Source organism: Amphibalanus amphitrite, unplaced genomic scaffold (genome assembly GCF_019059575.1).
Source record: "Amphibalanus amphitrite isolate SeventyFive unplaced genomic scaffold, NRLGWU_Aamphi_draft 000273F_arrow, whole genome shotgun sequence".
In the NCBI taxonomy this organism is placed as follows: Eukaryota; Metazoa; Arthropoda; class Thecostraca; order Balanomorpha; family Balanidae; genus Amphibalanus; species Amphibalanus amphitrite.
The window spans coordinates 243-117,118 of record NW_024881768.1 but is presented as its reverse complement, the minus strand read 5'-3'; the positions used below and the strand labels follow the sequence as shown (position 1 = coordinate 117,118).

Sequence of the window (116,876 nt, the reverse complement as noted above, 5' to 3'; positions counted from 1 at the left end):
TGGTGGATTGCATGATGTTAGGGGCAAATATAATTTGTATATCTCGTTTTTTTGTGACCTAAGGTCAGGCCAGTAGCGTGACCTTTCCATTATAAGTCAATGGAGAAAAATGAAAATGCCTCTAGATCCGTGTGTACGCATAGGAACAGTCCAACTATTTCAGAATCACAATGTTTTAAACCACCGGTGACGACCGGTGACGTCTTTTTTGCTTATAGCCTCTAGCAAGGTCATCCGATGTCATTTGAGGCTAGAAACAGATTTTTGCCAATAACTCTCGATTGGAAAGAGATAGAACGCTGGGGATGGCTTCGTTGTGCTTGCCTTGTAGAGACGCATCGAATGATTTGCAACATGACCTATTTGCGCCACCACGTGACCTTGACCTGAGGTCAAAGTTTGACCTTGACCTTTCCAGGTAAAAATATATTTTTCGAAGCGACTGAAGGAGCGAAACACGATAGTGCCATTGCCAATTTTTAATTTTGCTGGTTGAAAAGTTATTTGTGAAAATTGTTTATACAAAAACAGCAATTATCACAATGTTTGACCAAAGGAGGCTTAACCGTTGACCTGACGTCAATTATGATGACCTTATCAAAAGAGGAGTTCAAAAGCTATCGACTGCTTTTCCATGCGTTTTTCAAGCTATCATAGTTCCTGAGCTAACGGCATGCTTTCTGAAAAATATAATGACATTTTGCAAATTTTGACATTTGATGACATCTGGTGACCCCAAAATTGCTCTAAGATGAAAATGAATGAAATGCCTTCAAACGTACGCATTGAGAGCTATCGAGCGCTTTTTACTGCGTATTTCTAGCCCTTTTAGTTTTTGAGTTAGAGGTGGGTGGTAACATATGCCCCCATCTCACTAGCGCGAAGTTGGCTGAGACCGCCACTGGGGCGCGGGTTAAAATACGTGATAAGAATCAAGGAGTGCCGAACATAAAATGGGACCACTGCTAGTTCTAGTTGCCAACTTTTTAAGGTTATTTGTGATTTTAGGCATCTGGCCCTGAACGATGAAAACGTCAAACACTACCCTCTAAAAACAAAATATTTTAACTTCAACCGAGATACGAGTCAAGGCATCAACAAATACAAAAGATACATCTGTGACATCCCATTTATTCAATCAGATTCAGGTCTTTCGCAACAGTATGCACCGATACAAACATCATGTACTTCTTGTTGTTCTGATAGTTTTGGATGGTTCGGTTGCGCATCTCCTTCCAGTCGTACAGTTCGCGATAAAGAGGCCGGACGTACTTGAGCCTGCCGTGGGTGTTCACCATCTCCAGAACAGCCGGCACTTGCTCCCTCCACCGACCCCTGACGCACAGCCGCAGCCAGCGGTAGCGGATCTCAGCGTTAGCGCGTGCGTTCATGTCGTAGAGCTCCTCCATCAGCTTCAGCTTGGTCAGCGTTAGTGGTGGCTGCTCGAGAAGCTGCGACAGGAACTCGATGATCTGGATGGTCGAGAGAGCGTTGATGTCAGCAGATGAGAATGGCGCCGGGCTGGTTTCGTTCCAGTCGACCCATTGCTGACGCAGCCGACTGCAGGAGTCGATTAAAGATGTGTCGAACACCGGCGTGTAGGGCGGCATACCGGGAGAATCGAACCACGCCTTCCAGTCGACTTCAGCAAACAGAGAGTCCTTCGATCCCTTGGAGAAGTACTCGTAGAGATAGGAAAGGAAATCCCCGGAGTCGACCGCTAGGTACTTGTGCTTGTTCACGTAGGATTTCAGGAAGGCCTCAATCTGGTCACTTCCGTCCATGAATTGCTCGAGATACCACAACAGAGTGTGGCCTTTCTCGTAAGCGATGAGTGAGAAGGCATGCTCAGGGTCAACGCCTTTCAACCTCGGCACGAGCCAGGTGAGGGGACTGGTGGTGCCGAGCGTTTCCACGGTGTCATTGAGCTCCTTCCAGCCGCTGGATGCCGTGAGATGCATCACAGGAGCTCCTTGTAACTTCCCGAGGATCTTTCTCTCGAGGAACATGGTGAAGCCCTCGTTGAGCCAAGAGTGCTCCCAGTTGCGGTTGGTGACCAGGTTGCCGATCCAGCTATGGATGATTTCGTGTGCAACGACGTCAGTCATGGATCTATCTCCGACGAGAAGCGCCGGAGTGACGAACGTCAGACACGGGTTCTCCATGCCCCCGTAGGGGAAGCTGGGCGGCAGCACCAGCAAGTCATACACACCCCAGAGGTACGGACCGAGCATGGTCTCGGTCAGCTGCAGCATCTGCTCCGTCTCGGCGAACTCGTGAGCGGCCCGATCGACGAGCTCCGGCTCAGCCCAGACGTTGGATCGCTCGCCCAGTGACCGTGAGGCCAGATCGCCGACCGCCAGCGCGATCAGGTAGGACGGAATCGGCACAGGCTGTCGAAACCGGAACGTCGTCCAGTTGCCGGTGGTTTCGTTACCTTCGCGAAGCGCGGACATGAGAGCTGTCATACCGACGGGCACAGTAATCTCGGCTGTGTAGCTCATTTTCACAGACGGCGTGTCCTGCAGGGGCACCATGGAGCGGCAGTGGATTGCTTGGCACTGCGAGAACACGTACGGCATCCTTTTGCCGGCCGTCTGCTCCGGAGTCAGCCATGCCAGCGCCGTGCTATTGGCGCTAGTGCTGTAGGCGATCTTCACCCGTACAGATTCTCCAGGCGGCAGCTGGACAAAGAGAGGCCGGCCCAGTGCGGGGTCCGGCTCGCCCCATTTCCAGTCGAGCGCTGTGCCTGAGGTCGGGTCGGTGATCTCGGTAATTTGGAGGTCTCGGGTGTCGAGCACCACCCGTTCGGCGGCAGGGTCACGGCGCTCGATCTGGAGGTTCACTGAGCCGGTCAGCACCTGCTGATCGAAGTTAACCCGAAGCTGGAGGTGTGCGGCGGTGACGACAGCCTTCGAAGGAGCGGCGAACGAGTAGGAGTCACCCTCGTCCCACGGCGCCAGATTCCATCTGTTCCTGGGGCTGGACTTCGATCCTGCTGTCGTTACTGACCTGTTGAGATAAGGGATGGAAATTAAATGTAATGCTATTGGAGTGGGTGCGGACACCTTGCTTTGATATGAACAGATCACACCACGTTGCTCAGTGCTCAGTCAAATGGATTATAAATCATGCGCCATGCAATATAATAAGAGTCATTTAGCAATCGGACAAATATTTCTCAAATAAGCTTCCACTTTCTATTCAGCTTCTTTATAGATTCACAAACCTTTTCCTGGGCGTGGTCGACCCGTCAACCCACTGTGAGTGTGACTGCCCTGCCGCCGACGGGTCTGGCAGGAAGGATATGCCGCACAGCACACACAAAACTAGTTTGGAAATCAGATGGCCCGCTGCCATGACTATCCGCTGCAGCGGCTGGGGCCCGACTGAGGCTCACGGGTGCAGATCGACTGAGGATAGCCAGCCTCCAGCATCCCGCTACTCTGGCCTGATTTGGCAGGCGCTGGCGCTGCAGACTGCAGTGTGTTTGTATGTCAGGGACGCGGGATAACGCAAAACCGCTCACCTTGTGACAAACACATTGTAGTTCCTGATGCTCGTTGCAGGTGCATTTATTTTGGAAAGAGACATGACTGATACCGAGACGAGATTTAACCCTCGCCGGCACAGGGGGGAGGGGGTTGATGCAACCCCCCCCTAAGGTTTTTCGCGAATAACTCGCGTAAAAAGCGGCCGATCGCGACGAAACTTTCAGTACCTTCGCATTGATCAATTGTACACCTACCCTGAAAATTTCATGACCCTGACCTCAATGACCTTTGACCTGTGACCTCTTTTCTGTGACCATGTTTGGCCGAAATCGCGGTTCGGCGCATGTCGGCTCGCATTAGCCGCGCGTTTGCAAGCTTTTCGTGGTTTCAAACGTTCAAACATGTGATTTGATGTTGCTCCCATGCATTAGGGTGGGTGTCAAGGTCACCTGAAGGTCAGGTCAGGTCACTGACCTTTGGTGACCTCGGGTGACCTCGGTTCACTTCTTCGAGTTTTACATGTTTCTAGGCTAGTTTTTGGAGCTGAATTCGAATTAAGCAACCATTTGAACATTTACGAAGTAGTTTTGGTACCTTCGTAACATGTTACGAAGCTGTCCGAGGCGGTTGACACGTATTACGAATACCCGTCACAACCCCTACCGGTTGTCCTGACCTGACCTGACCCGACCTGGTCTAAATGCTTCAAGACCTCATCTCTGATCAAAACTAACACGATATTCGTGATCAGCACCCCGGAAAACCACATGGCAGCCACACTTTACGACTTTCTAACAGGTCCCGATTTTCCCGGTTTTCGGGTCATTGACCTGACCTGGAAGGTCACCCGATGACCTAGGACCTTAAAATTGGGTATCATCGGCTTCTTCTCGTGACGCGCAACACGCTCGTTTTTTTCCGCGAAATATAGCTCGATCAGGGGCCAAACGCGAGGGGGGGGGGTCGTACCAACCGTCGAAGGACCTTGTGCCGTCGAAGGACTCAAAATGGCCTGTGCCGGCGAGGGTTAAAACTTCTGACTTGGTCGTAAGAAGATTATGTTAGGAACAACTCTCAATACAGTTAAGCACAAGCTCATCTAATATATTTTGTTGTTAAAAATTCTTAACCCTCCCCCCGTTGGGGGGGGGGGCAATTTGCCCCCCCCCCCTGTGGTTTTTACTGATTAGCAAGAAAACGACGGCAGGCAGCGCCGCCAAATTTTCAGTACCTTCCTGGGCAACAATTTGACACCTTCACACCAAATTTCAAGTCTTAGGTCATCTTAGGTCAGGAGTTATTGAGGTCAAACTGAGGTCATGTTCGAGCAAAAATGAGCAAAAAACATGCAATCTTGAAACGCTCACCAAATCTACAGTTACCAAGCAATTTCAAAGTTCTTTATATGGTCTAGTAGACAAAAGCGGTGCTACAAAACTGCGATCTCGGATTGTCAAAATTTTGGGTTTTTGACCCCTCAAAATTCAAAAACTTGTTTTTTTTAGAAAAACTCAAAAAATCAAAAAAAAAATCCGAATAAAAAACGGAATATTTGTGATAGTCCCTACACTCTTCTATATATATACCAAATTTCCGATCGATATCTCGTTTTTTGGCCAAGGTTTAGCGAAAAAAACTGTTCAAAAATGATGACGTCAAATTTTTTAACTCAATTTTTAGCGATTCTAGACCACTTAGGGTAAAACAAAGACCACCATTGAACTCCCCGTGACGAGCTGCATCGAATCGATACCCCTTTTATGCAAAATATCAACTTTGAAATCCGCGGTGAAAGCAATTCGCCCCGACCGCGGCACACGACCGTGCCGGACAAGAACTTCAATAGCGCCGGTCTGCCCTGTGCTGTGCTAGCGCCTTAATTCTTTAACAGTGTGACTCAGAAATGGTTAGGGAATGCTATGGTATGGTGCAATAACGGCCACACACTGTGTAGACTGCTGTAGGTGAAACGAAAGCAAATATTTTTTTTTTGTAAAAAACTGCGATTGTAACATGATGACAAATGATTAGATCACCCCCAAACCAAAAAAGATGCGGCTTTTTGTGACCCGGCATGAGAAGCAGCAGGCTTTAGGGATCGTTGCCATGTATAATTTTTGCAGTTTGTATTAACCCGCGCCCGGCTGGGGGTCCTGGATTTCCACGCCCTGCTGGGGGGGGGGTGTTTGAACACCCCCCTTGTAACTCGGCTCCTGGGCCACGTAGCGATACGTGGAAGGCGGCGTTCGAAAGAGCGTCAAAAATAATGACGAAATCACTTCAGTCAATTTTTTGGTCAGGTCAAAGGTCAGGTCACCAGAGGTCATTGAAGGCAAAATTTCGCCGATTTCCAGGTCGAATATCGAAAATTTCCAAGAAGCCAACGCAAAACTCAGGAACCAATAGAGCTACAGCGCCGCGGAAAAGCGCATTCGATAGCCCTATTAACGCCCTTTCTGAGTAATTCGCTCAGATTTGACCTAACGTCAACGGTTTTGCCTGCAGGGGGCAAAAACTGCAAAAATAGCCGATTTTTTCGGAAATAGTTTTTCGGCAATAACTTTTGACCCAAGCCTTGTACGAGCTTACTTTTACCGGCATCGTGTTCCTCTCGTCAAGACGCATCGAATGAACTGTAACTTGACCTTGAAAGGTCAACTTGAAAATTTGAACTCAGGTCAAGGTCATGACCTGACCGGAAAGGGTCATGTTGCATATCAGTCGATCCGTATCGTCGAGCTGAACACATCTAAGGCGTTTTCATCGCTCTAGCATGCCTCTATCAAAAGTTATTTGCGAAAAACTGTTAGATACAATTCGTGACCTAAGATGACCTCAGGGCATAAACAAGGGTCACGGACACCATTTTCATGTTCAGTGTGTCTAAACCACTTGTAATTCAGTGTTTGGGAGTGTTTATGTCTTTCGTCCAAAAGAGGCGCATTTCAATTTTCTCCCATTGACTTATAATGGGGAGCTCGCAAAATTGACCTGACCTTAGGTCACCGATATCAAAATTCCGAGATATACATTTTATAGATACTGCTACTCTTATCAATCGCTGAAAGTTTCAAAGCGATCGGTCACTCGGTGTAGCTATGACAGACTTTGAAACTTTTTATGACGTGAGGTCACTTCAAGTGACCTGGTGACCTGACCTTGAATGACCTTGGTCTGAAATTTTCACAACATGTGTAGAATTGATGTATGATAAGGTATACCAAAAACGGCGGCGCTCCGCGCCGCCGTTTTTGAAATATTCGCGAAAAACCACAAGGGGGGGGGGGGGTGTTCAAACACCCCCCCCAGCAGGGCGCGGGTTAAATGAACATGGGCGCGGGAACCGGGGGGGGGGCAGTGGGGGCAGCTTGCCCCCCAACTCAATGGCCGTGGGGGCGGTGCCCCCACAACTTTGAGACGGAATACCGCACTTTTTTTTTGCAAATGTTTTCCTTTTTTGTTGAAAAAGCCAAGGGATTAAAAATAAGTGGCCTAAAACCGGCGAGAAAACTAAATTTGGGGGTACTCTAGGTTGATCTCTATCATGGTGTGCCCCCACAGTCTGAAAGTAGTTCCCGCGCCCTAAAATGAACGCACGCTAGCGGCGTTTGAACTTGCAAGTATCTGACAGTCATTTTACGACATAGGAAATGTCACGACTTCTGACAATCCTACACGAGGCCGGTTTTGACAAAAATATGAAAACTATGTGATTTCAGATGCGTCAAACATTTCTTTGGTTAGCCATATAGCGATTTACTCGGTTTGGTAAACTTGACTTTTTGGTATTTATGGTCACTCATCAACCCCATTTGCATCACTGTGCACTGCGCGTGTCAACCTTCGCCCCAGTGGGGGGGGGGGGGGGGGGCCTAAGAAATGTGTTACCAACCAACCTATCGTTGTTATGTTATCAACCTATCGCGTTTTTTTTTTTTGCGTGTGAATAATAAGCCGCTGCCGGCGTAGCGCCGCGCCGCTCGGAGTAGCTTGCTGTACATCAGTTTTGGACCATGTTTGAAATTTTTTACCCCAGGTCATGTCAGGTCAGGTCACCAGGTCAAGTTCACTGACCAAGCCTTAAAACAGTTTGCAATCATGTCCAGCCTGCAGTGTTTGTCAGAGAGGTTTTAACCCTCGCCGGCACAGGCCATTTTGCGTCCTTCGACGGCACAAGGGGGGGGGGGGGGTACGACCCCCCCCCTCGCGTTTGGCCCCTGATCGAGCTAGAGCTTCGCGGAAAAAACGAGCGTGTTGCCCGTCACGAGAGGAAGCCGATGATATCCAATTTGAAGGTCCTAGGTCATCGGGTGACCTTCCAGGTCAGGTCAATGACCCGAAAACGGGGAAAATCGGGACCTGTTAGAAAGTTGTAAAGTGTGGCTGCTATATGGTTTTCCGGGATGCTGATTACGAATATCGTGTTAGTTTTGATCAGAGATGATGTTTTTAAGCATTTAGACCAGGTCGGGTCAGGTCAGGTCAGGTCAACCGGTAGGGGTTGTGACGGGTATTCGTAATACGTGTCAACCACCTCTGACAGCTTCGTAACATGTTACGAAGGCGCCAAAACTTCTTCGTAAATGTTCAAATGGTTGCTAAATTCGAATTCAGCTCCAAAAACTAGCCTAGAAACATGTAAAACTCGAAAAAGTGAACCGAGGTCACCCGAGGTCACCAAAGGTCAATGGCCTGACCTGACCTTCAGGTGACCTTGAAACCCACCCTAATGTATGGAAGCAACATCAAATCACATGTTTGAACGTTTGAAACCACGAAAAGCTTGCAAACGCGCGGCTAATGCGAGCCGACATACGCCGAATCGCGATTTCGGCCAAACATGGTCACGGGAAAGAGGTCACAGGTCAAAGGTCATTGGGGTCAGGGTCATGAAATTTTCAGTTAACGTGTAAAATCGATCAGTGCGAAGGTACTGAAAGTTTCGTCGCGATCGGCTGCTTTTTACGCGAGTTATTCGTGAAAAACCTTAGGGGGGTTGCATCAACCTCGAAATCGAACCTCGCATCAACCTGCATCAACCTTGCATCAACCTCTGTGCCGGCGAGGGTTAAACTTGGTGGATTGCATGATGTTAGGGGCAAATATAATTTGTATATCTCGGATTTTTTTGTGACCTAAGGTCAGGCCAGTAGCGTGACCTTTCCATTATAAGTCAATGGAGAAAATTGAAAATGCCTCTAGATCCGTGTGTACGCATAGGAACAGTCCAACTATTTCAGAATCACAATGTTTTAAACCACCGGTGACGACCGGTGACGACTTTTTTGCTTATAGCCTCTAGAAAGGTCATCAGGTGTCATTTGAGGCTAGAAACAGATTTTTGCCAATAGCTCTCGATTGGAAAGAGATAGAACGCTGGGGATGGCTTCGTTGTATTTGCCTTGTAGAGACGCATCGAATGATTTGCAACATGACCTATTTGGGCCACCACGTGACCTTGACCTGTGGTCAAAGTTTGACCTTGACCTTTCCAGGTAAAAATATATTTTTCGAAGCGACTGAAGGAGCGAAACACGATAGTGCCATTGCCAATTTTTAATTTTGCTGGTTGAAAAGTTATTCGTGAAAATTGTTTATACAAAAACAGCAATTATCACAATGTTTGACCTATGGAGGCTTAACCGTTTACCTGACGTCAATTATGATGACCTTATCAAAAGAGGAGCTCAAAAGCTATCGACTGCTTTTCCATGCGTTTTTCAAGCTATCATAGTTCCTGAGCTAACGGCATGCTTTCTGAAAAAATATAATGACATTTTGCAAATTTTGACATTTGATGACATCTGGTGACCCCAAAATTGCTCTAAGATTAAAATGAATGAAATGCCTTCAAACGTACGCATTGAGAGCTATCGAGTGCTTTTTACTGCGTATTTCTAGCCCTTTTAGTTTTTGAGTTAGAGGTGGGTGGTAACATATGCCCCCATCTCACTAGGGCGAAGTTGGCTGAGACCGCCACTGCACTGGGGCGCGGATTAAAATACGTGATAAGAATCAAGGAATGCCGAAAATAAAATGGAGCCACTGTTAGTTCTAGTTGCCAACTTTTTAAGGTTATTTGTGACTTTAGGCATCTGGCCCTGAACGATGAAAACGTCAAACACTAGGTATCCTCTAAAAACAAAACATTTTAATTTTTAACTTCAACCGAGATACGAGTCAAGGCATCAACAAATACAAAAGATACATCTGTGACAACCCATTTATTCAATCAGATTCAGGTCTTTCGCAACAGTATGCACCGATACAAACATCATGTACTTCTTGTTGTTCTGATAGTTTTGGATGGTTCGGTTGCGCATCTCCTTCCAGTCGTACAGTTCGCGGTAGAGAGGCCGGACGTACTTAAGCCTGCCGTGGGTGTTCACCATCTCTAGAACAGCCGGCACCTGCTCCCTCCACCGTCCCCTGACACACAGTCGCAGCCAGCGGTACCGGATCTCGGCGTTAGCGCGTGCGTTCATGTCGTAGAGCTCCTCCATCAGCTTCAGCTTGGTCAGCGTTAGTGGTGGCTGCTCGAGAAGCTGCGACAGGAACTCGATGATCTGGATGGTCGAGAGAGCGTTGATGTCAGCAGATGAGAATGGCGCCGGGCTGGTTTCGTTCCAGTCGACCCATTGCTGACGCAGCCGACTGCAGGAGTCGATTAAAGATGTGTCGAACACCGGCGTGTAGGGCGGCATACCGGGAGAATCGAACCACGCCTTCCAGTCGACTTCAGCAAACAGAGAGTCCTTCGATCCCTTGGAGAAGTACTCGTAGAGATAGGAAAGGAAATCCCCTGAGTCGACCGCTAGGTACTTGTGCTTGTTCACGTAGGATTTCAGGAATGCTTCCATCTGGTCACTTCCGTCCATGAATTGCTCGAGATACCACAACAGAGTGTGACCTTTCTCGTAAGCGATGAGTGAGAAGGCATCTTCAGGGTCAACGCCTTTCAACCTCGGCACGAGCCAGGTAAGGGGGCTAGTGATGCCGATCGTTTGCACGGTGTCATTGAGCTCCTTCCAGCCGCTGGATGCCGTGAGATGCATCACAGGAGCTCCGTGTAACTTCCCGAGGATCTTCCTCTCGAGGAACTTGGTGAAACCCTCGTTGAGCCAGGCGTGTTCCCAGTTGCGGTTGGTGACCAGGTTGCCGATCCAGCTATGGATGATTTCGTGTGCGACAACGTCAGTCATGGATCTATCTCCGACGAGAAGCGCCGGAGTGACGAACGTAAGACACGGGTTCTCCATGCCTCCATAGGGGAAGCTGGGCGGCAGCACCAGCAAGTCATACACACCCCAGAGGTACGGACCGAGCATGGTCTCGGTCAGCTGCAGCATCTGCTCCGTCTCGGCGAACTCGTGAGCGGCCCGATCGACAAGCTCCGGCTCAGCCCAGACGTTGGATCGCTCGCCCAGTGACCGTGAGGCCAGATCGCCGACCGCCAGCGCGATCAGGTAGGACGGAATCGGCACAGGCTGTCGGAATCGGAAGGTCGTCCAGTTGCCGGTGGTTTCGTTACCTTCGCGAAGCGCGGACATGAGAGCTGTCATACCGACGGGCACAGTAATCTCGGTTGTGTAGCTCATTTTGACAGACGGAGTGTCCTGCAGGGGCACCATGGAGCGGCAGTGGATTGCTTGGCACTGCGAGAACACGTACGGCATCCTTCTGCCGGCCGTCTGCTCCGGAGTCAGCCATGCCAGCGCCGTGCTGTTGGCGCTAGTGCTGTAGGCGATCTTCACCCGTACAGACTCTCCAGGCGGCAGCTGGACAAAGAGAGGCCGGCCCAGTGCGGGGTCCGGCTCGCCCCATTTCCAGTCGAGCGCTGCGCCAGAGGTCGGGTCGGTGACCTCAGTAATGTGGAGGTCACGGGTGTCGAGCACCACCCGTTCGGCGGCAGGGTCACGGCGCTCGATCTGGAGGTCCACTGAGCCAGTCAACACCTGCTGCTCGAAGTTGACACGGAGTTGGAGGTGTGTGGAGGTGACGACGGCCTCCGAAGGAATGGCGAACGAATAGGAGTCACCCTCGTCCCACGGCGCCAGATTCCACTTGTTGTTTGGGTTCGACTTCGATCCTGCTGCCGTTACTGACCTGTTGAAAGATACAATGAAAAGTCAATATAATGTTTATGAAGCAATGATTCGAACATGAGTCTTACTTTGCCGATCACGACAAGCTTTAATGAACGACAAAGCAAGATGATTGCAAAACGTGTCTCAGCAGGGCATATTTTAACATACTGACTGCGTCCCATTTTGGGACGCAGCCCCCTGCCTTTGGGACGTAGCCCTCGCGAAATTTGGACCACTGCGTCCCACACTGAAATGCCACGGTTTCAGCCGAAAAGTGCGAGCAAAAATAAGTAACATGCCTCGGTCTTTTACTGTGTAAAAGATGTTGGCTTTCCGATTGCTTTGTGCCCTGATTTACTATGTACCTAAGCACATACATGCCCTCTCCAGTCCTTGTGCCCTGCCCTACCCTTGGTCATACACCTTATTATGTTCTTCCCTACTATACCCCTAGGATATGTGCCCTGCCCAGTGCCCTGTCCTTAGGTCTTGACTCTTGTACCTTGCCCTGCCCTTTCTTCCGGCCCTGTGCCATGCTCTGCATTCAGGCCCTGTGCCCCGCTCTGCCCTGCCCTCAAATACGATACTTTATATATTCTGCCTGGAAATTTGATGCGCTGCCTTCCCGTCTTTTGGCCCCGTGCCCTGCCCTACCCTAGTTTGGGGCCCCTGCCCTTCTCTGACCTCAAGCCTTTCAGACCCCGTGCCGCTGCCTTGTCTTCAGGTACTGTGCCCTGCCCTGCCATCAGGCCTTGTGCCTTCCCATGTCCTCATGCCCCGGCCCCGCGCCCATCCTCGAGCCTAATGCCTTGCCCTGCCTCAGGCCCTGTCCTGTCATGTTCTGCTTCCAGGCCTCATGTGCATTGCCTTGCCCTTAGACCCTGTGCCCTATTCTGCCATTAAGCCTTATGCGTTGTATCGCCCTCAGGCCCGTGCCCTGCCTCGCCCTAAGTTGCTGTGCTCTGCCCTGTCGTCAAGCCTTGTGCCGTCCCATGCCATCAGACCCTGTGTCCTACTCTGCCCTCAAGCCCTGTATTCTGCATTGCCCTAAGGTCTCGTGTCCCATGCCCGCTCTCAGGGGCTGTGCCCTGCCCTGTCATCAGGCCCTGTGGTGTCTCCCGCCCTCAGGTCCCGTGCCGTTTCCCGTCCTCATACCCCGTGCCCTTACCTGTCCTCAGAACCCGTGCTTTGTTCTGCCTTCATGCCCTGAGCCTTGCCCTGCCCTCAGGCCCCATACCCTGGCCCTGTTTCACCGGTGATAGCAGCACGCTGCTATTACACGTGTCAAATTGGGTTTCCATGGAGACATCAACAGGCCCATTGCTCAAACACTACCACAAGTATGACGTCAGCTCGCGGAATTTGATAGCAGCGTCCGTGAAACACCGCCCACGTCTTGTCATACCTTCGGGGCCCGAAGGTATGACAAGACGTGGGCGGTGTTTCTGGCCTTGTGCCATACCTGTGTCTTATGTCTTGCTCTACCTTTAGGTACTATTTCTTGCCCTGCTCTAAGATCCTGCGTGTTGCCCTGCCATCAGGTGTGTTGATCATCAGGTGTTCTAAGGCCCTGTGTCTTGCACTACTCTCCGGCCTTGTGTAATGATAGCCTCAGACCCGCGCCTTGCCTTGCCCTCGGACCCTGCATCCTACCCAGCGCTCAAGTATCCGTCTTATCTTAGCTTCATGGCCTGTGCCTGCCCTGTCCTTAGAGCTCACTGCTCAGACTCTGTGTCCTGCCCTTCCCTTAAGTCCTGTTTAGAGATGTCAAGTTGGAGCCCGCAGGCCCGGAGCCTGGCCCAAAATCCGGCCCTACAGGGCTTTTGCATGCACAGTGGATTGTATCATTGTTTTGAGGTGCCTCATCGAAACGCATCGACTGATATACGACATGATCTATCTTGGTCACGAAATGACCTTAATGTGAGGTCAAGTTCTGACCTTGACATTTCGAGGTAAAAATGAGAGAAGAACGATCGTGCAAACGAAAATTTTCTACCTTTTTTAGTTCAAAAGCTTTTCATGAAACCTATATTGACAAAAATTGTAATTTTACCCGTTTTTGGCTATGGAGCCTTAACCGTTGATCTAAACTCAATTCTGACGAAATATTGACAAAAGAGCTGTTCAAGATATATCGATTGCTTTTCTCCTATCGATTACGCCCTCCTAGCTATCATATAGTTTTTGAGATACCGGCACGTTTTCCGAAAAAAATATCGCATCATTGCGAAGTTTGACATTTGATGGCATACGGTCAGATCAGGGCCGTCATGGCCGTCTGGCCATAGGAGGATATAGAGGGGGCCACGGCCCGACGGGGCCATGCTCCCCCTCCCCCAAAGCGCCCGGAAATGGCACAAAATCGACACATTTCTGGGCATAATAATTAAACAAAGGAACTTTCATTGGGAAAAGTTTGGGTTATATTACATGATAGGCAGCTCAGTAAGGAAGCGAAATCCGAAGGATCCAAAGCATCCGTTCATCCAAAGCATTAATCTATGATGGATTTTTTATGTAGCTTTAGAATCCGATGATTTCTTGTCGCAACTTAGGTGGGTACTGTTTGACCTTACGTCATCTAATTATTTCAAACACATAGTATATTCAATGCAAATTGGCAATGTTTTAGACGTCAACCTCTATTTTGAATCGATTGATAAGGGTGAAAAACGAATGAAGAGACGTATGTATCACATTTTAATCATGTGCATATTCATTTTTATTCTCTAAGCATAGGTGCAATTTGGTGCGTCAAGGAAGGTCAAACACGCCCAACGCCGTTCAGGAAAACGAGTGACTATAACAACAATGTAAATGTCGTTAGGATTTTAAATGACCTTTTCCTCGAGCTGGAAAAGGTCATTTAAAATCTTAACTACATATATCAAGATGTTCCTCGCTAGAGCACTGCATACTATTTCTTCAATGTAAATGTCATTAAATCGCCGGTCCGCCCTTTGAATGCGGATAAAGAACGCACTACGACTGGGCGAATTTCGAGACTGGCCAAAAGCAATCACAGCCCGCTCCCAATATCCCGCTTGCAGTGCCCCTCCACCAGCACAGTATACAATGTATCTGTACATTATCTCACTTGCATTATATACTATTTCGCTTGCAATGTGCCCTTTCCGATCAAAAGTGTGCCCTATGCCACCTTTGGGACGCAGTGAAAAATCCTTAAAATATGCCCTGTCAGTCTCAGTGAGCCATTTACCTATCACAAACATGCAATTTGCAACATAAGAAAGATCAATCGCATCGAAGATCTCTTAGACATCTGTTTGCTGTTTTGCAAAAAAAAACTTCATATTTTCTTACTGTTAACCCGGTAGTTGCTGGGGTATTTCGCCACCCACCGTTTGCTGGGGGGGGGGGGGGGGCGTTAAACGCCCCCAGCCGATAACTCGAGAACCAATAGGCGCAGCGAAACGCACGAGGCGGCAAACGAAAGAACGCGACGAGACGCTTCAGATGAGTACTTTAAAGTTGAATTTTGAGGTCACAGGTCGGGTCAAGGTCAGGTCAAACACCTGAAATCGGACTTTCAGTAGCATGGACTTCAGGACTTCGCAATGGGCGGCTCTCGTCATAAACTCTGTCAAAACGGTGCACAATCCATCATATAAGGCCTGCAAGAGTGTCAGCTCCATGTAGGGGTCAGTCAAGCATAGGTCAGGGTCAAGGTCAGGTCAACCGGGTAGGCACATATCCCCGAAAATCAAAACTGATATTCGCAGCCTGTGACACATGTTTTATGGCCAATTTGGGGCGTAGAACACGATGGTGACATTCATTTTGTCATATGTGTACGTGTTTGGCTCAAAAAGCTCAATTTAAGAAATGCATGTATCATGGTCGTGAAGTAGTCACGATAAATTGCCAAGATTCAGTTCAAGATTTTGAAAAATGCGGATCGATAATCAATAATCGAAGATAGCCAATTGATTGTTCATGGTATTGGCAGTCTAATGGCGTTTACGGCATGCCTGTATGTCTGTTCTGTGATTTTATATGATTTTTTGAACATATGCCATTTTTGGTCAAAAACTCAGAAAGCATGACGTCACTAAAACCTCGATATCTAAAAAATTTCCGACCGATTTTTTTGAAACTTTGTCACAATACACTTCAATCAATTCCCTACAGGAACCCAAAATTTGGCGCGCCTGCGGCGCGCCGTTTTTATGCTATGGCCCGGCGAAAAAAGTGGGGGCGTTTAACGCCCCCCCCCCCCCAGCAACTCGCGGGTTAACAAACTCACAAACCTTTTACTGCTCATGGGCGACTCGTCGACCCATTGCGACCCCGTGTTTGACTGTTCGGCCGCCGAGGGGTCTAACAAGGAACAGCTGCACAGCACGCACAAACTTAGCGCGAAAATCAGACGCGGTGCTGCCATGACTATCCGCTGCAGCGGCTGGGGCCCGACTGAGGCTCACGGGTGCAGATCCACTCAGGACAGCCAGCCGCCGTCAGCCGGCTTCTCGAGAAGACCGTTTTGGCAGCCGCTGCAGTGTGTATGTATGTCAGGGACGCGGGATAACACAAAACCGCTCAACTTGTGGTAAAGTCATTGTAGTTCCTGATGCTTGGTGCAGGCGCATTTATTTTGGAAAGAGACATGACTGGTACCGAGACGAGATATAACTTCTGACGAGGTCGATAGAAGATTATAGTAAGAACAGCAGTGAATACGGTCAAGGACAAGCTCATATCAGATATTTTGTGGTTAAACAACTTCTTAAAACGTACATTGCTTCCGTGTAACTGACTCTGAGAACGTAATCCGGAGAGCCGGATGCAGTCAGTTTCATGGACTGTCGAAAATATCTTCTCAACATCGATGATTATTTCACAACGTGTCAGTGATCTGGATATAATTATGATGCCTTGTTGTCTTTCTTCATTTTTTTTCAGCTTATCCTCTTCATTTGCCTTATTAAAAAAACTAAATACTCGCTACATTTATATAATATTTGAATTCAATTCGTATTGTCTAGGGTCCGACTCCAGGCTCTTAAATGTCATGTAAAATGCATTATCAATCATTCTATTGCACAGATAGCTGACCAATAGACCGGCCAACATATGCTGTCTTGTTATGCATTAGCTTTGGTACGGTTTGAATTAAGTTAACCTATGGCCCTATATTTGTTTGTGAAGGCCCATGAATTTAAAGAAGTGGAATTATATAGTGTAACGACCTATTCGTGAACAAAGAGAATGAGCTTAATTCTAAAAGGGCCATGCTTCACATACATCGTAATTCACATCCGATCAAAATATCTGTTTAGATTATTTAAAAGTGCAATTACGTTGTAGATGAAATCCCATGCAGCATTGGTCGCGTGGGAATATTACCGCTTCCGGCAGGCCTATTTAACGGGGTGTCAATGTATTCAAACATGCCGCAGCTGGGTGGTTACGACCGAAGCCGGCCTGTCGCCTGTTTGCTATGTGGCCTGTGGAGCCATTACCCTTTGACCATGTGGGAGGCCGGGTTCTCATGGGACAGACCGAGACCCCGTCAGGGCGCGAGGCATCGTGGTCCCGTGGTCAATTTGACAAAGTTCCGTGGATAACTTTCGGTTATGGTAATCTACCTGAAAACGGTTGCGATTCAACTGTTTTGCGTATGTACAGCCCTCTGCAAACTGGGTGGTAGGTATTCTTTTTTCGACAAAAACGAGAATAACGCGAATACTATGCTATCGGTCATTCGGAAATCGGGACAGCAAGACGCACGAGACTCCGCACCCTAGATTGGCATCATTTCCGTATTCATTTTCAATCTAGTTCGGCAACAAAACCCAAAAGCTTATCCCTCGCCCTGGCAGGGCATTTTTCATAACACGGCCTGGCAGGGGGGGGGGGTCGATGCGACCCCCCTTGTGATTGGCTCCTATGGCACCTAGAAACACCAAATTTGGTAGGTAGGTGGGCCCCCTGGAGTTCTCGCCCCGGTGCAAATTTGGTTGCTCTAGGTCAATATTTAGGGTTTTTGGGGGGTATAAATGTAAAAATTTCGCTAAAAACAGGTCAAAAGTTTTTCGGTTATAACTTTTGATCTAATTAAGATAGAGCAAAAAGAAAAGCACCAGTGAACTCAGCACGTCAAGGCGCGTCGAATGATATAATTTTTAGCTTGCTTCAGTGTACTTAAAGTTTTTCTTAAATTTTAAGTAAGCTTAAATTAATGAATTAAGTTCAAGTTAACCGGGGGGCCACTGGCAGGGACAGGCCCAATTAGCCGTGTCCTAGGAGCAAACTGTGAAACTTGGCGTAATGCCAGGCACTCGGCGCGTCCGCTAAGTTACCGTCTGTCCCATACGTGTCGCTAAGATCGTTGTTTGAAATGGGAAATGGGCTATGATGAGAACTTTGTAAGAGGGTCTAGTGAACACGAATCAGCCACCGCTCCTATGACCCATCCGGGCCAACCCGGGACCGGTCTCTTCGACAGGGGCCGGTCGGCCGGCCGGGCGTGCGGGGCGCCGGCCCTACAAGCCGACGGCTCGCACGCCCGGCCGGTGGATAGGGGGAGCCGCCCGCGATACCGTTCGCCGGGCGGCTCGGGCGGTGGCTGATGGCCCTTGTGGGACTGTGTAGAAGGTGGATGTGAGCGGGCTGTTAGAGCGGTCTGTTTGTCAAGTGGCTATGTTAATAAACGTTGAGAAACGACAAAAAAAAAATTAAATTTAAAAAAAAAGTTCAAGTTAACCAAATTGCATCATATCGCATATCATTCGATTCGTCTGATCACCAAGAACACAATGATACCATTTTTTAAGCACTAGCGTCATTATGTGCCAAGTTATTGGCAAAAACGTCATTTGATCTCAGTTGACCTCATTTGACCTGACCCATGGATAAGTACACCAAACAAAGAAGCACCAAGTGACCGGCTGTTAAGTACTGTGGTTTCAAAGCACAAAAGTGATGGAACGAAGCGGATATCTCCACTATTTTCCGAATTTAATATTTTCCCTTAGGCTTAACTTTACGACGTAATGACCTCTAACTGACCTCAGGTCAGTGACCTAAAAAAACCCGAACTATATGTTATACAACTCGGTGAACTTAGCACATCCTGAAAGTGTGAAGGAAATCAGTCCAAAACTGTGAGTTGGACAGGTGCAAAAAGAAAATTGAACCTTGTACCGGTTTTTCTGACCTGGTGACCTGACCCAAGGTCATCCGGACCTGAAATTTTCAGGTCATATGTAAAAAGGTTGCCCCATAGGCTGTGTTAAATTTGGCGGCGCTGCGCGCCGCCGTTTTTATGCTATCTTCGAAAAACCTTAAGGGGGGGGGTGGGGGGGGGGGGGTCGCATCGACCCTCCTGCCAGGGCGAGGGTTATAGTTGACTCCAAAACAAACTTTTGCATTTTGTTGCCACACAAGGTGGATACTTTGCTTAGTGATAGGACTAATCGAAGGAGTGGAGCATGACGCATCTTTTTGCAGTGATTTCCGACCGACTGATGGCTAGCCTTTGAGTTATTATCGGTTTTGTCGAAAAAAAAGAATACCTACCACGCAGTCTGCTGAGGGCTGTACTTACAGGTCTATCGGGACAGCCACCTAATTTTCAGTATCATGCAATTCGAAATCAATAAATGAAGCTATTTCACGTGAGATCTTACCTACATCTTGATATCGCAATGGACAGGATGTTGCGCTCAACTGCTTACCTCATGTTCTCCAATGTCCGTCAGACTGAGCGCGAGCACTCAGCAGGGATGCTCACTTTGAATCTCCACTTGACGCCGCCGTGCACTCAAACTGCGGCTGTGGCCTGTGCGTTGTGGTCTGCAGCACGCTCGGGCTAGCTAGGCTGACGGCCGCAGCAGCATTATATTCGATCGACGTGCGACTAACAAACCACGAACGACCTTGGGACGTGACGAGAAATACAACATAGACGAGAAATAACCACGTCCTGCGTTCTAAACACATCTACATGCAGCAGACTACTCAGTAGACAGTAGGTACTTACAATAGTCTTTTAAGTCTGACATGGAGCTTGAAGGCTGAAGCTTTAGGGTATTCAGGGCAAAAGATTGCCAATTTCTGTACTCCAGAAAAAGACAGAGGTGACAGATGAGCATAAAATAAACTCTGCACCACTGCGGAGCCTGCAGGATGTCAGTCGATATCTCATCCGCATCTCAATCTGAGAGGGGGTGTCCAAATGGGGTTATGTGGGGCTGGGGGAGGGAGAGATTGGGTAGTTGTGTGGGAGAGCAGGGCGACCTTCACGTCTGTGTTGCTGGCCTTGAGGACCCGCCGGTGTTGCAATGTGCATCTAGCCGGTGCCCTGTCATCTTCTGGTGGCAGATATGCGCTGGTCCGATGTGCGTGGAGTAGTGCGCTTGAAGTGGAACGGATTGTGTGCTGCCCAAGAGCGGTGATTGGAGAGTGCCAATAATGCTGCTGAGGGTAAGTCAGACGCATGTTTTATTTAGCGTTGCTGAATTATGTGCATTGCCTAAAATATTTTATAGCGGAATGTTGCCGAATTAAATGGGGCTCCTAACTAATTAACTATCAAAGCACTATGCCTATAACCGCCCTAATGGCAGAACGCTTGGTGTTCCTAAAATCTTTTTTTTTTCCATAAATGTATTTATTTCACTCACATACAGGTTGCTTAAACAATTATTGCACCCATGACTCCTCTTATTCGGCTGTCACTCTAATAATCCACGCTATGTTTCAATTCGGGACGTCCAGTCACGCTAGAGGAACATAAGAGACTGCAGAGCAAAAATAAAAAAGCGAAAACTGCCCAGTGTGACCCGGGTTTCATCAATAACATTTCTAATTCACATTCTCTTCACACATAATCGCGAACCAATTCTGTATAGGCACCTAGGTATATAACACCCGCCAGCTGACATTTTATACCAAATAAATTGTCCACACCAACCACAGACCGCGCAAAAAGTAAGTAAAGAAAGTAAAAGTAAACAAAAATTTAACCATGTTCGGGCACAAGTGTGACAATATTTTAGATACTCAGCAGGAACTGAAGGGGCGGCAGCGGAGCGGCAGACGGAGGCGGTCAGTGTTTTGAACATGTCATTATCTGCTCCAGGAACGGAGAGGGGGCGCCACTACATCCAGCAGTAGGTGGCGCCACCGCACCGGCCGGCCACGGGCCGCCATCAGATGCCGCCCCCACACAGCAGCGCTCGAGAGTGGGAAGGATCATAGAAGGATATATCTTAGGGCATTGGATGTAAATAAGCAGTAAATAAGCAGCATTGGAGATAAATATATCATTCAGGCTACTGATTGATATATGAGTGATGGAGAAAGTTTTCCGGTTCACCGTTGTGCGGCGCAAGGCGAGGCAGCCTGGTTCTTATTGGTTGTTTGAGCCGAGTGTATTTTGGAGCTTACTCCATTTATTTTCGAAAACTTTCATATCATTACCGTTCATTGCAATATATTTTTCAGTTTCATAATCTCGTTTGATGCAGAGTTTAAAGTTATGTATTGATGGTTTTGTTTCTTTATATCTTGCGTCGTATATACAGAGTTTTGCAACTGTTACTATATGAGTAAGCAGTGCGTTTTCACTGTCACCAAAACATTTAGTTTTATCATTAAGTTGGCCAATTACATTTGTGTGTAAGAAGCGAGAAAGATCTTCCCAAAATATGCGAACGTGTGGGCATGTGATGAATAAATGTTTTAATGTTTCAGGGTTACGATCACAGAAGGTGCATCGATCATGATCTCTGCGATTTATTTTGAATAAGAAGGAATTTGTTGTTAGTATTCTCATAGCAAACTTATACTGAAAGGATGTATACCGTAACAAGCTAGTACTGGTTTTAACTGTCAGGGCAGATCCTTGTTCAAAACACCCCACATCTTGTTTCCATTTATTTTCTATCCTTATCATATCCGTATCACTCCTAATATTGCTGTTTAGGGCACTTCTATTAAATGTTTTTGTGTAGCTATCGTGATTAAGCAAGAAATACATGCGAGCAGGAATATAGGGGCGCTCCTGCTTCCACCCGTCAGGCTGGTCTCTTCTCAGGTGTTGTGGAAGACTGTGTAGCAGGCTGTGATAATCTAGGTAATTGCAGTTAATTCCATAGATTTCTTTAAATCTCTCCCACGATAGAATTTTATTATTCTCAAAAAGATCTCCTATAATGTGCACGCCTCTTCTCTCCCACTTACGATATGCATTTTTCCTGAACTTTGTATGGTCTGAGTGGAATATATTTTCATTATTGATGTTCTCAGCAGGTATATCAAAAATATTCGAAAAATGCATCCATATCGTAACTACATTTTTCCAAAATGGATTGGTGATAGATTTTGCCACTTCCTTAAGTGCAACAACTCCATAGTTCCATATGAATTCCCTTTGCAACTTAAGCGGTATCAGTGTATACCACGTGCTCTTACTACCTTTAACAAATCGTTTAACCCATTTCATTTTTAGGGATTGAATGAAAGAGCCAGTGTCTATCATTGACAGACCATTTTCATTTATTGACTGACACAACCGTCGTCTTCTCACCGGGTTTCTTTTGGATCCCCATATAAAAGTAAAGAACATTGCATTTAAATCTTTTATAAGTTTATCACTAGGATTTGGTAAGGCAGAAAGTATATGTGTGATTTTAGGAAGCAAAAGTGATTTAGTTATCGCTATTTTCCCAACTAACGATAAACATCTGCCCTGCCACATAGCTATGGTTCTCAAAATTGCATCTTTTTTACGTTTTATGTTTTCATCTGTTATATTCGCACATTTGGGAGTAAATGTTACACCGAGTAACTTGAGTTCTTTTACCCAATCCAGTTCTATTTCTGGACATATTTTGGTTTCCAAGTTTGCACATTCACCTATCCACATTGCATGACACTTTGAGATATTCGGCTTAAGGCCCGAGTACTTTGAAAACCACCCGAGCTCTTTAAACACTTCTCTCAGGCTTCTATCAGATCCGTCTAAAAACAGCGTCGTATCATCTGCGTATTGTATTATTTTAGCTGCCTCATTGTTAAGTTTTATTCCTTTGATACGCTCGTTCTGCCTCACTTTATTTGACAGGATCTCGGCACCGATTATAAAGAGGTAGCATGATATCGGGTCTCCTTGTCTACAGCCTCTTTCCAACAATATCTGTTCTCGGCTAAGCTCACCATTATACGATATTCTCGAGAAAGTATTCCTGTGTAGACACCAAAACATATTGATGAACTTCTCGCTAAATCGAAACTTTCGCAAGCAGCTCTCAAGGAATTTCCAGTTCATTACATCAAATGCCGATTGAAAGTCTATAGAAAGTAGAAGTCCTTGTTTGCTGCTGTGCTGTGCTTCCCACAAAACGTCATATGTTGTACGAATGTTTTCTCCAATATATCGATTCCTTAGAAAAGCTGTTTGATCCGAGTGAATAATATTATTAAGCACCTTTTTTAATCTATTTGCTATGGTTCCAGCTAACATTTTGTACGTCGAATTTAGTAGGGTTATAGGTCTCCAGCTCGATATAAAATTTTTGGGTTTAGACGGTTTGGGTACTAGTGTTATGATACCTTCTCTTTGTGTAATAGAAAGCTCTCCTCGTTTAAGACCGTATTCAAGAGATCTAAAAACAAACCATTTCAAGTCACCCCAGAAAACCTTATAAAATTCATATGGGAAGCCATCTGAACCTGGACTTCGGTTATTGCTAAAATGCATAAGAGTGGCTCCGATTTCCTCAATCGTTATATCTCTTTCCAGGAGTTCAGCTTCCTCATCAGTAAGTGTCGGCACATTCACCTCATCTAAATACGCATTTATTTCAGAGTTCGTTCTATCGGAGCCTCTCGCATACAGCTTAATAAAATGTTGACTTAGTTCACTTAGAATTCCATCGGAGTCCTTAACTATGCGGTTTGTCACATTCAAAGAAGGTATTAATTTACTTTCGAAATTTCTCTTTTCCATTTTCAAGAAGTAACTAGACGAGCCTTTCTCCCCTTCCTCATACCATCTGGCCCTAGAACGAATGATCCTTCCTTCATTGGCAGCAGATCTCAGGTTTTGTAATTCATATTGCTTCTCGTTAATTTCGGACATATCTCTTGATGTTGGGTTTGGAAGAGATTCTAATGTCTGGAGTTCCGTTAGCTTGCGTTTTTCTAAAACATTTCTCTGCCTTGCTTTATCTATCGTATATCTGATTGTTCGAGCTCTGATTTGCATTAGCAGAGTTTCAAGGAATAGTGAGTCATCAATTATCATTTGTACATGCTGCCTGGCTTCCTGACTAGAAATATATTCAGATGAATAAATTGGACATGCATACTCGTGCACAACGTTCCTGATCGTCTCCTTTACAATGTTGAGGTAAGTTAAATCTTTAAGAAGGGAACAGTTAAATTTCCACAAACCTCGTCCTCTCGGTTGAGAGGTCAAATTTAGACGTAGTGACACCCTGGAATGATCAGATCTATACGCAGGTAAGATTTCGCACGAAACCGTTTTATCTAAAATCGATTGGGAGACAAGAAAGTAATCTATCCTGGAACATTTCACTGGATTGCTTTTTCGCCACGAGAATTGTTTCCTGTCACCATTTTGTAGTCGCCAAACGTCATGGAGGTTAAGTTTTTGGCAACTATCATGTATTACTTTTCGAGACTGTGCTCGCCTGTCATGAGATACATAATTATATGAATCAAGTTCTGGGTTTAGAAAAACATTCCAATCACCACAGATTATTAGATGTTCTTCCCTATCGGGAGTAGCGAATTTGAAAAATTCATCAAAAAAAATTGATTCATCTCTCTCGGGAGGACCATAGACATTAGCTACTCTCAGATTTTCGCCGTTAACCTCTAAAGTCAAAAGTATTGCACTTCCTTTTTCATTTGTCACCATGTCGATGACTTTGCACGCTGTTTTATTTTGTATTAAAATGCCAACTCCTCCTGCAACTGAGCTTAGCGGTGCGAGGAATGCTCTGCCTCCCCACTCATTTCGGAAAAGGTGTTCTTTGCCAGGGGTGATGTGTAGCTCTTGTAGGCATATTATGTCAGCGTTTTGGCTTCTCAGAAAGTCAAACACATCCTTCCTCTTTGAAAAGTTACCTAGTCCTCTCACATTAAATGTTATGATTTCTAAATCCCACGACCTGCTATTCATGATGATGGAATTTAGTATATTGGGTTCTTTGGGATGTAGTGATTCGAGTTTTCATGGATAGAATGGGAATGGGTGTCTCACAGCGCCGCTGCAGGGGCCGGCAACCTGAAGCAGCCACTCGGCCGGCCGGGCCAAGCAACCACACATACCACCGATCCGCGGCGCCGCTCCCCTTGCGCCCCCAGAAGCAGACGGCGACCAGCGTCGTCCTCTCTATCGTTACACTTGCAGACGAGTCCAGCCTCAGTCCGCCGCCCCGCAGCCGCCGCTCCAGCCCCTCACCGCCATCGGAATAACGCGTGGATTGATCTGCGCACAAGAAAACATTATCAGAGCCAAGTAGAGAAGATCGATTTAAACATTCACTGGACATACACCTGATCAGTTGCAATCTACAGCAAAAAAGAAAGAAAAAAGAAAAGAAAGTTCAAATACACTAAAAATGAGCACAACCGGTGACCATGTTAAACAACATACTAGGTAAGGACAGTTCATATATTTTTAGCCTAATTTCTTTATCACATATCTTTGTACACTAATTATTTGACGCTGTTCATAATCGTTTGCATGTAGTGGAACGGTAGTTACCTGTTTTAACACACGGAAAGTCACTTGGGCGCTATGAATGCTTACGTATTTAACATAAAAATGTCAGCCGCTACTCCGGGCACAAATAGATATGCTAGATTAAGCAGTGAAGCTCGCCGGCCGGCGAAGAGCCATCTCTCTAATACAAAAAGTTACTTGATGGGCTACTAGCCAATAACCATACTTATACAGCATCCAGTCGAGGCGCAGACTCCGCGAGCCAGCCGAGTCCAACGCGACAGCGCCGCGTCCACCAGCTTCCATCCCAGCAGCAGTAGCGATGACAGCGCCAGTAAGACACCGTCGATAACGCAGCCAGACCAGCCAGGCGTCCGGAGCCACAGGAGCCGCTTTGACGCAGTCGATGCTAGCTGTACTTGCAGACAACAGCGCCGTAGGCGATCATTGATCCAGCCCGGCCGGTCCACCCGGAGTCACCGGAGCCACCGGAGCCGTCCGGAGCCACGGGAGCCGACACGACGCAGCCAGGGGCCGACTGAGTCGGGCAGGCGGTACTGCAGACAACAGCGTCGAAGTCGATGATCGAGCCAGTCTCGCCGGCCTGTCCGGAGCCACCGGAGCCGTCATGGACAGGCCGTCCGGAGCCACAGGGGCCGACACGACGCAGCCGGGGCCGACAGAGTCAGGCAGGCGGTACTGTAGACAGCAGCGTCGAAGGCGATGATCGAGCCAGCCTCGCCGGTCCACCCGGAGCCACCGGAGCCTCATCGACAGGCCGTCCGGAGCCACAGGGGCCGACACGACGCAGCCGGGGCCGACTGAGTCGGGCAGGCGGTACTGTAGACAGCAGCGTCGAAGCCGATGATCGAGTCAGCCTCGCCGGTCCACCCGGAGCCACCGGAGCCTCATCGACAGGCCGTCTGAGTCGACACGCCACGGCGCGGCAGGGCCGACGGAGCCGGGCAGGCGGCCCTCACGCGGACAGCAGGAGCAAAGCCGATGACCGCGCCGGCCCAGCGGGGCGCCGCGGGTCATCGGAGCCAGCACAACGCATCGCCAGCCGATTGGCAAGGATCACGCAAGCAAGGTCAGAGTCACAACATTTCACCAGCACACCGCTCAGTGGCTCCAGCGGCCGATCCAGCGATCGCACTCTACCGGCCAGGGGCAGGCCCGCGCCTGTCGCCAGGGCGGCGGCCGCCCCCGCCATTTTCCCGTCGCCCTCCATCTTCTACCACAGAGAAGCCAAGTTCACGTACTCTGTCGATCGTCTCGACTCGCACGCCCGCTGCGAACTTCTCCGGCTTGAAGTATACATGACCTCCACGTGTGTAAACCGTATGCAGCTTCTTTTCCTTTTTCGCTCCGAGCAGGCTGCGGTATATTTTGCTGCGCAGCGGAGTGAGACTTTCATTCACATAGAGATCTTTGCCGTGAAGTTCGAGACGACGCCACATCACTTGGTCTCTTATGCTACCCAGACCAGATCTGACAAACCTCACGATGACACGATTGTTGGGGCCTGGCAGCCTGTGGGCCCGATCCACATCCGATTCGCGCATGTTCAGACCTCCCAGACATCGATTCAGTGTCGCCACCACCAGTGCCGGTACGTCCTCGGGCTCATCGGTCGCCGTACCGACACGCCGTCCGCCTCTCTCTCCTCTCGCCATCCCCGCCGCACTCGCTCTTCCCGCCTCCTCGGGCCGTGCCCCCGGGCCATCGGCGGATCGGTCGGTCAGGGCGGCGTCAGCAGGGCCGCGCGCCAACCGTTGGGCCGCCTGATGGGGCGCCATGGCTGCACCAGATAATATCAGACATGGGAGTCGCGATATAATCTCAGATTCCTCAATCCTTGCCTGCACTCCACGCAGTTCTTCTTTCGTTTCAGTTAGCTGCTGTGTTAAATCTTCGATTATTCCGTCCTTTTCCTCTATATGACGTTCGAGATCTCCCACTCTGTCACTGAGTGTGTCTAACTGTGTCTGTACGATATCTCGCAAGGTGTTCAGCTCGGTCGACAGAAAGACACGCATGCGACTCTCGAGGTCTTCCATCGCGGCGTCATATTGTTCTTTGAGCGATTTTTTGTTTGACGGAGAGGGCTCACCTTTGCGATCTCGTTTTCCTGCCGGTGCCACAGAGTCTCCTGATTCGGATCGGTCACGCTTTCCGGCAGCATCGTCAAAACCGCGCACCAGCTCGCTCACTGTGTTCCTAAAATCTATTGCGTATCGAGTTTTGTTGATAAGGGTATACATATCAACGTTTCTTTTGTTTCTACTTGAAGTTTAAATGCTTAAATTATTTAAACATTGCAGCAAAACCAACCAAACGAACAGATAAAACGACAATTACAATACAGTTAGAACAGCTGTATTTTATGTATAATTTATTAATTGAAATATATCCTTCGAAATTACGTTCTCGGTTCGAGCCTCGACAGCTTGAGGCGTATTTAGAAACACATTGCACCATGTATAACCACACGCACCTATAGTTATTCCTTCACCAATTGCATATAATTAGTCCTGCTACGAATTACCGGCGAATGACAATGGTCTGAATGTATCACATAACTTTCCATCGATTTACCAAATTAGGGGAATACCGGTCTCACTTGTATATTTACTTGGCATTCCAGAGTGAGGTTCTTTTTGTGACCAGAGTACTTATAATATCATCATTATCCCTGTGGCAATACCTACGTAGTACGTAAGCTTAGCAATTTAATGACCGGTAAGCACCGTCATTATGTATTTCTAGATACCAGTATAACGCCTTTTGGGGCGACTAACGGAGCGAGCGAGAGGGTGGGCCTTGCACGTGCGAAATTGCGAGGGGGTACCTCCAACTGACTTGTGCACGGCACCCTACTAACTGGTCTCTAGCGATGTGCCAAATTTGGGCACAATCGGCCCAGCCGTTCTCGAGATCTGGAAGCGGCACCCTGCACGTGCGCACGTGCAAAATGGGTCCCAACTGACTTGTGCACGGCACCCTACTAACCGGTCCCTAACCGTGTACCAAATTTGAGCGCAATCGGTCCAGCCGTTCTCGAGATCTGGAAACGACCCCTGCACGTGCGCACGTGCAGCAGCACCCCAACTCTGGCACATGGATATGCAGTGCCTAGTGGGTGCCTACCTACATGCCAACTTTCAGCGCAATCGGCCAAGTAGTTACCGAGATATTGCAACAATTACAAAAGTGACACCTCTTCGTTTTGCACGTGGCACGTGCATAAGGGGTCACCCACATGCATCGGGAATAGTCCAATACTTGGTAGAAGGAATGAAGCCACCCTACAAAAATTACCGCGTGTAAATCGGTCAAGTGGTTGCTGAGATATAAGCCTCGCAAAAGCGTCACGCCGGCCGTGGCCGTGGCCGGCCGGCCGGCCGGCCGGCCGCTCATACTCAGAAATTTCCGTTAATCTAAGGAAAGACTACGCTCGCTTCGCTCGCTCCGTAACCAAATGCCGATATTTCATAATTGTCATCCACCGCTGACCGATCTTCTCCACCATTTCAGTTATCACCGTGCTACTGTCTGACAATGTTGTTCTGCGCCACAACGTCTGAAGGAACCGATCAGCCACAGAGGGCAACGCAAGCTGGAGCAAAACTATCGATGAACCCGGCCATGGGTGTTGATGGTATTAATCTCACCAATCATCCTGTAGCCATCTTTTTGTGTGACGCTGACTCACATTGCATCAAGAGCAATACCAAGCAGCTTTGTCCACCGACTGTTTCGATCGCTGTTATGGAGGGAAGGACTATGCAGCTGCCAGGCATGAATAGGGACTTACTCGTGGCTCTGAGGAACTTCCAGTCGACTTTTTTGAGTGGCGCGCATGTGATCACGGGTGGAGAAGTGATTAACCAGCTGTTTAATTCGGTATTTTTGGCCTGGGCTCCCTTCTTTGAAGTGAGAGCGAGTGCATTTTTGGCGCACCGAATTTAGAACGTTTGCTGCAATACAACGGCACTTGAATGTTTCGTCTCTCACTTGCTTGCGCCATAATACAGGCCTTATTTGAGCGTGATGATTCGGCACTTTGTATTCCTAATGGTCAACAAATATTCCGTGAGGCTCATACACATAAAAATGTTCCCGTTCAGTGCTGGGTCTCTGTTGCGACTTGCGACACTGTCGCCATCTTCATACAGCTCACCAGTGGAAGTAGCTTCTCGAGTCCACCGCCAGGGGACCAGGCTTCTCAAGCTCCGTATTGCTGGCAAACGTTGCCTAAAATTGCGAGTTTGAGAGGCGAGAGAACGGTGGGGTCCAGCTAATTGAACTGTAGTTTATATCTTTGACGGGCGAGGATATTCAAGCAATGCGAGAAGTGTAGTGAAAGCTACTTGTTTACCCTTGTGTTCGTGTTATTGCTTACGCCCACTTGCCAACACATTTTGACGATTACCGGTTGCAATGAGAACATCGCTTGACACAGATGGTAACGAATGTCCTGTGCTTAGTAAACATAGAGCTTTGACAAAAAAGTATGCACTCATTACACCTTATACGAATGCGGTTAGGCCGTAGGCGTCACATGTCTCAGGCCTAAGCAGATTTTCTTACGAATCGAATCCATATCAGGGTACCGCAGAGTTTTTATTATTTGCTATTATAATTCACATTTTCAAATATAAAGAAACCTTTACAATGACAACCACCACAACAATGCTCACGATCGAATGCCACTTTTCAGCGACTCAGCTGTCTGGTGCTACTGCCTCTCGGTAAACGGCATTGGGAAGCCCCTGGTAACGTCCTCGTGAGCACAACCCACGACCACACCTTCAAGGCTTTGACGAGTATCATTCATGTCACGTCCTACACTAAAAGAAGTTCTTAACTAAGCTAATTCTGTCCTCAATAGAGTGTCAGTTCATCGGAACCAGAGACGTGAGTGTGGTAGGTACCCGCTACAACCATTATCCTTAATGACCAAAGTTGACCAAAGTACGGAGCTGTCTCAGCCGTGACATCCGTATATTATCTGTTCGTACCTGATCACACACAGTGTGGGCCGCACTCACCGGGGGCGGCGGCTCATCGCACGCACCATTTGTGCCACTCAGTGCCGGACCGGTGAGCCGAAATGAGCGCCGATCGATGACGGAGTCTGCGCTCCGTCGCCTCAGTACCGGCTCAACGACGGCCCGGGGAACGACGACGCAGTATACGCGCGCGTACCTGAGCTTGTTAAAGTCTACTTAGGATCGAGTGCGCACTGAGGATTACGGCCCACGCAGGGGCGGAGCTGGTACCCAATGCAGCTTCTTGTAACTGTGATATGGCTTTTCTGAACCGACAAACAGCTCAGATTGCTACATTCCATATATTATCAAGAAGCATGCGATTGATGCTGTTCAAAATATCAATGAGACACATTACAGAAGAGCTCACCAGCGGGCTCGGCCGCCGACGCGCGATTGGTGAGCGACAATTCTGCACACTCAGCACACTCAGCAGAACGACATGACCACGAGTAGACGGTATACAACATGGGGTGAGATCCACCCACGGGGAGGGACCCTCCCGCCCGCAGCACACTAATCGCCCGGCCTGCCTGCTGTCACGACCACACGCTCACATAACCGCACATACGTCCATGTTCCACAGATATGCGTCAGAGATATGACGAATGGGTTATATAAATGACCTCTGAAAGGGATATGCAGACTGGCGATGCTGACAGTCTGAAATGTTTAGCACTTGGACGATTAAACCCAAAGTAGGCGTAGCTTTCAAGCCGGCTTATATGGTTTCATTGCGAGGTTTGCCATCTATAAATGCGCGGATATGCCAAGTATACCACAAACATTTCAGTAGATATGTCCCGCGCGAGCAGTTCTTTGTGTGCCCATACCCCTACATGCTTTCGTTCAGACAAATCACATTCAAACAGCATGTAAAAAAGTATGATATGAATGAGTGTCCGAGCAACTGTGCGCGACAAATGAACGATGAACACCTCTCGAGATCGGAACACATCTTGCACCACAGTTAGCGAGAGTCGCAGCTGGCGAGCCGTTCGGCATTTCCTAATCCTGACATTTGTCATCGCTTTAACCGGGGGGCGGGCCGGATGCAGAGCCCACCTGGGACTGTCCGGCGGCCCACGTCGCCGCGCCGCTCCTGAGTTCCAGGAGCTGGTAGCACCTGCACGACACACACAGCCGGAGCCGGAGCATGGCGAGTCGCATTGCCAGAGTGCGAAGTCGGGAAATTTGGACCTCACGTCACCACACCAGCCATGGACGAGCGCGTGACGGCGCGGTCTGCTTAGGATGATTTAGGGCGCTGTGTGATGATTGACTGCCGCCGTCGGGTCACGCCGTGACACTGCCGTCACGGTGGTGACTGTGACGGTCGACGGAAGTCTGAACGTCACCCAGCGGCCTGTTGGGGCCAGCGGCACGCCAGGACACCCACGCGACTGCGGCGAATCCGTGGAAACCGTGCTCCACCCTTTCACGCCACACCGAACCCAGCTCCGGCTCCGCAGTCGTTCCAACCTACCACAAGACGGCGAGCCACGCCAATATTTACGAAACGGCCTTGGCAAGCCGCCTGTGTGTCTCTGACAGGCCAGCAAATACGATAGACTCCAGCTGAGACCTGCAGAAGGCGCAGTTCGGGAAACGCACCGACACAAGCCGACGGCTGCGGCGCACGCGGCGCACACTCGCGGAAGATTGCGTATAGACAAACGGCCGAGCGCGGCTCCCGGACGCGGCGTCGGCCCAAAAATACTTTCTCTGCTGTCCGACGGCGCGGTGTGCGGGTGCACCATTAACAAGTGCGACCTTCCGGCGGCGGCGAATTCCGCGCGCGGACGGAGAGCCTGCCTGGGTCAGACTCGCGGCTCGGGCGCTGCCACCGGAGCCTGAACTCAGCCCAGAGAACCATCACATACTGCTGCGGGCACGCGTTCGTTACAGGAATAAATACACGGTAACGTTTTGAAGTTGACATGAAAAATAATACTTCGCACGGAGATCGTTTTTAAGTTTTAACGAGTCACGTTGGTAGTTAAAACATCAAAGTGAAAACACCAATTTGCGACATCGACCATGTACGCACTGCGACTTTGCAACCTTCCACTCGCACCTTACGTTTGTTCCTGGCCCTGGACAAGAGCTGATTATCCTTCGCTGTTCCAGAGGCCAGCGAAGGTTTGGTGTTCGCCCATCCCAACCAGCATCCACTGGTCAGTTTCTTCCCAACGTCCGGGGCGGCCCACGTAGCTCGCTGGGTGTCTTCTCTTCTGCCGCTACCGTGCTCTTCGAGATTCCGCCACCGGCGCAGCCACCTTTCGTCCCGTCGCTTTGCCGCGGCGACAGCGCCCTCGTCCGCCGTTCGCGACACAATGCACTACTACACTACACTTTCCCGATCGGAGCCGAAAGGGTCCGTCACTGTAGTGGCTGCTGGTAGTGGCATGCCGGGGTGGATTGGCCGGCCCAGACTACCGCTCTGAAAAACGGAAATGGTGGGGTCAGGTGGCGCAGAACAGCGGCTGGTGGGCTGTTGGGAGCTGGTGCAGGTCGCAAAGGGAAGAAGAAAGCGTATTCGACAATATAATCAATAAATACTTTATAACGAAAGCAAATCCTGGCCGACTCGCTAGCTTTCGACCCAGCCGAGCGCCCGCTTTGGCCAGAGCCCTCACGTTATGCGGTACAGCATCACTTCAGGCGCACGCTACTAGCGCCATCTATGGAGAGTAGGAGGAAGTCGGCGCGGAATCCCGTGCCATGCGGCACAGCATCACTTCAGGCGCTCACTACAAGCGCCATCTATGGAGAATAGGAGGAAGTCGGCACCCGAATCCCACGCCATGCGGCACAGCATCCCTTCAGGCGCTCACTACTAGCGCCATCTATGGAGAGTAGGAGGAAGTCGGTGCGGAATCCCACGCCATGCGGCACAGCATCACTTCAGGCGCTCACTACTAGCGCCATCTATGGAGAGTAGGAGGAAGTCGGCGCGGAATCCCACGCCATGCGGCACAGCATCCCTTCAGGCGCTCACTACTAGCGCCATCTAGGAAAGATATGCAGAAATCGGCGCTCGAATCCGCCGCTTTCATACTTTCGATCCCAAGCGTCACTGATTTGTCTAGGATCTGATGCATACATCAGTGAAAGTGATCCTATACGCGTTTGTGTATGTATGTTTTTGTTATTTATTAGTTCTTTATATTATAGGCATAACGTCGGTGCATAACGTCGGTCTGGTGCCATGCACAACAGCACAGCACCGCAAACACAAACCCGACTTGCAGCGTTAATGAGGTCGCGGAGGAGGCCTCTATAAGCCGAGTTGTCATGAAATGAAGAGCGAGTTCTCAGGATCCGCGGGGTGAGCCCTCAGGTCACGAGATCCCGATCCTGTGACCCCGCGGCGATCCTACGTCCTCGGAGTGACGTGCACGTGATGGATGAAAGTGTCGAGCGCACGCGCGTGACGGTACGGTGTCAACCGAGCTGTTTAATCACCTGCTCAAATACCGACCCTCGGCGGCTAAGAGGTTTAGCGAGATATCAGGCGTTTTGCCTAGTGTAGTGCGTGATATCACTGTCTAACGTGTGCCATGGTAAATGCCAAGTCACTACGCTTGACTGCTCCGAAACCACCTGTTTTCAAGATAATCAATACATTTTATAATAATGGAGTTCATATTGGTTAACTCGACTACTGGTTGCATTAAATTACGATATAAATGAAAATTTAAACGTTAAAAAGGTGAAATGTTTTTATGACAGTCAAAATGAAGTGGCCGGGTGACAAGTTGTCATGGCAACTCGAAATCGACATGAGCAGAAGTGGTGTGGGGAAAATAAGCACATACAATTAGAATATAAAAATAATACGGAAGGAAAAAAAGATCGTGTCAAGCAAATCGCTTTCCGGCTTGGATTATATTACTCGGAAAGTATGTACATGGCAAATCCTTTATTTTCCGGAGCTAGAGGTTCACACTTCACAGAAACGGTGACAATCATATACCTACTTACCGGAAAACACCGATATCTGCGTTAGGCCAGCTGATTATAGCTTTACCAGGCCCTGTGATCGCGGTATCAGTTAACGCTCACCTGAAACGTTGCAAAGTTGACGTGGTTGAGCGGGTGCGGGCTGTAAAGCTCGGTGTGGCAGTTGTCCCTGACGACTGTCAGCCGGGGCTCTTCCATCGGGTCTCCCCTCGAGCAGCCGTCTGCAACGAAACAAAGAACAAACGCTTAGTTAATGGACATAACAGTGCATAGGAAACTTTCCTAACAAGTTTCTGACACACGACTTCAGAGTGATTGGTTATTTGTGTGCCTGCTGTTGACCAAATAAATATCTTAAATACGATGTGTTTGTTCGTAAAGTTTCACAACTTCAAGTCATTGCACGTAGTTGCTACTTGCTACAACTTTTTATTAGCCGAGGCGCTTGAAATGGTTGACTCACCCGCATATTTCTTGTACTTACATAACAATGTGTCTAAAATATTATTTATATTTCATAGTTTATATCAACCCCGACAACGGTCGTTTCTTTTGCAAACACGAAAAGCGGGTACTTGCAAATGCTTTTGCATTTGTGAATATCACAACAACCAATTCTCGTAGTCGTGAGGGCCGCCCTGTTTTATGAGCTAAAACAGGCCACATCCGACAGAGCGTCCACCTCAGCGCCGCCGAGTCGCGAGCTCTGTTTCAGGGTCGGCCGCGGTCGTAACGGCCTGTTCGGACGCCGTTCAGGCCCATCAGCACGATATACAGAGTCTCATTGGACGCCGCGGGCCATGATATTGGGCGGCGCCGGCCGTGCTCCTCCCCGCTGTGCTGCAGGCTGCCCCGCTGCCGGAACTGCGGAGCGGGTCCCCGGGGGGCCGGCGGCAGTACGCACCGGAGACGTCCCTCTGGAGCAGGCAGCTGTACGAGCTCATCGCCCAACAGTAATGAAAATGGAACGAGCTGTGCCGACTTCAGTTTCGCAGAATCAGCTATGCAAGAAGAATGGCCTAGTTGAAGTTGGCTCTGTACCCACCAGGACAGCTCAGCGGAATGAATTTTCAAATGAAACTTACGCAAGATGAAAGATGTTCATTTCTCAGTTAAAATACAATTTGTAGTAGAGCACTTCATGGGCCGGATAAATCCGTTATCCACGGATAAATCCGCGGACCGGATAGGATTGGATTCTAAATTTGTTAAAAAAGAACGGATATGGGCGGGCCGGATTTGGGAATTGAAGGTTGAACCCGGATCAAAACGGATCAAAATTTTAACATTCAACATTGAAGTTAAAAATTAACCTAATGTGCTAAGCGGCAGCGGAGGTTTGATTAAAATAATAGGCATCATTTTATGACACCCACTTGTCACAAGACTTGTATGGCTGTCTGGTCCCTTAGATTGAATTTGTTAGTCCAGTTTTGGGTGAAACCAGTTATTGGTGAAACGGATTTTTTGGAAGTTTGGCTGCAATACGGGCCATGGGTGGGCCGGATTCTGATATTCAAAGAAAGGCGGATAATGGGCGGATCTGGATATGACTTGCCGGATATGGGCCGGGCCGGATCCTAAAAAGCCTATCCGTGAAGTGCTCTAATTTGTAGGTAAGTATATTCACGAGAATACTTTTGGGCCAGTGTAAAACACTCTTCGTTCATCCAAAAACGAAAGCGTATACAAGATTCCTAAAATGCAGAGCGTCTTATTTCATTTTGCATTGTCTTTGAATTGAATAAACCAGCCTGAGCAGCAGCAAGAAGATAGAATATCCTAGACTGTCTACCCAGTCGGCTGATGTAAGCGGATCTGAGTTTTGTGTGCGTGCTGTCTCCACCAGGTTATGTCTCGGCTTGTTCCGCCTCTCTCCCGTGGGGACTCCACTGCCCTTATGTCGTGCCTCGTCAGCGCAAAAATGGAAAATGTCAATGGTGGGCCGGAAATTGTGACAGCCAACGAGGCAGATTCCGTAAACAAATTTGCGTGAATAATGCTTCTAGAAAAGGGATGGTAATTGTTTTTTGCATGCTTTTCTACAGAGTCGGTCCCAGGAGTCGAAAAAGGTTTCCAGGAAACACAGACACAAACTGCGAAGCATCTCTGTTCAGCCTCGAGACCGCCCTGCAAATGATGAATAAAATATTACCCAACTCTCAGAAGGAAGATGCAAAGGAAGATGGAAAAGGTTCATCTATCATGCTTAACCTGGCCTGTGTGGACAAGTAGCCCATTTCGCACGAAAATTATGGCAAACAAACGAAAGGAAAGCTCTGGCAGATTAACGAAGAGCGTCCAAAATCGTAATCAAGCTTTTAACTTATCTATGCAAAAGCTTCACAGAATTATGTGTGCCTAGTCCAAAAACTGTTACTGCGTGTCCTGCCTGTTGCCTAAGCACAAGACGCCTAAGCACAAGCCTATCATATCAAGACGGCAAGACGGCCTATCAGAGTCTGTCATTGCGGGTCTGTGTCCTTCCAAGATGAACGAAGCAAGCCTGCCAATATATATGTGGACACGAGGTCTTGTCAAGTCTGACGGAGCTGTCTGCCTTGTCACGTACTTTTAGAAAGAGCGACTTAAGCATATGCTTTCTTCAAATGCCAGATTTTACGGCTGGTCAGAATCCAGAAACTCACCCAACAGAACACCCTTCAAACGTATATCACCGAATGATATCCTGTACCTGAACCTTTTGGCTTTCACATATGCTTGCCCATAGACTACTACATATCTGGACTGGACACGAAATTTCGCCGATTACCATAAGGGTACTGCAGGCGGTGGAGGACGGATGTTTATTGCATTTATCACGTGCTGCAATGATGAGTATTTTACTTATAGAATCTCAAACATTCCAAATTTCAACATATTGTTTTCGTTGAGCTTTGTCGGAATTGTAGTTTATACCAGGGTATATTGAATTAGGGGGTAGGACCAAGTTTAGTAGGCATGATCTCAGCAATTATCTTGTTTTATATGGCGGTTTTCATTATCACAATATTATTTTTAAAATCATGAAGTTTGTATATCTCGGTTTTACGAAAAATAGTAGGGCAACAAAGATAAATTTCGCGAAAAAATAATTTTAGTTGGAAACATCCATTCTGGTATGTAAAATTCAGTATGAAGCCCAGTATGGTGACCGTCTAGTGTGCTTCCAAAGCTGAGTACCTGATATCAACAGGAGTTGTTTACTATTTTGCCTTACGTTGCTAGGTGGTTGCTAGGGAGCTAAGGATACTCTCTTGCGTGATCATTTGCACTTATTTTTCCTCATTATATCGACATGTTGCTGTTTCTGAGACCTAACTCAAGTGCTAAGAAAAAAAGCAGTTTTCTTAAAATGTGTATTTAAGTGCCGTAGTATTAACACAGCTCTGCAATTCTGCTTAAAGGTAGTGTGCCACCTTTGAAAGATTTCCCATTTTATTTTTCCTAGGATAAGAAGCTTCTGTTTTTACCTAATATCGCAAAAAAAATCAAAAATGGGCCTGGAATAGTGCCTTTTTCGCCTAAAAGTTTTTCGGTTTTTAGATATGTATAACAACTGTAGTGGGCTCACCTGCAAACAGGCGTCGGGCAACAATCGCGAATGCGGCGCACTTGTGACAATAAGCAAAGGTCATTATAGTGTTACGACCATACGACGTACGGGAATGAGTTATCAGCTGTCTAATCGTAGACAACACAATGTCGAGCCTTAAACTGTAAGCCCGTATTGGTATTGTTTCTTTTATTTGGCTGTCGAACATTATTTATGGTTTGAAATATGATTTATGTAAAATAATTGATATGAAAAAGCCGTCTTATAAGTTATGACCCCATTTCACCACACGCAAGTGGCAGAAATGACAATGATCAGCTGACGCATTTTTATTGGCCGAAGTCAGAGCGCGCGGCCCGACGCACCACGCGTATTTGGAAATTCCGACCTCGACGAGCATCAGAAGCCACCTAACAGGCGTGTTCGAAACCGCAGGAGATGATGATGAACGGGTTTATCGAAACTTGATTGGATGAGCATATCGGTAATAGCGATTTCAGTGTGTGCATTTATTGTTCATAGTGGTGTGAAATGTGGTTGGGGTACGACCGACAACCCGTCGGGGCGAATTTCGCACTGGGGTACTCAAAATTTGAAGAATTTAAGACGTTTCCATGAGTTTTGAAGGTATGGATAAGTTCTAAAAATCCGGTTCTCCTTATCTGGGCCATTAACTCCATACGGTCCAAGAAAGCTGGCACACTACCTTTAAATATCTGCAAAATCCTGACTTCCCGGAAAATTGGTGGTGGTGATGGGGATCGAGCCCGTCGATGAAAAGTAAGTCAATATTCAAAGGCTTCAAAGCGTTATTTCTTGTTGTTCTGTGAAATAGCAATGTAAAGACCGATTATAGTGCCAGTGTTGAGCTTTCCAATGAAGCATTGCAATTAGTAGTAAGATTATTATCACCTAAGATATCTTCCATCAAATATTAGAATTCTACCATTGTCTTGCTGTAGAACAGGGTTACTTTCAGTCTCTTGGGAACACGATTTGCCGGTCTCAAATCGAAAAACACTTCAAAAAGCGGTAATAGACAATAAAATTTACCACCTGATAGCATCTCGGGTTTTTATATATCCTGTCTAGAATTTTCATAAATCAAACGTAAAAATGGCCAATTTCGTCAGATTCCGAATTTTTGCCATTGGGTCTAATGTAAAGCATGGCTACTTTCAGTCTCTTGGGAACACGATTTCTGTACCTCAGAATGAAAAACACTTCAAAAGTCGCAGATCGTAGACGATTTAATCTACAAGATAGCATCTCGCTTTTTTCTGTATCTGGTCATGTATCTTCATAAAACCTTCTCAAATATAGTCAATTTAGCATTGAAGTCTATGGATTTAGAATAATTTTCATATCCGACTACATAGATTTGGGCTACCATGTCTGTTGACCGGGGGCCGGTTTGTACATCTTAATACCAAGCTGGTTTAATGTGGATCATTGTAATATTATTTTTTTTTTCGCACTTTCGCACCGCATCGCACTGCGAGCTGCATGTGACGACAGCAAGAAGTCACTTGGCTTCATCGCGAGCTTTGGTGACTACATGCGTGCCGTTCTCGACAGCGGTGCTCCGATGACAAAGGACACTTGTATGGCGGTGTTTTATACCTCAAGGGGTCTTGTCGCCCTGGCACGGTACCTTCTGTCAACATAACCAGATCGGCTAGAGTACGTTCTCACGGGGAAAATTCAGTCGGATCAGATTGAAGGTCGTTTTGGGCACCTGAGGAAGCTCGCCGGTGGGAACTATTGGGCAAGCGTGCGCCAGTTCTGGGAAAATGAAGCCATCATCCGCACAACAGGGCTGGTTTGGTGGTCGGGCTTCAGCGTGGCCGAAATCGCTTCAAGAATGGACATTCCAAGACAGGAGAAAGGGGAGGAAGACAGCGAGACGGTACGCCATCTGTCAACACTGATCACAGCAAGCGACATCGAAGACGACCTCGATGACACAACCGAGGCTGCGCTCGGCTACATAGCCGGCTACCTCGCGCGCGCAGTCACCAAAGACAACAAGTGCGATTCCTGCGCAGATCTGCTGATCGACAGACGCTCTCCACCACTGGAGGTTCGCTTGGCGGACAACCTGGATCAGACGTCGTTGCTCAGCAATACTTTCATCGGCCTGTTAGATCGAGGGAAGCTGATACGACCCACTTCCACTGCAATCGACATCGCTTCCAGAATCTGCTGTGTTTGGAGGACTCTCGTCAAAGAGCAGAGCAGCAGGCAGCGTCTGTTCGGCAGCAACCTGCCGCGAGCAGTCTTCGTGAATGTGGTGAGTGAAGTCATCACATCGGCCGAGAACGTGACTGTCTCAGACATCAGCTGTGAAGGAGGCCACTGTCTTGCAACTGTAGTATCGCGTATGGCAGGCTCCCTATTCAATTTGTTCGCCAGCAACATGGTCAGGGACGCCAACAGCCGTCTACACGGAAAATGGAAGCGTTCCACAGACCCCGGCGCCAGTACCAGTAAGGAGAGATGCTCTAGGGAAGACCAGAAGCGCCGCAAGTTAAGTGGGAGTAAGAAGACTTAGGACCAGCTCGGCTCCACTGCATCTGCAGGCGCTGACTGACAGCGCTATCTAGTGGCCGATATTTAAGTTACCTTTGTGCACCGGCACAGTATGCCTTCAGGCGCTGACTCACAGTGCCATCTAGTGGCCAGTATGTACGTTACATTTTTGCGCCGGCACAGTATGGCTCAGCGCGACCCGGGTCAAACGTATATACGCCCGCCGCCAGTTCTCCGTGTTTTGTCCTGTTAGTTTCTGGAGCTGGAAGAGTGACATCGCAGGAGCGTCACAGTTCCAATAGTGTATCATTGTGATCTATTTATGTGATAATTGTGGCTTGCATTCATTGTATTACGATTCATTGTGATGTGCGAATTATCATAAACAAGCAACCACTATCTGCGAGTTTCCTTGTCAACGAAGATGGCAGAAGCGACAAAATGATGACTAATAGCAGACCATCACGTAGCACGCGCAGCACTCTCTCCACTGACCTCTAAGCTGCCAAATGAGCATCAGTAAGCAGGGCGAAGTTCAAGCGGTTATAACCATGGGATGGGATCAAATATGCGACCTGTTCATTATAACATATCCATTATGAAAGGCAATCAAATTTAACACATAAAACTCCATTGGTACCCTTATGGTAATCGGCGAAATTTCGTGTCCAGTCCAGATATGTAGTAGTCTATGGCTTGCCCAAACGGCAGCAGCGATATCTGGCCAGTGAGTCAGTACACGTATTGACCGTTTCGCTGGTAGTATCATCAGTTGGGCGGCGCTTCCGCGATGGCCGGGGCATAACTCAGAACTCATCCGGGAGTTGGCCGGCGAGCCGACAGCTCGTCTGTCATGGTCGAGCCGACCACCGACTGAAACGTGCAGATTGGTGCTGCTTGGGGCGGGGGAGCGGGGGGGGGAGGGGACACGAGTTCTGGTCTGGTGGGGAGGGGGGCATCGCCGAGTGTTAAATTACCTGGGAGACGGCGCTCACCTGACAGAGACGACTTAATCTGAGAGAAACGACGCTCACACGAAAGCGCAGTCTCTGTCATGTTGCAGAAATGGTGTCTATCACATGCGAACATTTTGCCTAGCAGAAACGGAATTCACAGCTCACCTAGGAAAGACGGTGCTCACAGGAAAGGGGCAAAGCTTGCCTTACAGCATTACAGCATCCTGCCTCACTTAGGAAAGACGGCACTATGCTGAAAGACTAGATCTTTCACCTCTCACCTCTAAAGACATCCACCCACCTGATAGTGACGGCACCACGTCTGGATTGTTTTCGTCGCACTCTGACAGACCGGCGGCCGACTTGGCCGGCGACTTGGCCGGTCTGCTGGAGCGGCGCCGGACCATCGCGATGACGGCCAGCACACAGGCCAGCACGGCCAGCGACGCGCCGGCGATGACGCCCACCAGAGGCGTCCAGTCGACCCCGGGACGGCGCTCCGCCATCGAGCCTGTGACGAGTGAGAGAGAATATGGTGAGAAAGGGGCGAGAGAGCATGACTGCGGTACTTGTGACGACAGGATGTGGCACAGGGCACTTGTGACGATATGAATAAGATGCCAGTGGTGTGAGGGCTGGGAAAGTGGGATCAACAGAGGGCAGACTGAAGTAATGTACGAATATATGGAAGTTCAGTTTGTGTTTTGTTGAGAGAGGACCTGTAACGCATGGTAAATTTATGCGACGTGGACCAATGAGCGGATGGTGTTAACATTTCATAGCTACATCTTATTTTGTCACGATACAGAGCGAAAGTCAGAGGGTTGCAGTATCCTCACTGTCAGTTTGCCATGCTATTACCCTTACATAACTTTGCGCTATATATAGTCTTCCACTCCTTTGCACAACTTATCGAATATACATTCAGCGAATGTCGTTTCGTAAGTATTGCTTCGTGTTTGTCTTCAGCAGTTTCTCATTACCTATAATTGCTCACATATTTAACCCCTTTCATCACGGCATTCTAGGAAAACAAACCCCGCAGTTATTTTCAAAATGCTCGTGCTGGCACTTGGCAGTAACTGCTAGGAAACATGCCACACTGCAATAGAATTGGTTCAACAACGTTAGAATAGAAAGGTTGATTGTTTTTGGGAGCTGAGGAATAAATCACTAATGTTTTCTGGTATAGCTGCTCGGTAGAGACTAAACCGGAAAGAGAACCAAATAGGGAGCTGACGTCATTCGTATTTGCGAGAAAACATTCATTTAGGTCCTGGATACCTAAATGTGCGGTGTATTTAGCCTGTGTGCACATTTAGTCATGGGCAACCTGGCGGTGGTGGATATCACTTTAAACACATCACACTAACGACTCTTTCTAAAAGCCGAGGCACAAGCCACGAACTAACAGTGCGCCATACTATTATTCGGCGTTATATCACTCACAGTCTGCCATTAGCCGACAGCCGGCCAGCCGTAATCACCCCAATCAACATGCCAGTAAATCAAAGCCGCGTCGAGCCCACATCAATTTTCTGTAGTGGTAAGCAGACACTCTGATATGAGAGCTAAATCGGCAGCATGAGTGAGCGTTGATCGTTTGCTTTCCGTCCAAGGCTCTTGTCTGCAGGGGCGTTCCACGACAAATCGACAAGTGCCCTGCACCCTCATATTTTATTTTTCGCTTAAAATTGGTCTAATGGGTTGTGATGGGCGGGGAAGCCAGCTGTGACAAGGATTTTTTTCTTCGAACAACGGTTTCCGAGATATAGCCTCGGGCAATTCCTGGAGGTCGCGCTGCAGCCCTATGTTTGGCGGCCTATAACTAAAAAAACTATTGGTTTTCTACGATAAAAACTTTATATGGTTCAACTCACAATCAGCCAACAAACATTTTGGCTATCTCGGATTTTCAATTTTTGAAAATTTCGATCACGTGACCTTTTGACCTATTTTTTGAAGAGTGACCTTGATATTTTCCCCACTGAAAGTTGCAATTTTGTCTGATGACGATTAAAGCCTTATCAATTGTCATTCATATGCGAAAATAAAAAAGTGGATATCGCCCTGCGTTGACCTCAGGTCAGGTCATTTTTATGACCTGTCCATTATTACGAGCGGGAGCGACAGCGAGATCTCGAGAATAAAGCAAGATATCGACAAGCGGTAAACGGTGCAGGGTACACACGGATAAGGTCTATAATTTTTACGGAGGTCATTTTCAGGTCAGGTCAAAGATGACGTCACAGGAGCAAAAAGGAAGTCAAAATTGCGGCACTACATATATATGAAATTTTTCTCGAATAACTTTCAAGGTATCCCAGCTGGGAACAAACTAATATCACCATCGTGATCCTCTCGTCGATCCGCATCGAAACATATGTATGTTGACCTCGAAAGGTCGAAATGTCAAAAGTTGACCTTAGGTCACGTGACCTAAGATCAACTTTTGACCTTTCGACCTTTCGAGGTCAACATACATATCTTTCGATGCGGATCGACGAGAGGATCACGATGGTGCTATTAGTTTGTTCCTAGCTGGGATACCTTGAAAGTTATTCGAGAAAAACTTCATATGTATGTAGTGCCGCAATTTCGACTTCCTTTTTGCTCCTGTGACGTCATCTTTGACCTGACCTGAAAATGACCTCAGGAAAAATTATAGACCTTATCCGTGTGTACCCTGCACCGTTTGCCGTTTGTCGCTATCTTGCTTTATTCTTGAGATCTCGCTGTCGCTCCCGCTCGTCACGTGACCTAAGGTCAACTTTTGACCTTTCGACCTTTCGAGGTCAACATACATATGTTTCGATGCGGATCGACGAGAGGATCACGATGGTGCTATTGGTTTGTTCCTAGCTGGGATACCTTGAAAGTTATTCGAGAAAAACTTCATATATATGTAGTGCCGCAATTTTGACTTCCTTTTTGCTCCTGTGACGTCATCTTTGACCTGACCTGAAAATGACCTCAGTAAAAATTATAGACCTTATCCGTTTGTACCCTGCAACGTTTACCGCTTGTCGCTATCTTGCTTTATTCTCGAGATCTGACTGTCGCTCCCGCTCGTAATAATGGGCAGGTCATAAAAATGACCTGACCTGAGGTCAACGCCGGGCGATATCCACTTTTTTATTTTCGCATATGAACGACAATCGATAAGGCTTTAATCGTCATCAGACAAAATTGCAACTTTCAGTGGGGAAAATATCAAGGTCACTTTTTGAAAAATAGGTCAAAAGGTCATTTTCAAAAAATGAAAATCCGAGATAGCCAAAATGTTTGTTGTCTGATTGTGAGTTGAACCATATAAAGTTTTTATCGTAGAAAACCAATAGTTTTTTAGTTATAGGCCGCCAAACATAGGGCTGCAGCGCGACCTCCAGGAATTGCCCGAGGCTATATCTCGGAAACCGTTGTTCGGAGAAAAAAATCCTTGCCACAGCTGGCTTCCCCGCCCATCCCAGCCAGCCTTCCCAAATGGGGCCCATATGGGCTGAAAGTGGGGCATCTGGGCTTAAGTGGGCATGGGCTACATGTGGGCTATTATCTGGGCTAAATCTGGGTCCCATATGGGCTGAGCCCCAGCAAACATGCCCACATGGGTACCATCACAGTGTATATAAATACAGTGGCGGCAAATGCGCTTGGTCACGTGACCAAATCTGCACGTGCGGTTGTGGCGAGGGCACTTCCCGAAACTCTGGTGCCAACGGCCTCGCGGCGCCCATAGAGAATACATGGGACCTTTTCTTTTCAGACCTATCGTGTCTAGACCAAGCCATTTAGTGCAAGGATACGACTGGTTTGAGATTCAGTAGTCTTTTGGCTACAAGTTGGCATAAGAAACGTATTTTTATCGGCAAAATTCGCAAAGTACCAGACCAGGTGGTTTTCCGATACCCTGCACGCCTCCTTACCCCCGGCGGCCGACCGGAGGAGTCAGTAGCGCTCCACTCACGACTTTTGGCGATAGCTCAAAACACCTTACAGCTAGAGGGCTGCTATTTGGCACACCTTATCTTTGCTTCCATACGCATCTTTGGAAACCAATTGCATTTCCGTCTCAGGTCAGGTCACTGACTTATGACGTCACACGTGAACCTCTGCAATAGTCCCAAAATACCGAAACTTCGCAATGCCCTCGGTGCCAGAGGAGCTGTTACAGCCAGATGATACTTACAGGACCTAGTATCCTCTAGGAGTCTCAAAACTTGTATATCTCGGATTTCTCCTAGAGGTCACATGAGGTAAGGCCGATCGCGCGACGTCACCATTACAAGTCAATGGGGAAAATATGGAATGGAAACTGTAATTTTGACGCCGAGAATGATCTAAACCTAGCTCAAGCACATGGAATCGCAATTTCATGCAATTCTTGCAATGTCCAATGCTTCACTTTTGCATCTTTAACCTAGCGTGACGTCATTCATGACGTCACAAATGTCACAAGTTTTTTCGTCAATAACTCCTGATAAAATTGAGCTGGCAAGTCGGAAAAGTCGCCAATAGACTCGGGAAGACCTACCGAATCGAATGATATGCGATATAGCCTCCTCCGACCAAGTTCGTGACCTGAGTGCCTCTGACCTGGCTTTGATCCGATGTGAACACCTTATGTTGACCCCACCCGAACAAAAGTGTGCCATTTTGACGCACCGGAGCATGACAAACATGATGGTACTAAAATCGCGACTCTGCGCCGTTTTTTTCCTCGGGGCACTTGACCTGACCCTCAGAGGCCATCAGTTGACCTGAGACTTTTAACCCTCGCACGACCAGGCCATTTCTCATAACACGAACGACCAGGGGGGGGGTTGTTACGACCCCCCCCCCTGGCGTTTCGAAACGGAAGGTCGTAGAGCTTAGCGGAAAAAACCAACGGATTGCTCTCAACGAGATCTCGCGATTGGTGGTATGTTTTTTGGTCCTAGGTCAACATTTGACCTACTTTTGACCGGTCAAAGGTCAAATTTTCGGAAAAATAGACTTTTTTCAACTTTCGGCGGCGATTGCGGCAAAACGGTGGGAGATATCGACTTGAAATCTTCACTATCGTGTTCCTTGATCAATTCTCTATCGTTTGGTATGTATTTCGTTTCCCTAGCTCTAAAAATGGCGCGTTGGGAGCGCCGGAAGTCGGCAAGGTCACAGTCGGCGGCAGAAATTCGAAAAATCAAAATTTAAATTTTTGAAATCTGATTGTATTTTTGGATTTGGGAGGTCCATTTGCTCCCTATAGAAGCTAATATTGCTGCATATTCCCATTGAGGTGACAAGAATTAGCAAAATAGTGGTTCGGGCGCTTTTCAAAAATGGTACCGGACGCTGTTCCTCTTGTGACGTCATAGCTCCGTGACCTGACCTGACCCGGTCAAATTTCTTATACCATATGACAGCCAATACTTGCCCCAACATGCATGGGAAGTTTCATCACGATCCATCAACCGATGTCCGTACCACCGGCAGGAAACCTCGGGCGTTGGCACTCAGTTTGTGAAAATCCGGCCGGAGGCTGTACCTCTTATGACGTCATAACTCCGTGACCTGACATGACCCGATCAATTTTTTTTCGGCAAAAGATGCGCAAAGGTTGCCCCAGAGGGTATTGAAAATTTCAGTCCGCTACGACAAGCCGTTTAGCGTGCACTTCGAAAAAACCTCAGGGGGGGTTGATACAACCCCCCCCCCCTAGGCGTTCTAGGGTTAAACCGTGCATCAATCGCTGTGTCCCCGGTCCCGTAACGGCACACATGCTCGTTTTTCCCGCGAGGCTAGCTCAATTAAGGCGAGGGAGTCGTACCCGCCCACTCTCGCGGCTGGGGCGTAGGTATGTAAAAAAAAACTAAGAAGTCTGGTGATGATTGATGCAAGATTCTTACAGATAATGGTAGATGAAGGTAGGGCATCAGTTATTAAAGATAGGTAAAAAACAAATTTGCAGCCCTCAGTAGCATTGATTTATGCATTAAGAGTTATAGAACCATAGGCGGCGGAACGGGGAGGGCACCGGGGCACCGTGCCCCCTTCATTTTGGCATTTTAACATTAGGCCTATGGGCGTTGCATGGAAAGAATCGGACCGAAAGTCGGCAGTGCCCCCCCCCCCCTTAATTGAAGGTGTTCCGCCGCTACTGTATAGAACGACTGTAAGCTGCAGGCTCTGCTTTTCAGTTTCTACCTATGCCTGCAAACACAATAAAATCAATGGAAGAGTAATAATAGATTAATTGCATTTTATTGATGCTATTATATTGCTATTCAAGTATCAATGGTAACTATGTCACCGATGATTCAATATTATTTGCACGGTATCATTTACCACCACACGCCTAAATATTTAGTATCTAAAATAATGCAGTAAAATAAGCTGCGCCACGTCTGTCGACAAAATCTGGTGCCAACTCAAGGTCACACGGAAAATGTGGTCACGTGACCAATGTCCGGCAGCTGGGTACCATATGGGGTGAACATGGGCCAGATGGGCCCACGTGGGACATGGGCTACAGATGGGCTACCCACATGGGCCCCATATGGGATAAAAATGGGCCAGGTGGGCAAAACGCATGTGGGCTGGAGATGGGCATCCCATGTGGGTCCCATATGGGGTGAACATGAGCCAGATGGGCCCACGTTGGACATGGGCTACAGATGGGCTACCCATATGGGCCCCATAGGGGATAAAAATGGGCCAGGTGGGCCAAACGCATGTGGGCTGGAGATGGGCATCCCATGTGGGTCCCATATGGGGTGAACATGGGCCAGATGGGCTCACGTGGGACATGGGCTACAGATGGGCAACCCATATGGGCCCCATATGGGATAAAAATGGGCCAGGTGGGCCAAACGCATGTGGGCTGGAGATGGGCATCCCATGTGGGTCCCATATGGGGTAAACATGGGCCAGATGGGCCCAGTGGGATGCATGGGCTACAGATGGGCTACCCATATGGGCCCCATGTGAGATAAAAATGGGCCAGGTGGGCCAAACGCATGTGGGCTGGAGATGGGCATCCCATGTGGGTCCCATATGGGCCCACGTGGGACATGGGCTATAGATGGGCTACCCATATGGGCCCCATAAGGGATAAAAATGAGCCAGGTGGGCCAAACGCATGTGGGCTGGAGATGGGCGTCCCATGTGGGTCCCATATGCGGTGAACATGGGCCAGATGGGCCCACGTGGGACATGGGCTACAGATGGGCTACCCATATGGGCCCCATATGGGATAAAAATGGGCCAGGTGGGCCAAACGCATGTGGGCTGGAGATGGGCATCCCATGTGGGTCCCATATGGGGTGAACATGGGCCAGATGGGCTCACGTGGGACATGGGCTACAGATGGGCTACCCATATGGGCCCCATATGGGATAAAAATGGGCCAGGTGGGCCAAACGCATGTGGGCTGGAGATGGGCATCCCATGTGGGTCCCATATGGGGTAAACATGGGCAAGATGGGCCCAGTGGGACATGGGCTACAGATGGGCTACCCATATGGGCCCCATATGAGATAAAAATGGGCCAGGTGGGCCAAACGCATGTGGGCTGGAGATGGGCATTCCATGTGGGTCCCAGATGGGCCCACGTGGGACATGGGCTACAGATGGGCTACCCATATGGGCCCCATAAGGGATAAAAATGAGCCAGGTGGGCCAAACGCATGTGGGCTGGAGATGGGCATCCCATGTGGGTCCCATATGCGGTGAACATGGGCCAGATGGGCCCACGTGGGAGTTGGGACATGGGCTACAGATGGGCTATCCATATGGCCCCATATGGGATAAAACTGGGCCAGGTGGGCCAAACGCATGTGGGCTGGAGGTGGGCATCCCATGTGGGTCCCATATGGGGTGAGACTGAACATGGGCCAGATGGGCTCACGTGGGACATGGGCTACAGATGGGCTACCCATATCCCAGCAAACATGTCCACATGGGTCCCATATGGGGTGAACATGGGCCAGATGGGCCCACGTGGGACATGGGCTACAGATGGGCTACCCATATGGGCCCCATATGGGATAAAATGGGCCAGATGGGCCAAACGCATGTGGGCTGGAGATGGGCATCCCATGTGGGTCCCATATGGGGTGAACATGGGCCAGATGGGCCCACGTGGGACATGGGCTACAGATGGGCTACCCATATGGGTCCCATGTGGGCGCCGCGTGGGTCCCATATGGGGCCTACGTGGGCTGGCCCATATGGGTCCCACGTGTCACCCACTGCCATTCCCATGTGGGGCCCATATGGAAGAGGTGGGGGGCCCATGTGGGCCCCATATGGGAACCATGTGGGCATGTTTGCTGGGATGGGCCCCATATGGGATAAAAATGGGCCAGGTGGGCCAAACGCATGTGGGCTGGAGATGGGCATCCCATGTGGGTCCCATATGGGGTAAACATGGGCCAGATGGGCCCAGTGGGACATGGGCTACAAATGGGCTACCCATATGGGTCCCATACGGGATAAAAACGGGCCAGGTGGGCCAATCGCATGTGGGCTGGAGATGGATATCCCATGTGGGTCCCATATGGGGTAAACATGGGCCAAATGGGCTCACGTGGGACATGAGCTACAGATGGGCTACCCATATGGGCCCCATATGGGATAAAAATGGGCCTGGTGGGCCAAACGCATGTGGGCTGGAGATGGGCATCCCATGTGGGTCCCATATGGGGTGAACATGGGCCAGATGGGCCCACGTGGGACATGGGCTACAGATGGGCTACCCATATGGGCCCCATATGGGAAAAATGGGCCAGGTGGGCCAAACGCATGTGGGCTGGAGATGGGCATCCCATGTGGGTCCCATATGGATCACCCATGTAGGCCCCATTTAAGTTACTCCAAGAGCATAAAAGCAAAAAAGGTGACTGTTGTTCATGTGAATTTTGGACTCCAAGTACATCAAGTTCATGCATGATGCCATATGGGGTCAATGTAGGCTGGCCCATATGGGTCCCTGATGTGGGGGTCACGTGGGTCTCATATGGGGCCTACGTGGGCTTGCCCATATGGGTCCCATGTGTCACCCACTGCTATTCCCATGTGGGGCCCATATGGAAGAGGTGGGGGGCCATGTGGGCCCCATATGGGAACCATGTGGGCATGTTTGCTGGGATATGGACATTTCCTTTACTACAAAATGTTGGTATCTGACCCGACACCTATCTGGGCTGGATGCGGGCAGCATGTGGGCAAACTGGACATCAACAAGCTGGGCACACCCAGCCGGGGCCCACATGGGGCCCGGCCGCCCACATGGACAAAATTTACTACAAAACTTTGTTAACTGACCCGACACCTAGGTATCTGGGCTGGATGCGGGCAGCATGTGGGCAAACTGGACACCAACACGCTGGGCACACCCAGCCGGGGCCCACATGGGGCCCAGCCGCCCACATGGGCAAAATTTACTACAAAACTTTGTTAACTGACCCGACACCTATCTGGGCTGGATGCGGGCAGCATGTGGGCAGACTGGGCACCAACAAGCTGGGCACACCCATCCGGGGCCCACATGGGCAAAAGTTACTACAAAACTAATTGTTAACTGACCCGACACCTACACCAATCTGCAATAAACATTTCCTTTTGATTACAAAATTTTGTTAACTGACCCGGCACCTATCTGGGCTGGATGCGGGCAGCATGTGGGCGAACTGGGCACCAACAAGCTGGGCACACCCATCCGGGGCCCACATGGGGCCCAAATGGGCAAACTTTACTACACTTTGTTAACTGACCCGACACCTATCTGGGCTGGATGCGGGCAGCATGTGGGCAGACTGGGCACCAACAAGCTGGGCACACCCATCCGGGGCCCACATGGGGCCCAAATGGGCAAACCTTACTACAAAACTTTGTTAACTGACCCGACACCTATCTGGGCTGGATGCGGGCAGCATGTGGGCAGACTGGGCACCAACAAACTGGGCACACCCATCCGGGGCCCACGTGGGGCCCAAATGGGCAAACCCCAGCCAGCATGCCCATGTGGGCCCCACATGGGCAGTTGATGGGCATGGTGGGCTAGGTGGGCCATGGGCTAGAGATGGGCAAATATGTGGGCTGCATGTGGGCCCCACATGGGCTGCCCACATATTTTTTGGCAGGCATAATGCTTGATAATGAGATTGCTTGCACATGTACGAGGGCATATCCAGGAATTTTGGTGAACACAGGCATTCACGCGGTGTTCCTGTATGGTGGGCTTAACATGGGCACTGCGTGGGCAGCCCATGTAGTGGGGTGTAGGTGGGTTGGATGTGGGCAGCCCATTATTCATTTTTTCACTGTCCAATGTGTATGATATTACAAGAAAAAAGAACTCGCTGTTTAGTCTCATGCCTCCAAAATACACTTCGACGTCGTGAGGAAGTCGCATAGTTGATGTTTGTGAGACCAGCTACGGCTGATATTGGACAGTCAATGTTGTGATTGTGTCGTATGATTGTGTCGCCTGAGCCCGCCCCTGCGCGGGCGACCCGCCGGCGGAGCTCGGCCCACCGGACGGGGCCTGGGGCCGCCTCTGCACCGCCCGGGGCGGTGACCGGCCGACCGGCTGGCGGGGCTGCGGCGTCTGGGCGGGCCAGTTGGCGTTGAGACTCTGAGTGGTGTGCGTGTCCAATAAAGCCTTAATTCGGGCGGAACCGACACATGGCGCGGTCGGTATTAGCTCGAACCCGCCCATAGTGAGTACAAAGTGCGATTAACGAAAGTGAAAGGAAGCAGGAATGCGTAGCCGTGGCGGCCGCGCCGCAACCACGACCGCGTTCGAGTCTCTTCGGAGAGGCGCGCCCGCAGCGACGCCAGCTGTATCGCTAGTTGGTCGAGTCGCAGCTGTGACATCAGGACGTAGTCGTCCAATCTCTCCTTCCAGAGGTAGAAGGCGTCGCTGCGGTCGGTGGAGATGTCCAGTCGGTCAGGCCGGATCGGCTGCAGGCTCGTCATACCACAGCGATTACGAAGGACTGTTCTAGAAGCCCTCCACGCCAGCCACCTGGGGAAGGAGAAAACGAAGGCCCGCGCAAGACAGATCGTCTACTGGCCCGGGATCTACCGGGATGTGGAAAATGTCACCCGCTGCTGTACCAGCTGCCAGAGAGATCTACTCGCTCAGCAGCAAGAGACCATGATGCCAGCGGAACCGCCAGCGGGACTGCCAGCGGAAAAGGCCGTTCGAACTACACATCGACTTTGCCGATCACGCCGGCAGGAAGTACCTCGTGGCAGTGTACAGATACTCTGGGTGGCTGTTTGTCGCCGACCTCGGTGTAAGCGCCCCCGCTTACACCGGTCCGAAGGACGATAGCAGGCGTCATGACGAGCGCACTCGCTACGCGACTTAGCGTAAATGGACGGCACGGGAAAAGGGCTTTCGGCGGTACCCGGCTTTTTGATGTCGTGTTCAGTAAGTAATGGTTTTATCTCTTTATTTAATTGCCCAACTCCCTTGGACACCTGATAGCGGATGTCAGAATAACAGCAGCACTCCCATTCATATGTTATTTCAGGTGTCATCAATTACTGTCCGATTAGCGAATTCCAAGCAGCCGACTTATAAAGCACTAATGTCCTTTGTGTCCATCATAATCGGACCTTGTATGTTTATTCTGCATCAGATTATTTCCTGCAAAAAAAAAAAAAAACAAAAATATTTAAAGTTCATGTCTCAATTATTCAAGTCAAATCAGATGATGTTACTTGCAGGTAATACAGAATCATGGTAGAACACAGCACGGGCAATACACAATTCGCTTATGTGTCTGCACCTTTTACATTGCTGGTGCTTATTTTACAGGAGCCGTGCGGCGGAACGGGCTTACCCAGGACACCAACAACGGCCAGCTGGAGGTGGCGAAACGAAAGTGGTTTACGGGTGCCAGGAACCGCGACGGAGGCCGCCAGGAGAGGACACCAGCTGGAGTTTAAGCGGAGGAGCAGATGAGAGAAGAAGTCTAGAGATGAACAGAAGAGAGGAGAGAGTTTAAACAGCATTTTTGTGTTTATCGATAATATAAATATTGATCACTGACAGTTTGTTTTGTTGCGGTGGCGAACGTTCAGCAATGATCAGGGGGAGTGATTGAAATAGCAGACATCGATTATATTATAATCATATTGAAATTAATTGTAGGTTCTGATGGGAACTAAGATGGGCTTTGGTGAATATTTATTGATTAATACAAACGATGCTAGGGAGGTGAGCCAGCATGGGGCCCACCTAGGGCCCACATCTGCTGGCCCACGTGGACCCCATATGGTACCCACCTTGAGCCCATGTGGGCCAGCCCAGGTGGGCCACATATGGTGCCCATCTTGAGCCCATGTGGGCCAGCCCAGGTGGGCCCCATATGGTACCCACCTTGAGCCCACGTGGGCCAGCCCAGGTGGGCCCCACCATTTACCCAGGGACAAATTTATGTGGGCCCCACATGGGCTGCCCACATGGGTCCCACCAAGTGGCCCACCTGGGCCCCATGTGGGGCCAAGGTAATAATGCTGGCTGGGTATGGGTCCCAGCTGGGTCCCATTTCGAACCCACATGGGCTCCAGGTGGGATTTTTCGCTTATACCCATTTGGGTCCCGGCTGGGAAAGCCCATATGGGACCCGGCTGGGTCCCATATGGGTCCCATGTTGAACGCACATGGGCCCCATGTGGGATTTTTCGCTTATACCCATGTGGGTCCCGGCTGGGAAAGCCCATGTGGGACCCATATGTGCCCCGGCTGGGCCCCATTTGGGTCCCATTTCGAACCCACATGGGCCCCATGTGGGATTTTTCGCTTATATCCATGTGGGTCCCGGCTGGGAAAGCCCATGTGGGACCCATATGTGCCCCGGCTGGGCCCCATATGGGTCCCATTTCGAACCCACATGAGCCCCATGTGGGATTTTTCGCTTATACCCATGTGGGTCCCGGCTGGGAAAGCCCATGTGGGACCCATATGTGCCCCGGCTGGGCCCCATATGGGTCCCATTTCGAATCCACATGGGCCCCATGTGGGATTTTTCAATTATACCCATGTGGGTCCCGGCTGGGAAAGCCCATGTGGGACCCATATGTGCCCCGGCTGGGCCCCATATGGGTCCCATTTCGAACCCACATGGGCCCCATGTAGGATTCTTCAATTATACCCATGTGGGTCCCGGCTGGGAAAGCCCATGTGGGACCCATATGTGCCCCGGCTGGGCCCCATATGGGGCCATCTGGGCTGCCCATATGGGACCCAGTTGGACGCCCATGACAAACACATCTGGGCCCCAAGTGGGCAGCCCAGATGGGCCCCAGTTTGCTGCCCACTTGGGGCCCATATGGGCCCCATTTGGGAAGGCTGGCTGGGATCACAACCCCTTACACCAGTTTTCAACGAAAAATAAAATATGAGGGTGCAAATTTAATTTTTTATTTGTCGATTTGTCGTGGAACGCCCCTGCAGCTGCTGACCCACAGGGTACGGCACAGGAATGAGGCATTCGATGGTGAGATGGATGAGTGTGTGCGTATGATAACGCGGGTGTGTGAGAAATGTGACAGCGGCTTGGTTGTACCATGGATGAGATAATAATGGATTGGTGTCTTCGCAGTTTTTGGCGACATTGAGCTCAGGCCTGCCATCTAGCGGGAGAATTATCGTAAGTTAGGAGCAAGCCGAGTGAACGCCGCTGATTAGCATTGTGACACATGGGACTGTGATGTAGTAGCGGGCTTGTTGTGCAATATTTCAAAAGGTTATGTCTTTATATGTCAGTAAAAGCAAAGAAATTGATAGATTTATGTGCAGGGTCAGTAATAAGATAAGCAGTTCCATGTTATTTCCTCATTAAATCGTGAAACAGGGAGTTATTGGAGACTTCGCCAGCACGTGTCGTTTTCGCTATTTTTCACATGAGTCTTTACTTGGTCTAAATCAAACAAATCGTCCGATCAAAGAACAAAACGAACGTTAAGTACTATCTATAAGTCTAATGAAAAAGTTGAACGGAATTGCTAACGTCATTGCCGCTCAATATGTCATTCAAGACGCTCTATGAAAAAGATCCAACCAGTGCTGCGTACCTATAGTCGATGAAATTTCAGTGACTTTGGCTCCAACTCCGATTCCGGTATCCAAATAGGTATCGTATCGACTCCGACTCCTCCGGGCAGAACTGTCGATTCACACAGACTCCGACTCTGACTCCGACTCTGCAGCCCTCATGGTAAGTCTGTGGAGTCGATGACTTTTCGGTGACGTTCGACTCATACTCCGACTACAGCTTTAAAAATCAACCGACTCCGAGTCGGAACTGAACCGCTGGCTCTGACTACAACTCCGCAGCCGTGGCCCAAGATAGCCGCCTAAAACAATTTTGATGCGTGATCTTCTTCGTACATTGTTAATGTTATTTTAAACAAGGGGTGGAAAAGGGAGACGAAGCCTTCACAAACAAGGATCTCCTGTTGCGGATCAATCAGCTGCTGGAACAGAAAGGCATAAACACCACGCGTCTCATTTCATCGGTTTCCTAACGACTCTGCACCAATGTAAGCACTGATCAATGCAGTGCGAGCATCGATGTGACATTTGTGTACCAAGTTTGATTGTTATCCGCCCAGCCGTTCTTGAGATATGAAAGCGGCACCCCGCACGTGCGCACGTGCAGTAGCACCCTCATAGTGACACATGGAAAATTGGAAATGCATTGGCCACTGGGTGCCTAACTATATATTGACGAAGTTTAACTGTAATGGGCCCATCCATTGCGGAGTTACTTTATGTGGAACAATTTCGACACCCCTAAGTTGGCACGTGGCACGTGCCGTAACATTAACCCGCGCCCCGTAGGGGGGGCCAAAACGGCCCCCCTGTCCTTTTCGGTCGATATCTCCTAAACGGCTTGAGATATCGCCACCAAACTTTCAGGACCCCTCCGGGCATCAATTTTACACATTGTGACCAAAAGTTTTTCCAGAGGCTGTGACAGGTTGGCCACAAATGATGTCAGAGTGACGTCATGTTCTGTCATTTTCGACCGAAAAAAGACCTTCGCGAGAAGACCTGTCAGGCCTACAGCTTTGAAGATACAGAAAAATGATCAAGACATAAAAGGTGTAGAATTGACAGGGCTACAAAACTGCTATCTCGGAGTTTTGAAATTTTTGAGTTTTGATCCCCAAAAATCAAAAAAGCATTTTTTTGGATATATTAGCCAAAAAATCCAAAAAGTTTTTTGAGTTTCGAAAAAAACCGGAATATATGTGATAGTACCTACCGTCTTCTATCTACATACCAAATTTCAGATCGATACCTCGTTTTTTGGCCAAGTTATAGCGAAAAAACTGTTCAAAAATGATGACGTCAAATTTTCAAACTCAATTTTTGGCAATTCTAGAACTCGTAGAGCAAAACAAAGACCACCATTGAACACCCCGTGACGAACTGCATCGATTCGATACCCGTTTTATGCAAAAATATTAACTTTGAAATTTGACCTAATTTGACCTGACCTTGACCTGACCTTGACCAAAACGTGACCTAAGCTGGCCCCAAAGGCTGCCTGACCCACATAATCGCATTTGTCATGTAAAATGGACCATAAAACATGTATCACACGACACATTCATATTGTGACCCCCGGTGACCTGACCTCGCTGTGACCTGACCTGGTATCAGTGACCTCAGATAGCAAAGTATGTGTTTGACGAACAATATACCATCGATGGTTTTCAATAAATTACCAATTTACTCGATTTCACAGCACATTTCTTGAATTGCCTGTGAACGGTGAAAATCTGACCTTTGACCTGACCTGTGACGTCATCGGTTTGACCTAGGTCAATGAAATTTGGTCACAAGGTAGTTCCCGGGTAGGGCTATCAAATGCCGTTTGAATTTTGAAAATCGGCCGGTAACTTTCCGAGATCTTAGGGGGGGAGGGGGGCCGAAACGCCCCCCCCCCTACGGGTGGTAGGGTCCGCCGGTAGCCCTACGGGGCGCGGGTTTAACTAAGATGAAGAAAATCGGGCGAAATTCGGAGAAGAAGGAATGAGCCTACCGAATATGTATGACATATTGTCAAACTGCTGCACCCTTGTGAGTAACTAAATGACCACATAAAAGGTCGTACAATCCGATCGGACTGGGCGTTTCAATACACACCGTCTTACGCATTTTATTTTCGTTATTACCTAAAGGCTGCTTGACGTTTTTGGCTTTTAAGCATTTAAGACATTTTTTATCGTCTCAAGTCCAGTAAGATTATCTCCAACTCGTGGGAATATGCCCTTCAAGCCAACAAACACACCACACCCACGTGTGTCATAACCCTCGCGGGCCCGGGGGGGGCGTTTTTCGCCCCCCCCCCCCTGGCGAATATTTGCGATAGCTCCCGAACGCTTAGGGTTAGGAAAGCGAAACTTTCAGTACCTTTTTTCCCATCAATTTGACATCTTCTGAAGTAAAAAATTTGGACCTAGCCCCCTTGATGACGTCACAAGGTCCATTTTTCTATACCCCTGCACGGCAAACTTCGGCGTCACAGACGCAAACTTCAAATAGCTGCTAAAAATAGAGTTTTAGAGATAAAGACAAATTACGAGCACGGTTGTGTAGCGTTTGACCTAGAGAAAAATAGAAAAATAGTTTTGGCGACCTGAGGTCAGAGGTCAGGTCAACGACCCCGAAATGTGGTTTTAGTTTTTCGCAAATAACTTCGACAAAAATGGTCCTAGAGCTACGGCAGTGGTACCATCGCATTCGCCTTGTCAAGCCGCGTCGAATGATATAAATTTTGTTCGGAAAAGGTCAAGTTTTATGTTGACCTCATGTGACCTCGAATGACCTCTGGTTGACCTTGACATATGAAAGGACGTTTATGATGGATTTGTACCCGCTGATCACGAATCTGGCATCTATTTTCCTCTAAGCTTTCATTTAGAGCTTCCGGATGGCAAAATTGTCTTATTTATTATTACTAACTTGAATCAGTGAAATAGCCTCTAGCAGGGATACTCTTCTGTGACCTTGACCTTTGAGCAGCCTTGTATCGTAAGATGAACCACAAATAGGGAACTGATAAGCCTCAAAACATTTCAAAACGTCTTGGAAGTTAGCAGGCAAGATGTGCGAAAAAGTGCCAAGTTTGAGGTCAATTTTGAGCGTGACCTTGACCTTGACCTTTGCTCTGGAGCACATTTTCGGAATCCTCAGATTCTCTTCTTTCGTTTGACACCCAATTTTGCCGGTTTGATGCAGTCTGCCGTCCTTTAGAAGGCTTACTTCGAGATCACTACACATGTGCCGGTTTTTGCCTTTGACCTTGACCTCTGACCTTGAAAATTGACCTGAGGTCAAAAAATTTAGGTGCTTTAGAATCGTCTCGTAAGGACCTTTCGTTTGGTATCGCTTTTGTTTCCGTAGCTCCCTTCTTTACGGAGTTAGACGGGGGGGGGGGCGAAAAACGCCCCCCCCCCCCGGGCTGCGGTGGTTGGGATTACCCCCCGGGCCCGGCCGGGATAATGCTGAGAGATGGCGTTCACTCGGCTTGCTCCTAACTTACGATAATTCTCTCGCTAGATGGCAGGCCTGATCCCAATGTCGCGGATCCCATTGTTAATTTCCACGAGACACCAATCCAGTGTAAAGGCCTGGCTACACTATGCGTTTTCTTCGTGCGTTTTTTTGCGTGTTTGCGTGTTTTGCGTGATATCGTTCTAGAAAAAAGAACGATATTACGTTTTTGTGATGTTTTTCACCTTAAATTTTAGTTACATAAGAGTTATATTAGCTTTTGTATATAACCAAAGCAAAAATTATATTGTTTATAACTTTTTTCCTAGAACGATATTACGCAAAACACGCAAACCTGCAAAAACGCACGCAGAAAACGCATAGTGTAGCCAGGCCTCTATATCATCCATGGTTGTACCTAGCTGATTTGTCCAACAGACCAGCTAGTAGGTACAGCTGATTTCCAAAACACCCACAACACTTTCCCAAGCTGCTTGAGTGCTGGAATGCTTACGATTTTCCGTGACTTGTAATATCTCATAACGCACTTGCATGGACCTCTGCATACAATGCATTTTAAAAACAAGGTCATGGGTCATACCCCTTCCAAGAGAACATACCTTGAGTCGACTTTCCGGTCCTCTGCTCGGCTGCCATCTGGGTGGCCACTGTGATGCGCACCCGCGGACTGGCGCCCTTCTTGTTGAAGGCGTACACCAAGGCTGTGTACTGGACGCCTGCGGAGGGATCGCTGGTTAGTGAAGTCTTTGGATGGATGTTTTAGTTTCATTTTCATGTATATTCAAAAATGGTCGAAGTTTTAAGGACTCGCTTTGGGTCTGTTAGTGAAACAAGTATGAGTAAAATGAGTTATTTATCTTGATGAAGCATTATTGGGTGCTTATAGTCTTCAGGTGGACAGTATTGGCAATGCTTAGGACAGCGCACGGCAGAGCAAATAATGTTTTATTACGATCTATGGTTCACTTATGTAGCTTGAAAATGAATTCACCTCAACCGTCTTGCAGTTTTCATTGTGTGCAAATGCTGGTTCCATGTCAGTGACCGCAGCCCATTGGCAGGACAGTCGATGTTTTCATCCGTGGGACCGTTGTCATGTGAAACACTGGCCAAGTCGTGTGCTACATTATGCGCACTGCCGCAGCCGACACGCAACAATGCGTAATTACGTTCCTGATGCGTGCCGATAGCGTCGTGAATGCGAATACGGTCCCAATATGTGTAGGGGAAGCCCGGAAGGGAGGGGCGGGCGCACGCACGCGTGTGCTGGTACGCACACCACATGTGGGATTCTACAGGCGGCGTTTCACGCGCTTGTAAGCGTATTGAACCTGGTGGCGTCTCTAACGTGGGAAAACCACAGACTCAGTCTGCTAAAAAGTAGCACCACCTTTCTCCCGTGCAGTTCTGCCAGTTTTCGAGTGTCGTCACGCCCCAGACAACACAGCCGTGTCTCATCCAAGGTCACCTTTTCGTGTCATGTCGTCCTGGGCGCCGTGACAGCACTGTTCCACCCGGTGAGTGATAAATTGTCTCGTGACCCTGGCGGTGACCGTTGCGTGCCCCCGGGCGGCGACAGGGTCGCTGATTAGTTCGTACCCGATCTCTGATGGAGGATTAGGCGCAGAGCCGTGCCGGTGCAGCCGGCGCCAGCCCGAATAAGTCCCCGCGCCGCCCGGAGCCCCTATACAGCGGCACTGAATCGGCACCGCCATCGCACCAGCCATCGTCATCTTTATGGCCGGATTACACCAAATACGACTGGTGCCGTCCCCATGGGCAGGCTGGCGGTCCCGGCGAGCCGAGCGGCAAATCAGCACAAAAGCCGGCCGGAAAATGTGTCACCTCAGTGTGAAAAGCTGCGTCTGAGTGCTCGCCGCAGTACGCAGTCAGCCAGACAATCGCACACTCCTTTCATGTCGGCGCCGAGTGTTCTCACATGCGATTAGCGACACGTCGGCCTGGAAACCCAATGCGGCGGGCGCCTAGCAACGGCTCGGCGGCCTAGCAACCAACCTGGCTCCAGGCCGGCCACACCAAAGTGTGGCTGTTCTCGGCTGGTGTTGAGCCTCAGTCGCTGCTCGCTGCTGAACAGCTCCAGAGTGAACTGCTGGTGAAGCCCGCCGTCAAAGCCGGCCGAACAGTGAACCACGAACGAGACGTCGGTCTGATTGGTCACTGAGCATCCGCGAACCACTTCCGGAGGGCCTGTGGGTGAGAGGGGACAGGGGTGTCAGAGACTGGGTTAGACCCCGGTGGTATACTCGTACATTACGGGGTGAGGGGATGGGCAGTGTCATTAGGAGGATCGGGAAGTTACAGATTGTGCAGCAGTGGACCAGTGTGGCTTGGAAGAGGTGAGCTGATTAAAATGGCTAAATAAAATGAAAGAGAGAGAGAGAGAGAGAGAGAGAGAGAGAGAGAGAGAGAGAGAGAGAGAGAGAGAGAGAGAGAGAGCAGGAAAGAAGGGAAGGAAGAACATGTAGACGTAGTCGTAGGGAAGAAAAAAGAAAGAAAGAGAAAAACAAGGTGAAGTGTTTCACATTACCACGGTACATGTGCATTATAGTGTACACTGTACAGGTATGCATTCTATTATTCTTGAGAAGGACAGCGATGAATGAAAGGACATCATTTGCTTTCACTTTGTTGGGTGACTTAATTACGAATTATATCGTGTAAACATATGGCCACCATCAATGCTTACAATTAGCGCAGGCGTATGTCCTAAAACCTCAATCATAAAAAAGGCTACATTACGTTCGCTTGCCTTTGGAAAACACGACAAGCGCCAGCAAATGGTCATTTTCGCGCATTATTCAAATGAGTGGACATCACATACATTCAAATAAATAAAAATTAGCCTCCAGATCGTCAGACTCTTGGGGATAGTGTTTTTCTCTTTTTCTTGTAGCAATGCTGACACTTTGACTAACGACAGCTAATATAAATGTCAATTAGCCTGTACGAAAATCGGTTCCCCGTTGATGATGGACCATCTACCGTCATATTTTCGAGCTAGGCATGTGGTAGGCATAATAATAGGTAAAATCACGCGCGCCAAAATACCGGGTTAGTTCTATAAGAAAATAATCATGACACTCAAATGGCACCGCCATTTTAGTGGCGCAGGTTTGTAAGTTTGTAATGCTCGCAATGATTTGAATGTGCTCTTCGCATACCGGATATACCAACTGACTGTTCTTTTTATCTATTCAGTTTGGCTCATGTAGTCCTCGTGAAATCGGAATTCCACGTGAAGCTCATTCAGAGGGAACGGATGTACCAGGAAAAGGCATCCAGAGTCCAAGCGTTACGTTAACCCGCGCGGGGCTGGGGGGGGGGTAAATTTTACCCCCCCTCGCGAATTTTTGCGATATCTCAAAAACGGCGGCGCGCAGCGCCGCCAAACTTTCAGTACCTTTTTTACATCAATTTGACACGTTCCCTGAAAATTTGAGCGAAATCCGTCGGAAATTTTTTGAGAAATTGACGTTTTAGTGACGTCATGTTCGCCATTTTCGCCTCAAAAACGGCAAAAGTTCAAACGCCGCTAACATCTTCATTTTTAAAGGAATCAAGACGTAACAAAAAGGTTATGCGTAATTTTACTTTGTCTATCAAATGGCTATCTCGGTTTTTTGAAAATTTTGGATTTTGGCCTAATTTTTTTCAAAAAACTGACTTTTTTGGGAAAATCATTATAAAATCCAAAATTTTGAGTCTATCGAAAAAACCGGAATATATGTCAGAGAAGTGGTCTATGTGCACCTACATACCAAATTTTAGAAGATTCGGTTCAAAAATGTGGGAGTTATTCAAAATTTTATGACGTCACGACACACAATTTTTTTGAAAAATGACTTTTTTGGAAGTTCTAGACCTCGTACGGAAACAAAAATAGCACCATTCGATTCGCCGTGAAAAACTGCATCAGATAGACACCTTTTTAGGCCTTAACAACCAACTTCAAAATTTGACCTCACTTGACCTGACCTTGACCTGACCTCGACCTGAAATCCATCCAGAGGTGGTCCATATCACTTATTGAGTGTGCCTATTGAATTCTATGAGTAAAATGACCCATAAAACATGTGTCGCACATGCCCTTTGCTATATTTTGTTTTTTGGTGACCTGACCTGACCTGACCTGACCTTGACCTTGACCTCTGAATGATATTGTATGCAACTAATATTGTCTTGGTAGCCTAAGAACACGTTTTGGGCGATCAGTCTCAGTCCATGACTCCATTCTTCGGCAACTACGGTGCAAAGCCAATACTGTAGAAACTTGCAATTTGTACCCTTGACCTGACCTTGACCTTGACCTCAAACTTTAAATTAAGTACATGTTGTTAGTAGTTCGTGATGAGAGCTTTCGATTGGCGTTTGAATTTTCCAAATCGGACCATTAGTTCGGGAGATAACAGGGGGGGTAAAATTTACCCCCCCCCCCCCCAGCCCCGCGCGTTCGGCTGGAGACCCCAGCCCCGCGCGGGTTAATACATTTCAGGAGAGAACTATTCAGGAGAAGTTCCACTCCTTTGACGGCTTTGTGAAGAGAATCCAGAAGTTCCAGCTTAAATTCAAAGACCTAAGTTTCTATAAACCAGCAACATTGTGCAGAACTAGCCTGACGAAATGCGGTCTTTCACGCTAGTTCAAAATTTATTTACCTACTTAGCTCACTGTACCATGAGACATAACAGTTATGAAGGACATTCCATTCTCTGGCACTCTGTAACTATACCCTGCTCCATTACAGCACTTCCTCTCCTTGTCAAAATGCCCTCCATCCCCATCCCACCACGACCACACCCCCATCTGCCCCCGAACAATTCGCTCACCTGCGGGCACGATTTTGAAGGCGCACGGCTGCGCCTGCCTTCCGACCCGGTTAGAGCTGGTGCACAGCAGTGTGCCGTAGTCTCGATCATGATGTGGCTCCACTATCACACTGCTCGTGTGCGGCCCGGCCGGCCAGTGACCGACGCCGGCAGTCAGAGAACGCACGTGGTCCGAACCGTTCATGGTCCAGCCAAAGTTGCTGGGAGGCGGATCGGAGTCGACCCGGCACAACACCGAGACCTGCTCGCCGCGTGAGACGCCGTACACCAGCCGCTGAGAGTCGGCACACACCGGCGCGTCTGTGAGCACAGAGACGTTTAGACGGGTCAGACACAGTCAGAGCCGCTGGGAGTCGGCACACACCGGCGCGTCTGTGAGCACAGAGACGTTTAGACGGGTCAGACACAGTCAGAGCCGCTGGGAGTCGGCACATACCGGCGCGTCTGTGAACACAGAGACGGGGACAATTAGACGGGTCAGACACAGTCAGAGCCGCTGAGAGTCGGCACATACCGGCGCATCTGTGAAGACGGAGAGAGGGATAGTCAGACAGGGTTGGACACAGTCACAGCCGCTGAGGGTCGGGTTCGGCGCACATCGGCGCGTCTGTGGAGTGTGGACACGGAGACGAGACAGTTAGACAGTCAGTTCAGAGCCGCTGGGAGTCGGCACACACCGGCGCGTCTGTGAATACAGAGACGGCGGGACAGTCAGACGTCTCTGTCAGACACAGACACAGAGACAGTCAGATAGGAACGTTACTATGGGTGGGGCATGATCGGGACTATATGTGACCAGTGGTCAGGAAAGTGTCAAAAGTTAAATGGTACCGACGATATTGGTGGTGATGTGGCCGTTTATAAGAATATGATGGGCCAGCAGAGTAAGACACACTACACACATTTGTTGGTAACGATGGTTTTGAAAGTATTGTGCAATACTAGTGCTCAGTCACAAAACGAAACGTCTATTGAAACACCCATTCCCACCATAGGTGGAGCTTTTCCAGGGAAGTTGGTGGGGCAAAAACTTGCCAAACCTACAATGTCCGATTGTTAACCCGCGCCCCGCTGGGGGGGGGGGGCAGAATCTGCCCCCCCTCCCGTTTTTCGCCAATAACTTCTAAACGCGTTACGCCAGCGACGTCAAACTTTCAGTACCTTATCATACATCAATTTGACACGTTCCCTGAAAATTTGAGCGAAATCCGTCGGAAAATTTTTGAGAAATTGACGTTTTAGTGACGTCATGTTCGCCATTTTCGCCTCAAAAAACGGCAAAATTTCAAACGCCGCTTACATCTTCATTTTTAAAGGAATCAAGACGTAACAAAAAAGGTTATACGTTATTCTACTTTGTCTATCAAATGGCTATCTCGGGTTTTTGGAAATTTTTGATTTTGGCCAAAATTTTTCCAAAAAACTGACTTTTTTGGGAAAATATTTATAAAATCCAAAATTTTGAGTTTATCGAAAAAACCGGAATATATGTCAAAGAAGTGGTCTATGTGCACCTACATACCAATTTTTAGAAGAATCGGTTCAAAAATGTGGGAGTTATTCAAAATTTGATGACGTCACGACACACAAAATTTTTGAAAAATGATTTTTTTGGAAGTTCTAGACCTCGTACGGAAACAAAAATAGCACCATTCGATTCGCCGTGAAAAACTGCATCGGATAGACACCTTTTTAGGCCTTAACAACCAACTTCAAAATTTGACCTCACTTGACCTGACCTTGACCTGACCTCGACCTGAAATTCATCCAGAGGTGGTCCATATCACTTATTGAGTGTGCCTATTGAATTCCATGAGTAAAATGACCCATAAAACATGTGTCGCACATGCCCTTTTCTATATTTTGTTTTTGGTGACCTGACCTGACCTGACATGACCTTGACCTTGACCTTTGAATGACATTGTGTGCCATGAATATTGTCTTGGTAGTCTAAGAACACGTTTTGGGCAATCAGTCTCAGTCCATTCTTCGGCAACTACGGTGCAAGGCCGATACTGTAGAAACTTGCGTTTTGTACCCTTGACCTGACCTTGACCTGACCTCTGACCTATTTAAGCAAAAAAATTTGGGCTCTTAAGATCCGCCTTGTTGAGAGCTTTCGATTGCCGTTTTCCCCGTCTTTCTACGACCATCGGTTCGGAAGTTAGACAGGGGGGGGGGCAGAATCTGCCCCCCCCCCCCCCCAGCAGGGCGCGTATGGCTGAATAGCCCAGCGGGGCGCGGGTTGTAGAACAATATAACACTGAATCAATTCTTTTCATTAGGTACAGAGATAATATTTTGCATTACACAGACAATTCAAACCTCCTCAATGCGAAGAAGATTGGTTTGCTAAGCTACAAAGTCGTACTAATCAGCTTGAGTTGGTGGAGCAAAATATTCATTGGTGGGGCAAAATGGCAAGTTGGTGGGGCAGCCGCCCCACCAACTGAATAAGAAGCTCCGTCCCTGATTTCCACTTGGAACCAATTAGGCGCATATTTCAGGATTCCACACTACTAGATTTATAAAACTTCTGCAGGGAACTCTTATAGGCAGCCAGGTTCTTGACGTAGTTTGATGAACTTTTAGCAGGATCAGGATCAAGATAGCGGGTATAACAACGTAATAATTTAATTTGCCAAATCTCATTAACAAGTTTTCGATGATGCTTTCGCTTGTATTTGCGTAAACCTGCTATTATTGTTGAAGAAAGTGTCCCGGGAAACGACGGTACCAGACAAAATAATAAAAAAGCCAAAAAACAGTGTGCACCATTCACTTATTCAAAAATGAGGTGGCTCCATATACATTTTAAAACGAGAACAACAAGCTAATATATTTCAGTCGAGTTGCCGTAATTTGGCCGTTTAAGCTTACCTTGGGGTGTACTAAAGAAAACGTTCCCGGACCTTATCACAATCATTTCGAGAATGATTCATAAATTTAGCAGAAAATGCCTCCGGAAAATAGAAAGGAGCTTGCCTCACTGCAAAGTGGAGTTTGGAGTTGAGCTCGCACATCTTATTTTATGTTTTAAAAAGACCTTAATGAATATTATACCTGTTGATAAAGACACATAGGTATACGCTGGCGTCAAACTGTATAAAATATACTGTTAGAGTTAGATCTTTCATCTTACATTATCAATTATCTATTTTCGACAGTATTCCCGACTTCATACTCATCTCCTCTCTCCCTTCCTCCCAAGCTTCCTCCCCTCTGACCCCCCCCCCCCCCCGCAATCCACGTCGGCTGTCCGTCGGCACTTCCCCGGGCCCGCCGCCGGCGCTCAACACCCATCGCCCCCGCTCCACAGGCTCATTTCATGGACAATGGAAGCTGTCCGAACGCCTGGCCATTTCGCTCTCCCTCCCCTTCTCTCTCTCCGACGCTCTGTTCTCGCTCTTTCTCCCTGCCCGGGGTCAGACACCCTGGAACAACGAGCTCGGCCTCTGCAGGCACCGCTGCACTGACACGCACTCTGTCACCTTGACACGCCCTTGCAACTGCTTGCACAGGTATAGCGGGCAAATACTTAGTACAACAGACCATACCGGCAGTTCGATCTCTTTGTTCAGGTCTGTGAAAACTGAACAGAGTGAGGCTTTCAGCTGCACCTACAGTGTCTCGCCACGAATAATGCAAGCTTGCCGTAGCAAGATACACTGCCGGGCTTCCTTATTTTCTTCATTCATTCATTCACTTCCTTCTTAGATACAGCGCAGTTGTTGAAAACATGCGATAATAGTTTAGTTAGAACTGACTCCACTGCCTCTAAACGGCTTCAGGGTCTACGCAAGCACGTGCGACCGTTGCTGAGTTGTACCGTCCAGTAGCTCTACGAGCATGTAGCTATTTTGGGAGCTTAGTGAGCTCTATCTGGTGTGCTACGCAGGACCTGCCGGGAGCTCAGTGCACCTCTGTTGGAAGCTTTATACAGCTCTGCCGGGAGCTCATTGCACCTCTGTTGGAAGCCCAGTGCAGCTCTGCCGGGAGCTCAGTGCAGCTCTGTTGGAAGCTCAGTGCAGCTCTGCCGGGAGCTCAGTGCAGCTCTGTTGGAAGTTCAGTACAGCTCTGCTGGGAGCTCAGTGCAGCTCCGTTTGGTATTTAGTTCAGTGCAGCTCAATGTAGCGCAGCTGTGCCGGGAGCACTGTGCGCTGGTGTAGCTCTGCCGAGAGCTGTTCTTAGTTCTGCCACACCAGGGTCTCTGTGCAACCCTGCCGGAAGCTTTGTCCAGCTCAGCTGCCGCATGCTGCCGGCTTCCAGGATTGTTAATTGCCTACTGTTCACGCCGGCGGCCGGGTGACGGTAATTTACGTTTGTGAATGACCTATACTGCAGCACCGTTCGCCCGGGCCAGACGGCCTGGTCTGCCAGGGTCTGCTGAGATCTGCCGGGGTCTGCTGAGATCTGCCGGGGTCTGCTGAGGTCTACCAGGGTCTGTTAGGTTCCGCCGTGGTCTTCCACGATCTCCCAGTTCCGCCTGGGTCTCCCAGGGTCCCCGAGGTCGCCCGGGCCGCGCCAGTAGCATTTCCGGCCGGCTGATTCGGCCGTATCCGAGGGCTCCTCTTATCGCTGGTGGCTGAGCACGTGTCGGCTGATGGCGCCGATGGCTTCCCGTCTGCTGGTCGAGGGCGCCCGCACTCAGAGACTGTAATGGGCCCGGCGGGGAGGGTCACCGGCGCGGCCCCCCAGCGAGGAGCTGCAGCGCCAGAGGACAGAGCTGGGAGAACTCGCTTTGTCTCCCCGCCGAGCGCCGCTCCTGTGCGCGTAAACGTCCCACGTGCATCGTCCCAACAGCGGAGAGAAGCGAGCCGTCCGTCGACAGACGACGCTATGCATTACTGATCGGCAAAGTTAGCATTGCCGTAAAAGTTTACCCGTGTGGCTTTTGCGAACAGCCCAGCATGTGACTCGCAGGAAAGTTTTAATGCAGCTCGTCAGTATGGGTTGTGTTCTCGGACTATGTTGCAACTATTGTTGTCGAAGTGCGCATCGGAAATGGAAGTCAACATTTAATCCGTCGCATTCGTGTTACGCATCTGAACATATGAACGATACTATTCTCCATACATTTTGAAAGGTAATTAATGGCACTTTCATGCAAAACAAAACACCTGTACCTACAAAACGCAAAATCTACCAAACAGTATTTCTATTAGGAACAAAGGCTCCTTCCAGATCCCCGACAATGAATACAGCTTTTTACAGACAGAAATCACACCATATCAATACTTATATTCGCTGACTTACTTGGGAAACGGATAGAGCCTGTTCAGTTGGCAATATCAACTACCAGGATGATGACTATTGACGATAGTCTGGGAGTGCTCGGCCCTCGAGACTAAAATACATCTGATGACGTTTGTTTATGTCTGGAGGAGGGATTGCACAAAACTACTTATATTCGGTAATAGTGGGATTGAGCCAGGAGCTCATAAGAAGGGATTTTAAACATTGTAAGTACCTTAGGATATAAGAACTTAAGCTCAGCTTTTATAAAAAAAATATGTATGTGGTGATGCTGATCGTAGATGCCCAAGGGCATGTACAAAACACTCGAGAGTATTGTTGAAACAAAAAACTCAGAAAAACACGACGAAGATTGATAAAAGCTCTTCGCTGGTAGCGAGGGGAGTATCTTATTGGTAAAAAGTAAAGACATCGATATATCTTAAATGGCTGATTGGGCTCATGTAAGGGAGCTCAGACAAAGCATAATTAAGCAAGGCAGCTAAACTCATCCAGCACTGCCCAATTGGGAACTTAATTTAAGGCATTGTTTTTTTCAAACGGGCTGCAGCCGCATTCCAATATCATACATTGTGTTCTCATCAAAGTATCAATGAAGAAATAGACAAACTTAAAGAGCTTTACTCGCTCTCAGTGTATTTATATAATAGAGATAGTAACGTTCTCGGATAACACTCGGGTAGTCCTGGGAAAAGCCCTCTCCTCCCCGATCGCCAGCCCCAAGGAGCAAAAACGCCGCTCAATCGGTTGAGAACACGAAAATGTCAATGCGCGATTCCCAGTGCACGGTGCCGACGGGGCTCGATGCTCACTAACGCGCATGGGTGTGCGGCTGAACGTGGGGCCCGGACCGGACCGGGTAAATACTTTAAATCACAGGAGTGGCGATGCACTGCGCTGCCGCTAAAGGGATACCGGTAGCTGATGCCCCCTAAATGACCATTTATTGACAACTTCGTATGAGGGACCCTCCGTATACGAAAACGATCAACGGTCTCAAACGCCTCGTCCTGGTAATTTGCTTTCCCTTTCGATATAAGTAGGCAATGGTGTGTCAAAATATCAAATATCACATTCTGACATCAGCGCGGTAGCCTTTTGCCGAACTACAACGATGACCTTTGAGCTTTGAATATCCATTACATTTTCTTTGAACATGAACAGCTCAACCAAAAAGCGTTGCAAAAGTACATATAGCACGTGTTCATTCAGCTTGACAGATACAGACATATAGGTAATCCAAGTCATCAAACATTTATCCTCGATGTACCCCGACTGGCGGCTTCACTTCTAGTCGCGGGCACTAAGTGGCCTGCCGATGGATTTACGGGCGCGTTAAGGTCATGACCCGGTCGACCAATAACGCTGAGGACATATCCCATCGCACCAGGCGGTTGACGGCGCTTTGCCGACCCCCGGGGCCCCAATATTGGTAGCCTGCCGCCTACCTGCACGGTACACAAACGAAACGCCGCCGAAACCATCTGTAATACGCCACCTTCAGATTCCGAGTCAGTGCGCTTAGATTTTGCGTGATATTCGGGTAGCGCTGAGGTCGTTTTCGCGTCGTTGCAAGCCGAGTCTGAAAATGGGAGCGGCTGCATTCATCAGGGCGTGCCTGTCACGTGGCTGCACTGGGGATTGGGTGGCACCGTTTCCCGGAGACTTTCCGACGCCGGAGGCCGCTGAACTATGTACTCTGGTATTCATTGAACTCGCAGTTACAACTCGTGTAATTTCTCATAGTATTCTAGAATCATTGCGTGCATGCCAATCCATTTATACACGAAGCGATTGAACTTCCTTGAGATTCACAAAGGGAATTCGAACATGTGATTTACGAAAAGTTGTGATGAATGATGATATAACTTCCCTGAAACGAGTCCCAATGACTGATACCTGGATTCTCTTCACGCCTTATGAGGAAACCGGAATGATCTCTCTCTCTCTCTCTCTCTCTCTCTCTCTCTCTCTCTCTCTCTCTCTCTCTCTCTCTCTCTCTCTCTCTCTCTCTCTCTCTCTCTCTCTCTCTCTCTCTCTCTCTCTCTTTCTCTCTCTCTTTCTCCCTAACTCTCTCGTCTCCTTTCATCAGATAAAACATTATCTTTTTTTAAAGGAAAGAGCACAGATCGCCTAGTAGGGCGCTGTAACCACAAATTTTGCTTTCTATCGTAAATCTCCAAGGAATACACATCCATCCATCATCTTGCAACAAATCGCTTCAACCGCTCTCCTGGTTTCGCTGTACAGTATGGCGTATTGTTGGCAGCGGCCCTGCATCCCGGCAGATCGTAATGGATTTTACAGCTCCTACCCTTCACAATTAGGCTCCGCCAGCTTCCGAATCCAGCAGATACTAATGGTGAAAGGAAATGAACGTATCCGGGAGTGTTTCCGCTTTATTCAGCGCGCAGTACGATGTTTCCTACTCTCACGACGGGGTTAGATTGTTGGTGATATTTGCGTTCAAATGAGAGTTGAGCGGAGCAGCAAAGATGCAGTCACTGATACATTCACCTTCATCTCTAGTAATGAAGTCTACGATTACAGGTAACCCGATGAGAAAATTTAAAATAAAGACGAGCTTATTTTGAGACCAATGTTTCTGTGGAGTGTGGCGTCTACACCTTAACTCAGTCCCGGTGTCCCGGGATGCCCCGGCGACACCCCGAGTCCCAGCGGCGTCCCTGCGGTGTCCCGGTGGCGTCCCGGTATCGTCCCGGTGTCGTCCGGGCGGCGTCCCGTGTTGCCCAGCCGGCGTCCCTTTGCCGTCCCGATGTGTCCCTCTGTCGTCCCGGCGGCATCCCTCTATCGTCTCTTTATCGTCCGGGTTCCGGCGTCGTCCCGGCGGCGTCCCGGTGGCGTCCCGGCATCGTCCCGGTGTTTCCCGGCGTCGGCAGATGGAGAGCCATTGCCGTCAGTGGACGGGCCGGCCAACCCATTACCGGTGGACGGTTCCCCGGGGATAGAACAGCAAACTGGTCTCACCGGCCTACCGGACACAGCGGGCTCGACAAACGAACGCGATGGACGGAAACGGGTGCGGGACGGGCGGACACCGGACAGACGGACGGAGTGAACGGACGGACGGACACGGGACAGACACGGAATGGACACGGAACGGACGGGACGAACTGATATAATTATCAAAATCTTAGAAATAATTATTTACTTTAAATACCATTTCATAACGATATTTCTTCCATATGGGCTCAATATTCCTCAGAGTGTTTCACAATCTGTGAAGCTGACGTCGAAATTGTTTTTATGAGGATCATTGCGTGATATTCTGAGCTGGGAAAACGGCAACTTAAAGTAGCTCGACTGAAGCTCTCAGGCATTCTATAAGCCCAGAAAACAGCACTGGTTGCGTCACTGGTTGCTTAATACAAGTTCAGCCTCTTTTTATCATCCTTACCCTATCCCTAAGAAGTAAGGTTATTTTTAGGAGCTCCCGCCTCTAGCAAAGCTACTGAAGATCAACTGAACATGCTACGGAATATGCATCGCAGCTTATTACAAAGTGATCAACAAAATATCGAAGTAGAGCAGTCTCATAGACACTAAATTCCAACAACTCATACACATACCTCGGCGCATGCACATGGACAACATGACAAACAAACAAACAAATAAGCACACACAAAACAGCACGCGCACGCCACAAGGGAGCACGCGCGTGAACGCAGAACACCATCACGGTGGCTGAAGATCACCAATGAAGCGCGTGCTCACGCCGACCGCGAGAGAGGCGGCCAGCAGTGTGCTGATGGGCCATATATATGCAGAGGGAGCTATCCGGGCCCGCTGGGTGGGTCGATAGATTTCTGTCTCTGTGAGGTGGCCGGCCCGCCGCGCCGCTCCGAGCGCGCTAAACTCCGCCGCCGGCGAAGGAGTTTATTTACCAGAGGTAGCCAGCCGAAAAGATATCTGGCTTTTATTTTGGCCGGCTGAGTGGAATCGGAGTAAAATAATTTCTGAGTGAGTTTATTGTGCTGGTGCTGGGTGTCATCATTTGTTTGTCTGGTGGTCGCAGGGGAGGAGTTTAATCCAGACAACAGTCTAGATTGCTGCAATTATTCGGTGGTTTCAGCATAAGAAATTTAGAATGCCTACCTTTCTCTCCACACAGCACCAGACTGCAGTCTCTTCACCTTGTTGGACAAATACCCGAGTTTTTTTTCTAGATTCTTTAAAAGTTAGATGGTCTATCTCTATGGCAAAAGACGCGCCGCACAGCACGCGCTGGGGCTCCTGGATTTCCACGCTCCGCTGGGGGATTTCTACATCCCCTTGCTAAATCAATTCTTGGGCCATGTAGCGCCACGCGATAGGCAGCGTTCAAAAAAATGCCAGGCATCACGAAAAATGGTAATCATTGCTTAGGTCAGACAAAAAAAAAACAGGTGAACAGAGGTCATTGAATATCAAGCATCGCCTAGTTATTTCGGCAATAATGCCAAATCGGGTCATGACTCGGGAACGAATAGAGCGACATCGACATGACCTACATTCTTTAATTTATTTCTTCTTTGAAAATTGAAATTCATCAGTCTTGGTCACATGAACAATGTAAAAGTAACGCCAATCACAGGGCAGGATCAATGACGTGGATATTTATACCGCCGATAGTGCAAATGTCGCCAGACTGGCGAGGTCGACGCTGCCTCCCGGGCGGCGCCAGTGTTATCCAATTATCGAGCCGTCTGGGTAAGTTCGTCCAACTCAAATGATTACGCCTGGAATAGCTTGATGACCATGATGCAAATCTGTCGATCTACTTAGTCTAGTTAGGGTATAAATGCAACAGTGTGCCAGATTTGACTGCAAGTTTTACTTAAATTCACAAAATGGACGCTATAGAAATGTCCTTTGACAATTTGAACAGATACGTTAATGCAAGTTTTTTTTAGCTAAATTCAGCAATATCCAGTAAACTATTTCTTAGCCAATTAACATTCAATCACGGTGGACGCTTATACATATTCGTCTGAGCACACCAGCTTTCAAATGCCTCAAAGGCACCTGAGAATCATATCAAAGTCGCCCATAAAGTAACCGGACCTTACCGGTGACTTGTGAGTTATGAGCCACAGTGCACACTTTACACCGGTTCAGTTGGTGCCTTCTGAAGTGCTGAATGATGGCGAAATCTGTAATCCTTCATTTCCGGCCCAGACACTTTTGTGTAATCACGAGTGTATGTGCCCACCCACGTTTTACTTCCATAATCCCCACAAAGACTCCCGCCGTCACCACTGTTATATGTAAATGGTTTTGCAATTACGAGTACACATGACTCAAGGCACGATGATTACATAGGTACGTACCTATACGCAATACTACCTACCACTTATTTCTTTATCTCACATGCTTCTATGACTCACATATGGCTCGTTACGCACACACGATCATGAAATCAGCATCCCCGAATAGATAGGTAACCTTAAACGCATATGACCACCCAGTGCACCATTGATCACATAAGTTTCTGTACTCACACATGACTCGGAGTGCGGTGGGCTTGCTGGTGCTCTCGCCCTCTGTGTTGACGGCATGGCACCGGTATGACCCGGCCTGGCGACGTGTGACGTTCTGCAACACCAGGCTGGTGCTGCTGACGATGACGCCTCGCTTCTTGTCCATCACCACCTCCTCGCCCTGTCGGCCGCGAAAGTCAGTGTCAAATGTCAACAAATATGGTTGACAATTGACATGATCATGCCATTGTCAGAATGTCACAAACACAGTCGACATGATCATGACAAGATCATATTGTCAATAAAACAGCTGACGTGAGAATGACGTGAGCTCCCGATCCGCCAACCTAAACAATTTACAGGAGGTAAATAGTAAAGACATTGTCGGAAGCGGTTATCATAGGGATGGACCCGAGTAACGTGACTTTATATCGTTTTTGCGTCCACAGAACGGCTAGCCTCTGCGGAATCGCTTCACGGCCGGCGGTGTAACCAAGCCGTCACCATTTTCCGGTTCGGTTACCCTCCCAGCAGGGTTTGTGTGCTCTGAACGCGGCACCGTCCACCGCAAAACAGTACGGCAGTGGACACCCGGGGCGCGTTCAAACACCATCAGCGGCTAATCAAACAGTCCGCGGCGCCGCGCGGTGGTCGAAGGGGATAATTTCCACGGCACATCGGTCAGTGGCGCGACTGACCGACTGTGATGTTCGGCCAGCTGCCGCAGGAGGTTTGATGACCACTGGTCAGAGGTCAGTGACCAGCAGTGAATTGGTCTGGGCAGTGCTGAGTCAGCTTACTCAGAGCCGGGGCATGGGGTGACTAAGACATTATTGCAGCCATTCTCAGCCCATGCCTTTCAGCCCATAAAGCCAGTCACTCTCCTCCACTAGCTTAATCTGTATTCTACCCAAAATATTTTAATTTTGTTTGGTTTTATTCACTTTTCCTGGTCTACTCGTAATGCACCAATTATGTCAGTTTACAGGAGAGTTCCTACGCCTTCTCCCACATCTATTCCACCTCCCACCCAATGACAGCTGGCATGCATCTTACCCCATCCATCCAACCTTTCACCCTATCCATCTACCTATCTCTCCCCAAATCCACCCTGTGACTTCTCATCTTACCCACCTCGCCTCTCAGCCAGTCCACGCCGCCTCTCACCTTACCCACCCCACCTCTCACCTTACCCACCCCGCCTCTCACTCAATCCAGCCCGTCTCTCACCCAATCCACCCCGCCTCTCACCCAATCCACCCCGCCTCTCACCCAATCCACCCCGCCTCTCACCCAATCCACCCCGCCTCTCACCTCATGTAGCCAGGTGACTCGGCTCGGCGGCGGGTTGGACCGAACCTCACAGTCGAAGAACACATCCATCCCCTCGCGCACATCATCGGCGCTGATCATAGGGCTCAGACGGAGGGCGACCTTCGGCGGGACTGCGCGAGAGAGGTCATGTGGGGTCAGCGACGGGTCAAAGAGGGGTCAGTGGAAGGTCATGTAGGGTCAATGTGGGGTCAACTCGATATTGTGTGACAGAGTCATGAAGGGTTCAATACTCTAATGAGCGGTCGAGGGTCAGGTCAAAAGAAGGGTGACCTTACCAGCGAAGTAATCCATTTTGGAGACATCTATGTATGGATCTGGATGTAAAAACAAATACAGTGATGATTCCGAATATCATCGGAGTGAATGCTTTCTACGCACACAATATCGATGAAATGTAAGAAATGACTGTTTTCTAACATTAGATCCCTCAGGTATAACGTTTCTTGAATCTTATCTGCAACAGGGAAAGCATTGCGCCACTTTCGACGCGGATGGAAATGCATTTGTGAGATGATTCAACCGCGCAGGAGCGCTGCAGTTGCGTTGCGTGTGTACTCTCGGCTTTTTCAACGTTCGCAGAAAAGGTAACACACACAGTTTCTCTGTAACCTCGACGCACTTGGTCTAATTGTCTGCGAGTGTCTGCAGTAAACTGAAATCCCCAGAGCTGAAACTCACACGCGCCTGTTTCGAAAAACAAGAAAACACTTATGGAGCTTCTCGCGGCAGGCGAGCGCACTACACCTAATGCAATGAAACTTGAATATGCATTACGGATGCACATTCAACAATAGTTTGATGGCTTTGTGCTACATTACTTTGCATATCTCTATGTTCCATTTGTTTTTGCTACCTGAGGACATTGGAATATTTTATACGATATGTCTCTTTGTCAGTTCCGTGACTCAGCTTGTCCAGACAGCACAGCCGTTTTTTTCATCAATTAATTTTTATTCTTTTACGTGTCATCACTCACTAAACCTGTTTTCGATGGAGCAGTCACTCAAGAGAGAGCTAACTTCGGGCTCATGTCAATGCTCTGATAAAATACATTAGACATTTTGCTTGCAATCTTTGAAAAACCCATACTTTATTTTTTTTGTGAACAACGTACTTAATAGTTTCTCTTCTGCCATAACTTGAGCCAAGTGCCACGGGACACTTTTTCATTCAGGTGTGACCACTTGTTATTCACTTTAACCCGGACAAAAACACGCTAGTAAAAACATGAGATGGCCTGCTGAGTAGTGTTGTTGCGGAGTCCACCTCCCTCCTCTCTCCTCTCCGGCCTCCGACACCGCCGTGCGCGCGTGCGGCGGTCTCAGCTGGGCCGGACAGCCGCAGTGGCGGAGCCGCCGCCCGCCGTTCTCCGAAGACGCCACCATGCATGATACTCATTACATTTGCAAAGGCGGACGCGGCGCATTAACCGAGTCGGCTTTGCGCCAGTTCAGTATTGATCCTGGGTTCCGTGGCGGTGCCCCCCCCCCCCCCCCGGTACCCCGGCGCATGGGGCGGGGGCGGGCCGCCGGGCGAGACACACGAACTCGCTGACACCTACATATCAGGGGAAGGTTACGTGTGCCGTGATGCGTTTATGCCACCATTTGCAAGGCGTGGTGCACACTGAACGAGGAGTATTCATTCGAGTGGCGATGCTTAGTGAATGCTCAGAAACGCCTACCAATTCACGAGATGGTTATGTTGCCAATCAACCATGCACACGGAAGGTAAACAATGTGCAAACACTTCGCTGGATACAAAACAAGACGTTGCCTAGTGCCTACAGTTGCTTGCCTTTCCTCGGCTTTCTATCGCCACGTCCCCGCATCCTTGACAACGATCGACAAGGTCAACTGTGCTTGATGACGCTCTGAAGTCTGCACCATCCCAGGGCCACCTCATCATCTAGCACATCAACGGGATCCCTGCATGACGCTGTTACCATGAACGAACATTCCTCCAACTAGTCCAGAAAGTTGTGTCACCGGTTCCAAAGTCCCCACCGACTGGCAAAATGATCACCTTCGACCAACGGGAGGTCGTTTATTGAGGGAACTTTTCTCCTATCTTCTGGCACACCTATGGTGATACTTTTGCAGTTTCCACAACTTTGTGCTTCCTTGTCACCCAGACATTCCTGAGAAACAACTCTTTCGATCATGGCATTCTGTCGGAAGCTGGACTGGAACACCCATACCTGCAGTGCATATTCTTCTCTGCTCATTGCAGTTCAGCTGTTCCAATATGCGAACATCACCACTGCTCAAGTGGCCACCTCGTCTTTGCCGCCCCTAGTTAAGTCATCCCTCCCTGCAAGCACAGTTGAGTCGCCACCCCACTCCACGTCGCCCAAGCGCCAGTGCCCTCCTTCTCAATCACCCCAGTCCGAGCCACTTACATCTGATGTTGAGTCGGCGACTATCCTCGATGAATTTGGACCGGTCCATTTTCGGGTTGTGGGCACGGCAGGAGAGCGTCTTGCCCTGGTCGCCCAGATCCGGGCGGAGGTGGATGGTGCTGATGCTGGTCCCTCGGTCCGCCGACTCCTGTGGATAGTCACCAGGTCACCACTCACCAGGTCATGAGGTCACCAGGTCATCAGGTCATCGAGTCATCGAGATACTAAGTGACTAGGCTGTCTGGTCACCTTGCCATCTCGCCACGAGACACTGGCCACTGGCCACTAGATTTAGTATAGGTCATCTGGTCGCCAAATCAGCGACAAGGTCTCCAGACGAATTACATGTCAGTGGAAGACCACTTACCAGGCAAACAAGTCAGTGAATCATGCTGCTGCTGCTAGGATACAAGATCACATAGTGACCAAGGTTTTAGATTGCTAAGACATCAAAGTGGCATGCTATGAGGCCATCGGAAGTTAGCATGTTGCAAGTCTACAGGGGGAGGCTGCCCACGTTTGCTCCCGAATTTTAAAAGTTTTGACATTTCGTAACATTTCCAGAGGAAAACTTGTAAATTTGTGTTACATCTTGTGTGGGCGGGATAACAAATTTATCATACTGGCGATCACAGACATGAATTATTGATCAGCATGTAACAGTCAATAAATAATGAAGCCCGGAATATGTAGTCAAATCGTAGAAAATGGCTCCACTGGCATGGTAATTCGTTTCTTTTTGATGATTTGGGAACAATCGCATCCGCTGTCTCGTCCCTATAATTCAATCAGCGGCTTGCAAAAGGGTGACAACATTTGACATGCTACGCCTCAGCAACATTTCAAGCCTCACAGATCAAAGCGGTTTGCTACCGGGAGCTTCCCGCGAATCGCCAGATCAGACGTCTGTCAGAGGGTCACTGGGGTCGGCGACACCTGCTTCGGGCGCCTCCGCTCCCAGCAAAGGTCAGTGGGGCGCCGAGCAGTTCCTCCCGGGGGCGCCGGGGGGCGCCGGGGGGCGCCGGGGCGCGTCTGACGGCGCCCGCGGGAGGACGCTGCTGAGGCCGGGCCGCAGAACGGTCGGCTAACAGGCCCCGCGGCGCTACTGGCCGCCGCCACCGACTGGATGGGCATCTCGTGACCCGCGGAGGGCCACGGGAGCGCGCTGAGTATTGCTGCGAGGGCCGTTTGTCATCGACATTGACGATGAGTGCATGCTGGGGCATAATTTCGGTGGATACTTGCTGCCGGTGACGCTTAGTTTATGTGGCCACCTCAAGACTTACGTTATATATCAGCGCATGATATGCACATTGAACAGTTCAATGCTCATACGCATCTTTAGACTCTTCATTTCTTAATAAGATTCAATATTTTTACTGCAGTAGCATTCCAGAAGACGGAGAAAGCACAGGAACGTAGGTATACAAATAAGTATAAAATAGACAAACAATAAATACTACTTAAATAATTTCGTTTCAGCCATAAATAAATGTGAATAATCGGCAATCATTCAGATATCCGTACAGGGATTATAACAGAGCAGCCAGTTTGCGGTCGGTATGTAACACCCCAGGACCGCCACCCCGCCGGAAACGGGTAAAATTTCCCCGACTGCCGGCGCGGACCGGCACCCGGCTGCGGCCCGCTTCCTGTGATTCATAATTCAGGCCGGCGCCCTGATGAGTTCCCGCTTAGCACGCCAGTCGTCTGTAGAACACGACGGACATGGCGGGCGTGTCCGGTACCGCCCGAACATACGAGGAGTGAGTGTAAGCCTCCCCTGACCTGGGCTCAACCGTGCCTGACCTGGGCTCAACCGTGTGGAGGTGGGAACCGGATGTGCAGATGAGACATGGGGATCAGAATTTAGAACCGATTCACTGAATGAAAACGTAGAAAAACTTCAGGTGCTATGCAACATGATGAACGATGTTCTACCTCTTGGTAGAACACCTGTTGGTGAGTAGCTGACGATAGTCCGTCTCCGTCATCTGCCTTTCACATGCTGACAAGTTGAAGGTGACAATCAGCATCCCCCGGTGCCGGACCCAGTACTCACATGTTGCTTGCCGTTGGGCAGTGCCGCGTTGTTGAGATACCAGGTGAGCGTGGCTGCGGGTCGGGAACCCGACGAACGGCACACGTACTCGTACTGTTTGCCCGCGGAGAGGGGACCGTCCTCTCCCTGCAGTCGCACCCTCAGAGGCCGGACTGGAACGACGGACAGAGGGGGTTGTGTTATTGAGAGGGTGCGGTAGGCAGGGGTATCTGGGGAGAAAGCAGACGCCGGGGGTTTACCCAAGGGGCGGCAGATACGAAGAGGTTTCTGGGGGATACTGCAACGGAATAGGTTACCCAAGGGACAGCAGACGACGAAGTTACCCAAGGAAATGGTGAACAGCGGGGAGTTTCCTGGGAGATCAAGGAGACAGCGTTGGCAAACAAGGGGAGGGTTTATTTAAGAAGTGCTGAAGATGGCTGAGAATTGAGATACAGATGGAATCCATACATTTTCATTAGTGGAATTAAACAAATTAATTAAGGAAAATCAATACAAGAGGCAACATTTGTGTTAACCGATAGCAAGGTGTAAGAGATTCATAGAAAAAAATCAGCGAATAGGTAGTCTGAAGCTAAGAGAGTTTTGAGCCCCGCGGTTCAAAGAACCCAATAAACAAATGCTAAACTACATGGTTCAGTTGAAAGACACTGCCCTTTGGTAGGACTGTCTCATACAAAAAAAAGTAATTTCACTTGTGCATCAATAATGCATCTATGTATGTGATTCCACTAGTGTGTCATGTTGACGATGCGCTACGCTCAGAAAATCAGCATCGCCATTTTTATTACTGTTGTCAATTTTCTCCGGAACACACTCCAACACTACTTAGCCGAGGTTTGAAAAGAACACCATCTGGATTGGCAAAAACGAGCAATGGAAAACTCGCAGAAGATCGAATTTCCTGGCGGTCTAAGGCAGCTGCTGATGGAGAAATGTTTGCAGCTGGTGGGGCGTTATTTGGCCCAACCGTAGCCTAAAGTTGGCTCTCGGTCGGCGATCGATCTTAACAATCACGAACGATGCAAGTCTTTCCTTCTGACTGGCGTCGCACAAAGAAAGTGGCAGGTTAGGTGGAAAGCCTTTTTCAACACTCACTCCGGTATTAAATGGAAAAGCAATCTGTTGCAAACGAGAACGGTGAATAGATGAAGAAATGATACCGGTATTGGGCTTGAAATATTTACTTCAGTCCGTTCTCTATATTTTGAGAGCGCGTTGGGTCTAAAGGTCCAATTTCAAGTGATAGTCTCCACTTTGATCAAAGCCAGCAATAAATCCCGGCTGAATATGCATGGAAACGCATCACACACAGGGCTCGACGATGAATGGGCCAATCGACAGTAGCAGAAATTGAGCGCCGACCTGCGCAAAGTTCAACACTCGGCACCGGCCTCGGCGACCGGCGTGCGTTTTCAGTAGAGATTGCCGATACGTGGAGGCTGCAGGCTGCGTCTGGCTGCTTTTGTTTGGTGCAAGAGTGAGGTCAATTCAGGTAATAGGTGCTGATGTTTGTAGGGCTGCTCATAGAAAATGGTAATCGATAAGACAACGCAATGGTTGAGTTAAATAATCACATCTTTGGTTCGTGAGTTCAGCTATCGATATACAACAAACATTCTACAAAAAGTTTTCGGGCAAAGTAACACCGGTGTCATCACCAATGCGTCCGTTACGGACGCTTGAATTTACTAAGGCTGGTATGGAAGACTCCCAAGCGTTTAAATTAATGAACTTTGGAAACAAAGACAGCCTTCATACTTTCAAGTTTCAGCCAGGAACACGAATTATTTAAAAATATTATGATAGCGTTAATTATTGATAAGTCTTTTTCGTTCTTGTTACGTATCGCAGACCAGTGGCCATCCTGAGCGTGCCCATATATGGTTTTACTGGGTTTTCATGGCAATAACGACGCCGTTAGGCTGGTACGTAGCGTGACACCGCATGGCCTGGACTGTCGCCAACTGGGCGCCTCCTTTTCAGCGCCGCAGTTTCGCCGAAGGATATTATGGACCGTAATGGGAGACACATTGTCTCGAGCTCAAAGACGAGATTTAATTGGCGTCGTTTGACATAGTTTGTTCCTCTTTCAAACGCCGGTCAGACTGGATATATGGCTGTTTATTGCCTACAATGGCCGGAAATCGGAGAAAACCAGTGGCAGATTAAACACAGATGTCGGGCTAATGGCGACAGGCAGCGAGAAAAATCCCAACTATTGAGGGAGAGAAAGTGGTTTTCTATTGACGTCCTAAAAAGGGTTTTCGCAGGAAAGAAGGCGATAATTTTAGATTTAGTACGAAAAGGAAATATACAATATATCAAAATTGATCAAAAGTTTATTCAAGAGGCATATCCAGGTGGAAGCTTAGGGCGCAGCAGATCATAACTGCATTTTTTAACAAACGAATAAACGAATCTAAAAACTATAGATGGGCGTATTACCTCAATGCTGGAATCACATTTGGTTCCTGGCAAATGGCATAGACTGATAGCCCGAATCAATAAAGCGTCCATCATTCTAATATACCCTGACCTTAAGTCTCGTGAATGACGGAATGAATGGCAGTGATGCCTGTGGACGGGTGTCCTTGGGTGTGTGATATTCGCCAGCCATTTGCCGATGTTCCGCGAACCCGTGTCCAACTGGTGTTTGCCCATGTCGCTATTATATTCGGCGACACGGTCGTCCTTGCGACAGCCCATTGCATCGCACGCCCACACCGTCCAGTGCGCGTCACCTTTTGGCGGCTGCACGTTATTGCTATCATATTTCTTCCTAGGAAAGTCTTCATTTGATGCTCGGAGAACCACCCTTCCTGCCTTATTCACTCTTCCTGTATGTATATCAAAAAGAAGGAAACGGCATTCGGTGCCACGTAATGAAGTCTGTCTTGATTTTGAGCACAGAGAAGTAACAAGGTTTTGACGGTAAGACAAGGCCACTACTGAGTACTGTGACTATTATTTTTCTCGTGGAATGTTCGCGTATGCTTTGTTTTTACTGCTCGTTGTTGTAATCAATGATTTGAAAGACTGTAAGCCACATTTTAGAATAAACAGTACCTTTAGTACAAAAAGTGAAAACATGTAAACATATTTGACAAAGAAAATATATTTAGATGACATTGGGTTTTAAAATAACTGACAGTCTCATTACTTGACAAAAATCGCGTCGAAACAATCGCTGAATAAAAATATGTTACGGATTGAGTATGCTCGTAGATAAGAATTTAGTTAACCTTTGTAAACCCCAAGACAGGCAGCGTAGCATTTTCCTTGGCTTTGCGTGGAACATTTTAAACGCTACTCCAGAACCCCAGTTAGAAGACCAAGCAATTACCAGGGACCAGGTGGCGCTTACTTACTACATGGGTACTGCACTACGAGCGACAGCGCCGCGAGCCTCCCACGGCATCTATTTCAGTCCCCGCCCTAAAAGTCGACCAACGGCCCAGCTGGAAGGGTTTATACGACCTAGTCCGCGTGCAATCATCATCGACTACACCCCTGCATAGTGGCTTAGCGACCCTTGCCCCATCAAAGGCCAGGAAACGAGCTTACGACGCCTCTCCAATGACGCTGTTGAAAGATGTTCGATTTCCACCGGTCGGAGAGCAACGGGTGAAGTTAGGCACCGATCGGGTAACTCCCCGTATCCGGCGGCGGCCCGAGGCCCGCTCTGCTCCCACCGTCTCTGATGGGACGGCGCGGTGGGCGGTAATATCTCGGGACCAGCCGGTCGGAGACAGGCCAGCTGCCCAGACGTGAGCGACATTTGGATTTCGTTTCAGTATTCGCCGATCACCAGAATGGGCTGCTGTTATTAGAGAGGCGAGAACTTTTGTCTCATTGAGGACGGAAAGTGCGGCAATTTGGGAGACATTTTGTGGACCGGTGATGATACCTCTTTGACTGTCATTGCAAAAATACTGAGTGTTACCCGTCCATCTTGTTGGTTGCACTACACATGAGAATGAGCATTGCATTTATTAAATACATTTATCATAATCAAATAAGCATTTTCTTTTCAAGAAACACATAGCAAACCCTCATCTTGGCATTGCTCCTACGGCGGCTGAAACAATCCAGAGCGAACTTACGAATATCTGGACTTAATATCGGCCTTTGCTAATGCACAACTTGACGCAGAACCTCAATCAAACCACTAACTTTCGCACACGCTAGCCATTTCTAATTCGACCACGGCCGCCTCGACTCCCGCACACAGCCAAATCGGCCTCCCAAGCTTTGAATACCAAGCTGATTCAATTTTCTGCGAATTAGGTCCCGGAGACACGCTGTCAGCCGAAGTGCGTGTGTCTCGCAGGTGCCCGAGCACCGCGCGGTGCGCACCTCGGCCACACCCGGCGCTGGGCCGCTCAGCTGAGACAGAACGCAGACAAACAGTCCTTGGGCGGCTGAAACTCAGCTGGGCTGAGACACCACCTCGGTCACCAGACGGCGCCGAAATGGTGCCGCAGTCGAAACTTGGTGACTGAGGCGACAGCTGCACTGAAACTTGGTAGCTGAAATGCAATTGATGAAGCGTAGCGATGAAAATGGCATCGTGGGCTTAATTTTGGCTGTTGAAGTCTCATGAACGAACGCAGAGGGAAATGACACTCTGTCACGGTTCATGGCTGAAACGCCACGTATGAAGCTCAACTGGAAGGCGCTGGGGCTCGGAGACTGGCGGTGGTCGGGAGGTGCTCCATTTCAGCGGGAACGCCGCCGGATCGCTCGGAATTCCGATCGAGTCTCTCGGCAGCTGGCCCCGATTTACAGAACGGCGTCCGGGCTCGGGCCGGCCAGAACGGCCGCCGACTGCAGACGGAGAGTCGGCAGGGCCAGCCGCCCAGCCGGATATGCAGCCCGCAGTCACCGTCACAGTCGCAGGCAGTGACCGAGGCGCCAGCGGTCTTTATATTGGTGGCGATAACCGGAGAGGTATGCGGGCGACTGTGGTCAAATAAGGTGAATTTGGCTCATGGCAGCATGATAGTTGCATTTATTTCTTGCTTACTTGTATGTGAATGATTGAACAAGCGGCGGATTTACACTTGTCACAATGAAGCACTTTGTTTTGGATCACGGACTGTGCACTGCAACCTCACATAATCGTAACTTCGCCAACGAATGCAACACGAGAATTCCACCAAAAGTTTTTCCAGCCACTGTTGGACGTTGATAGTGAATGCTTCTTCATCAGCTTCCGTCCTTTGCATTCCTGGGCAGAAACAGACTGAGACTCTGTTTGTTCGGCTTCTCAGAGGCTTTGTCCGACTCCAGTAGAAATCGATTGGCTGCGCGGACTTCTCCGCTGACTGTGCTCTCAAATGAGCAGCACAATACAACTGAATAGTTAATAACCCGGCCACCGCATCCCAGACTCGGCCCGCCAGTATAACTCAAACAAAACGACTGGGGCTCTGCGGAATATTACCTGTGACTGTCGTCTGAGAAAGGCCTCAGCTCGGAGAGAGCGGCGGCACGCCCGGACCAGAATGGAAGAGACAATCTTGGAATTAAATCGGAGCTCAAAGAAATGGAATATACAAATACACAGACAACCGGTAACCGGATTTATTCTGGAGAAAGACTATGCCGCTCGCTGAATTATCTGAATGCTGAAATACTGGGTCATAACTGTCGGCCATAGTGGCAGCACGCGAGTGAGATATGAACGTCCAGATATCATCATGGCGAAACGAATTTACATGAGGAAACTGGGCCATGAGAAAATTGTGAACAGTTCACGTAAGACATGCTTTTATAATGATAAGACAACTGCTTCAGCACAAAATTTCCAAATTTTGTAGCTTTTCAGATTCTGTAGTGGCCGATGCAGTTTTTTTTTTTTAAAGAAGAATCGAATCAATTATGAATCCGTTATCAAACAATATGTGTTTCTTTAGCGCCTTTTATAAACCAATATGCTTTTCATATGCATATATCCACAACCACAGATAACAGTAGTACTCCTGTTATCTGTGCCACAACGAAAATAGTTATTTGCCAAAGTATTTTTATTTTACACAACAACTATCTTTCTGCTGCGAAGTTTTTTTTTTGTCGAAAACAACTCAATCAAACAGTGGATATAAATAATGTTACTCTCCAGCCTCCATCCTTACTGGATCGCTCATACACAGCACACGAACAGCAGTCTCGAGGGTCCAGGTACGCACGCTGATTGGTCGTTGCCGGCGCCGTCAAATCTGCAGTATCGGCTCCGCGGAACTGGCGAGCCGCTCCGGCGATCGATCGAGGAGAGCAGCTCCGGCTCAGGCGGCCACGCGCAATTAAACAGCCGGCTAACGCCAAACGAACACAATCAGAGCGCCCGGGGCGGCGGCTAATCGGCGGAGCCGCCGAGCCGCAATCGGCGACCGGCCGCTGCGCCGACCCGGGCGCCGCCAACGGGTTATATGGCGCATCGCCGGCCGGAAGGCCACATAAAGTTGTTTTGTTCGGCTGTGCGTCACTGTCGTGTTGACGCGCACAGGCTACAGACAGCCAATCAAAACTGGTGTGGGCGCTGTCAACGGGCTGCTGCGTGTCCCCGGGAGCTGTGAAGGCGTCGGTGGCGCGGCGGAGACGCAGAGCGGCGCGTCAGTATTGTCACATCTCGGTGCGACATAGCTCACAGCTTACATCGCAGCTCACAGCTTACAGCTCTGCTCACAGTTCAGCTCACAGCTCACATTTCACAGCTCATAGCTCACAGCTCACAGCTCAGCTTACAGCTCACATCTCACAGCTCACTGCTCACAGCTCACAGGTCACAGCTCAGCTCTCAGCTCAGCTCCCAGCTCAGCTCTCAGCTCAGCTCCCAGCTCCCAGCTCACAAGTTACAGCTCAGAAAGACCTCAGCTCGGCTCATATCATCTCCTGAGCATGTCTCATCGACATCGATCCCACCGTTTAGATGCCGACACCGTGCCGGCCTTGATAAATCCCAGCCCGGTGATTGGTCCGGTGAGCAGGTGCATTAGCTGACGGCGAGTACGGAGCTCCTATAACGTAGGGCGGTGAGTTACCGGGGGGGGGGGGGATAGGAGGGCGGTGGAGGGGTGACACGTGCCGTCTGATGGACCTGAGGGGGCCCACCGGACGTCGGGCAGCCGACAGACCTCGAATGGGACTCTCACTCTGAGTTTCAGAAGTTTGGTTTTCAGAAGTGGGAAAGTTTCCAGTGTGTCGCTGGAGAGATCTGAGAGGAGGATGTGGGTGAAAAGGCGGGTGTGTGACAAACGGACTGGCACAGACGCGCTGAAACCAGCCGAGATAATCAACTAGTACCATCAATGTTCAACAAGCTAGAGTGCTGCTTCCTTGCAGGTTGCAGTTACGTTTATAACATTGAAGTTGATGAGGAAGCAAGTAAATTTTGCAATTGATTTCATGCATCGTCAATGGTCATGATTATAATGAAAATGTATAAAATTATCGTGTGTGAAGCATCGTTCCATATTTGGTTACAATTTGAGACGAATAAGATGAAAAATGAAAGTAATTGCACGCAAATTTAGGCATGAAAACAAGCGAATCATTACGTCTTTCATTTATGAACTTTCTGATCTCCTATTCCACTCTGATACTTTGACGTTAGTTACCTAATTAAATAATCTCAAAATGATCAAACAAAGACTTGCTCCTACGCACGAGTTCACAACAATTGATGATGCAGCATTGCCCAACTTTGTCTCGTGGAGCATCATGCATACCATTGCATAGCTATATGGCACCCTAATAATCTTTGTATTTATATCTGGATCGAATCAGAGTCATGCGCTATTATTTCTCAGCACGCAATCTTGCGGCATGCTCACGCGTGCTGCCAGCAATAAGCCACAATCGACTGTATTGGACAAACACAAAGTAATAGGTTGAATAACGGGTAATTCTTTTTGTGTGATTGTATACAACAAATGAGGTCCAATTTATTTTAGCAAACAACGAACAGGAGAGCTATTTGTTGCTCAATATCGCGATGACAGATTGGTGTGCTGACGTGTTGTGTCCAGAACGAAAAGCCTGCAAGCATGGCCACTCAGCGCGCTATTTTCCCGAAGGCACGCCGGCCGTAGGCCTGCTATGCGCTACAGCTCGAAATCGGTACGCAGCCTGTTCCGCCGAGCACGCGTGCATTGCGGTGCAGTCTACCACTGCAGAATGTTACGACGGCACTCCCGCCGCGCAAGCCACACTGCAGGCGAGCACAGCGTTTCACTATGCAGTCATGAGTGATGTCACCGTGTGTTATGAATTCCTATGACATGAATGTTCGCAAGAGGCTCATCCATAAAACTTGTTTATGGGTTTCGAAATATTTAAGCAATAACAATAGCACATCCCCATAACAATAGAAAAACAATCCTCAACGCTTCCTTACTTTCAAGTGATACACGCACCCAACAGATGTCCACTTTCCAACTGAAGCCAGCTTCACTGCTCACCAGCGGCTATTGCCATCCTGTTCCGTACAATACATCCCCGTATTTCTACGGGCTCGACAGCCGCAAGCCCGTGCGTGTCGCGTGAGTCACCAAATAAGCTCCCCGGAGAAAACTCATAGATCACGACCGGGGGAGGTATCGCGTGCCGGCGAAGCGTCCGCGGTCACACCTGTCCGTGCTTCTATCCTCAGGATACTGAAATCCTTCTCCTCCACGCCACAAACCCCTTCCGGGCTGGGCAGGCAACTTTATCTCATGCGGGCTGCTCCCTTGGAGCGGCACCGCTGCTCCTGAGGGAGCGCACCCCGTAGCCGGGTGCAGTGAGTGCTTTGGGGCTGGGTGGCCTGTCCTCTGGACGGGCTCAGCCCCGGCGACTCACTAGGGTGCCTGCCCAGACCAATGTCTCCCCCTAATTCCTATCATCCTTCCGGCTCTGCAATGGTCTTGTCGACCGAAAGGGCCTAACCCAACAAAACAAACAAACAAACGTCCGCGGAGAGACCGGCCGGGCGCCTCCGCGCCCCGATAATCCGGTCCTAATCCCCTCAGCTCTCACCATTATGAGAGATGGCTGCGGTGGGCGGATGGCCGCCGAGCCCGGCCGAGGCTCTGCAGATGGAGGGTGTCCCCGGGACCGCCTGGCCACGACGAATGGCGACTGGGCTGCGGTCAATGGCCCGCAGGCGTGACGATGTGTGCTCGCTCGTGCAAGTGCGGTGTACACGGGGTAACGAGACGTGTCATTGAGAAGATCCTGAGAAATGGGTATCTTTTCTAAAGCGCCACTGCGGAGCGATACGAAAGAGATAGCGAGTAATCAGATCGTCAGTGACGGTTTTTTTGTAAATAAATATCAAATGTTTGAAAGCACGTGGTGACAGATCCAGATCCCATGCTAGACTGGATTTGTTGCACAGTCAATGAAGCATTTGCAGTCCAATCGTAAACTTCCGGGGTGTTGAGATAATTAAGATGTCAAGGTTTAGCGTGTCCACATAGGCGGACACAATCTTTCCAACTCACTGAGTGCATCTCGCTTCGCTTGCTTCTACCAACCACAGACCATCCCCGTCAGGGGTCACGTATATTTATTGTGCGCGAGTGACTCGAACCCTGCAGCTCTCATTACCGCATGAGTCTAGCGCTCTACCAACTGAGCGATAAGATAGATCAACATTTGGTGCAGCTTGCGCAGCATTCGAAAATTGTCAACTCGCATCGGTGAAATATTGAATTGTTTCGTACAGAATGAGCCTGAGAGCTCTAGCCTGTCATGACGTCATCAAGGCAAGATACGTTTTCATTGAAGTTATCAGTAGCTGAGAATGAAATACTTAACAGTAAAGTCCCTATTATATGCATTTTGGAAGAAACAAACAATGGCCTAGGAGCACACAAGTCTCCAACCGCTATCGCTGGTAACTATACATCATTATGCATGCCTTTAAAAAGTAATGCTAAACATCAATCCTAATTCACCGAGTCAGCTATTTATCCCGATCAGGTTATTCTCACCATCCTTGGCTTCCAGAAATCGTTCGACTGTTCTACCTAATCTCCATTAGGGCATGCAATATTTCCTCATTCTGTTCACTGATGCATCACCGTGTTGTCTGTGAGCAATCTCCGCGGTAGCAGCGTGTGGCAGCTCTGTCTTTATTTCGCCGGATCATTAGTTCCCATATATTACGTCACCAGGCTCCGGCACACGTGGGGAGCGGCTGCATCATTTACCTGGCGCCGGTCGGTACGCTTTGCAGACAGTGGAGGTGTATCCATTTACATAAAACTGTCCGCATAGCATAGTCCATCACTTCTGTTTATCCCAGATCGGTATCGTCTTTTATTCTGGTCAATATAAAACACGCCTGCCTTTGTCTTGTCAGTGCTGCTCATCTACGTGTGTTGGTGTGCCTTTTTTACATTCATACGCATCTGCACAATGCCAGGGTGGACACTGAGCCGTCAAAACTCCAGTGATCACCGGTGGCGGGCGCGGGTGGCGGCGGAGGCAGGCAGAGCTGCGGACCCTGCCACACACACCTGGTGGCACCGGCCGCCACCACCGCCGCCACCGCCGCCACCGCCGCCGCCGCCACTCCAGCGAATCGATAGGGCGCCGGTTCCGGACGAGCCGAGCGCCTTGGTGTGGCGCCGGCGGCGACGGCGGCGGGCTGCGCTCGGCGGTACCGCCCCCAGGTGCCGCCGCCACCGCCGCCGCCGCCGCCGCTGACGCCGCTGACGCCGCCGCACGCCAGTCACGCGCCGCGGACAGACCGACATTGGTGAGACTGTGGAGGCAGATTGACACGTGTGTCGACGGCTGGCGGCCCGCTCTGACTACTGAGCTCGTCAGGGGAGGGGGCGCGGGAGGCGGGCGTCGCTCCACTGAGCGTGACGAGCTTCTAATCGCCTGGGGCCGCCGCAGTAATATGACGCAACAGATGGTGGTCTCGGTCTGGCCGCCGCCCCCGCTGGAGCAAATTTCGCCCGGATAGTGTTGAGCTCAGACGGCTCTGCCCTCAGTTTGGTCGAGCGATCTCACCCAAGTGAGGAGCGATGTCGCAATTCACAGCGCAGTTCACTGATTCGCGGCGGCGACAGTGGCCGTGGCGGACGTCTCTCGGCGCGGCGGGGTGGCAGACGTCCCTAACGTCCGCCAACGTCCACTGACGTCCGGTCACGTCCGGTCACGTCCAGAGAAATTGCCCGGTGTCGGCTGGGCGGGCCGAATCACAGCGGTTCGGCCGGGCGGACAGGCGAGACCAAATGATACCGCCGCTCCACCGCATCGTGATTGGGCCGCCTTTGCCGGTGGATGGTTACCCACAATGGCGGATTTATTATTGCAGGGCTGGCGTTTTGAACGGCGACACGACCTGCTTTAGAAGGATGGCGATAGATTTTTCTTGGTGAAATAAAATTATGAAATAAATCTCTCGGACGAGAAAGGCAATATCAAAACGGCAGCACATTTACGATAAATCACATCAATCGAAGGAAAGGATATTGTATACTAATTACACGCCGTTTGATTTACACGGCCATGTTAGCTCCGATATTCCCAGAAGAGCAGCGCGTTCCGCGGTCCTAGAATCGCAGCTGTCTGCTGCGCTCTATAGTTGCTCGTTTGTATGCGTTCCACAGCTCGAGCAAGGCGTCAGCCGGGCGGACCGCACCAGGTTAACCGCGTCGCCAGCTCATGCAAATGCAAATTGCAACACCCTGGCTATTCATGGATAGTCGTGTACAGCCTGCGATAACAAAGTGGACTAACAAGCACACCAACCCGGGGCCTTGCTCGGCTCCCGGCGACTCGAGCTGGTGAAGAGATATGCCGGGATCCAGGGCTGCTTTATACACAGATACTACGTGTAAGTATAAGCTTCAAGCCACACAGTACGCTGGTTGGAAAATTTGATTGTCTGCCTGTCCATGTGTGCCCAAATATTTCTGCCTTTTCAGAATACATTTTTACTTTTATTTCTATTCTTCACATCTTTTTTTGTGAATTGGACCAATCATTCACCAAAACAAGAAAAACCACGTGAATTGGAATAGACTGCGAAAGACTTCACCACTGGTAAGTCTGACTCTGAATGCGCAGTCATTATTTTGCCGTTTCGACGGACGTTCGTGCCGTGTTTGCTCTGCACTAATCGCAGGAAACACCTGATCATTCAGCATAAACCTGTCATTCCACGGCCTCAGCTATGGACGGTATCAATTAGGAAAGTTTGTAATGAGGGGTGTGGGGAGCCCTAACGGCCTCGTCGCTCATGACACCGCCAAACGAAACGAACGACGAGACAACATTTGATTACTGGTTGGGTTATAACTGAAAACTAGCCCTCACCGGGATAGTTTTCTACAACCGCTAGATCTGATAGACTTCATAAATTACGAGTCACAAACATTGACAAACCGTGTCTTGAAAATACTAAATAAAAGAGATACTGAATAAATGTCTGAAGATTCTGACAAGTGTAATGATTATGTGTAATGTACCGGACAAATGCAGCTCTCTCACTTGAAAGAGGCAACGAATGCAGAAATAAGGCTAATAATACCATGTTTAGTGTGCCGCCATTAACTTCAATTAAATGAATCACGTTTCTCGGAGATTTTCACCGCAAGATCAAAAGCGGACAGATGTCGTGGGCCGCTGCCCGCACTGTACTCGTAAGTACATACGCGGTGCCGTTTCTGAGAAACAGACTGAACTACTCAGCCTGCACTTCCTGGTTGGGCTAACTTGGGAAACAGATGTAGGAATATTAGTGTAGGTACTGACTTTGACGGAGGCCTGCTAACCTCCTTTGTTGTTCTACATTTGAGCTTATTTTAAACGCATTACGCTAATAAGTACGTGGAATTACTACGTTGCATGAGCAACACAAAACCACTTTGAAAAACGGCATCGAAATCTTTCAAATTGAAGAAACGTCAGAATGCATGATGAAGCATCACATGATCTTCCATTGTTCTCCAGAAAAGCATTTCAATGACCAATTCATAAAATACGAACTATGAGCATGGTTGTGCAAGCATGCCTACAGTATGTATCAAGTTTCCTTTGCAATATCAAATTACGATCCCCCAAAAGTCTGATATATCTCCTCAGCATATTCTCCAATCTTCCGGCTCAACTTCCGACTAGTCATTGATGGTGCTAAGATCGTTATACAAATGAAACAGCCTGCGATCCTGAGAAAGTTTCTTCGCCAATCCGACACCCAATTAGATCTCATATCAATCCAAATCACTTCATTAAGGGTCAAATTACATCCGCCGGAGCGGCTTTAATTCGATGCGAATGAGTTTGGTCGTCCAGCGCTGCCAGCCGGGATGGCATTAGTACGCCGGCAGAGTAAGTCTCCGAATCCAGACGTAAGCCGGCGAGCCCCGGAGGCGCGCGTAATAAGGACCGCGCTGCAGACGCGCAGGATTCCAAAACGGATATTGAGCTCCGCCTGCATTGATATCAGTAGGACCGGTTGCATGCTTTTTGTCAACAGCCGGCCTACCATATCCCCGAAATGGTTATTGAGAATGTTTCGGCCAGTATTTGACAAACATCGTTTGTACGAGGATGCGGTAGGCGAAATTGCAAGAAGCGAACAAGGTTTACCCCGTGTGTTACGCAACAGTTCATGTTTTATGAGCAAGGGACATCCGTTGGGAACCAGAATTGTACATACTCATTGGGAAGCGTTGAGCTGGCGGCGCGACTTCTTATGGGTACGCCACTTGCCGAGCATTCATGAGCATCGAGCAATGAGCACTCGTCCCACCCCTCCCCTCCCCGCGGCACTCACAGTAGACGTCCAGGGTGACGGTGCCGGCGCTGGGCTCGGTGCTGTTGCTGTTCTCGGCGCTGCAGGTGACGTTGGTGCGCAGGTCAGCACGGCGCACCTCCGGCAGCACCAGTTCGCTCATCACGCTGGTGCCGCGAGCCACCGCGGTGCCGGCCGTCACCACCACACCAGACACGTTCTGCACCAGCCAGCTGATGCGCGGCCGAGGGTAGCCTGAGGTAGAGGTCAGGTCAGGTCAGGCCAGAGGAAAGCAGGAGCGTTGTTGTGAAGATTAAAACCCAGGGAGAATGCTTCTTGATCTTATTTAATGAAATGAAGATTAAAAGTCGGGGAAACTACCTTTGATGATCTTAGCAGATCTGCTTTCAGGTCTTCCACTCTACAGTTATTTGAGCCTTCTAATACCGTCGTCTCTTTAACTTTGCTCGGCTCAGTTTCTCTCTTCCCTTCTCCTCCACTTTACTCTGACTTTTCACGACATCAAGTTTATGCATTCATCAGGCATCTTCAAAGGAATTCAATATTATAAATTTACAAACTGTGACGCGTTCAAAGACGAAACGCACTTCTGAACGCACTTTTCATACATTCATCAAACTACGCTACGGCGAGCAAACAACGCCGCACACAAGGAAAATGGCTCGAAAATGCACCTGCGGGGACTCGTCTTCGCGGCGAGCCTTACCTTCCTTCACCTCACAGGACAGCCAGAGACGTTCACCCTCCGTTAGCGCCTGCTGACTGTTGTTGGCGAGGATGTGGCCGGTACTGTTCCGAATAATCGGAGCCGAGGGTGGCACTGAAATCAACAGTGACACAGACTGTCAGTGATGACCAGACACAACTCATCTGCCAGTTCAAATGCAATTAGTGCCCTCATCCGTGATGCCGGTTGAGGACTTCAACTTTGGGAGGCGCCGTCCCGTCACTTTCCGTGCGTGATGCGGTGACCCCCAGACCGGCGCAGTCCGTAGGCGGACCGTCGCCTCCCGTCTCCGCCACTCGTGTCCCGTCACCTGGCTCTCCGGGCGTCGGTTATTGCCGCTTCGGCCGGTCGACCGTCGCCCGCCGGAACCGGGGGCGTGTGGGCGATCGGTGCCTCAGCCGCCCACGGCCCTCTCCACATTACTGACACATCAGCCGCCGTGGAACTGACGTCGCCCCGAGTGACCCTGGCCGACTCATACCGGCGGCGAACGGTTCTGTCAGACGCATCAGGTGCGGTTGAGAAACTTTGATGGAAATGCAGCGGCACAACCTAGCCTGTGGTAGCTCCTGAAGTCTTCTTTGAACGGCAAATAGAAACGTTTGCTTTTGCTTTTGATTACCTTCCCAAGTTTCAGAAGATGTTAACTCAGGTTTGTAAGATACGCTCTTGGAAACGTTTAGTTGAAGTCTGGTAAGTGTGAGTCTATAGAATAACTGTTCTGAGAAAAACATAACCAGAGGGCTTATGTTACTTTCTTTGACCCAGAGCAATTGGATTGTATCAACAGTACGCTGAGGCGTATTGGATCTGTGTCGGATTTTATCAAATAAGGTAGCTTATACAACCTGAACTATTTATCATGTTTTCCTTTCACTTTTTCTAACCTACTTCAACAATAATAACGTGCTCGTCCTTCTAAGCAAAGAACTATAGACGCTACCTAACTATGTGCTAATTTAAAAGGCTAGACAAAGTTTTTTCCCAAAATTATTGACCAAAATTTAGAAACGCATCATTCAATCTCTTCGCAAGTATCCATCCCCACATTTCAAGTCGCCGGCCAGTCACCGCCCAGTCTCCGGTCCCCGGCGGGCGCTACCGTCTCTCCCCTCTCTCTCTCTCGCCTCTCCCTCTCTCCGGACATCCGTAGAACCCCCGGCGGAACTGTGACACAGCGGCGGAGACAGACGTGGACGTGTCGCCTTTCAGTGCCACGATTCAGCAGACAGGAACAGAGCGTCACGGACTCACGGCAGGGTGACAGAGGCGTCCGAACTGCGGTTCTGAGGGAGGGAGGGAAGGAGGGAGGGGGAGAGAGAGAGAGAGAGAGAGAGAGAGAGAGAGAGAGAGAGAGAGAGAGAGAGAGAGAGAGAGAGAGAGAGAGAGAGAGAGAGAGAGAGAGAGAGGAAAAGAAAGATAGAATATAGAAATGGAGGAAGAGGAAAATAGAATAAGAACGAAGGAGTGAAAGAGAAAGAAAGAAATATGAGACGACTTTGTCGCCCATCATTTTATCAACCCCCATACCCCCTGTTGCGAACGAATCGAATTCCGACCCGATCGACCGGTAAAGTTACGAATAAGCAAAATCCGAATAATACGAAAGTCGAATTAAACTTGTTCCGAATCGATCAATCTACGAGTCCGCCATCCGTCTCGTATATTGTCCGCCATTTGTCCTTCTAATTTCAACGAGTTCATTCACACGACAACAATAGCACCGACGAAATTCCGACTGCGTGAAAATATGCAAAATGGCGCGTGCCATAACACACTGGAGCCGCTACGGCGGCGACATCCTCCCCCCCAAGAGTGACCCGTCGTCACCCTTGGCACCATGCCCACCGATACACACACTGGGCAGAGCGCAGTTGCACCACTAATCACCATCATCATCACTCCCCTCGAGGAGACACACTTTGCTAGCAGGACGGCGGAGACGTCCTCTAGCGGTCACTATATCCACAGAACGGACACGACCATCGGGTCCAGGGTACACCTGAGCGACTCGAGCCAGCGGCCACAATCCCTTTGGCGTGTCGTCGCCGGCTAGCAGCACCAAGTCTCCGACGCGCAGGTTCCGAACGTCTGACGTCCATTTGGTGCGCTGAGCGAGGGTGGGGACGTATTCCCTGAGCCATCTTCGCCAGAACTGTGTGGCTATGGCTCGTGCTTGCCGCCAGTGACTCCTGACATTCATTCGTGATGAGTCACTGAGCTGAGACGGCAGGAGACACGCCGGTCTGCCGAGAAGGATGTGACTGGGAGTGAGCGCTTCAAAGTCACTGGCTTCTGAGCTGACGTGCGTCAAAGGTCGACTGTTGATGACTGCCTCTACTTCTGCGATAGCGGTCAGTAGAGCTTCTTCATGAACGATGAAGTTTCCAAGGACTACTCGGAGTGCTCGTTTCACGGTTGCCACCATTCGCTCCCAAATACCTCCCATATGGCATGCGTTGGGAGGATTGAAAAACCAGCGGATGTTGTCTTGGGCGAGCCGATCACTGATGCAGCCTTGATTTAAGTCGGTTAGAAGACGTAGGAGTTCAGCTTCCCCTCGGCGGAAGTTGGTTCCGTTATCCGAGTACACCGAAGCTGGCCTACCGCGACGAGCGACGAAACGCTGGAAGGCCATGAGGAACGATTCGGTGCTTAAAGATGTCGATAGTTCGAGGTGGACTGCTCTGGTAGACATACATGTCACCAGCAGACAGTATCGCTTCTCCGTCTTCCTGCCTACTTTGGTGAGTATCGGGCCGAAGTAATCGATGCCGACGTTGCAGAATGGGTGTGTCACAGCTAAGCGCGCTTTCGGAAGCGCAGCCATTCTTGGCGTTTGAGGCTGGGCTCGTCTTCGTCGACAGAGCGGGCAGGCTGACAGGATCTTCCGCACTGTCGCCCGTGCCCTGGGGATCCAGTACAGCTGTCTGGCTTCATTGATGACGTGTTCGGCGCCAGCGTGCAGAAGCTGGCTGTGGAAGTGCGTGACTACTAATCGAGTCACTTCACTGCTGCGAGACAGGATCACTGGATGGCGAGCCGTGGCTGGGAGCGGTGCGTTGAGGAGCCGACCACCGACCCGAATGACACCGTCTTCATCCAGCCAGGGTGAGAGTGCCAGCAGACTACTCTTGCTAGAGACCGATCTGCAGGGGTGTCGTTTTCCGAAAATGATTGGTAGTGCCCAAAGGCGGCGGCTGGCCATATATGACGGGGCTTACAAGGTAGGGTACCCCCAAATCTGCCTTTCTCATCGGATTTCGGCCACTTATTTTTCGTCCTGGTCATTGACAAGACTAACCGAAATCTAAAAAAAAAAACACAAAAAAACTTTGGAAATCTGGGTCCACACCGGACGCCATGCACAAAACGTGCAGTTATATAGGCAATACATAGTGTCGGAGGAATGCACGCCATTCTGAAAGAGGCCCACATCGACTTAAAAGGACGGCTGTGCTGAAAGGGGACAGGAACAGCTTTGAGGGCCAAAGCCGATTAAAAAAGACGGCTGCGGGGCCAGGAACGGTTTTGAAGACCCACGCCAATTGAAGGGTTCGACAACTAACGAGGACTGGAAACACAACGATAGTTAGAAAGACCTGCTTGCCAAAATAAAAGGATGACAGTACGAGGGGCGTTCAGAAAGCTACGGGCCCGACCATGAAGGAGCAGAGAGATACAGCATCGACTCATTAGACCAAAAAGTTCATTTATTCAAATAAACACCGTTAAGACAAACACATTTCGCGCAGCGCTTCGCGAGAGCCCTCAAGGCCTCGACCCCTCCCCCTGCCAGGCCGTGTTATGAAAAATGCCCAGGGCGAGGGTTAACGCTTGGTGCCTTTTCTGCACTAACTACTATGAAACGAATCACTGCTCTCTTCTGGGCGTCGCCCATCCTATCCGAAATGGCGAACTATGCTACGAATAGAAGCCCGAATCAATCACAGAAGAGACTTAACCCACGAGCCGCTGGGGGGGGCATAAAGTTGCCCCCCCCCTTTACGTTTTGTGGAATATCTCCGAAACCTGATGAGCTACGAACGTGAAACTTGGCATAGCTTCAAATAAATACCTAGGCAATGTTTGAAGAAAGTTTGGTGGTTGTAGCATCTAAGATGACGTCACAGTGACGTCATAAAGTTTTGTCGTTTTCCGATATGGACCGTTTCTGATGACGCTGAGCATGAAACTCAACTGTAAATGAACTAGACAGCACCTGCTGTCATCCTAAAACATCTAAGTACACTTCCATCTAGTTGCTAACCAAAAATTGGCCCTTTATATTCGGTCCCATATACCTGATGTATCGTGAGGAAACAGAGAGTCGCAAATCTATAATTTGACTTATGACGTCACTGTGACGTCATTTCAAATGGGATCGACACCAAATTTGGACACAACCTCGGCTAGGTATTCAGGAAGATGTGTGCAAAGTTTCGCTTCTCTATCTCTTCGCGTTGCGACGATATCGCCGCGGAAGTAAAGGGGGGGGGGCAACTATATGCCCCCCCCAGCGGCCGGCGGGTGGCGCGGAGGCCCAGCGGCCGCCGGGTTAATTAATGGCCACTTACTTAATTTGCGTAAGTGGACATCCCAATAACACATCATTTAACACACCGCCTTGCAGGCCAAAATTCCAACTCCTTCATTGTTCGGCCCGAAACTTTTTGAACGCCCCTCGTAGTTACGAGCTTCAGTTTTCGGGGTCTGATGCGGTAATGACCTGGCGTTGAACCCTGGGGAATCAGGCTGCATCACCCACTCAAATCAATATACCTATGGCCTATTCTGGAGCACCGCGGCACCTTCCGAAGTCGGTGTAGGGCCTCCAGCGGCTGGTGTGGAGACGGATCGGGATCTATTAGGGGCGGTCGCGTGGTATGCGGGACTCAGAGGCAGTTATGGACCTCTATAACCAATTGCGTTTTCGAGCCTCTTAAAATCCATTAAGGACCGGAGTCCTAGACACGTGAAACCTCATTGTCAGCTACATGCACCTACTGTGGCTAGAACCTTATTTATGTACTTGCATATGTGCTTATTTAATATTTGCTTATCTGTTTATTTTGATTTTTTATCAACTGATAAGTGACAAAAGATTGGTAGGGCTCAGCGAACATTGGTAGGGCCCAAATAAACATTGGTAAGGCTCGGGCCCTACCAGGCCTATACAAAACGACGCCCCTGCCGATCTGCCGTTCTTCAGGTCGATCAGTTCCTGATGATACTGATCATTTTGCATCTTGCGCAGAATAAGGTTTTCTGCATCGTTCAACTCTGTCACCGAGAGCGTGCCAGCACGGCGCCATTCTTGCTCTTCTTGAGAGCCGTGTCTGGCCACGAAGTTGCAGAGAAACCGCATCAGCCAGGCGACGGAGCGTTTGTAGCGAGTCCAGCTTGAGAATCTGCTGGGGTCAGGGAGAACAATCCCTGTGCTGAGATCAGTGGAGGTGAGATTCACGACCCTGACCTCGGGATCACCATCGTTTATGGCCTTTTGGCGAACCTCTGAAGGCCATTGATCCGGCGGCTGGCGAAGGAAGGCAGGTCCTTGAATCCAGCGGCTATCCGGTGTCAACTGAGAAGCCGGCAGACCCCGCGAGCAGTCGTCCGCCGGGTTTAGGTATCCTGGGACATGCCGCCACCGCGATGGTTCTGAGCCTTGGCGAATCTCCGCTATTCGGTTGGCGATGAACGTGTGGAAGCGCCTGCTTTCGTTGTTGATGTATTGGAGAACCACCATACTGTCGCTCCAAAAGTTGACTCCATCAATTGCGAGCTTCAGTTCTCTTCTGATGGCGTCTGCCAGTCGAACGGCTAGCACAGCCGCTTGAGTTTCAAGCCGAACGATAGTCATCTTCTTTAATGGAGCGACTCGAGTCTTGCTCATGACGAAAGAGACAGACACAGTGCCGTCAGCCGATGTCTCTCTGAGGTAGGCCACGGCCCCGAAGGCGAGCTCGAAAGCATCACAAAATATGTGAAGCTGCCGATCATGTGCAGGTGAGTCGCATGCTTTGAAGCTCCGAGGAACGATGAGTGCTTCTAGGCACGCCAATTCTCCTGTCCAACGAGTCCATTCCTCCGCCGTCGTTCCTGTGAGCTCACAGTCCCAGTCGAGTTTCAGTGCCCACAGCTTCTGCATCACGATTCTTGCGAGAAGAGTGAATGGAGAGGCGAATCCAAGTGGATCGTAGATGGAGGCAGCCATCTGAAGGATACCCCGTTTTGTAGGAGGCACAGTTCGGTGATGAACATGCAGCCTTAGCAGGTCAGTCTCTGCGTCCCACAGCAGACCGAGGACGCGTTCTGTCGGCAGCTGCACGGTCAGATCTGCCGCTGATGGTGTACGTTCGGACTCTGGCACAGCGGCGAGGACGTCACGAGAATTGCTGAGCCATTTGGTGAGTCTGAAGCCTCCTCGAGATACGAGTGCTGTCACTGCTGTGAGGCTAGAAATAGCCGAGTCGCTGTTTGGCTCCGAGCTGAGGAAGTCGTCCATATAGAAGTTGCAGAGGACCGCTTCTGTCGCCGCTCTGTCCGAGTCAGTGTCAGCCGCCATGTCATTGGCGGTCTTGCGAAGAGCATACGATGCCGAAGCCGGTGAGCACCGGGCTCCAAAGATAATACGGTCCATTTGGTACACATCAGGAGGCCGGGTGGTGTCCAAATCTCGCCAAAGAAAGCTGAGTGCCGGCTGATCGTCCTTCACTGCCGCCACCTGATGGTACATCTGTTCGATGTCGGCCGAAACGCCGACTTGCTGCTCCCTGAATCTCAGAAGAACGCCGGGAATCGTCTGAAGGAAGTCAGGGCCAGTGAGAAGCTGACTGTTCAGAGAGGTTCCTCTGTAGCTGGCTGCAGCATCGAATACCACACGGATCTTTCCTGGCTTGTTTTGGTTGACCACTGCATGGTGCGGCAGGAACCATCGTTTCTTGTCTGCTCTCTCGAGTTCTTCTGGGCAGAGCATTCGAGCGTATCCCTTGTCCAGATACTGTCGAAAGGTATCTTTGTATGCAGCTGCCGTCCCTGGTTGGCGGAGAAGTCTTTTTTCTGTGCTCTCAAGCCGATTCAGTGCTGCTGTGTAGTTGTCTGGCATGGAGACGTCGTCTGATCTCCACAGTAGACCGGTCTCGTACCTGTCCCCGCGCCATTTCGTCGTCTCAGCGAGCAGCTTCTCCGCGCGCCTATCTTCAGCTGATGAGGCGACGTTCTCGCTGAATTTGGTGCCGAAGGACTCGGTGGACCACCATTCCTTCACCAGAGAGTTCAACTCTTCTTCTCGAGTGTCAACTCGTGCCATGTGCATGACGTGACGAGCACCAGGCGAGACCAGCTGTGTGATGTTGCCGCTTAGACACCAACCAAAGGCTGTACGAACGGCCACTGGCTGGCCTGGCCTACCAACGCGTGCCTCGTGCTGCACTATTGCTTCAGTGACGTTAGCGCCTAACAGTAGTTCGATCGGCTTGTCACTAGTGTCTGGAATGTCGAGATCCGAGAGATGGAGCCACTCGTGTCGCCGACTCCAGTCGATTGTTTGCGGCTGCACGTTCAGCTTAGGAACGGAGTATACCTCTTGTACGGTAATATCCGCTCTTCCGTTTCCATCCGACATTGGCGATACCTGCAGTTCAAATCGGTGCACAGTTCTCTTCTCGCCGGCCCCTTCGACGTTGTTGAGTTGCAGCTCCTGGCGTTCTCCGATGATACCCAGGCGCTGCCTCAGCCGATCGGTGCAGAGAGAGGTTTGTGCTCCGGCGTCCAGTAGTGCGTGCGTGTCACTGCACTCGCCGTCTGGCCCGTACACACGCACTGGTACGACTTGAAGAAGTGTAGAAGTTCTGGTCGCATTTAGCGCGGCTCCGATCGTCCGATTAGTTGAGTGCTGCTCTGCTGGATCCATATGTTGTTGGGTTTGCTCGAGCGCGGCAGCCTGCTCCGTTCCACGACGCTCGAAAACACGCTGGCTGCCATGTAGTAACTGGTGGTGTCTGCCTCCACAGCCGGCAGAACTGCACTGTTGGACAGATGTGGACGGGCACCTTCTCGAGATGTGTCCCGTCTCCAAGCAGCGAAAACATCTGTCATTGTCAGCGATGTATCGAGCTCGTTCCGACACAGACTTTTGGGCAAATGCATTGCAGAGAGCCAAGTCGTGTCGGCGATTGCAGAGGGGGCACGCCGGCTGGGAGCCATGCTGATTGGCCACCGTGGCGAGAGCCGAACGCGCACTCGATCCATGCCTCTGACGCGACGCCGGCGGTCGGCGACTGTCTGCCGCTGAGCTGATGCCGCTGTTTCCTTCACGCTCAGACATTGAGCTGCTGAGCAATATCCGGACTTGTAGAGCTAGCCAGTCATCCAAATCCGACAGTGTGACTTGCCTTGGCTCCAGCTCTACTGCTCGTTTTCCCCACTCGTGACGGAGTTGAATCGGCAGTTTCACGACTGCTCGTCGCAAGTTCTCGCGGCTCGTGACGTCACCATGATAGCCGAGCGATTGGAGAGTCGTAACCGCGGAATGGAGACGAGCTTGGAACTTTTCTAGGGCTGCTGCGTCGAGGTGCTTCAGAGGCTGGCTCTCGAAAACAGCCCTCAGGTGTGCAAAAACGATATCGTCACTACTGCCGAATCGACTTTGGAGAGCTTGTAGCGCCTGCAGGTAGAGCTCGCCATCATATAGCATGCCTTCGATTGTTTTCTGCGCCAGACCAGTGACTGCCGACTGTAGATGAACGATTTTTTCTGCGTTTGACAGCCCTGGTTGCTTGTGAATCAGCGCCTCGAAAAGTCCAATCCACTTTGGCCACTCCAGAGGCTCACCCGAGAACTTCGGCAGTGCTATGCGCGGCACGCTGTGGAGCTCGGTGTGACGCGCTGTCGTCTCTCTCTGTTGAGCTGGTGAGGCCTCAGGACTGTTCAGCCTCCTGATCCAGTCTGCTGTTCTCAGGTTGCTGTCACCAACGTTCGCGCTTTCATTCTCAACTTCACAATCGGCAACAGCAGCTTCGTCTCTGATGTCATCAGTTCTATCCAGATTGACTGTCCCTGACTCAATGGCTTCTTGCCGCAGTCGAGCTTCAAGTTCTGCTGTTTCAGCCGTTTCTCTAGCCGCCTGAATCTTCAGGTTGAATTCCTTTTCGCACTGAAGTCGTTTTTCTTCCTGGCGACTCTTCAAGGCGGTCAGACGGGCCTGAATCACAGCCTCATGTGACTGAGCCACAGCTGCCGTCGAACGATGGGACGCTGCTGCACTAGCTTCAGAAGCGGCCTCGTCAGATCTCGATTGAAGGTAAGTCATTATCTTTTGAACCATACTGTTCCGCTGTGCTTCGATTTCAATCATGTATTCGTTTGCCTTCGATTTCTCTTCCCTGTCCGTCAATACCAGCAAGTATGACTCATTGGAGTCCGTCACTGTGTCCATTGCACGGTCAATATCACCGAGCAGCTCTTGGAGAATGGTACGACTGCCTCGAACTGCGATCAGATTCTCGGCTCGATTGCAGATGCGTGTCAACACACGACTTCTTGTTTGCTCGGATCCGCTTCAATCTTGCTGCTTCGGGTGATTGATCCATGTTGATTATTTGCTGATGTTGAGCAGCACGATCATTCAGAGCATACGTTGTTATGCTTAGAAGCCATGCAATGCGCGGAACGTTACGTTATCTGTGGCCATTACGTTAAGTGCGAACGATGCGAAACTCAAAAACGTAACTCAATTCACGATAATGACGTTAGAGCGAACGACGATATAACGCTCAAAGGCTACATTATTCGTGAACATTACGTTAGAGCGAACGAGACGACACACAAATTACGTAATCCGGCCCGGAGGACCAAAAAATGTTGCGAACGAATCGAATTCCGACCCGATCGACCGGTAAAGTTACGAATAAGCAAAATCCGAATAATACGAAAGTCGAATTAAACTTGTTCCGAATCGATCAATCTATATTGTCCGCCATTTGTCCTTCTAATTTCAACGAGTTCATTCACACGACAACAATAGCACCGACGAAATTCCGACTGCGTGAAAATATGCAAAATGGCGCGTGCCATAACACACTGGAGCCGCTACGGCGGCGACACCCCCTTCCTATCACCTGCTGGTCACAGCTAGCCGTGCTCAGGCCTCAGTGCCATTTAACCCTTACCCGCCCCTCGCCTCCTTCTGCTCCCCCCCCCCTCCACTACCGCAGCGGGTCGCCACAAACCACTGCCGACCATTTCCGCTGCGCTGGTATTAAACAATAATCGACTCTCTGCACGGTTCGGTAATTGCATCGATAATCACCGCAGTGGTGTCTGTTGCACAGTTGCAGCCCGCCTTTATAGGTTCCGCTGATGAATTATCGATGCCAGCACTAATGGGCTGTGTGTGGTTGGGCTATCGTCGGAAGATGTTCGCACAAAATTGGCTTCTAATGAGTAAAACGAGTTGCGTATCGTGATTAAAACAGGAAAACTATCTCAAAGGCTCTTCAAGTTGACTGAATCATTGTGTTTTATAGTAATTTCAATCGCCCCGTCCTTTTTTACATCATAATTTATTGGTACCTACCGAGGTATACCCCAGCCAACTATAGGAGATGCATCCATCGCATAAATCAAGACACCATTATCTCATGGAATTATGAATGAGACATGGATTATTCCCTTAAACCATAGTATCAATCACCCACCGGTAATCCTGAAAGTAAACAGTACAGTAAACACGCATGCACACTGCACACGTTTCATAAATCCCTGACATAAGCAATCGGTTTGCATTAAAACGGTAAAGAATCTGTCATCAACATAAATTTATGTCACCTTAGCATACGGTTTCAAACATTTATTTGATCACGGTAATTTGTCATCAGTACCTACACCGACATGATATACCATGATAAGTGGGCAAATATATTGTTAAGACTAGGTTAACTTTGGCGTCTTTCAGAAGAGCCCAGGAAGGGGCCAGGGGTCGAGGCCAGCCAATGCCAAAACACCGAACGTATAGCTCCGCCCGGACTCACTTAGCAACCTTAACGCTAATGGTCATTTCACGATGGAACCGTGCAAATTATATTAGCGGGAAGTTGCGCCCTAGTCACCTCCCACCTCCGCCAGCACAGGTCGTGCCTCAACACGGAACAGGCCGTGCCACCTAGGTGCGCCGGGGAGAACTACAGGTCGCATAGTGCCACCAGATGTCGCGCACACATGATAGGCGCAGATATATAGATTTTAGGTCGTGGGTGATATATTGTAACAGCGTTGATTTCTACCATGCATGTATTTTAGCAACTCACAGCGTGGGCGCAGGCACTGGAAACACAACGGCTACCACAACTGCACGTAAGTATGTCCGACATACGACTTATGTTTGGACTCGAGGCAACGCAGCCCAAGCGGCCTTTTCCGTTAGGACGCCGAGCGACGGAGTGCGCGCAGCAATTTTTTTTTTGTCTCCCTCTGTTCTTTCTGGGGCGTCTTTCAGAAGAGCCCAGGAAGGGGCCAGGGGTCGAGGCCAGCCGTAAACACTGCCACTGCATGAGAAGTACTGGTGTCCTCAGAAATTAAACGTCATGCCGCTGGTCAGTGCTCAAGAAGGAGCTGCTGGGACAGGGCCAGCGGGGACATGTCATTAGTAGCGACGTAATGACATGGTAGTTGACAGTGAGTTGTAAGCTGGGGCAAGCCAACGGACATGCCATTGGCAGCGACGTAATGGCGTGGTAGTTGACAGTAAGTTGTATGCTGGGCAAGCCAGCGGACATGTCATTAGTAGCGACGTAATGACATGGTAGTTGACATAGAGTTATGTGCTGGGGGCAGGGGCCAGCTGACATGTCATGGTAGGGACATAGTGACATGGTAGGTGACAGTGAGTGGTATGCTGGGGCAAGCCAGCGGACGTGTCATTAGTAGCGACGTAATGACATGGTAGGTGACAGTGAGTGGTATGCTGGGGCAAGCCAGCGGACGTGTCATTAGTAGCGACGTAATGACATGGTAGGTGACAGTGAGTGGGATGCTGGGGCAAGCCAGCGGACGTGTCATTAGTAGCGACGTAATGACATGGTAGGTGACAGTGATTAGTATGCTGGGGCAAGCCAGCGGACGTGTCATTAGTAGCGACGTAATGACATGGTAGGTGACAGTGAGTGGTATGCTGGGGCAGGCCAGCAGACATGTCATTAGTAGCGACGTAATGACATGGTAGTTGACAGTGAGTTGTAAGCTGGGGCAGGCCAGCGGACAAACTTGACCGTCCTCCGCACCGGGGGGCGGCCGGGTGACTCAACCGGCGTGGCGTCAGCTCAAGGCCGCGACGGGCCTGCGGCCGGCGGTCGGACGGCCGTTGATCCGGGGTGTCGTCTTGCACCGGTCTGCAGCGGGCCGACTGGGTGTCAGGTCACTGCTGGCATTGGCCACACTGTGGAAGCACGAAAGCCGGCTGCTATGCTGCATTGATGATCTAGTGGTGACGTAGCATGACAGCCCAGGTAAATAGGCAGGCCAGTCAGGCATGGCCATGGGTGGAGAAAAGGGGGTTTGAGGGTGCACGAGCACCCACTCATATCGCAAAGCACCCCCACAAACAATGCAAAACCAACATTGCAGCTTGTTAACCAAAGTATCAAACAGAAAAGCACCCCCTGGGATTTAGGCAAATCTCCACCCCTGGGTATGGCCGGCTTTGTCGGGCATGCCCTCGGGATGGCGTGCCAGTGTGCGGTTAGGGCATTGTTTAGTGCGAACCTATGACACTGGTGCATGTAACCGAGCAAGATTGTGAAGGTGGCGCTGGCATGGCATGACATGCCAGTGGGCAGGGCATAGTTCAGGGCCAAGCTACAAGCTGGTGTATGTGACCGCCCGGAGGGCCAACTGAGTATCTGAGACGGGCGGCCACATTAGTATGGGGCGAAGGGTAGTAACAGAACAAAAGTGCCAACTGCCACTGTTCAAGCAACTTGGCAGACTAATTGGCTGACGAAAATTAGACCGCCGGTTAGAGGGGCGCGCCATGATTGCCTCGTGCGAAGGGCCCGCGCGTAACTAACAGGCCGGATAGCTGGTAACTCACCGGTGTTCCTTCTTGGTCGACCCATGGTGGCGGTAGCCGCCGCTAAAGCTATCACTCTACTCTCCGCGGGTTTCAACCGGTAAACAAAACAAAAATTGCTGCGCGCACTCCGTCGCTCGGCGTCCTAACGGAAAAGGCCGCTTGGGCTGCGTTGCCTCGAGTCCAAACATAAGTCGTATGTCGGACATACTTACGTGCAGTTGTGGTAGCCGTTGTGTTTCCAGTGCCTGCGCCCACGCTGTGAGTTGCTAAAATACATGCATGGTAGAAATCAACGCTGTTACAATATATCACCCACGATCTAAAATCTATATATCTGCGCCTATCATGTGTGCGCGACATCTGGTGGCACTATGCGACCTGTAGTTCTCCCCGGCGCACCTAGCTGGCACGGCCTGTTCCGTGTTGAGGCACGACCTGTGCTGGCGGAGGTGGGAGGTGACTAGGGCGCAACTTCCCGCTAATATAATTTGCACGGTTCCATCGTGAAATGACCATTAGTCTTTGGTACTGCCGCAGGGAGTGACAGTCACTCCTGCACCAACTGAGCAAATCGATATCCCCTCCTGCGTAAACAGCTTCTATCGATATACGGGACACAAATTTAAAATTGTCGCATTCAAATATTTTTCATGGCTTTCAACGAGTCGCCAACTCTTTGTGTGGTTACACTCAGAGGCACGGAATATTTTTTCCAGCATCGAAAAACATCAAGTATAGACCAAAGTCGTTTTTCTTATAAATAAACAGGCTGCACATAATTGCTATGCATAATTCAATTTGTTTAGTTACTGCTGTTTTTAGAAATGTGTTCTCTTTTTCCAAATGATCACACACAATTTTTATACATATTTCTGTTGAATTTTCAATGACATATTTAACACGCGCAGTGGAAGGGTTGCGAGTACTACGCCCAGTGGAAGGGGGGGGCGGATGTCGCCCCCCCTAAGATCTCAGCTCCCAGTGAAGCTAGAAAGACGAAATTTGGAGGGTAGGTGGGGGCTATGGGGAACTCTGTTGTGTGTGAATTTCATGACCCTAGGTCAATATCTTCAAGGTCAAATGAGGTCAAATTTGGTCAAATCTGCCATATAAGCGACTTTTTTGCGTTTACACGCCGATAACTCAAAAAGTTACCGGCCGATTTTTTTAAATCTTTCACTATACGAAAGAACAAACATTTGTGAGTATGTATGGTGAATTTCTAGATAATCCAACAATAAATATGGCAGTTAGAAGCCTGCTAAGGGTAAGATGTCGCCGGCTGAAGCGGCGTCGGCCGACGCGGGAAACGCGGCAATCACAATTTTGTGTTTACACACTCATAACTCAAGTTGTTACCGGCCGATTTTCAAAATTCTTTAACCATATGATTGCTTGTACATTTCTCAGTCTTCTCACCGAATTTGACGCGAATCTAATATAATTAGCGGTAAGGAGCGCGATGTAAAGACGGAATCGTCCCGCCCCGGCACAGTCTACAATTCAGGCGGCGCGTAACGGCTAGCGCCGGCCGCCGCGCCGCCGCGGCGGCAGGATGTTTGACTTTACACCGCTATTACTAGAAAAGTTGTGAACCGATTTTCTTACTTCTTGCACGAGAAGATCCGCAATTCAATTTTGGACAGGTAGCCGAAATTTCACATTGATATTATGCTTGCGACGCGAGTTACTGGCGAAAAACAGGAGGGGTGGGCGAAATCCGCCCCCCCCTTCCACTGCGCGTGTTAACAAAAGCAATGTTAAGCATCGCATCTCGATTCACCCTTGTTTTGTGCCCTGTCTTGTTACCGACCGTTTTAGTTGTAAAGTTTGTTGTATTATCTATCATTGACACCACACCTTCAGTACATCTGCATTACGCTTATTACATAAAATTCAAGGCATAAGAGGTAATGCTCATGACTGCATTTACGTAATTAGAATAAAAATAAGCCTCGAGCAGCAGAAATATGAATCGTCCATGAAATGCTTTCGTGAGCATTGCATGGCCTAGAGGAAGCCCTATATCAAGCTAAATATATGATATGTCACCAATGACAGTCCTTATCAGAGAAAACGTCTCTAAGTCGTCCGAATTAGCGTCACATTTAGTGACGGCTGCTTCTTGCGCGTGACACGCCTTGTCCATGCATTGCATCTTACTGCCACGCATTATAGTTATCCGGATAAACGCCGGAAGGAACTCATTACGTTAATGAGAGACATGCATGTCGCTAACCATTCCGAGGCGGAAAGAGTGGGAGGACTCCTGCCGTGACCATGAAGTACACTGCGGAGAGGGAGAGAGAGAGAGAGAGAGAGAGAGAGAGAGAGAGAGAGAGAGAGAGAGAGAGAGAGAGAGAGAGAGAGAGAGAGAGAGAGAGAGAGAGAGAGAGTGAGAGAGAGAGAGAGCGAGAGACAGAGACAGAGACAGAGAAGAGACAGAGAGATAGAGAGACAGAGAGACAAAGAGACAGAGAGACAGAGAGACAGAGAGACAGAGAGGCAGAGAGATAGAGAGACAGAGAGACAGAGAGACAGAGAAACAGAGAGACAGAGACAGACAGACAGACAGACAGACAGATAGACAGAGACAGAGACATATGATTTTCCTATTACTCACCTTGGGTTACTTGAAAGGTAATTTGGAATTATTTAGCCTATTTATAGAAAGTAAATGCGTACATGTGCATTCAGTCATGCACAAAGCATGTCAGTGCGTAGCTGTGGGTTAAAAATGATATAACATAGGAGCGTGGTACCTTTATTTTCGTACAGAGCAGCTATGAGCTATGGAAAACTATATGAAGTAGTTTGGATTCAGGCCATACGAGTGATTAACTCGAAATCAGTATTTCACCTGAGCTTCGAAGGTTAGATACATGCTTTTGAATTTCTTATTTCGATGAAAAAAAAGACTTTGTCTCATGTATATGGAGCAGCACACTAATTTTTAATGCAAAGCCCATGCCAAATTAGGTGAGAAACGCAAAGAGGATTTGCTTCAACCTCATCACCCGTCACCCAATTAGCCTAACAAATCAGCCTTCTGCTAACTCGGGCTCGAGTTGACGCCACGCAGCCACTGCGGAGCCGTCAAGCATCAGTAATTTTACCATCACGATAATTTGAGCGGCATCGATCATTTGAAACCCTCTTCCGCTAATCAGTCCTCTCCAATCAGCATTTTTCGCTGAAAATGATGTGGGCAGTGTCAGCCGCACCACATATCTTGGCCCACTCGAACTCACCGGTCATGTCATTTGTGTTAACGAGCCAACAGAGACGGCCCGGGCGGGGAGGCAATCACGGACCCCACCAGCGGACCCTACTAGCCACTCTAATCAGATTACTTCGCACTGGGCGCCGGCCGGCGGACATTTAGCCGGTGCGCGGCCGGTCCGGCAGCGATCGCGACTGAATCTAGTTTGCATGAGGCTGTTAACGAACAGGCTGCCGGCTGCGACATAATAGTCGACAGGCTGTGTGTCGAGCGGATGGTAGAGAGAGGCCTCACGAGCGGCCTCGGCCTCTCGTGAGGCCTCGGCCTCACGAGAGCAGGCCGAGAGCAGGCCGTGAGCAAGATTGCCCGACAGGAGACAGAGAGAGAGAGAGAGAGAGAGAGAGAGAGAGAGAGAGAGAGAGAGAGAGAGAGAGAGAGAGAGAGAGAGAGAGAGAGAGAGAGAGAGAGAGAGGAGGGAAAAAAAACTAAAAAAACATAAATGTCAGACAATGCATGGATCCGAGTGATGGATCTGTGATCTCAATGGATCTCGGAGCAAACTGCAAGCTAGGATCTATGATCCCACCGGATCCTGCGCGAAAAAATATCCTGGATCTACAATCTCATGGGATCTGATGACAAAACAAGAACGTGGATCTATGATATGAGTGGATACCGCCATGCACAACATTTGAAACTAGGTTTCCAAAAAATAAATGAGGATCTATTTTCTCAATGGATCTCAAACAAAAATTTAGACCTAAATCTATAATCCTTACGGATCTCCCGATAAAATAAATGGTTGGATGTATGATCCCTTGCGATCAGAGACCAGGATCCGTAGGATCAGATCCCAAATCCATTTTCCCGGATCCATGCACATGTCTGATAAATGCAGGGAGGCTGGAGCCTTATAAACAGACAAATAAGCACATGAAGACACCAATAGATACAGACACAGACAGGCAGGCACAAAAAACCTACAATAAGTGCTAAGCAAGCGGAGGCAGACAGGTGAAAAGCACATACAGGGTGATCGAAAAAAAGTGTCACCCCTAATTTAAAAGCCATATAACTCGCGATTGGTTGGTCGTACGACTTTGCGCCAGGCAGCATTGGAAAGAGCATACAATTTCCTTTCGAATTGATGTAAATATGCATGGTTTATGCCGCAAACGAAGATGTAGCTATTCAAAAAGTATGTTAAGGACGCAATTTGGCGTGTTCAAAAGCGTGGCCTCCAAAAAGTCCTGACCTAAAACCCGATGGACTTTTTCGTATGGGGAGAACTGCAGAGGCTCGTGTACCGCGGCGTGAAGATCCGTGATCTAGACCACCTGAGAGAGCAGCTGCAGGTGTGTTGGGCTAAGATCTCCCAGCGTCAGGTGATAAAGGCGATCGAGGCCTTCCCAAAACGCCTGGAGGCGTGCATCGCCTGCGGTGGCGGTCAGTTCGAGCACCGACTCGACTTCGAGTGAAGACGAGTCTAAGGTCAGCTGAGAAACAATCTGCAGTGAACAACATACACTCCATGTGTAATGTGTAAGGTGTATGTCATGTTGAGTTACGATACTCATTGTTCTCGTTCAGCGGTGTCCGATCCCGTTCGGTGAATTTCGTTTCACGCGAAAGCCGCACATTGACTGGTTTTTGAGCCCATGGGGACATGATTTGGAATAGAAAACAATCATGAATACATTCAATTGAAAAGAAATTGCCTGCTCTTTCCGATGCTGCCTGGCGCGAAGTAATCCGACCTACCAGTCGCGAGTTATGTAGATTTTAAGTTAGGGGTGACACTTTTTTTCGATCACCCTGTACAGGGTGTCCGGAAAGTCCTGGCGCTTCTATTGGACGTCGTCTAATGCGTGCTGTGATTATTGGACATTCAACTAATCACCACAGACATTACCCCTTGTTGGCCACTTAGCCAGGGGTCGTGTTAATATGACCTTGAAATCGTTTTTAGTGATGGGTGGATGGGCGAAGATGCGCCTTGTCGCGGAATGCCTGCGCGCGGCGGCCGGGTGGGGCTTGAACGAGGTGCGAGTTACAACGCGATGCGGCGGTTTTTGGCGCATGGTTGAGCAGGTGAAGGCTTATTCCGACTCCAGAATTCCTTTAGAAATATCCCCCAGACCGGTACGACCGCGCTATGTTAAAACTGCCGAGAATTTAGCAGCATTTCCGCGGCAATCGAAGAAAATCCAGAGGTGTGATGGACAAAAATGTTCCATATCTTCGTCAATGTTAGATAAATGAAAACGCAGGCTGGTCCACGAGGAAATCCTGAACAGGCATATCAACCCGAGGGTCAAGGTGACTTGCCCTAAGGGTTACTTCGCATTTCACTTTTCGACAGCACGCAGCGTCCTCCAACAATGCCGCTATCGCCCAAGCCATACCTACTGACGGAGGAGCTCGGCGGGCCAGATCACTTTGGCGAAATGAGATTAGGCCGCCTCATTCGCCTAACCTTAACCCGCTTGACTAAGGCGTGCCCGCGTTTTTTAGAATAAGCTCTGGGCCACCTGTCATCCCAACCTGGAGTCGCTGAATACTCGCTACATGGCAGCATGGGAGGACTTGGAAATGTCATACATCGTCAAAACACGCAGGTGCTTCCGCCCTTGCGTCGAGGCTGTCGTCGGTGCCGACGATGGTTATATTGAATGAGCACTTAGCGGAAGTATATGGCTTGGTGTCCCTGATAATTGTTTTGATCTTTTGTTGAGTATCTATCAACCAGAGGCATTTGTTTTCAAAAATGTTGGAAAGCGCCAGGACTTTCCGGACACCCTGTATATTGCTTGCATGTACTGTTTTGGCCTTTATAATTGAATAGCGCCACGTTCCATTGCGAACCCGATGTCTGACGCCCCCGGAAGCCTGCAGAGCTTGTGATTAATGTGCATAGTACATTCTCAGCATGATCTACCTATCGATTATTGGCAGCTGTTAAAGATTGGGTAATCATGGAATCGGAAGGCTAGAAATCTTAGTGAGTGGCGTTTCCGACAGTGCCCTGAAATATCAATGGTGAGCATTAGATCTATCAGTTCTATTTCAAGCTTTGATGTCTGCTGTTATAAACATATCTAAAAAAGAAGAAATAGTTTAGAATCGGTTATTATTATAATCCATACGGCCATGGGCTACTGCTGCATGTTCCTGACAATCATTGGCGCATGCCAACCGATCCTGTTTTCGCAATGCATATTCATCACTAGCGGCAAGGAGCGCGTGGCCGGCGAATGAGTGGCGGCAGGGCGCAGATCAATAGGCGAACACCTCTGAATGACCCCTGCAGGCACGGTCACACTGTGTCTAGGTCGCCCCCCCCCCGCCCCCGAGTCGGTCCGTGGGGGGAGCCGGTAGCGACGCTTACACGTGACGGGCGCAGGTCACGCCAGCCATCCAATACAGCGAGTAGCGATCGAGCCTGACTGCCTCCCGAGGCGAACACAGGGGGCTGAAGGCTGCTGGATTATTAATTTCATCAGAAAGTGTGCAATTATTCGCGGTAAGTAACCAGTGAAATTCTTTCAGTTGACGCCAAGTGACACAATAGATCTAAAAGAAGTAATATCAGCTAATATTCCGCAGGAACTGCATCACTCCCTTCCCTGGCAACTTGAAAGCCTTCGCTTGCCCGTCCTACCCAAGAAGATCATTACCACTCGTTTCACTACCACCTTCTAGCAGTATATATGATCCCGCCCCAGTCTGACCTTTAGTTCGCACCCATAGCCGCTCATGCCTGTCCATTTCCGGCGACCATTATCCTTTTCCTACCACTCGACACTACAACTGTGGAGCCTTATAGGGTCGGGGCTGGGAGACGTCACAGCCTGGGCCGGGAGGGGGCGGGCCAGGACGATTCCGGACGCTATTTCAATCACCTGACCGCGCCACTGACCAGCCGGACGATTTATGGGAAATCGAACCTCAGTGACGGGCGTGGCCGTCTCTGCGGTTATGGGCGCCGCCCCACCATCAAACCGGCCCAATCATTTGCTATCGATGAAAACGCCCGGTTTATGATGCGAGCGATTTCTAATTGAAATCAGTGCTACGTCGGGTGGCATGCATGTCGAAAAACTATTTAATGTTATGTGTACGATGAGGTGATCAGTATTAGTGAAAGCCTTCCTCTTTTGAACTATGGGGTTTCTAGCCAGATCAAAGACCATCTGCTTGACGTAATATGGCATCTTTTACTATGGCGGCAAATGAGAGACCCGTTAAGAAAATATTCATATCCGAAAGTAGGAATGGTGATCTCGTATGATATAGCTAGACGTGAAAGCCTGTTATTTTTCCGATTAATAAATTGCCACAGAAATACTGTGGGCTTTTCTGTCATTATTTCAGCCACATAGCCCCATGAAGCACAAGTCCATCGTTCCCGGCAGCACCCATCTGAGACGCAGCCCATCGACCCCAACATCAGACTGGCGCCAGCAGTAAGCGCCAGTGACGGATGACTTACCGATGACGCCGAGGCGGACGTCGCCAGTGACGGTCGGTATCCGCCGGAAGTCGATTCGGCACCGGAAGCGGCCCTGGTCGGCGGGCCGCACGTCGTGCAGGATCAGCTGGTTCTCTTCGGGTCGGTAGGTAGCGCGCGCCTCCCCGAGCACGCCGTGGTCCGACCAGTGCAGTGGGGGCCGGCCGTCCCGGCTGTCGAAACTGGAACATGGAGGGAGGGTCAGTGGTTAGAGAGAGGGAGAGAGAGATAGAGGGAGAGAGAGAGTGAGAGAGAAAGAGAGGGGAGGAGGGAGGGAGGGGGAGAGGGGGAGAGAGAGAGAGAGAGAGAGAGAGAGAGAGAGAGAGAGAGAGAGAGAGGAGAGAGAGAGAGAGAGAGAGAGAGAGAGAGAGAGAGGAGAGAGAGAGAGAGAGAGAGAGAGAGAGAGAGAGAGAGAGAGAGAGAGAGAAAGGTAGGAAGAGGGAGAGAGCGAAATCCGATCATATATTTCTTTACAACAGCAGACCAATGCTCATTTAAAGTGTTTTAAACCGCATTCCGGACGGGCCTCCAGGCTCTGTAAACACGCGTAACAAGGCGAATTCGAAAGTCCGAAGCTCAATCCTGATTGAAATTCACAGCGGCATTCAAAACCAGATGGCAAACTACTTCGCCGTTCTGGGAAGAAAACACGGCACTCAGATGAACTTCGGTCGAGTAAGGAGCACGCCAAAGTTTGAATTAGATGTTTCCTGACTGGCCCTCCTCTTTGTACGTCTTTGAATAACAAGCTCAGTTAAAATGGCCGGGCTGGCTCGGGGAACTTTGGTTTACGATATCACAGCGCTTTTTGCGTCTCAATTGGCGTAGTGTATGGGCGTGTAACGTAATACCTACCCGCGGGCTACGGCCTCCGCTGAACTTCAGTTGCCCGTCTGCTATCGACTCGGCCAGGTTTATGGACCAGGCGCGGGCTACGGGATTTGGTAACTCTATGACGTCATTTCAGCATTTCAGAGGATGCTGGACGCTCGATTCCATGAAAAGGCTTTGAATTACCGACGAGAGACATGCCAGTCGACCTCGAGCCATTGAGTTGGAGTGATGCCAGCAGCTGAGCTTCCAATGAGCTTGGTCGGGCAAAACTTGTACCGCGCTCAGCGTTCACCAGCACGTGAGATATTGTGCTTTGAACGAGGCCAGAGCTATGGCCGGCCTTGCACAGCCTCGTTTAGTGCTGTCACCTCTTGCGAAGCCCCGTGTAGTGTCAGCTGTAAGCTTTAGCGAAACATCTGGGGCTTCACTGGTGAGCTTCGTCGTCGCGCCGTGCAACGACAAGGAGAACAAC

General features: G+C 49.3%; 2 protein-coding genes and 1 long non-coding RNA gene across 3 annotated transcripts; 1 reads left to right on the top strand and 2 right to left on the bottom strand.

The window, feature by feature from the left end:
* Positions 1-30,649: 30,649 nt before the first annotated feature.
* Positions 30,650-115,751, bottom strand: LOC122387091 (B-cell receptor CD22-like). Its single transcript, XM_043376928.1, has 13 exons — positions 115,553-115,751; positions 94,745-94,858; positions 94,060-94,272; positions 80,277-80,428; positions 78,215-78,362; positions 75,793-75,923; positions 74,500-74,659; positions 63,743-64,042; positions 60,912-61,103; positions 59,495-59,611; positions 41,673-41,882; positions 34,430-34,548; positions 30,650-32,804 (listed from the first exon to the last, which is right to left on the bottom strand). The coding sequence occupies exons 3-13, from the start codon at positions 94,178-94,180 to the stop codon at positions 32,706-32,708; spliced, it is 1,749 nt and encodes a 582-aa protein (XP_043232863.1). The 5' UTR covers positions 94,181-94,272; positions 94,745-94,858; positions 115,553-115,751; the 3' UTR covers positions 30,650-32,705.
* LOC122387092 lies at positions 52,637-53,414 on the top strand. Its single transcript, XR_006257496.1, has 2 exons — positions 52,637-52,790; positions 53,181-53,414. It is a non-coding gene; the product is annotated as an uncharacterized LOC122387092 (long non-coding RNA).
* On the bottom strand, positions 96,431-102,910 carry LOC122387090. Its single transcript, XM_043376927.1, has 2 exons — positions 99,964-102,910; positions 96,431-97,914 (listed from the first exon to the last, which is right to left on the bottom strand). Exons 1-2 carry the CDS (start codon positions 102,678-102,680, stop codon positions 96,648-96,650), a joined length of 3,984 nt encoding a protein of 1,327 aa, XP_043232862.1. The 5' UTR covers positions 102,681-102,910; the 3' UTR covers positions 96,431-96,647.
* Positions 115,752-116,876: the final 1,125 nt, after the last annotated feature.

Bases quoted from the DNA above. Each gene is read 5' to 3' on its own strand.
- LOC122387091 (XM_043376928.1), bottom strand. From the start codon at position 94,180: ATGAGCGAACTGGTGCTGCCGGAGGTGCGCCGTGCTGACCTGCGCACC. The intron at 80,429-94,059 runs GTGAGTGCCGCG...CCGTCGTTCCAG, and splicing joins CGTCACCCTGGACGTCTACT to TCCGGCCTCTGAGGGTGCGA. The intron at 41,883-59,494 runs GTATGTTCTCTT...CACTCGTCACAG, and splicing joins GACCGGAAAGTCGACTCAAG to GCTCGATGGCGGAGCGCCGT.
- LOC122387090 (XM_043376927.1), bottom strand. From the start codon at position 102,680: ATGGATCCAGCAGAGCAGCACTCAACTAATCGGACGATCGGAGCCGCG. The intron at 97,915-99,963 runs ATCGGCAGGGGC...ACACCCCTGCAG, and splicing joins ATCGACCTGAAGAACGGCAG to ATCGGTCTCTAGCAAGAGTA.